The 101,829-nt window shown below is 37.2% G+C and overlaps 3 protein-coding genes and 1 long non-coding RNA gene across 7 annotated transcripts; 2 read left to right on the plus strand and 2 right to left on the minus strand.

Annotated features, from left to right (window-relative positions):
- Window positions 1-1,153: 1,153 nt before the first annotated feature.
- MISO1 (mitochondrial inner membrane subdomain organizer 1) lies at window positions 1,154-18,684 on the minus strand. Of its 2 annotated transcripts, none has more exons than XM_026665409.2 (5): window positions 18,481-18,684; window positions 16,486-16,545; window positions 13,669-13,822; window positions 3,674-3,834; window positions 1,154-2,738 (listed from the first exon to the last, which is right to left on the minus strand). In XM_026665409.2, exons 1-5 carry the CDS (start codon window positions 18,604-18,606, stop codon window positions 2,472-2,474), a joined length of 768 nt encoding a protein of 255 aa, XP_026521194.2. In that variant the 5' UTR covers window positions 18,607-18,684; the 3' UTR covers window positions 1,154-2,471. The 2 variants fall into 2 exon arrangements, with proteins under 2 accessions (XP_026521194.2, XP_026521203.2); XM_026665418.2 differs by having other exon boundaries at window positions 18,523-18,683.
- Window positions 18,685-21,908: 3,224 nt separating this feature from the next.
- On the minus strand, window positions 21,909-40,181 carry SLC33A1 (solute carrier family 33 member 1). 2 transcript variants are annotated; one of them, XM_087965224.1, is made up of 6 exons: window positions 40,040-40,181; window positions 30,973-31,163; window positions 29,400-29,584; window positions 28,477-28,594; window positions 27,622-27,837; window positions 21,909-25,695 (listed from the first exon to the last, which is right to left on the minus strand). In XM_087965224.1, the coding sequence occupies exons 2-6, from the start codon at window positions 31,051-31,053 to the stop codon at window positions 25,528-25,530; spliced, it is 768 nt and encodes a 255-aa protein (XP_087821350.1). In that variant the 5' UTR covers window positions 31,054-31,163; window positions 40,040-40,181; the 3' UTR covers window positions 21,909-25,527. The 2 variants fall into 2 exon arrangements, with proteins under 2 accessions (XP_087821350.1, XP_026521181.2); XM_026665396.2 differs by lacking the exon at window positions 40,040-40,181 and adding an exon at window positions 36,736-37,980.
- Window positions 38,061-43,271, plus strand: LOC113412513 (uncharacterized). Of its 2 annotated transcripts, XR_015749506.1 has the most exons (3): window positions 38,061-38,659; window positions 40,134-40,288; window positions 42,355-43,271. It is a non-coding gene; the product is annotated as an uncharacterized LOC113412513 (long non-coding RNA). The 2 variants fall into 2 exon arrangements; XR_015749507.1 differs by lacking the exon at window positions 40,134-40,288.
- A 4,402-nt stretch (window positions 43,272-47,673) lies between these two features.
- Window positions 47,674-87,014, plus strand: GMPS (guanosine monophosphate synthase). The gene is made up of 16 exons (XM_026665439.2): window positions 47,674-48,015; window positions 61,490-61,671; window positions 69,935-70,049; window positions 73,723-73,820; window positions 74,038-74,141; window positions 74,556-74,749; window positions 75,216-75,381; window positions 76,729-76,880; window positions 79,377-79,550; window positions 80,114-80,219; window positions 80,788-80,903; window positions 81,819-81,944; window positions 83,132-83,247; window positions 84,595-84,725; window positions 85,212-85,384; window positions 86,439-87,014. The coding sequence occupies exons 1-16, from the start codon at window positions 47,989-47,991 to the stop codon at window positions 86,538-86,540; spliced, it is 2,082 nt and encodes a 693-aa protein (XP_026521224.1). The 5' UTR covers window positions 47,674-47,988; the 3' UTR covers window positions 86,541-87,014.
- The last annotated feature ends 14,815 nt before the right edge of the window (window positions 87,015-101,829 follow it).

Consider the following 101,829-nt stretch of genomic DNA (forward strand, 5'->3'; position numbering starts at 1 on the left):
GGTGACCTCTAGGAGCAGCCAGCTTAAGTTTCACCTTTTCATCACTGTCCAGTTTTGGCCTGGCTGAAACCATAGAAACACCCTATTGATGTTATTCAATTCGGCTGAAGAGACTGCCGTTTCAAAGCAAAGCATCATGGGCTCCAGCTGAAGAAACTTTATCCAAAGATAATTAGAAGTGACATGGTTGGGGAGCTGGACCTTCATAAATGGAGAGAAAAAGAAAAGCAATTCCCCACTGAAGTTTTATAGCATTATTGTTCTAAAGATTTGTAATATAACAGCAACATGCCCAAATGAATCTCCTTTATCCCCCAGAAATAATTTTGCTACTATTTCTCAGCCTATAGTACCAGCCAATGGGATCATACTGAATGAAGGTGACCAAGATAAAACCTTGAAGACAGAAATCAGTATTCAGTGTCATTCTTCAATATAAAATGCACTTTTTAAAAGTTATAGGTAGAACAGGTAGAACAACAGGACTGTATTTAAAATGATTAAGAAGATTTAATTTTTGGTGGAAGTTATGCTAGCAATTAACAGAGCTATGGGTCTGGAAAATAAATCTGCAGATCACATTGCCCAGTTCTATTTTTAAGACAGGATTTTAATACTCATAAGATCTCTTTAAGTCATCATTCAGATCTGAAGAGTGTTTTTTAACCGAGTGACACACTTTAAACACATACTATGAGAAGAATGAGATAACATTATCCCTAAAGACAATGAAAAATTCATTGGGCATATTATACCCAAGAGAGCCATTCAGGTATAGTGGTTAACTGGAGTGGTTAACTTAATCCTGTCCCAGGCACAAAGCTAGCTGGGTGACCTTGAGGTAGTTAGTCTCTCTGTCTCAGTGATTGGAGAATGACTGGCCCAAAATGTCAGCTAACTGACTCTCATGCCTAAGACAGTACTAGAACTCACAATTTCTCATTTTCTAGCCCAGTTTCTTAAATAAGCTACAAACTAACTTTACATACTGCACTAAACTATCAAACAGTTCATAACCCACAATGTCTAGTTTTACCCAAAATTAGCTAACCCTACTTTATTTAACTTGGAGTGTCAATGCAGGCAAAGTTGTCTTTCTACCAATATCTAAATTACTATAGAAATAAAGTTACAAGGAAAAATAACTATAATAGGGAGACTGAAGAACTGTATTTTATATATTGATATTTAAGGAATACATATTGCTTTGTATTGAACTAATTTTAAGACAATACAGATCAGCAAAAAAGAAAACCATTTCTATAAGATTTAATTCTCAATGTAGATATATTCTCTCTATATATTACTTACATTAGCAAGAACATTCGAAATGTTGTCAAGTGCTAGTTAAGCATATAAATAAGTGGTTCAGAACACAAAGTAATACATAATGTTCTACCAAAGTATATCTATTCATGTGATCACATCCTATGATCAGGTCAATTAATCTTTACATTTAAATCCAATACAAACTTGCCTTGAGCACAAATCCATAATTTCAATGTCACTTCCTTCTTTGTCCCTTAAAATGTTAGGAAGTCTATAAAACATAAACAGTAATACTAACTCTTGAACACATTGGTCTCTCCGAAATTAGCTATTCTCCTTGATAAACAAATTATTATACAGGCAGCTGCATTTATTTCTTTCATGTGGCATCACGAAGTAAAGAGAAATGTACACAACAAAGGAATGAAGCCACATGGACAGAGACCACAGAGAGCATACACCTTGTAAAGATAAGATAGTTTTGGTATAATTTCTACCTTTTCTGAAAGAAACCTGGCAAAGTTATAAGAGTAACCAACCAAGAATTGCAACTGCTACACTTTGATACTTATAGAATGTGGGCAGTATCCATTAAGAACGATCTCTAGAAAGAAAGCACAAAATCCAAAATGTTTATGGGGGTAATTTACATAATTAGCTAATCATCTTTTACCAGTGCCAGTATGAACCTAAATCAGACTATTGTCGCAAAAGCGTTAAATAATGCTGTCATCATAAACTGAAGCCTGATAGCAGTCTGCCAAATGAAGTCAAATTCAGCATTTAGAAACAACATGTATAATGTTGCCAAAGGTCAAACATCAGCATTATAGCTGCCCTATTATGAAAAAGCTGACCAATTTTTTGCACAAAATATAAGAATGGAGAACATTCCTTGCTTTTTTCTTTTTTCTTTTTCCAGGATGTTTCATGCAATCTTTGTAAAACACATCACCAGTAATTTCCATATTTCCTTTATATTCACATTATATTTTGTGCTTTCTTCCTCTGGGAGAGTTAGCCTAAAGAGTGTTCTTCATTGTGAAAAAAAATAGATTAAAACTTTTAACAATAATTATGTGTATCGTATATGCACATTTTTTTAATGTAAGTATCAGATGTTTTCATCTTCTTTAAGAACTTAGTTACATCGTTTTCACAGAAACTAACAAGATGCTCCTCCCTGCTCCAAGCTATTGTTTTCATAGCCGGATTCTCAACCATATTGCAAACTGCTTTAATTTTTGGATAAATTTGTAATTGCTTATGTGTTCTTTGAGCTTTTCAACGAATGTCTCTTCTTTCCAGATTCCTTTCCTCTTTTTCACAGCTTTCATTTCTGCTTGAAGTAGCCTCTTGTGAAGCTTCCAGTATATCCGGGATTCATGAGCCAACCCTTCAATACGAACTGTCTTGCCAAGCCCCTGTCGCAAGATCTCTTCATTTAGACAAATACTGGAGAATCTCCCCTGTTCAAAAAAGACATTAAAGTTTTGCATAAGACATATACTTAACATATTACATACTATGTCCATTCCAGTAAGGAACAAACATTGAAGCAGAATTCTTCAAGTGACTTGGGCAGTCGTATAGATTTTCTTGAGTAACACCATCCTTGTTCAACCTGAATACAGGTAGACCTTGACTTACAACCATTTGTTTACTGGCCATTCAAAGTTACAGTGGCAGCGAAGAGTGACTTATAATAGTCCTTGCACTTGCAACCTTCAATATATCCCATTGGTTACATGATCAACATTTGGGCACTTAGCAACCGGCATATGACAATTAAAGAATCCTGGGATTATGTGATCCCCCATTTGTGAACTTCCCAGCTGGCTTCTGACAAGCAAAATCAATGAGGAAAACTGGATTTGCTTAATGAATGCATGATTTGTTTAATAACTGAAGTGATTCACTTAACAACTGTAGCAAAAAAAGATTGTAAATTGAGTGTGACTCACTTAACAAACACTTTGATTAATAACAGATATTCTGATCCCAACTGTACTTGTAAGTTGAAAACTACCTTTACTTCTGGATGCACTGGGGCTACTATGTCTAGATTCACAACTTTTGGCTATGTTGGTTGGAAATTCTAGAGAACTGCACTCCTAACATGTTGGAGGGCAGCTGCCATAGTCTAAGACCAGCAATAATGTCTCCCTGAGCACCAACCTCTTCTCCCTCCACTTCCAATACAATAAATAGTTTGCCAAATGTTTGTCTAGGACGTTGAATAACATTAACCAGCATCTCTGAATCCAGAATTGATGTAGGACCTTGCTGTAAGTTTTTACTTGTGAGTAAGAGTCACTGAACTCAGCATAAATTATTTCACACTAATCACTCTTATTGTTTGTGTTCACGGAAGCTCTTCTATTCCCTCTGAACATTTACTTACCTTATTTACTATTACAAAGCAATCAAGTGCTGATTCTTTTCTGCCCAAAAGCTGGAACCAAATCATTTGTGATGGTTTCATTTCTTCTTTTAACCAGATTACACCATCAGATGTTAACTCCACACCAGCAAGCCTGACAAGCAACAAACCATTTGAGTTCCCTAAAATGATATACATGCATTATTGTTTTATTAGAACATTAGTAAAAATACCTCATTTAGATCATTGATCTAAACAATTAAAGGGGAGGAGATAAACTAGACTTTTTCTCTCCAGGATTTAAATGAAAGATTCTAGGAGCTGTTAATATTTTCTATAACTGAAGAAAGCTAAAAACTATGTCAGAAATCAGCCATCCAAAAGTGACTGTTCCGTTCATGGAGAAACCAGTGCACTGAATAATGCACGTCTATCTTCCTTTTTCTAAGTCATGGAATGACAGAAATGACAAAGAACTGCTTCACTACTGGCTTTGAATTCACAGCATGGTGTTGATGGTGATGTAAAGTAATTATAAATACCTACTTCAAGTGAGTATAGAAAGTGTTAAGTAATGTGCATTTATGTAAACTGAAATCAATTCAGGTAATGTATAAAGCAGATCTGAAAGATGTAGGCTCTGTATTTTTAGTATTAGTTTTTATTCATTTTTAAAATATATTTTGTATATATTGCTTCAATTACTGTTAATATAAAAATGTGGGATAAAAATAACTTTTTGGTTTTTGGCAGCAAGAAAACACTTATTTGATTCAAAACTTGACATTTAGCTCTGGTGAGCACTCAACACAGTTAACAAAACATAAAACAGAACTTAAAATTCACAATAAAATAAACATTAACACTGTCTAACGAGTCTAGCAACCTTCTCCCCCACCATTTCATATCTTTATTTCCTACACATAGGAAAAGCAAGAAGCAAAAGCAACTTTCCCTTCCCACACACCCGAAATCTGAGCCTCTGACAGTGAAGGCTTCTTCAAAAGAACCTCTCCTGCTACTCTTAACAACTTGACAACCGTAACAAAAGGAACAGTCCTTAAACTCATACTTTAAATCGTTTAAGCCTTCAAAAGTCAATACTAGCATTTTAAACTGTCTCCAGAAAACATCTGGCAAGTAGTATTTTTTTTTAGTGCAGATATAATATGCCTCATTAAACAATCTAGCTGATATATTTTACATAACTACAACCTCTGCACATTTCCATGTCATGGAAAATGCGTTGGTTGTCCCATCTCATGGGACGTTTTCAGAGGTAGTCCCATCTTGAAGTCAGGTAGACCAGATCATGAATCAACTCCACAGGAAGATTAAATACCTAAATGATTGTACAACTGAAATCATACACACAACCTTCTACAATGCTATTACAAATCTGGGACTGGAACAACTAGTAACCAACAACACTAGACTAAACAACTGCCTCGATCTCATCTTCTGCAACAGTTTGAACCTAATCTACGGAATACAATCTAAAGAACCCTTTTCCAGTAGTGACCACAATATGATCGACTTTTGTCTCAACATACATCCACACAAAAATCACCACAATGATGTAATCCCTATTGTAACTTCAAAAAGGCAACTATGATCTTATAGACAACGATCTCTCATCCCTTGATTGGCAATCTCTATTCACTGGATGCAATACCGTTGAAGACCATTATAACATATTTTTACTTGAAGTCAAAAGAGTCATCAAACTATATGTACCAACAACAACTCCCAAAACAAAACAAAAAAGCAGATTACCCATATCAATAAGGAAACTTCAATCCAAAAAGAGATCACTCTGGCGGAAAAACAAATCTGGTCACGTTGCCAATTTCAAAAACCGATACAAAAATCTATGCCACCAGATAAAGACCGAATGCACCAATTATCACATTAAACAAGAGGAAAACCTTCTAAGCACCAATTCCACCCGCGCTTTTTACAATTTTGTAAACAACAAACTAAAGACTCAAGGTCCATCCCTCCTTGATAGGACCTGATGGTAAAGACTGCAACGACGACACCATTAAAGCCAACATCTTTAACACATTCTTCGGCTCAGTATTTGTAAACAGCAATGGATCATGCCCAATATTTCCTAGCGATACCACAGATAACAACAATGATCTAATACATATCGATTTCACAGAAGACAATGTTGAAAAAGCAATACGCAACCTAAAACCATCTCTATCTATTGGACCGGATGGAATATGTGCCTACTTCTTAAGAAAGCTATCCACTGCCATAGCCAAACCTCTAAGCATAATCTTTGAAAAATCTTTCAGAACCAGCTCCTTGCCTAACCTATGGTCACAAGCCACAGTCATCCCCATCTTCAAAAAGGGAGACCCAAGCCTAGTTGAAAACTACAGGCCAATCTCCTTATGCTGCGTCACCTGTAAAGTCATGGAATCAATTATTAACCAATCCATCATCCTTCACTTAGAGACAAATAACCTACTCTCCAATAAACAATTTGGTTTCAGGAAAAACTATCCTGTAATCTGCAACTCTTACACTGCAAAAACATATGGACGACACAACTCGACCAGGGCAAAACAATAGACGCTAATCTACATAGACTTCTGTAAAGCCTTTGATTCAGTGGTACACGACAAACTACTCCTAAAAATAAAATCCTATGGTATCTCTGGACAACTGAATAACTGGATAGAAGCATTCCTGTCAAACAGACAACAAATGGTCAAAATCGGGAGCGCCCTATCAAATCCAGTACCTGTCAATAGTGGTGTTCCCCAAGGCAGTGTTCTAGGACCAACTCTCTTCATACTCTACATAAACGACCTCTGTGATCATATTAAGAGCAATTGCGTTCTCTTCGCTGATGATGTAAAGCTGTTCAATACCACAGACAATACTGCTACCCTACAAAAGATCTTGACTATGTATCCGAATGGTCAAACAAATGGCAACTTCAAATCTCAACAAATAAATGCTCTGTCTTACATATTGGCAAAAAAATCAGAAAATAAAATACAAGCTGAATAGTCAAGATCTTGTTGATGACCCAAGCTCTGTAAAGGACCTTGGAATACTCACCTCTAATGATCTAAGTGCTAGAGCACACTGCAACTACATAGCCAAAAGGCATTAAGAGTTGTTAACCTAATCCTACGTAGCTTTTTCTCTGGTAATATCACACTACTAACCAGAGCATACAAAACATTTGCTAGACCAATACTCGAATACAGTTCATCAGTCTGGAACCCACACCACGTATCTGATATTAGCACAATTGAGAAAGTCCAGAAATATTTCACAAGAAGAGTTCTCCACTCCTCTACTCGCTGTAGAATACCTTATGCCACCAGACTTGAAATTCTAGAACTAGAAAACCTTGAATTACGCCGTCTTCGGTCTGACTTAAGCATGGTATACAAAATCATACATTGCAATGTCCTACCTGTCAATGAATACTTCAGCTTCAACCATAACAACACAAGAGCACACAATAGATACAAACTCAAAGTAAACCGCACCAAACTTGATTGCAGGAAATACGACTTCAGCAATAGAGTGGTCAATGTCTGGAATACTCTACCCGACTCTGTAGTTTCTTCCCCAAACCCCAAAAACTTTAACCTTAGACTGTCTACTATTGACCTCACCCCTTCCTAAGAGGTCTGTAGGGGGCGTGCATAAGCGCACCAACGTGCCTACCGTCCCTGTCCTATTGTTTCTCTTGTTCTTTATTTTTCTTATATGTGGCCATTTCATGTATTCACAACTATGTATACATTTATACTTATTATCTTGTAAACAATTGGCAAATCAAATAAATAAATAAATAAATAAATATACTTTATGGAGGGGCTATCGTAACAGAATCTTGCAAGTTTATTCGTGCAGTGCTTCTTTCTCCTTACAATCCAATGAATCAGGGAAGTTCTGTCTGAGCCACTTATTTTGGACTTTCTTCTTGGTTTTTTTGTTTTTTTTAAAATAAAAGTTTTATTTAAGTTTTCACAAAACATACAAATACAAATAAAATATCTTTTTTTGAGAACAGCGTGCCCCCGGGTTATCACTTCTCCATACAGACATAAACTCAATACATATTTATCTTATACATTCTAATCCATATCTTATAACTATTTTTGCAATTTTTTCAATAGCTTTTCCTTTTCTTTACTTCCTATAGCCTTATTTTAAATTATCTCATTCCTTTCTTAATTCAATTACATATCTTTTTCTAATTTTTAAAATCTTTCTAATCAATGTTTTTATACTTTTGTCTGTCCTGTTTACAATTTCATATCTTTTCTTATAAAACAAATTTTTCCTGTTAATTACTAGACTGGAGTGTAACACCTTTGTATCTTTTTTCAAATCTTGTTTAAAAATTTAAGTTACACTTTTACAGTTGTAACATTCATTTTCTAACCTCTATTTTATAACACATACCTATTTTCAATCGAATTCTGCTTGGTACATTTCCTTAAAAATACACACTAAATTCTTAAAAGAAAAAAGTATATATGTATGTATCTGAGTATATATGCATAACAATAGTAAATGGAATAATTGTTCTATTCAAGTACAGCTCTGCCATTAATATTAATAACAATCTTTTGCATTTCTATTTCTTTTAACAAACATTACCTAGTAATATCAGTTGTCTTTCACTTTAATCATCTACATTTCATATTTTACTTATTACTGTCTTTAAATAAAAAACCAAACAATAGTTATTAACAGTAGTCAATAAAGTTATTATTCTTATTCAAGTTCATCTTGTCAACTGATAAAAATCTTCCATGTTTCTTTTCAGTTTTTTTTAAACTTTCTTTTTAAATCATTGAGAGCTTTATTCTCTTTACAAAAAAATATTCCACTACACAGCAATAGAAATTTTTTCTATCACTTTAATCATCTAACATATTTTCTAACCCTTTTCTATTTTTAACAATGCTATCCCATGCACCCTTGCAGAATCCTCTCCTTAAGTTAAATTTTAACCATTGTCTCTGTGTCTTTTAAATAGGTTTATACCTTTAATTCTTGTACGCTTTTCCTGTACATCTATATCTTGTTTCTGTCCTTTGTAGCTTCTTTTCCTTTCCCTCTCTTCTTCTCCCTTCCCTTTTTATTCCCTTTTCTATCTGATTCTTCCTTCTGCTTCTTCCTGATATTATTACTTTTCAAATTACTCTTTTTTTTGGTTGTTGCTTCAGTACTTAAGTTTTTAACTCCCTTTCCCCCCCCTTTCCCTTTTTTACCCTGCTTAAAATTGCTTGGTCATTAAAGATGGCTTCTTCGTTGTCCCGCCCTTCTTGTTCTGCCAGCGTTGTTGCTTTTCATAGTTTAAGATCTCCATTTCTAACAATTGAAATACGAAGCCAAAAGATCCTCTTCCCTCTTGTGCTTCTTCTTTTTGTTCTTTAAGTCTCATTTTTAACTCTTCAAGGAGTGATGCCATTTTAAAAAAAAATTAAACAACTCCCAATTGATTTTATTTTGTTTCATTAGGATCCTCCATCCAAAGTTCCAGGAATCATCCAATAATCCAAAACTGTTTCTTGCTTCTTTTCTCACTTTCTCTTTCCAGGGGCTTTGTTATCTTGTAACAAAGTTTCAACTACAATGTATCTTTTGCAAGCCTTGTTAAAATTCCACTATCGATTTTTTTTAAGTTCCAGGTGGTCTCCTCCATTTTCCAGATTCCACCCTCTTTTTCCTTTTTCACTTGGCTGCTTTCTTTCTTTTTTTAAAGAAAAATTTTAAATTATCCAAGAATCTTTATCCCCTTGACACTTTATTTTCAGCTAGAAATAGCCTATTAATGTCAAAGTGGATTAGTATCAATTTCTTATTCAAATCTCTTCTTCTTAACATTCCAAGTCAATTAAAACTGTCAATGTGAGAGGAAAAAAAGCCAATTCCATTTCCTTTCCCTTTCTCCACTTAAAATCTTTTTTAGGAATAGTATTAGTATTTAAAATTCAGGTTCCAGGTACCTTAAATCGATGTTCTCCATTCAACCCGGTTAGTCAAACTTTCTCCTTTAAACTTCCTCCTGCACAATCTTGTCCAGTCGGGTTCTTCTTTGAGGTGGCCATTTCTTTCTTTTTTTGGGGGGTACATTTTATTTGAGTTTTCACAAAAAAAATACAAATAAAACATCTTTTTTGAAAGTAGCGTAATCCCGAGTTACATTTCTTTGTACAGACACAAATTCAATTTCATGCTCATTTTTGTTTTATTCCATATCTTATTACTGTTTTACATTTTCTACATAGCTTCTCCCCTCTTTTAATTTTCTCAATTTTATTTTAATTATCTCTTCTCAATTCAAATCATTATATTTGTATTTTTTGTCTGTCCTGTTTCAATTTCATTATTATCTTTTCTCATTAAACAAAGTTTCTCCTGTAGTTGCTGATTGGAGTATGACGCCTTTATATCTTTTAAGTTTATCCATTTAACTCTCTATTTAGGCTTCAAAATATACCCTAAAGTTATAACATTCAATATAATACATAACTTCCATTCGGATTCTGCTTGGTACATTCTTAAAATACATACTATATTCTTAAAAAAAAAGATTATAAATATGTGTAATTAAAACAACACATTCCATTCCAATTCAATTCTATCATTAATCTTAATATTCATTAAAATCTTAACTTCTTTAACATTACTTTTCAATTGAATATCATACTTCTATGGGAACAGTTATAAGCTTACCATGATTAATCCCCACCTCTTCACTTATATTTTATAAAGCATTAACTAATTAAAATGTTCCCGTCCCCTCCTAATTCAATTTTCTCATTTATTTTATTTCATTTATTTTATTAACAAACATTTCACAAAATTACACTAACTATTTTATCCCTCATTTTAATCATACATTGTTTCCAATTTTCTAAAGTTATTTCTATTAGTAATATAACAATACAATCTTATGTACCTTTACAGAATCCCTTTTTCAGTTAGATTTTCACCCATTATCTCTAAATAGGCCCTGTTTCTTTATATCTTGTTTCTGTCCTTTGTAACTTCTTTTCCTTTCCTTCTTCCCTCTCTTCTTCTCTCTCCCCTTTTTACCCCCATGTCTCTCTACCTCTATTTCTCTCTTCTGTATTCCCCTCTTCTGTTGCTTTCCAGTATTATACTTATTTTTCAAATTATTTTTCTTTTCTTTGGTTGTTTTTTTAAGTCTTAAATTCTCCATTCTCTTTCCCCTTTCCTTTTTCTTCCCCACATAGAATTACTTGTTCATTAAAGATGGCTTCTTCTTTGTCCAAGTCTTCGTTTTGCAGACGTTTCTTGTTGTTTCTCATAGTTCCAAATCTCCAAAAGAACCCCTCCCTTCTTGTGCATCTTCTTTGTACTTTTTAAGTTCCATTTTCAGTTCATCCAGAAGTAGTGCCATTGTATAAAGTTTTAAACAACCACCCGATTAATTTTAGTCATTCAAATGTAATAACCAAGAATCCAAAAATCACCAAGTAATCCAAATACACCCAGGCTGTTTCTTTTTGCTTTTTTTTTCACTTTCTCTTCCTGGGGTTCTACTGTTTGGTTACAAAGTTTCAGTTAAAATGTATCTTTTAGAAGTCTTGTTGAAGTTTTACTGTAGATTCCTTTCAATTCGAGGCAGTCTCCTCCCTCTTTCCAGATCCTGCCCTTTTATTCTTTTTCTCTCCTTTCCTGCTTATGCAAAACATTTTAGTGTCCAGAAATCTTTGTTATCCCTTTGACATTTTGTTTTATTTTCAGCTTAATTGCCTGTTAATGTCAAAATGGATTTTTCCGATTTCTTATTTAAGTCTCTTAGTTGTCAGTATAGGGAAGGAGAGAGAAGGGGGGAAAAGCCAAACCTTTCCCTTTTCACTTTCCTTCGCTGCTTCAGACTCTTTTTTGGGAACGATGTTATTTTTTTGTAAGTTTAAATTCCAGGGTACCTTAGTTGTTGCTTTGCAATTTGACCTGGTCAGCCAGAACTTTCACTTCTTATCTTCCTCCTGCACATTCTTTTCCGGTCGAGTTCTTTGAGGTGGCCATTTCTGACCACTGCTGCAACCGCCTTTGGGAAAGGGAGTAATGGCCAGCTGAGGAAGAGAGACCCGGCTCTCCTCAACCCTGCTGGCAGTCTCCCCCCTCTTCACCACCTCTACGGGGTGGCTTAGCCCTGAAACCGGCTGGTTTGGGGTGCTCCAGTGGCGAGCCCAGACCGAAACCGTGAACGATCGCGGATTTCTATCTGTCGCCCGAAGAAGCTTAAAACCGGAAGCCCTGAGGTGGCCATTTCTGACCACCGCTGCAACCGCCTTTGAGAAAGGGAGTAATGGCCAGCTGAGGAGGAGAGATGTGGCTCTCCTCAGCCCCACTGATGGCTCCCCCTTCTTCACCACCTCTACGGGGTGGCTTCAGCCCCGAATCCGGGCGGCTCGGGGCGTTCCAGAAGCAAGCACGGATCAAAACCATGCACGATTGTGATTTCGGTCCGTCGCCAAAAGCCCTGGAAGTCGACTTTCTGCTTGTTTTGGATTTAAATCGTATTTTTTTCCTTGTTGCTTTGGTGGCAGATCTTGCCTAACTCTGTCAAGATCATTTTCCTTATTTTGTACAGGAATATACTGCAGTAGTCAACATGGATGTAGTCAAGGCATAAATAATCACTGTCAAACTGATGAGGCTGGGAAAGGGATATAGTTGGTATACCACATATAACTGTACAAAGGCACTTCTCACAACAGCTACTGTCAATGGTTCCAGTGACAGCTAAAGAATAGAGTATTCCAAGATTATGAATATACTCTTTAATTTACTCAATTCAAGGCAGTCTGAACCTTAATCTCTCTGCCTCCAAGTTTTTTTTTAACCTCATCCATAGTCTGTATTTAACCTTTTTCTTACTCAGCCTAATATGGTTAGTAGCAGTCAAGGATAGCCAGTGTGGTATAGCACAGCAGCATAATGTTGTGTGTTTGGATTAGGGCTGAGTGAAGTTGAACTCTGCCTGTAGCCATGAGAATTCTGTATGTGATTTTGAATCCGTTGCTCTCTCCCAGCCCAACTAATTTCACATGGCTACTGTTTTGAGGACAAAATGAAAGAAGATTCCACGTAAATCATCTTGAGTTTTAGAGTCAAGGCAGATTAGAAAGGCCTAAATAATAATATACTCTGGAGGGGTAAAACCTACTAAAATAAACACATTATTTTTCCTGCTGTTTTGCCTTATTTTTTTCCCCTCCAAAAGCTCAAATCAAGCATGCCTTCATTTTATCTTCTTACAGCTAGTCCTCATCTACTGACCACAATTGGGACAGGCAACTTGGTCATTAAGTAAAGTGGTCACTAAGTGAAATTGTGACTGTGCTTATGATCTTTATTTTTCCTTTGCTTTTCAGACCTGCCAATGTAAATACAAGCACTTCTCATAAAGTTACATATTCATCCCTATTATAAGTGCAAACTGTTGTTAAGTGAGGTAGTCACTAAACAAGAACTACTTGTAAAGTCATTGTGGGATTTCAGGCTGAAAGACATTGTCTCATTTGACTCAAGTCATCCAATGGCTGAAAAGTACATGAATATGCCTATCTTCATTCCCATCCAACTCTCTATCAATGAGTTTAGTGTTTTAGTGAATAGTTAAGAGTTTCCACTGTCCCATTATAGTCAGAGTTTCCACTGTCCCCTTAACTTAAACACCAAAGGGCTAGGAAAAAGTGTCAGCTTGGGGAAAAGATGGAGTTCCTTTAAGATGCAACCTCCAGAGGCAGTGAGGATTCTCATATCACATCCAAAGCATTCTTGACTACTTTGAATCTGAATATTGCAGAACTTTAACATACAAGTACATGGTAAAATATAGATTGCATTTGCTTTTCATATGAATTTTCTAAAGGTAGCCACTCAATCATGTTTAGAATTCCTTAAATTCAAATCTCTAAAAAAATGTTTCAAACCTGTAAAAAAATTAATAACTTTCCCACTATTAAAGTACCCATCTTACTTACATCTTTTCTGCAGAGAGGAAATGATTGGAAGGGTAATAGGTACATGTTCAATTTCTAATCCTTGCTCAGTTATTTGACGTAATTGTCCACGTAGTTTAACATTCTTCTCTATAAATTCCGGAGGTATTTCAAAAGCATTTGTGAATTTGGCTGTCTATTCATAAGAAAAAAGAATATAAGCAGTGCCTATTACAAATATTATAAGAATATAAATGTGGCTATACAGTATTTGGTCTAGTGGTTCATGCAGAAGACCAGAAACCAGGCGACTGGGAGTTCTAGTTCTGCTTAGGCAAGAAAACTGGCTGGGTGACTTTGGACCACTCCTTCTCTTTCAGCCCTACTCACTTCACAGGGTTGTTGTTTTGAGGATAATAAGAGAAGGAAGATGTATTAAGTATGTTTTCACTCTGAGTTATTTATGAAAATAGTCAAGGCAGGAAAAAACAAACAATGTATTTTATATTTATTCCTTGGTAAAATTAAATATGTAATTATACAACATATATATTTTATATATTTGAATACATATAATAAATGTAAAATCATTAGTTTAACTTGGTCAAAATTGTCAAGGTATATCCACTGTATTATAAAATGCTCCTTTTATTACTAATTCTCACTCTATAAAGTGCTGTGAAGATTGAACATCAATGGTTTCATGGAAGATACTTTAAGCATGCAATTTTTATCTAAAGGAACACTTCAAAAAAAAATAGTTTATATCCAAATAAAACAAGCTTTATCGAAAACTTATAAAACACCACCCCAAATTTTACTTAATATAGAATGTTTTCATAGTTTATAGGGAAATAAACTTTAGATGTCCTCTTTAGTTGAGATGGTCTCTTCTACTTTAAAAGAAGTAAGAACAAGAAGAAAGGAGTAGCTATGCAATTAGGATTTCCTACCAGATTGGTCCTTGGGAGATGCTATTCATGTAACATCCCACCCGTATTATATGAAGGTTAGAACACCAGGATTTAAATTATTTTTACACTATCTCTCTTGTCCTCTTACAAGGCCTCTTCACCAACATACTGTAGAAGCCCTTGAAAGTAATGTGTGAAGGTCTGTAAACAAACTGAGTAACATAATTCCAAGAAATGTATTCAGTATAGCATTTCAAGGTCTAAAACAACTTTTTTTAAAAAAAAAAAAAGCAACAAGCATATTTTAAAATAAAAATATTAAAACGTGGGAATATTTATTGCACCAAATTTTTCATTGTACATTAAGACCCCTTGTACACAGAAGCTTAAGTTCAATGTATAATATGTATAGCAGCAATACATTAAGGTTGTGATTACCAGTATAAACTTCTACAAATATTTTCTTTATTTTTTTACATTCATTAGTGAAAGACTTTGGCAAGTTCCTTACTTAGAAGAACCCATCAAATAGAATCATTAATGAAAAATCTCTGTGCCATTATTTCAGTCAGCAACATTCTGGCAAAGTCTTTCAGAATATGGCCTCCGACACCAAATGAATAAAGTGAGATCCCTAAAACTTATAAACTATAATGGTTGATAGTTTTTAAAACTCTACCAAAAAGGCAAACAAGACTCAAAGCAATATAAATCTGCTTTCTATTTTGCTTTGAAAAGACAGAATAGGTAGTCCTCTCTCAATGATATGTAATAAAAATTTCTGGTATTTATTTTATTTTTATTTATTTGATTTGCCAATTGTTTACAAGATAATAAGTATAAGTGTATACATAGTTGTGAATACATGAAATGGGTACATATAAGAAAAATAAAAGAATAAGAGAAACAATAGGACAGGGACGGTAGGCACGTTGGTGCGCTTATGCACGCCCCCTACAGACCTCTTAGGAAAGGGGTGAGGTCAATAGTAGACAGTCTAAGGTTAAAGTTTTTGGGGTTTGGGGAAGAAACTACAGAGTCGGGTAGAGTATTCCAGACATTGACCACTCTATTGCTGAAGTCGTATTTCCTGCAATCAAGTTTGGTGCGGTTAACATTGAGTTTGTATCTATTGTGTGCTCTTGTGTTGTTATGGTTGAAGCTGAAGTATTCATTGACAGGTAGGACATTGCAATGTATGATTCTATATACCATGCTTAAATCAGACCGAAGATGGCATAATTCAAGGTTTTCTAGTTCTAGAATTTCAAGTCTGGTGGCATAAGGTATTCTACAACGAGTAGAGGAGTGGAGAACTCTTCTTGTGAAATATTTCTGGACTTTCTCAATTGTGCTAATATCAGATATGTAATGTGGGTTCCAGACTGATGAACTGTATTCGAGTATTGGTCTAGCAAATGTTTTGTATGCTCTGGTTAGTAGTGTGATATTACCAGAGAAAAAGCTACGTAGGATTAGGTTAACAACTCTTAATGCCTTTTTGGCTATGTAGTTGCAGTGGGCTCTAGCACTTAGATCATTAGAGGTGAGTATTCCAAGGTCCTTTACAGAGCTTGGGTCATCAACAAGATCTTGACTATTCAGCTTGTATTTTATTTTCTGATTTTTTTTGCCAATATGTAAGACAGAGCATTTATTTGTTGAGATTTGAAGTTGCCATTTGTTTGACCATTCTGATACATAGTCAAGATCTTTTTGTAGGGTAGCAGTATTGTCTGTGGTATTGAACAGCTTTACATCATCAGCGAAAAGAACGCAATTGCTCTTAATATGATCACAGAGGTCATTTGAAACAAAACAGGCTGTATTAAAACAAGACTTGGCTGCAAGTTGTACATGAGCAAGCAGCATGCTCATTGTTAACTTATTGTTCCAATTTACATACACACACTCAATATGTATTTATACTCAAAATGTAACTTACCAATTTGATACTCTTTGCAAGTACAATCACTCCAGCTATTGCCAATCCAGTGCTTATGTTCTAGGAAAAAAACCCATAAATTATTTCAAAAATATGTATTTCCATCTCACGGTATGAGTTCTAAGCATATGAATATTATCTACAAAATACCACATGTTCATTTTAAATACCAATTGTTGCCTAAAAATGGAATATAGTCACAAATGTATCTAAGTTTTAGAAAACTAAGTCACAAAATCTCCAAACTTCATAGGTTTATCATTTTAATCCTTTATTAAATTAAAATGATTCTGAAAATTTGGAACTAGACCATTTTGAGTAGAAGCTCAGCTGAGTACAGGTAGTCCCTGACTTATAACAGTTCATTTAGTGACAGTTTGAAGTTACAAAGGTACTAAAAAAAGTGACTTTTGACTGTTTTTCACACTTATGACTGTGGCAGCCACCCCATGATCAAAAGTTGGATGCTTAGCAATTGATTATATTTATGATGGCTGCAGTGTCCCAGGGTCATGTGATCACATTTGCGACCTTCTGACAAGCAAAGTCAATGGGGAAGCCAGATTCACTTAACGACCGTTATTACTAACATAACAACTGCAGTGATTCACCCAACAAGTATGGCAAAAAAGGTTGTAAAATGGAGCAAAATTTACATAACAAGTATCTCGTTTAGCAACAGAAATTTTGGGCTCAATTGTGGTTGTAAGTTGAGGACTTCCTGTAATTAGGATCTGATGTATAAAGGGTGCTTTGAATTTGGAAATGTCTCTTTAAGTGCCGTGTAAACTAAACCAGACCAAACCACACAACTACATTATGTACTGTGAGCTACCCCAAAGCTTCAATCTGTGCAAAATGCAACTAGGGTTGGATTAGTTTAGTACTTGGTAAATTAATGAGGAAATTGAAAAAAAATCCCCAAAATTGTAATGACAAATTGCTATACAAGTAATCTTGATTTATGACCACAATACAGACCAGAATTTTTTGCTAATGCCATTATTATTACCTCCTGTTTATACACCAGCTTGCTAACTTCTACAACTTAATTTTAAATACTGTAAATAACACTGTAATTTCATTATTTGATTATAAAGAAAGACCGTTTCCAGCAATGAATTTGGAGACCTTTTCATAAACCTAATTTATATTGCTATAAATGTATATAAAGTTTCTTACACTAAGATTTTAGATAATCTGAAAAATATATTGCAATCATAGTTTTTTTTTCTGTCGAAATGCCTTGAATTCAGCAGGTGCATAGAATTTCTTTCCTTGAATTCAGTTTCCGAATCTGATGGCTCCCAGAACTTTTCAACTACAACCTCCATAATCTTTTACCATTGGCCATGATAAGTGGGCCTTCTGCAAATTACAGTATGCAATAAAACAATTCTGATCCATGAACAAGATCCCTCATGATAGGAACGCTTTTGCTTTTTTCCCCCCAAAGATCATGAACGATCTGAATGTCTTTGAAAGGATACATAATGCAACAAAGGGACCGTTATTCGGTTTAAGCCATCTCAAGACACATTTTCCAGACAGAAATTATATTTGTTATTCACAATAACTTTGGAACCCATGAGGTTTCTTCTATGCAATTAAACCGTTCATTCAAAACAATACACACACCCACACCTGTCTTCTTCTATCTCTAGAACATATGGTGTGTGAAGAAGACCCAGAGCGATAAACCAGGTGCTAAAAGACCACAATGGTTGTCATTTAAATCCAGAACTGATGGCCATTCCGACCTGTCTCACTTTATAGGATTTTAAGGCCGAGGTTGAAAGCTACAGGATAGGAAGGAAAAGCGCAAGCAAACTCTGCATCTATAGAAGCTCTACTATCCATTACTATACTAAGACTCTACTATAAATTCAGTGTCATTTTTGCTGTAGTTGGAACCGGAGCAAAAAACCGGCTCCGGCAGCCCCGCTTCCGCCCTCAGGCAGCGGCGCAGTGCAGCCCAGCCCAAAAACTACGCACGACGAACCCTTCGCTTCGGCCGGACCGATTCCAGGCGCGTACCCGAACGAGGGTGAGATGCGCGTCCGCCCACTCGGAAAGACGCGCAACATAATTCGGCGGTTCTCCGCCTTTCTGCCCGGCCATAGTCGCCTACCAGCCGTCGCGGCCTGTCGCTTCCTCTTGCCGCGGCTGTCTCGGGCCTTGCAGCAGCAGCGCCGCTTTCTGGGCGCTGGGAAGAGCTGCGTCTCTTCGAAAGCACCCGAAGGGCCTTATGGAGACGCTCTGCGTTGAAGTCGCAGCTGCAGATCCAGCGTCTCTTCCGCCGTTGGGTGGGAGGCTTCGCGAAGTAAGAGCTGCTTGTGATCCCGAATCCAGCTGTCCCAAAGGTGCTTTTTCGGAAAGCAACTGGACTTTTTTTTCTTGCTTTTTTCTTGAAGACGTTTTCGCTTCCCATCCAAGAAGCTTCTTCAGTTCTGCAACATTTCAGTCCTTCAGAACTGAAGAAGCTTCTTGGATGAGAAGCGAAAGGTCTTCAAGGAAAAAAAACAAAACAAAGAAAGTCCAGCTGACTTTGCACAAAGCATCTTTAGGACAACCTGAAGGACTGAGAATCACCATAGACATGAATCCAGGTGTGGCGGGTTTTTAATATAGCCTGCCCTGTTGTGTTTTGCATAGCACTGATTATAAACAAGCCCGCTGCTAAGTTTAAGATAATTAAATATTTCCCAATGCAGGGCAAGCTGCAGTATGAGCCTGAAGCAGCAGGACCTGTGGGAACTTATGGGAGTTGCAGTCTAAAACATCTGGAGGATACTGGGTTGCCTTTTCTAGCCATAAATAAAGGAAAATCCCTCAAACTCCCATATATTAATTACTCAACAGTACCAGAGGTACTTTGCTGGTGAAGGGTGAAGAGATTAAAATAAGTTTTTAAAACTTTGTGAATGATACAGTAAAGAAGCCTGTAAATTAAAATATATCCTGGAAAAAAGAGCAGAGGTAATTCGCTGGGGACAAATGAGGAAAGCTTTGTCTCATTAGAACATCTGCCCTTTGTACGTACATATAGTGATGTTATACCACTATATAAAGGCAAAATAACGATTGCTGCATTGATTCTGTGGACACTTCTGGAAAATGAGAGCTTTTCTTCATGTTCCTTGACAAAATGATCATAGGACTCAAGATAGGGAAGCCTAAGAATATAGTTGTGGATAATTATAATAATCCCTACAATCTGAATTTGTATAAATAGAAACAAAGCTGCACCAAACTGCTGCACCATTTTATCCATGGACCGGACAGAGAGAGAGAGACGATGTGAATCAGTTTCAAAAGATTCTGTCCCTGTCATGGTTGTATGCAATGTCTTATTATTTAAGGCCTAGTATTTAATATGCAAATCTTTTGGGTTTTTTTCCCCTTCTCTCTTATATTCTTTCTGTATCATGATGTTTAGAGTGAAAGCTTATGAGCAGGATTTTTTTTTACCGTTCTAGAAATCCTTTTGATTGAAAATGGGGTGGTAAGTGAAAAATATAATATGTAGACTCATCTTTGACCATGGAGTACATACTAGATAGTATACAGTACAGGTATGACCACAATTGAGTTCAAAATTTCTGTTGCTTAATGAGGCATTTATTAAGTGAATTTTGCCCCATTTAATGACATTTCTTGCTTCACTTGCTCAATGAATCACTGCAGTTGTTAAGTTAGTAACACACCATTGTTACGTGAATCTGTTTGCCCCATTGACTTTGCTTCTCAGAAGCTGCAAAAGGTGATCACATGATCCAGGACACTGCAAGTCATAAATATGAATAAGGTGCCAAGCATGTAAACTTTGATCATGTGATTATGGGGATGTTGCAACGATTGTATGAAGAACAGTCATAAGTCACTTTTTTCAATGCTGTTTTAACTTAGAATGGTCACTAAATGAATTGTTGTAAGTCAAGGATCACCTGTATACTCTTGGCACCATCTATCCAGCAGATACTTGCCGTTCTCTTATTGAAAGAGACAGGATTCTTGGAAAATATGTATCAGTGTTGATACTGATTGACTGTTTACATCTCTGCAATCTGAATATATTTTTTTCTGAAATAAAGAACTCTGCATATGCTCCATGATAGGTATTGTGGGACTGAGTACTTAGGAACTTGACATTGCATTTAATTCATGGAGCACATTAAGATGTAGTCACAATTCCAACTTTGCTAGAGTTTAACCCCAATATTACCGTCAAAGAAATATTCATAAAATAATCAGTAGCATTTCTGATATACATTCAACATCAGAACCTGAAAACTGCTTCAGAGACAATCATGGAGACGTTTGTAAATTTCAATTATATGATCAATAAACGTAAAACTAATGCTCAGGGCTGGATCACAAGGAATACAGAATAGGTATATATAGAATATACCCTAACCCTAACCCAGTCCAATCTCTGCCATCTCCAATTAACAGGGCAGGAAACAGGTGATATGAAAAATTCCTGAGGCCCTGGACAATGACTCCTTGTTGGATAAATAGGATTATGTAGACCAAAGAGCTAGTGTAACACAGATTTCTGTTGTTAAAATAACACATGGTTGTCATCTTTCAGATGCAACGTTTCTTCTTAAAGACTATTTCTTCTAATTAACCTGTGACCTTCTCCAGAGTTTTTGCACTGCATTCTATTTTTTTGAAAGTGAGGGAAAACAAATAACAAGATGCAAGAATTTGCAATCATTATTTTGAACATTTCAAAGGCTGCTCCAAATCTTGAAGGAAAATTGACCATGCATCCCTCTTGCAATCTTCTAAAAGTTGGTAGACAATTCTTTTTCAGAAGATCGACAGAATAAAATATTGTTTCCAATTTAATTAGCATTTTAAGTATTCAGTTGCTTTCCTCTTTCTTCTGTTACAGTATTTCATAATGGAGCTCTCGGAATCTCTGAAATTATAACATACATATATTTAAAAAATAGTCTAAGGGGAGGAGAACCTTTCCGCTCTCCAATTTTTTTCAAGTTTCTCTCTTTAAGTTTTGGAAAAAAATAGGTATTGCTTTACATTTTTATGTAACCATGTTCAGAAGCAGAACCATCTTCAGAAGCTTTGGAAATTACTTTGGAAATTGAATATTTAGAAAGAAACTGCATGATCAAGAAACCAGGCAAACTATTCACTGCTTTTCTGTTCAAAATCACTATTTGTACTGAAGCACAACTTTCCCGTTTAGCTTACCAATACACAAACAAAAATTAAAAGTTGATCTTGCTTTATTGAAATAAGCAAAAAGAGCTTTCAAGGCTTTGTAACGTGGCATTTTGATAAAAGCACTTGTACCAAGAAAATTGTACTTTGTTCTGTTCTCATGCTTACGAATGCTTAATAAGATTTAAAGCAATGAAAAGCTTTAAATATTTTAAAGAATCCAGTAAACCTTTCTGTTAAATTATCATGAATTTATTTTTGAAGTAAACCATTTTTGAACTTAAAAGACCAGCAGTTTCTTCAAGGTGCTTAACAGTTCAAAAGTGTTTTTTTAAAATGTGCTTATAAGTGCATTTTCTGATTTTATGCTCTACTACCGAATCCCCTCAAAGCTCAATTATCAATTTTTCCAAAATATACATTATACGTTTTCATTCATCAAAATATTTTCAGAGTTACTACCCATCATTAAACTGTTCATAACTAAAAATAAATTTTTAATATTTGAGAATGCTTTTCTTCAATAACCATTCACAACTCATAAAATTACATGGAAATAGATTTGATTGTATTCCATTTTCCCTCAAGTTATTTTATAGGGTATCCAAACCAAGGGAAATAATATACTGCCCACTATTTTTAAAGTCATGTTTGATTAAACTTTGAAGAAAATGAAGTCTTCATAATATCAAGGCAGAATAAAAGCATGGCATGGGTAACTAATACAAACAAAACAAACCCTAACTTTATAAATCTTAATAATGCAAACCAGAATAAATAGTGGCAGACTGCTGATTTAAGTTGCAAATGATAAAAAATTAAGCCTTGATTACCAAATAACATTCTCATCGAAATTCAAATAATTCTTTACAAGTTTCGCCTTTGATACAAGATATTTTAAAAATCACTGATTTTGAAATTTATGATCATATGTTCTCTTTTTAATGAGGTAATTATATTTGATTGTTCCTTTCTAAAAGTTGTTACCAGGGTTTTCTCATTTAATAATTTAGCTGAAATTATTAGATGTATGAGATGTTGAATGTTATTTATTCTAATTCAGTAATTTATTTAATCAAACTTTGGTAAAAAACCACCAGAATATTTCTCAACCAACTTACTTCATTTGGAGTCTGCACAGAAATTATATGAACTAGCACAAAACCTCCCCCCCCACCCAAAAAAAATCTCAGCTTTTACTACCTATAGATACTTAATTCTCATTTAATATTGGTTCAGGTTAAAAACACAAAAACATGTCTTTAACTTATGATAGCCTATAGTATATTTACCATATATATACTGCAAAAATAGAAATATTACCCAGGTTATATGAGTAAAGATTTGGGGACACTGTTGTACATCAGTAATTAGTGCCTAAAAGTAAAATTTAAAAAAGCTTTAACCCATGACTCTTAGAAGCGAGGCTTATAGTAAGCCTCCCTTGAAATGTGAATATATTTGTGTTTTTGTGTTTGTATAAAGCCTTGAAAACTGTATTTAGAAATAATTGCTTAATTTGTATCTGTGCGGGACATACCTGGGACATATTCTGATTGTGTACTAAGATCTAAACCAACCATATACAAAATATATAAAAGCCCTAGGACAGGTTGGGGGAACCAATGCCGTATCTCACAAGCTGGGTTTTTTTTTTTAGATTGAGGGGCACAAGAAATGGATTTAGATTTGGCTATCAAGACTAAAATAATTATTTTAAACTTATTTTTGCATTTCAAAAGTGAGTTTAATGCTTATGGAAAGGAGAATGCTGTTTGAGAAACATCACCCCCAGTCTCCTTGAGCACATTTTTTTTAATGTCAACTTTTATAATTCAGGTGATATTTCAAATCTCATATTCTTAAAAACTTAACTTTATTGATTCTGAATTTTATCAACTTACATAATTTATTTTACATTGCCAGAGTTTTGTTTAAATGGATAACCTTTATTTATTTTGGCACATTGTATTAACAGTAATACAGAATAGGAAAACATAAAAAGGCTATTTCATCATTTATGGTGAATACTCCTGGTTATACAGTTTTTCTTAGAAGAAAGCCCTGCCCCTGCTGAAAAGGCCTAGAAACAACTAATGTTTTAACAGAACTCTTATCTGGAAGAAGGAAATCCTGAGAAGAATTCTTTTAAATATTTCTCCTTTCCTATTGTCTCATCTCTAGCCACCTATCCCTGGCCTTCATATTTTAGCATATTCACTATATTTATTAAAACCATTAATTATGACTATTGTATTTGTGCTAATCTATGCAATAAAAATAAACCAAATTTAAGGAAATCCAAATCAAATTGTTGTAAAGTATTAATGAAAATGAAGTCTCTTTATTGTGAGCACTATGGAGTTTTCATTCAAGTTACCAAATTTGATTGTTCATCTGATTATTACTATATTTTATAATATAACATATTATACTATTTAATTATATGTTATCAGTATCTTAGAGGAGCATGTCAGAATTTCTATCGCAAATTCTAAGAGAAGTGTCAACCAAACACTTTAACACGTTATCTTGATAAAGTTAAAATGTATTTGAAAACTAACCTTATTTTTATTTTCTTTGAAGTATTTCCTCTTCATTTCATTGCAACACACATCTGTGTGTATTTTAAAAAATATATTTTCTAACATAAATATTAGAAGTTTAAAATTTATTCACTCTGAAAAGAGCTTCAAACAGAACAGTGTAAATCATAAAAAGATTCACATGGAATCAAAAATGTCAATTTCAGAAAGAACTGACTTATTGAAATAATGAGTAAAACTGAGACAGTATATATCCCTGGTATGAGGGCTTCAATATTTCTCCCTAGTGTCAAAAGTATGACACCATTTTAGTTTTGAATAAATGTTCATATGAAAGATGTATACAATACATCAAATGCTATACAGAGCCCATTTCCATATGATATACCTTATATATCATTAGTCTAAAAAATGTCCTCTAATGTTAATTGAAACAATTACTTAGATTCCTGACATCAGCAGAAATGGGTATATCTTATGAGAATGACACTTATATTCTAAAATTTAACAGTACAGATATTTGATCACCATCTTACATAACTTGTTTCCAGAAGGCACTAAATATTCCGCTTAGTCCTATTTGGGTCCCATACGCAAAAAAAAAAAAAAAAAAAAGTATTCTCCATTCTTCATAAACCATAAGTTTGGTTTTTAATCAATTTTATATCTGATTCTAATATTTTGAAAAACTTCAGAACCAATTAATATGCCTCTGTGGCTTGGGGCTATTTATGCTGTAAACTATTAGTACTGTACCAAATCTGAACTTTAAAAGAAAAAAAAAAGCATATCTCTATTAAAAATATATTAATTTTTTTTATAAATCTTCATAGGAGCAAGGCAAAAAAAAGATAGAATCTGTTATCCTCATTGTTTTGACCTATTTAGAATTACGGTAAGCAATATAAAACATATACATATATATAAACCTTTTTTTCTTTCTAAAGTATTTTAACCAGGTAGATTCAATATTTATTATAAATTAAAATTATTGTAAGTTCCTTTAAAGATATTTTTTTTTCTTCAAAGGTAACTTTAAGGACATAAGAGACAACAACTGTAATTTAGAATAGTAACAGATTTTAAATGTTTTTTATAAAGTAATTTAAAAAACAACTTTAAGGGTAAGAAGGGCAAACTTTATAATTGATCCGTACAGTACTTAACTTGACTTTAGCTTTTGTAAAGTCATTTGGCATGTATAAATTGACCATTTTTAGTGTGGATACTTGTTCTCTTGTATATTTGTTATATGACAAAACTATAGCAATTTTAGCCAGTCTTTTGTGATATTTCATTTTCATTAACTGATTCTTCTGCATTTCCATGACGCCGGTTGCTCATCCTGCAGCCTTTTCAGTCTGGGCCCAAGAAACAGCCACCAAGCAAATCCCAATACTATGCATGTTATGGATTCCACATAATAACCATCCAGAGTAATAGCACAAGTTCCACCTTCTTTTGAGCAAAGCTGTAATACAAAAAAACAGAGGAAGGGAGGAAGGGGTGGGTGGGATAGTGAACAAGTGATAAGTTTATCAGGCATAGATAAACAAATTGTTTTTGACCTATGTAGCACATTAAAACATTTTTCTGAATGCGTAACTTCCATTGTTTTAATGTGCATCATTTAAAAAGTGTGTAAAATATTTAAAAATGGACTAAGCTGCTGAGAATATTTGTTGACAACCTACAATCTTTGGCCTAATTTCAAAAGACTTTGTAAGAATATATATATATTACCTATTACATGAGGAAGAAAGAGGAGCACTACAAAACTGGAGATTCATCTTTGAATCTGAAGGTGGAGTAAGTAAGAAGAGCTAGGGATGTTTTAATTTGGATTTTTTTTTTTTTTTTTTTACGAACAGGAGTTTTGTCTTGATGGCCTAAAATGGTCACCCTCATCATAAGCTTTCCCCATGGTATGGTACAAAACGGAAAAACAAAACAGAACTATAATTACAAATCAGTTCAATAAAATGAGCTAATTACAGATAGTGCTCAATTTACAATTATTATTGAGACTTGAATTTTGGTCCTAATTCATTTTGGTTGTAAGTCCAGGTACCCATGTGAGTAGACTTTTTTTACTGTTTTTATAGCAGTCACTAAGCGAATCATGCAGTTCTAAGTCAGAATCATGCCGTTATTAAGCAGTCATGCAGTTAAATGAATCCATTCTCCCAAATTGTGTGTGTGGGGGGGGGTGTCAGCAAAAACCAGCAGAAAATAGTCACATGGCCATAGGATGCTGCAACTGCTCAAAAGTGCTCGTTTCTAAGTGCCTAAAATGCAATCATGTGATTGAGGGGAGTGTGAGATTTTATAACAGCCAGAAGTGCTTTTACAGGCTGTGAAAAGCACACTTTCTGAGGCCCCAGGACACTGCAAGCAACTGAATTTTGATCACATGACCACAGGAATGCTGCAAATAGTCGTAAGTCTGAAAAATGGTCATAAATCATTTTTCTCAGTGCCACTGTAACTATGGTCACTAAATGAACTGTTGTAAGTCAAGGATTACCTGTATTTGGTTCCATTACTTTGCTCTCTCCATGTAAATTATTGTTTTTATTGTTTTAAAATGTTCTTAGTTTTAACCGCATTATGTTTATTGATTTATAAGCCACCTAGTGTTACTGACTGAGATGGGCAACTATAACAATTGATGGATTGATTGAATGTTTTAGCCAGGCACACCGAAGTCATCTATAAATGGTATTTTTATATTGTTTTTGATAATGTGCCATCAACTTAAATGTTCCCTTTTAGCAACTATACAAACAGACCTTTTTCCAGGATATCTTTTTCTAACCTGTAAAAATATTATTCATGGCTTTCCGAAGAAGTTTAGATATCAGCCCAATTTGGCTTAATGTTACTTCTTTTGGAATCTTTAATCACAACTAGTTTGGAGTAAACAGGAAATTATGATCAATGCAAGGTGTCCAATTTGTTTGCCAGTACCATTCTGATGCAATGCATGGTGTAAATTACATAGTGTTCACAAGGGTTGCATGTAATCCAAAGTAATCAGGTCAATTTGTGATTATCTAAATGCAGCTATTACGCTCACAGTTAAGGAAAACAATTAAAAAAATGTGGATTGCAGCCAAAGTAGAAGAGATTGATCAAGAAAATAGTTTTAATCATTGTGCTGCAATTGAATTATTAGCAGAGCAAAAACACTCTAGGTGGACCAATGAAACATGGGATCCAGTAAGACAAAGGAGAAGTACCTCACTAGCAAGCAGGATGCAAATTCAAACTAACAATTTATTTAAAAACTTTCTAAAGGGGCTCATAATCCATTTTATATTTATAAAATCAGCCTGAAAATCTAGTATCACCATGCTACCATTAAGATGGGGAATCTGTTTTGCACCAAACTTACCTCTGCAGCAGCTGAAGTCCCACAGCTGTGACCTTGAATTCCAACACATTGCTTCACTGTAAGTGGGTCCACAAGCCACAGAGCTACTGTGGCTGGCCAGTTTCCTCCCAGATTGGATACCGTGTTAAGCAGTGTCATGTACGTTCCTCCAATGAGTGGGTCACTAACTTTGGCGTTGAAAGCCATTATAGCAACATACATGCTGTATACAGTAACCTGGAAGACAGTAAGCACCAAGGTATGACATGATTTTTTATTCAAAACATTAATATCCTGCTCTTCTAGAATTGGGATAAGAACCTTTTTTTGCTCCTGAGAGCACAAATAACAGATTCCAATACATCTCATTTCTATCCCATTGTATTAAAAGAACCTTGTAAGATTCTGGTTGTTAATGAACTCCACCAGGATTGTTCCTTGCATAATGAAACGATTAATTATATGACAAAAAATTGCTATGAATCACATAACTTTTTAGCAATTAATGCACACCTCTCCACCCAATTAGTCAATCAAAATGAAATTGCACTGTGTGTACAAATATGCATACACACATATATATATATATATATACTGTACATAAGTACATACATACACATCTGCATGCACATATATGTGTGTATGTATAAGCTATACACATTTCAAAAGTGATTCTGAAAAATGTTTTGAATCTCCACAATGGCAGCATTAAAGAAGACTACAACTGTTATTTATTAAAGCAACTCAGCATTTTTCAGGCTTACATGTGAGCCTAAACAGAGATGCTACTGCTTTCAATAATCCATTCATTAAAGATCCAGGACTTCTTGAATAACTAATAATAACTAATAACTCCACCCATGTATGCAACCTTACCTGATGTAAGGCATAACTCAGCAATAATATAATGTAGTAATAGATTGGAAATCCTCCTTCATATTTTACTCTGGGAGTCCACCAAAACAGGAGTGCAAATTCTAATCCAAACAGTAGCCTACAACAAAAATATGAGAATATTTTTAATTAATAATGAAACTGTTTCTGTGATATACAGAACCACATGACTATCTGATTTTCAAAGTTTTAAATCAAAGTTATGAGTGGGAGGTAACTTTAATTCACGAACAAAAGGGTCATCTTCTGGTGTGAATATGTGAATTGAGAAACATGAAGACACAGATGCACTTGGCTGATATCAAGTAAAACATTTCTTCTACACTTCTACAAATAACATAAAACTGATAAATGTTTTTACAGGAAACTGTCGTCCTTACATATCTTGCTTTATTTATACTTTGTGTAGTGTTATGCATGCACTAAGGCTTGTTAAAGAAACAGCAAGATAAAAGTTAAAAGATATGGCTGGTCTAAGTCTGATTTGGTTTAGAGAGGAAATGGAGGGATTCTCGTTCTGTACAAAATAAAAAAACAAGGTGAGACCCACTGTTATTTGGTTAGATCAGGGTTTCTCACTGTGTGGGTTTCAACTCCTAGTATTCTCCAGCCAGTATAGAACCAACAGAGTTGTGCACGATCCTTATTCCTAGGTAAGACAGATTATGTACAGTTGAGATTTGCTACTATGTGTGAACACAATGTCATTTCTTGGTCAATAAAAGGCTGGAGGGAAATGATATGTCCTTAAAGAATTAACATAAGCCTCAGACAGAAAGAAACGTGCTGCTCCAGAGATTTGCCTGTTCTTGAGGTGTGTATCTAACTTTTAATAAATATAAAAATACCATTCCATGTAAAGAGTGCGATATTTATCAGTAAATGTAACAATCTAAACATTTTACCTGAATGGCATGGCTTTATAAAACGTATTCAAGGGCTTTGGTCCTGCGGTGTATTTGCTGATGATCAGGGGCAGTATGATTTGCAATGGAACCATTGGAACAGCAAGCAGAGCTAAATGTTCCTTAGGCACACCTTCTTCTATCAGTTTGAGACCTGTTACAGCATCTGCTGCTGAGAAACCAACCTGGAACATAAAATCTAATTTTATGAAAATTGTTAATTTTAAGACTATTCATTTTAAATTTGTCGATAGCTAATTTTGTAACTTGGTCTTGTTTTTTTACTAGCCTGATAGGGAGGTAAACCACTTTGATTTAAATGAAACTTGTACCCTAGGTCAAGTCAATAATGTGAAATTTATAAAACTATTGATTTGGTCCCAAAAATCTTATACATCCTGTGTACCGTTATGCAACAAGAAATGTACTCAGATATTATTCTTTTTAAATCACTTTGTTTTCCCATCAGAATCTATGGCTTTTCATAAAACATGCTTTAAAAGCTATCCAGCAGCATAGAAAAATCAAGCAGGCAGGCCTTGCTATGCAAACTAGTAATTAAAAATTGTATTTCTTTTAAAATAAAAAATAAATACCACTTGGGATTATAAAAAATGTTTCCCCACAGCAATCATGACCCCTGCACTAGAACATTCCTGTTACAGCTTACACCTTTGTAAGGTGTAAGATGTAACCTGTCACAACATTAGGGTTACCGTACTTGACTTATGAGTCACCTATCAGCGACTGAAGTAACAATGGCGCTGAATGATTGGTAGTCCTAGCATCACCATTGTCGTGTCATCGTGATCTGGGCATTTAGCAATTGGTTTGCACTTGATCCTGTGATCACTATTTGCAACCTTCCCTGCTGGCTTCTGCAGAACGTTAATGGGAAAGTTGTCAGGGAAGGTTGTAAGTTGCTGGGGTAAATCTCCCTCACCCGTGCTTTGTGTACCATCTCTGACCTTTGTGCACTCTCCCCAGCCTTCACCATACCTCTCACATATCCCTTTACTTTTCCTCACCCTCACTGCACTTTATGAACTCCCTCAATGCACCCTTCATACGTCCTTTCCAAACTTTGTGCATGTTCCCCATTCTTTGTTGCATCTCTCATGCAATCCCTCACACTCTTGCACACCCTCCCTAAACTTCACGGTGCCTTCCTTGCACTCCTTCCGCCACTCGGCAGAAGACACTTACCTGCCTGCCAACCTAGGACTTACAGCATCCTGACAGCTTCCCCGCCGGTTTTGCTTGTGGGAAGCCAGCAGGAAGTTGCCTCACCTAATGACCACAAGTTTCAGTTAATGACAGGAGCCAGAACTGCAGGAACTGCCATTGCCAAGTGATGTCATGGCACTCTATAAATACATCACTTTGTGACAGAAATTCCAGTTCCAAATGCCATCATAAGTCAAAGACTCCCTGAATAGTGTTCATGTTTTCTAGTGATCATCTGACTCATAATGATTTAATAAGACTGACACATAAGTCTATAGATAAATAATCTTTTGCAAAAATGGCTCAAATTCCCAACTGGAAACTATTGTACAAATTATTTACTCACTTTTGCTGTTAAGATCAGGGCACAAAATGTAAGGACAGATGGCATTTTGATTATTGAAAAAAGCAGTCTGTATGTATCCATGATTCCTTTTGTCTCTTCTTTTGATGGTGTTACTGTCTTGTTTTCCTTTTTCAAAAGCGCAACCAATGTAGTAGTTATTAAAAAAACAGCACTCCAGAAAAAGAGGAAATCTGAAACAATATTCATTCATAATCCAAATTTTTCATTAATGACCTTTTATGATAGCCTTCTTTGCAGATTCTTTGAGTCTTATGAAACTATAGTGGAACATATCTAAAGAAACCAGACAGCGGCAAGTCACTATATTCTAAGCACATAATAAACACCAAATTTTACAGATACTATGACTAGACTTGAACCATATAAAATAATGTATCACCCAAATATGGACATGTGCATTACAGATGTTGCCTGCACTTAACATACTTTTTTATTCAAGGGTATAACTCACTTAGATGAGGGTCAATTTAATGTGCTAGTTAAGGATCCAGTTTAGAAACCAGGTTGCATCTTGTTATACAATACTATCTCTTTGACTAAGATCAGTTGTTGCACTTTCAAGACAATGCTGGATCCCACTTAGCATTCTCCATCAGTCAATAACTTTTGAAGGAGACAGCATCATGAACAGCACTGAGATTAGGACACCTTTTGCCATCATGATATCCCACAGATGGAACCTAATGTAAAAATGCTTGAGCGGTCACCTCTTCATCTACTGAGTCACTTCCATCAATAGATGATGAAATTGAGTGGATCACCAATCTTGTACACTATGAGCTCTGTGAAGCACTATTGTCTCCTTCTTCGCAAATACAGCTATAGCTACTATGTAATTACATATCTGCAAGAGGGAGCTAAAGGCCTTGGGAATGTACATCAACAGCTGGGAAACCTTGACCTCTGATCGTTCAGCTTGGAGGCTAAAGACACAGCATGGCCTTCTTCAATCTGAAGAGACACTCGCTTGGCAGGCTGAGGCAAAGAGGCAGTCCCGGAACCAGTGAAATGGGGGGCTGGACAGGAGACAGATTGTATCTGTCCTCAGTGTGGAAGGGATTGCAACTCTTCAATTAGCCTTTTTAGCCACACAAGATGCTGTTTTAGGACCTCTTTTCAGAGCACAATACCATAGTCTCTTGAGACTGATGGTTGCCAATGATTAATAATCTTCACAATATAACACTTCCCATAGTTTTGAGGAGGAAAAAGAAGAAGAATGTGCCATGCTTCCTTATTTGATCCTTATTTGGAGATGGCGCTGCTCATTTCACCAATAGAATGAAGGAACACTATTCTTTTATTCTTCATTCTTTTGTTCTAGTCATTTTTTTAAAAATAGAGTATATGCAGAAATGCTAGTTATTCATTCCTTTTTGTTCATCTCTGCCTTATTCTATAGCCAAAATAAAATAATATATGAGAGCAAAAAATCTGAAGTAGTCAAAATACATTATCCTTATTTCTGCTTTTTACTTGCATATATGGTGAATTTTTGTTGATTTTTCAATCATTTTCTGGGGCTCTTATGCCTAACATTCCAATTTCAACAGTTCCATTATCTGCAGTTGAATGTTGAAATGTAACCCCCCATGAGTAACTGGATCTACCTGTATAACTTCACTTTGTTTGGATTTTCTTTGATACTTGATATTATTTTCTTTCCTTACAAAGTAAGAGATTTAAGTTTCACTCTGTCGAGGTTACAATGGGATTGTTTGTTACCTTTAACACATACACCAGCTGTACAGTATAGTTACTATCATGAGGAAGTATATAAATTGATGCAGATACATCAAAAGTAGACAGATTTGATAGAGTTAAGAACATATACAAATAGTATGGTGGCTTGGCAGAATACCCATACAGGTTTATGTAATTCTGTATTTATATAATTATTTCTATAACAATAAATTCCAAAGGTGCTTTTTTAAGGAAGCAACTGCACTTTCTTGTTTTTTCTTAGGATGTTTTGCTTCTCATCCAAGAAGCTTCTTCAGTTCTGACAGGATAGTGGGGAATGTTAGAGTTGAAGAAGCTTCTTGGATGAAAAAAACAAGAAAGTCCAGTTGCCTCCTAAAAAAAGCACCTTTGGGACAATTATGGCCTGGATGACTGAGACTACAGAGATATAACAATAAATGTTTTATATAGCACTACATTTTGTCCAGCTATCAAACATGTTGTGTACCACTAAACACTGTATTATGACAGATCATTTAATTAAAATGGCTAATGGGAAAAATTCTAACCTAATCCTAACTTACTGCATTTCCATGGTCAAATCACTGATCCCTCTATCGAAAGGACGGGTTAGCTTGGCAATGATTTATTTATGACTGACCCATGCTGACTCCTGTAAAGCAATGCATTATGTTCTAAATGCTCACAGACTGCTTAGCAATCTGTTTCAATTTTGCCCACTATCAGCATCATTCCAGAGTTGTAAAAAACAGCTGGAAAAAACTAAAGAAGCAAGAACATGGATTTCAGGACGGTATTATTAATGCTAGTCTGAGATAAATACAGAATCTTTAAAACTGTTAAAAATTCCCACCATAGTCTGTAGTAGGCTAATTAAAGGAAATGTATTTGAAATGCTTCATTCCCAAATCTTTTCCATTCAGACTGTGTTGCCTCTTCTTGGATAAATGAAATGTTTCACCCTGGTTTCTCATAAACTCTCACACCAGTCAGCTGGATCCTTTCTTCTAAAGGATCCTTACCCTTCTTCATTATACCCACTAACCATGAAAGGACTCTGGGACGACATCTATAAATATTTGAGGACTTGGGTATAATCAGTAGTAGCCAGCTTTTAACCATTTTTTTTTCTTATTTTGAGTTACCACTTTTTAAAAATTAATTGTAAGAAAGGGGCGGGTCCATTATTACTTCTCACTTCCTATTACTCATTCTAACAGTGGACCCGCCCCTTTCTTCTTTACTTATGACAGACTCAAATAAGCCCATTTTGTACATTATACTTTCTAGCTTCCTTTGCATACATCTAGTTCCTTGGTGATACACTCCTTGGTGATTCACCCATCGTCCCCTTCCTATACCTCTTAAATCAAAAGCTACCTATGCTATCCACAAGTTTCCTAAGCTGCCCCCTATTTTTTCCCCCTTGTTGAAACTGAGTGCTGTATTATACTTCCAGTATCTTATAGTTGTACACAACCCATGACTACTTCTTTGAACCTGACAATTTCTGTCCATGGGAACCACTACTTCTCTAAACTTGCTGAAATTGGCTATCTTGAACTCTAATGTGTATGAGAAGTGGTCCAATTTTTCTTACCACAATATTATAGGAAAGTGGCATGGTAACATACTCCCAAAAATTCTATTGCTTTTACTTTTCCAATCAATTTTTCCCTATTGATCAGCATCAGATTTCATTCATTCAATTATTCATACAATGAAGAAAAGCCGGTTCATTTAAAAAAAAAAATTCCATGCTCAATTATCTGGATCTCAATATACATGTTCACTTCCTTCACATGATGTCATACACACATACACATACATTAGTCTAGCTTTTTCCTTTGACACAGTTTATACCACTAAATCTTTAAATACCATGAGTTCAATTTCATTAACACTACGTTATTTTCACATTCCAGCAATAACAAGCTCTTCTTGTTTCCCATATTCTGGATAGAAATGTAACTTGACCTTCCTGATTTATGTGCTTATTAATGATGATTAATGTGATGGTTACACATTCTACATATTGCTCCTCATTATCAGGCTTTCAAGACACCTTCCAAACATCTTCACTTTCAATTTTCTGTTGCCAGGAGTCCCTCAACTTGGAAAAGTATCCCATTATTTAAGAATCTAAACCATTTCCATTGGCATCATCTGGATAGTCTGTTGTTTACTTCCACTAGTCTTCTCTCTCTCTTCTTAGACCATGTTCACCAATGGAAAGGAGAAAGAAAACTTCACCTGTGCCTCAATTTCTTCATCCTCCTGACAAACATTCCATACTACCTTATATGTTTTCAGTGCTGCATCTAGCTGTTTCATGTTTCCACATGAATGACAGAAAGAAATGTTTCTTACTGGACATATCAGTCTTCAACATTTTTCCTTCACATTCAAATTGTATCCCTAGATTCACTTGTCTTCAAAGACTATCCAGTTGACAGATTGCTACTTCAATCTCTCTCAGCAGGAAGTTTCCAATATCTACCTCCCATTGCTTCATTTCCTTTCATTTTTAATATCTGAAGTGTCTTCCTCCTCTGTCTTTGAGGTTTGTAACAGCTGCCATTTCTCCAAGAGTCCAGATACCCACAAGGAAACCCTGAAAAATGTTCTAACAACCATACAAGCATAAAAGCTGTACCCAAGAGACATGAACTTTTGTGTCACATTCATCTACCGCCTTCCCTGCCACTTGGCCTTCCTCTATTTTTCTGGAAAGTTTCTTTTGTCCCTTGTCCTGCCACAGTTTGTTCCTAAGTACAATTCAAAAAATCCCTATCATGCCTGGAAAGTGAGCAAGTTTTGCCTTTGCATTTTTTACTTTCATTTCCCAGAGGCCAATCAACCCACACTTGTAAGATGTAGTCTATCATCTTTAGAAAGGAAAATAAATATGGCATATCAGCTGCAAGGGATGAGAGCAATTCTCTCCAATTTCATATTGCTCTCAACAAACCATAAAAGTGCCTCCCCCAATTCCTTCAGTCAAACTCTTTTTTTTCTCTCTCTCTGGATGCTCATTTATCAATAAGAATTATTCATAAATATTTAATAAATTAGTAGTAAACTTTTGTACTAACTACATGCTTGGATTTCTAATATCCCATTCAAAAAATCTAAAGCACAGGCTCAAGTATTCTAGCTTATCTTGTGTACTGAACTGTATTTGGGGGGGTGTTAGATCAGTTAAACAGAACTGTGACTAAAACTTTATGAATAACAATTCTATGCACACTAGATCTCATATGGATGAAGGAACAAAACTTGCTTCTCAATCCAGCTATTAACTTCAAAAAGATGAAAAGGTATCCTTCCATTTTCTAGAATGTCAATTTGGAGAAATAATATATTCTGATTGCATAAAAATCTCCTAGTCATCCATAATACCAATTACATTGATCAGGAAAAACTGGAACCAACTAGATTTAAGAAAATGATGTTTCTCCCCTGAAGAATAGTTCTAAGAAAGCTCTAAAATTTGGGGACTTTTATCTGTAGGATAAATGTAACATATGCTATTTGGCTTCTTGTCTAGGCCATAAGTATGGGAAGTTTTGCCTTTTTCACTGATATAGTTGGTAACTTTGGACAAGGATAAACTAGCCTGATGTAGCTTCATAAATGAGTGAAAACATTTCAGCTATGATATAACCAATCAGAATACTCTAGATATTCAAATAAAGAAATGCCATCTGGCATGAAGTGCCACATGCCAGATCTTTTATAAAATAACATTCTTAGTAAATATGCTAATACAGAAGCATGTGTTTTCTGTCACACTGATTTTGTATTTTCAAAGCTGGATAGATATGGAAACACTGAAAATTATTGTTCTTCATGTTGTTTTATAAAAAGATCTCGTACAAAACAGACAACTCTCATATTGTCATGAGATGAGCAGCAATATGAATTGTACAATAAATAGGCTCAGAAATAAACCTATCACCATATTTAGATGTGAAATTTTCTAATTTGAAATGGACACAAAAGCCTTAAAACCATAAGACTCTATCCAACATTTACCTGAAAGTGTAACGATTCCTTTGGCTTGTGGCTGAAAACGTAAATACTTGTTACAGAAGGAAGGTGATTCAAGAGCCAGGAACAAGACATTTCCCAAGAAGTAGCCAGCCGTCTGACCCACGGAATTACAAGTGGATGCGTAGCCCACATTTTCTCGTGATAACATAGTCAATGCCCAGCCATCTACAGCTATGTCCTGAGTGGCTGCTAGGAATTCAAAGAGGAAGAAGGTCACAGTAAGGGCCACCACATCTGGGCTTTGGCCATCGACTTCCCCAAGCAGAGAATCCACTCTCATAGACAAGTACATCATAAAAAAACCTATAACGTACTGAGTTGGCACAAGCCAAGACTTTCGGCGACCAAAGTTCTTGAAGTACACAGCGTCCACCAAGGGAGCCCAAAGCAACTTCAGACTGAAAGGCCAGAAGACAAAACTAAAGAAAGCCTGGTCCTTGTAGCTGACATTCTTGCTTTGCAAGATGAGGGGGATGCTGCCAGCAAGCCCCAAAGGAATCCCTTGCAGCACATACAGGAAGAGAAGGAGCAGGATATTGCCAAACTCTGCTCTATAGTTTTGGGGAAGCTCCACTGGCTGGAAATGTGGCTCCTGAAGCAGTGCTTCCCTGTCATCTTTTCCGATAGCGTCCACGGGGCCATCTTCATAGAAATCTAGAGGAGCAGACTTACGCTGCATCCCATCCAAGGCGTTCTGGTAGTTGCCTGGCCGGCGATGCCGGCTATTATCCTTAGAGGAGATGGCTGGGGACATGTCACACACGTAATCCAGCGCTGCTTTGCTTCAGAAGCAGAAGAGGCTGGCCGGCGGTCCTCCCCACCGAAGACCCTTTTCCCTAGCGCTGGTCGCAGGTGGCCAGAGGCTCCCAGGTTAAAGTTCCCCCCTCCCGGCAGATTCCCTGCGGCGGCCTCTCTTTACTTCCGCCGGCCGAGCGGGCAGGTTCCCTCACCACGACAAGGAGAGGAGGACAAACAAGATGCGTCTCTCCCTCTTCGGCATCGGGAAGCGATGGGCCTCCTTTCGGTGACTTGAGAGTATCTCAGCCGGCCTGTGGGATCCACACGATGCCCGCTACAAAACTTCCTTCCCCTCCACCGATTGGCCAACCCTTTTCACAGCCTGGCTGAGTCCGACCCATAAAAGGGTCCTACCTGGAAACATAAGCCTAAGCCGAAGAGGCCGCCAAATCAATAAAACCTCCGCACCGCCGTGGTCTTACTCCATTGGCCGAGGGGGGGATTTCGTCACGAAAGAATTGCCCTATCAGAGAAAGGTCCGGGAGAGGAAAGCGAGAAATAATAAATGGTAGCGGCGATTGCCGGTTAGAGAGGGCGACGCTTCCGGCTCCCTTTAAAGTTACGAGCCATGAATGTTAAGAGGGAGGAGAGACGTCACAGGGAAGAGGTATTAGAGCAGCCTTTACGTATCTTCTACCTACCCCATTGCTCCTCAACCTCCGCAGCTTTTAAGAGGTATGGGCTTCATCTTGGCTTAGGGAATTCTGGGAGTTGAAGCCGGCCTGCTGAAAAGCTGCTGAGGTTGAAAAACACTGGTCCGTCCTGTTACATGTTGCAATGGGAACAGGAAGGGCGGGGTGGTCTAAAGCTACGCTATATACCTAACGTACCTTTATGGCTACCTGCTGCAAAGAAGGGGGCCAGCCTATTCTGGGAAACATTTGAAAGCAGAGCAAGAAGCAAGGGGTGGAAACTAATCTAGAAGACAACCAACGTAGAACTAAGGAGTAATTTCCTAACAGAACAATTAATCAGTGGAACAACTTTACTCCAAAAATTGTGGGTGTTCCAGCACTGGAGATATTTAAGAAGAGATTGGACAAACATTTGTCTGAAATGGTATAGGGCTTCCAGCTTAAACAGAGTGTTGGACTAGAAGATCTCCAAGGTAAGTTCCAACTCTGTTATTCTGTAGATTTTTGTCCATGAGGTGCCAGCTTGGCAATTTAGTTGTCCTCATGCATGCCGCACAAAGGGCTTGACTGGCTAACTCGTGTTAGCTAGGATAGAACAGTATTTCTTAGTGTGGTCTAGGACCCTTGGGATTTCAGATTAACAGAGTTGGAAGGGACCTTGTAGGTCATCTAGTCCAACCCACCACCCAAGCCTACACCCTACACCAGGGATCCCCAACCTTTTCGACGCCGCGCCCGGTTCCGCGCCAGCTGGGCGCCGCGCCCGGTTCGGCGTCAGCTGGCGCCGCCATCTTTTGACGAAAATCACTTCCGGTGACGTCCGAAGTGATTTCAAAAATCGGCGCCAGCGCTTCTGGTGAGCTTTTCGGGTAGAAATGGCTTTCTACCCGGAAAAGCTCACCAGCGCTGGCGCCGCCATCTTTTTGACGAAAATTGCTTTTTTACCAAAAAGATGGCGGCGCCAGCAACCAGCGCCCGGTAAGGCTTGTTCCAGTCGCACGGTCCGCGGACCGGCGGTTGGGGACCCTGCCCTACACCATTTCTGACAAATGGCAGTCCAATCTCTTCTCGAAAGTCTCAAATGATGGCGCTCCCACAGCTTCCAAAGGCAAGCTGTTCCATTGGTTGATTGTTCTCACTGAAAGTTTCTCATTTCCAGGTTGAATCTCAGGGGTCCTCCAAATCAGAATTATGTGCCAGCCTATGTTGAAAAATAATACAATATTAAAATCCTGTCAAACTACTGTGGCAGCAAATGAATCAGTTTAAATTTCTAATACAGTAAATATCATTAATTATAGCCAATACAACAAAAGCTCTTTTGGAATCCTCAATTTTTAAAAGCAGGAAGGCATCCTGAGAAAAAATGTTGGTCCAAAATATGTTGCAAACCCAGACTGGTAGTTGATTTTTTGGGGCCCCAGTTTGCAGCATGAATTCAGAAAACTGTTGAATTAATATGCCAAAATAGTTATGGATAAACAGGTCATTTGAACATAGCCACTTCACTCAAAGGCAAAGCTCTGAAATCCTCCGTAACATAATCCTCTGAACTCTTGTATGTCTGTTTTGATATTTTTCCACAATGCCTGGAACTGTTCGAACCCAACAAACATTAAAGTCTTACAGGGCTTTAAAGACAACACATTTATTACAGCACTGAGTACTTTCTGAAGCAAACCACACTTTTGAAAGTGAGTTATAAGCATATTTTAAATAATCCTTAATCACAAGCAGAGAGTTTTCTAAATATAATACATAGTTAGATATACAAAAACATGGGTACACAAGGAGAAGGGAGATACAGAATAGATTATTACAAACATATAACAATGAAAATTTAAAAGATATACCGTATGTTTTGCACTATAAGACACTCCAGACTATAAGACGCACATTAGTTTGACAAGGAAAACAAGGAAAAAAATCTCTGCTTCTGCCACCCAGCATCCATCTGGTATTCATCTGATTAGCGTCTTTGCACAAACAACCTGCTTCCTCCTGTCTGCTGCCTCTGCTGGGGAATGCTGGAGTCTTCACTTCCAAGCAGCTGATTGGCAGTTAGATCAACCTCCTAGAATACCGCCAATCAGCTGTTCTAGGTAATGTGGATCGCCCCCACCTATCACCGTTCACTGCTGCTGCTGCTGCTCAGCACCATCTATTCGCTGCCGCTCAGCACCGCCTGCTTGCCACCGCCATTCGCCGCTAATTGCCACCGCCCGTTTGCCACTGCCCATTCGCCGCCAATTGGCAGTGGTGAACGGGCAGCAATAGGCGATGGCAATCCCTGCCGCCTAGAACAACTGAATGGCGGTATTCTGGAAGGCTGATCCAACTGACAATCAGCTGCTCAGCAGCAAAGGCTTCAGTGTTTTCTGGTGGCAGCAGCAAACGCCACCACACCAACCCCCTGCTCCCCCCACCACAATATTAGCTGTATAAGACGCACAGACATTTCTATCTACTTTTTCTGGGGGGGGGGAGTGCATCTTATAGTGCAAAAAATACGGTACTCAAAAAACCCTGTTTTGTCAAACATGTAATTGACATTCTAAGGCATATATAAAAGGAATCCCATATATCAGAGTGCTTATATTTTAAAGATAGAATATTTACATGTATAAAATGAAACAATATATGAGTATAAGAAATTGGGAGGCAGTGCTATAATTAGGCAAAGTGAGGTTCCTGTATGAAGTAGCTGGTTTTCTGTATCATAACTAGGCAATCAAATACTAGTTATTTAATATATAGTTGTTTTATGCTAGAGAAGGGAAGAGTTATGTGCTGGAATTTCTGCCTCAGATGTCATATAATACAGTGTCTCTTGGATCTATGCATTTGAGGACAACATAAATATCTTAAAATGGGTAATGGGAAACCACAGAAAATTCCCCAGACCAGGTCAAGCAGTTACCAGAAATCAAAGGCACATACACATACGGCATGTAAAATGAGCTTAACTATATCATGACAACCTGGGAAGGCTGTCACTGAATCAACATCGCAAGTTCTGTTGAGCTGTCCACTATCTATTCTGAATTATGATACTTCTTGATAAATTTATTTGTGAAATTTGCCGCCTATCTCGACATGGGGCTTCTCTAGGGAGCTTATAATATTAAAAAGGAAGAAAATGAAAGGAATATAAACAGAAGAGAAGTAAAATAAAAGAACAATAAAATAAACAATGAAAAATAACATCATGAGAATACATCAATATCAGAGGTGGTATTCAGCAGATTCTGACCAATTCTGGAGAACCAGTAGCGGAAATTTTGAGTTGTTCAGAGAACCAGCAAATACCACTTCTGACTGGAGATTTTACAGTATTCTTCCCCTGCCACGCCCACCAAACCACACCCACAGAAGCGGTAGTAAAAAAATTTGAATCCCACCACTGATCAATATGATAAAAGATGGACCACCCGAGAGCAAGGGGAGGGGAGGTGGGAGTCTACCATCAATCCAACACCCTCCTCCAGCTTGGCACTGTAGCAAATATATGGAAGAAAATACATTTTTGTCAATCAACTTCAAAGGAAGTGGCAAAATATTATCCAGTCATGATCTCTCTAGTCTAGTGAAATTGCAAATATAATTAGATCCTGATAGATTTTCTCCATGTTAGAAGGCAATTACATACACACTTTTCCTTTTGATATTTTAGTTTCAATTATGTTTTATTGGATGTTCTATATAAATTCTACATAACCTTAAAAAAAATCTATGATCTCAAGGAGGCATCGATTTTTTTTAAATGAGACATTCTTATGTGATTGTTTATTTTACACAATATTCTGAAGTCATCCTTTTTAAAGCGTGCAATAGCAATTTATGTAACATAAAATCAATATTTGTCACCAGAGGTATCTGGATATAACAGAGACATAATGTTTATAAATTTCTCATGAGCAAAACCTCCATAGCAATGTCAAAAAAGACTGTATTCACATAAGACGTAGGTTGGTTTATAGAAACAGTCAGGTAAGAATATTTGTGAAATGATGCAGGGAGTGTTTCTATGACAGCTCCAAGACATGTGGACATCCATATGGAGTGTGAGGCATAAGGCGACCAGCAAAAAAACTCTACAACTTACAAGGCTATTACTGAAGATTAGAATTTCAGTTGTGATGTCACATTGCTCTGTTCACCCTTTTAGCATTGTTGTGGTTTGGAAAAGATGCCTATGGAGTTTCCACCTCCTTCAAGCTACCAAAGCAAAACCTCTGAAGTTTCCAGACTACTGATGTTTTCTCCAAAGACAAAAGCCAATGGTAATGAACTTTCCTGCAAAGAAAATTGCCACAGAATTAAAGTGCCTACTCAAGAAGTCATTATTCATAAATTAGTTTCCATCTGGCTGAGTGTTAAGGGTTATCAGTTAAATCTGGGTGTAATTTTAAAATGGTAGTGCTCAATTTTGGGCATTTCTGTATTAAAACAACACCAATGTATTCATTTATTTTAGTCACTATTGACAGGTGTTATACAATGAAACTTCTGCCAGTTTGATTCTTGGGATTGATGAACTGATTCTCACCTGGATTGTATTCCATGGAGTAAAAACAATATTAACCAAGTCTGGAAAGAAACCAGCATATTTTCTAGCAGTGTTCAAGAAACTATAAAACTTAAAGAGAAATGGAAGGAACTGAATGCCAATTCTAACAAAGAGAGCAAAATGGGGCACAAGAGTACCAGAGAAGTATCATGATAATGTGGAATACAGAAAAAGTATCTGAAGAGACTATTGCAAAAAATATATATAGTAATAATGAAGGAAAACAGTTGCTTCCTTCAATATAGTTAATGAAGAAAAACAGACAAGGTAGAAATTGGGACATCAAGAGTGGAAAGAATACTCAACAAAGATCTGGAGATTGCAGATAAACTTAATGAAATATTGGCATCTGTATTTACCATAAAATGTAAAGGATTGATATCTGAGTCTGTCTTGACCTTGTCAGAAGATATTCTTGGAATCTTTGACTGATTTCAGAGTATCTCCAGCAGAGGAAGTCCTGATGGCACTCCTCCAAGAATTCTTAACTCAAATATAAAGTTGATGACTTCTAACTATCAAGTAATTGTCCTTTGATCCTTTGCAATAAATCTATTTTTTTGAACAAGACACTCTCATAGGAAAGCTTGACTCAAGATACCCTGGAAGCAAGTAACCAGAAAAAAAGAACAAAAAACCTTGTCTTTTCTAGCAAGCTGGGAATTCAGTTACTATATTAACGTGGTCAAATGTGGTCAAAGTTCAAATTTTAGAAAATTAGAAAGGCATTAAGTGTTCAGATAAATTTGAAATAATATTTTGAAATTAGAAATTATAATTAAACTATAAAGCAGTTGTCATTTTATTGTTCTCATCTCATTTTTCTTTTGCTAATTTCCAAGTTCTCTCTTTTCTTCTGCCCCCGCCTTTATTTCCTGTCTGGTAGCACATTAAAGATTGCTGTGCTGCACAGATGGCCTTCACCTCCAGCTCTATGTTTTTCCATGCCGGAAAGATTTGACAAGACTCTCCAATTCAAAGAAAAGAAGTAAGACCTGTCCATTTTTGAAAAATGTGAATGCTACCTTGTTAAAATTCATCTCCTTTGAAAACTTTCCTTTTTAACCTCATGTTGTAATTAATCATGAAAGTTGTCAAACCTCTTCTTTCCTCTTGTAAGATGTCTTAAAATGGCTCAGATAATTCAGAACTTGTTAATTTAGCTACGGTTACTGAAGAAACTCCAAGCAGCTGAATTCCCACAATACATTAGCCTAGTGTAGGCGAATTTTTTTGGCACGTTGCATGAAGACTGAGTTACAACTTTTTTGAATGATACTCTAGATTTAAAAACAAGTTGGAATAAGGCATGTGCTACCCTGAGAATATTCTGGGGCAGGAAGGGCTTTTTCCAGAACATGGAATTCAACCCTTATAGAAAATTGTAACTTGAGTGACTGCAGCTGGAAACATGTTTTTCTTTTACTAAGCTCAGTGAATTTTGAAAAAGAATTACTGATAGAAACACACAACCTTGAACTTCACCCTTGTTAACTTGCCAAGTTAATCAAAACCAAATCAAATTTGTTAAACATCAAACCTGCTGATATCAAAGCTATTGAATTATTTTTCATACTTTTGAATGGTTTTGCATCAGCTGAAAATACAACTACAGATATATTCCTATCTTACAAGTGAATATTGCAAAAGACACACAATTACCTATAACTGATCTCCAGTCATGGTCTATTGTGACAAGGAAGAGCAGATATAGTTATCAATGTCTTCTGGGACTACCAATTCTTAAATTTCAATGTTGCTTCCAATCTGATTCCCAAATAGGAAAAACAGCTTTTTCTAAGGACAGCTGCTAGGGAAAAAAAGAAAAAGAAAGTGTGCTTCCAACCTGATGCTCTCCCTGATTGTATTTGCATGGCACATAGAACCAGTGAATTGTGTTTTATTTAAATGAACCACCTCATGGTTCTGCCACATCATAATAAGTTTATCATCACTTTAACAAACATGCATTCAGAAAGTGGGAGCAATATTCCATTAATTGTCTGATTTTAACTTCTAAACTTATTCTAGCTTTATCTGTCATATCAAGTAATTTTTTTGTCATATATATATATATATATATATATATATATATATATATATATATATATATATATTTATTTATTTATTTATTTATATTTTATTTATATATATTTATTTGCATTCAGCTAAAGGAAGGAATAGGCTTTAGGCACATACTACTTTACCTATACAGACATATTGATGATTGGAAATCTTGTTAGATCTTGATTTCAGGTTCCGATATCCCAGTATTGATGAACATATAAAATCTATTGTTCCTTCAGCAAAACGTGGAAGTTGAAAATGGGGATCAATAGCCACAAAAATCAACTCTCAGACTGAACATGCAGAGAATTGTGAAAGAAGTGATAATGATGCAAATACCGTTTGGATGTATTTGCACACTATGTTGAACTTTGCCATACACCTGTTGCATGTGCAGATTGTTCCCTACTGAAGAACATATTCTCCTGTTTACCTACCAAAATGATCATATCTATAGTAGTTTGAAAACCACTTTCCATATTTGGCTGGCAGACTGGGGCCATATTGTAGCAGTAGGAAATTGTCCCTTAAATCTGCAGTACAAATACCCATATTACTTTTGATGAACATGGCTATTAGATGTGAATCACAGGGTAATCAGGAGAGCTATTAGTGGCACTCCATGATGTATAAAGGAAACTTTGCTAGCACCCCTGTAAGAATACCTGAGGATCCACCAACTTAAAAAAACAAAAACAGCAATGCCATGGAATTATACTATCTTCTATATACTGTACCGATACCATAAACTAGCCAAACTCATTTCAGTCTGGTAAACTGTCTGAAACGAATCCTGAATTATTAGTTTGGTGCCACGTCCATGTTTACTAATAAAAAATTAGCATTTCTGTGAAGTTCATCATCCCTTCCTATGCAATACTGCTTTTAGATGTATGAATAATTATTTTTGTTGTTGTTCTTCCTCAGAACAGAACTTTTCAACCAGCATCTTTCCTAGCCCCCCCCCCCCATTCTGAAGTGGTACAATCCATTATGCCACGTTAGATCTTTGCCACTTTACCTTTGAAAGGCAGTTGAGCTGTTGATCCTAAGGCACATCATCAGAGAGTGGATCAGATTGCCCTTCTGCTAGTACCAAAAATATGGTTTCTTTTTTCTTATTTAAATGGATAGCATCTAAGGTAATGTATTTTTATAAGATAAGAGAATGTTGTTTAACCAAGGAGGTGAGATGCAGTCTTGAACACTGAATATTGAATTCATTGGGTGAGGTCCAAATTTTCATATGTTCCCCCCATTTATGATCTTAACAATACTGACTTCAAATAACTTGACTAGGGATTAGTTCTTGAAACTCATGTAGTCAACTACAGGATCCAAAACTTTTGTCCAAACAGTAAGAGCAGAGTAATGCCACTGTACCACAAGTTCTGCTCTTTTTGTAGGTATATGTGATGTCACAACACTTCTGTAAAAGGAGTGGAGCTTGAAGTGCACTATTGCTGTTGTCATTTGCCTCTGGTTGATCACTGCCTCTTGGAGGGCACAGGTATGGGAAAGGCTACCTTAGGATATGCCACCACTTACATTTATTTCAAGATAAATATGTCCATATTCTATCAGCATCTTCTGCCACGTCATCTCATCCCCAGCTCCAGTGATCAAAGGTTTTTTTTGGTATCAGACTATTCTCTTTAGCTTCACAGCATCTATCTACAGTTAATAAAATCCACAACATCCTCTGCTCTTCCACTGAAGGAAAGTCTAAAGACTGGAAAAACTGGAAAGATAATGGGGGACAAATAAATTATGCTGGCAACCGAAGAATAGGTAAAGCCCCTTTGGGTTCAGCATGGGGGAGGGTCTATTTTGTTTTTATGCAGGCAACCCATTTTATTTATGTTATGGTATTTGGGAGCTGGTCACAGTGAAGTGAACCTTGCAGCGAGATGGGTCACAAATTTATTTTATTAAATGTATGTGTTGGCATTTCGAGTGGGTTGGAAATTTTGAGGTGAAAATTTTTAAATGCTGTTTTATGATTAAATACTGTTTTCTATATATTTAATAATTTACATGATGGCATTACATGGATGGATTGGAAATTTTCTGCTTCCTGCTTTTAAAATAGCAAGCAATAGAAATCAGATCTGGCCTGCAAAGTTCCATGGCTTAGTCATAAATATCAGAAAATGTTTGATCAGTTTCCTGATCAATTAGCTGATTGGTGGGATTGATGAATACTGTAGCTAAATCCCTCTTTGGTCTATCCTACTGCTTAGCTGAAGGGAAAAACCATAGTAAGAATTTTTGAGATGATCTCCGTAAATCAGAAGAAAATTAGGAGCTTAAAACTGTTTTTTTGCATTAGTTTCTATACTCCACTGTATTTAGGGAAACTTCTACCTTAAGAGAGCAAAATAATTGAACTGTCTGACCCTGACAAAAACAGAGCAGAGGAAAAGTTGGGGAATTAAATTTTCAGGCATTCCTCTTTTCCACTTCTCATGATTACTCAGAAAAAAAAGTACCCCGTTATTCATCTGAGTGCAGAATATTGCAGGCACTGGAAAGATGCAAGACTTCTTGTTGCCTGTCCCAGTCTCTTGACAGTTCCAATCACGGGTACTCGTTATTTTTCAGGCCCGTTTTAGGCGCCTTTTGGAAACGGGATAGGGAGTTAAAGAGAGCGCTGGATATCACTTCTTCACCCCGCGGCTGCTCCTTCCAGGATCCCCCTTGAAAGAACAAAACACAATGTTTAAGCTCCTCCTGCTCCTCCTTTCGCCTTTCCCGCTGAAAAAGACTTCCAGGAAGCAGCGTTTTATGTATTCAATTCCCTCCTCCTCCTCCTCCTCCTCTGTGGCGCCTCGGTCGGTCGTCAGTAGGCGGGCTCCGCGCGCGGCCGCCAGCCGTACACTCTCACTCTCTCTCGCACGCCCGGTCGGCCCCGAAGAAGGCGGGTCGCGGGGACCCAGCTCCTCCTCGCGGGAGGCGCGTCTTCTCGGGGCGGGCGGCGGGATTAGCTCATCTCGGCGGCGGAGACAGAACAGCAGCAGCGGCGTTAGCGGCTCGTCCGCGGCAGCTTCGACTCTCGCCCTGCTGGGTTCGGCTCAGGCGGAGGGGCGCGGAGAGGCTCGCTCGTCCTTCTCGTCCCCGTCCCCCCCGCCACCCCAGTCTGGGTGTTTGTCTCCGGCCGGCTCTATGGCTGTGTGCAATGGAGAAGCCAAGGTCAGTGCCGCGCCGGCGGAAGGGACGGCAAGATGATAGGGGAGAAGGCAAGCAGGCAGGCGGGCGGGCGCGGGGAGGAGGGGGAAAAGCCAGCCTCGCAGCCGAAGCGCGCGGTGCCTTCCCTGGCCTGCCACCTTCCTCCGGGAGCTTTGTGCGTGGGAGAAGAGGCGGGAGCCGGTGGCAAGGGCAGACCTGCTTCCCCCACCGCCTCCCCTCGTCCCCGGGCTTCGTCTTCAAGAGCAGCAGGCTTTCTTTACGCGCATACCCCCCCCCCAATCTCCATTCCCAGCAACGGCATTTCCTTTTGGCCCTTCTCTCTCTCTCTCTCTCTTTCCCCCCGCTTCTCGGCGGGAGGAGGGCTTCATGCCGGGCACATGGGAAAGAGGGCGGAGGGATGAGGAAGGAGAGGCACGAAGAAGGGTGACTGGCACTTGGCTCTCCCTCCCCCAAACCCCGGCACCGGGGAGAAAAAGGAAAGCGCCCGGCCTCGAAGTCTGCCGCTCGGTGGTGGTCTCTTTCCCCTTCCCCTTCGGGCACATTCCCGCTGCCACCCGCGGTCCCGCGTGGCTCGAGGCTGCTTCAGACACACCTGGCAGCCTCGTGGCCCTTCTCCCCCTTTGCGCGTGGCTGGAGAGAAAGAGAAAAAGCGGGGAGAGTAAGAGACATGGGGCGATAAGTCTCACTTTCGAGTCGTTGCTACTACTTCAGACGCCGACTGTTTGTTACGGGTTTCCCCGCCCCCGCCTTTTAGAGCCTTATTTCCCCCACAGCTGAAGTTATAAGTTAGTTCGTCCTCGTATCCACAAACTAAACTAGTAAGTTGTTCTTTTCCAAATAATGCTGGCATGAAGTTCTCGGATTTTTGGACACATCCAGGAAAGCATGGCGCCTGTCAGTTTTCCTCACACCTCTTAAACTTTCGTTAATTGAGGTAATCAAGGGATCGGCCTGAACTCTTCCCCGCACACACATTATGTTTAAATGCATACTTGGTCTCTGAAGCGTAGTTTTCTTAGTTCAAGGTTTTCACGTTAAAAAAGAAAATGTTTTGGCATTGGGTATCTTTGCTACAGCAGTTGCATCGTTGCTTGTTTTGATGTAACTTAATGCTGATTCCTAAAATAAGGTAAACTTAAAACGTATTTCAATGAAAAGAAAAACTTTTTAACAGTTGGATTTTTAACAGTTTTAGTATATCACAGATCTCTCTATCTTCCCAAACACTGCTATTTCCAGAGTTTCCAAAATCTGTTATGTCTGAGCACCATTAGATCAAAGTAAAAAAAAGTAAACTCTGCCTGCCAAATGTAGGTGTGATTTGCACAGATTCAGAACCTCCTCCTAAGAACTTTTTATGACAAAGTAGGGGGGGAGGCTAGTTTCATTTTTAATGTGGGGGCCAATGTGCTTATCTATAAAAGTTAACTCTTGTGTTAATGATATTTGATATTTAGTCACAAAAGCATTAGAGTACCAGAATGAATAATGGTGGATAAAATAGTAAGCTACATCTTTTTTTTAATGCATCTTATTTAGAATGAATTCTGAGGCTCCAGTGTTCTTTGGAGTGTATTTTTGAAGTTAAATATATTTTTCTGGCTCTTGATACAAATAATATTTGCAACTAGAATTAGATGTTTCCCTCTAAACCCTACAGTTATAAAAATGTGTGTGTTTTTTTGCTACATACAGACTAGTGAATTTAAAATTGTAACTGGGAATATGGCTGTGTCAAAAAGAAGAGTCATTCTAGTGTTAAGATCAGTGTCTCTTTAAAAAAATCTCTTACGGAGCTGACAACATAAATGTTTTATATGTATTTTCTTGGCTCTTTATGGAAAACAAACTTGATGTAAGAATTTCAGATGATGGCAAGAATAATTCTCAAGCCACAACATTGGTATTGAGAGCGACTGTAATGGGAAGACACTTGTCTTACTTAGTGTCACTTATTCCTTTTAAGAGCCTTATTTATTTAAGCACCTTGCCAGTATTATAGAGTTCTGTATTCACCACAGAATTTCATTTTAGTCTTGGATGGTCATTTTGCAAAAAGAAAAGAGAAGCTTTATAGTAGTTTAGCTTCTCTGATCTTCTTAAAAGCAATAAGTGTGTTTATGTAACACATCTTTTTGAGAAGTGTTATGTCAGGCAATTGTTTTGTTTTATTACCAGTTTCCAAGAGACACATTCTTCAAAGACACTTTCCTAAATACTGTATTTGTCAATATCATTCCAGTATATAAGTTTGTGGAGGATGGTAAACAAATGAAAATCAGCTACATTTTCTTTGCTTCCTTTGATTCCACACAGCTAACACATACAGTAAAAATATGAAGCTAATTCTGAGTAGTTCAGTTCTTAGTTGTTTTTATTGAGCTGTTTTATTGGTAAATTCCTACATTCTTCTCCTCCTAGGTATATTCCCTACATCTACTATAAGGGAGCTTTAAATCACTTTTGGTATGCATTTTGAGATTAGGTTTAGCTTTATGTTTTACTCGTCTTTTTTGGAGGGCGTAGTGTCTTTCCTGTTTTTGCAGAAATATTTTTTTTCCAGACCACAAAGTTATTTTTTTAATCTAAGTACACGTTCACTTACTTGTAGCCTGATCTTTAGGAAAGTTAAATGGTCCTGAGTAAATGCATTATTTATTTATTCCATTTATTCCATAAATTTCAGATTAACTCTGGCTTAAACTAATAATAATAATGTAAAATATAACCAAAAATATCAGAACAGCAGTTTAATATATTAGAGGATAAAAACCATATTCCTGGACCACAATTTTAGTTAATATTGTTAGGCTTCAAATGCCCTTCAGAACAGATCCATCTCCAAGCCCTTCCTGAAGGAAAGAATCATTATATGGATTTAATAAAGGTTTGAGAATAGATACTTCCTAAACTCTGAAAAGGAAGCTCTACTATAAGGTGGGGACCACCATGGGAAAATGCTGCCTCTAAGCCAGGGGTCTCCAACCTTTTGGACCTTAGGGACCACCAAATTCATAATGTTAAATCCTGTGGACCATTAATATGAATCCAGCATGCCGCTCACTGAAGCGCCTGGACTCCCACTGACAGGATGGGGTCCTTCAGGCACTTAGCTTGGCTGCCTGTTTCTGCAACCTTAAATAATGAAAGAGTCATTTGGACCTGTTTCTCATAGAAAACAAAACACCGGGATCTCTCCCCCCGTCTCTAGCTCTGTCTCTTCCCCCCCCGCCCCGGGGTGGGGGGAAAGGAACCTCTAAACTGGTGCTGGGTAGTGGGAATCTGATATCTGAAGGCCAACGAGCTATGTGCTAAAGACCAGATGGCTGGCGGGAAGGTGGGACAATCCTGCAGTGTCCCTAGCAAACCCATGTTGTGGCTGCTGCCTCCGGCCTCCTGCCTCCACGCATCAAGGAGGCCGAGCAGCAGCAGGAAGAACACAGATCTCCTAAGCTGCAGGAAGCGGCTGCCAGTGATGCCCTCAGGTGAAGATGTTGCGAGGGGAAGGCCGAACCCCTCCCCTCAGCTGCAAAGTGCTCACCACCCCTCTGGCAGCTGCAAAGCCTCCTTCCCGCTGGGTGTGTGAGCGCTTCTGGCAAGGAGGAAAAGAAGCACGGTGGGAGGAGGCATGGTGGCTGCCAGAGGGATGGTGAGTGATTTGTGGCTCCTGAGGGGAAGGGCATGGGAGATCACGCCATCACCTCACAGGCCAAGGAACACCCAGGAAGGGCTCCGATGCTGTGATCTCCCGTGTGCTACCCTCCCTCCCTGTGTGCACCATCCATCAGCCCTGTTGCAGACACTGGTGCACTACGGACCATCAAAATTTTCTCACAGACCACCGGTTTGCAACCTCTGCTCTAAGCCCTCAACTGTTTAATCTCACCCTGTACATTGAGGCAACCCTGATCATCTCCATCTGATTGAGTGTATTGGTTCTATCTGGAAGAGGCAGTCTGAAGATATTTTCAAGTGAGGCCATGTAAGGCTTTAAAAGTTAAAATCATCCCCCTTCTAGTTTATCAGATGTAAATCAACAGCTCCCATAACATTGCTATTATATGCTTGTAGTGGCTATTGCTTGTCAGCATGTGAACAGTTACATTCTGCATAAATTGCTGTTTCTCAGCAGTTTTCAAAGGCAGCCCCATATCAAATTTATTGCAGTAGTCCATTCTGACAGTACTGGCAAGAGCATTAAAATCAGGTGGGTTAAGTACTTAACTCTATATAGGAATGCAGGCTTCCTTTCTCCAACTTTCTGAAAATATGAATACATTCTAAGATATTTTAAATGCATTTGCAAGATGCGGGTATCTGGTGTGATAGTGGTAACAGAACAGAATAACAAAGTTGAAAGGAACCTTGGGGGTCTTCTAGTCCAACCTTCTGCTCAAGCAGGAGACTCTAGGCAGTGGTTCCCAAAGTGGACGGTACCGCCCCCTGGGGGCCAGTGGGATGTCTTAGGGGGCGCTAAGAGGCAAGGGGACTGGCAGGGGGTGCTAAGAGGTGGCGGGGGGCGTTCGAGGGGCTGGCCCTGCAGGTTCACCCATTGACTAGCACTGCTCCAGAGCTGGCGCCTCCAATGCGGAAGCGGTGGTACGTTACGTGCCGCCACGGCCGTGTTCGATGCGCCGCCCCCCTGCTGGATCCTTTGGGGATGCTAAGAGGTGGCAGGGAGGCGTTCGAGGCACCGGCCCTGCAGGTTCACTCATTGACTGTAGCACCGCTCCGGAGCCGACGCCTCCAATGTGGAAGCGGTGGCACGCTATGTGCCGCTGCGGCAGCGGTCAATGCACCGCCCCCCTGCCACCTCTTAGTGTCCCCAAGGGGGCTGGCAGAGGGGCACTAAGAGGCAGCGGGGCATTTGAGGTGCCAGCCGGCCCTGCAGATTCACCCATTGAGGCGGCAGCTCCAGAGCGGTGCTACAGTCAATGGGTGAACCTGCAGGGCCGGTGCCTCGAACGCCCCCCTGCTACCTTTTAGCATCCCCAAGGGGGCCAGCAGAAGGGCGCTAAGAGGCGGCAGGGGGGGGGCGCGTCAAACGCGGCCGTGGCAGCATGTAACGTGCCACCGCTTCTGCATTGGAGGTGCCGGCTCTGGAGCGGTGCTAGTTAATGGGTGAACCTGCAGGGCCGGCCGGCACCTCGAACGGTCCCCTGCCACCTCTTAGCCCCCCCTGCTGGCCCCCTTGGGGACGTTAAGAGGCGGCAGGGGGGTGTTCGAGGCACCGGCCCTGCAGGTTCACCCATTGACTGTAGTAACGCTCCAGAACCGGTGCCTCGAATGCGGCAGCACGTTGGGAAAAGCCACTGCCACCGCTTTCCCAAAGTGCCACTGTCGCATTCTGTCTGTCTGTCCATCCATCCATCCAAAAGGTCTGTCTGTTTGCCTTCCTGTCTGTCTGTCTCTCTCTCTCTCTGTCCATCCATCCATGCTCGAAGCGCCAGCCCTGCAGGCACATCGGGAAAGTAGAGCAAACCCAGTTTGGGAGGGAGGGAGGGAAAGAGAGAGAGAGAGAGAGACCTGAAGCATCAGATTGAATGAGGCCTGGTTTAGACGGAGGCCCTTTTCCACATTGAAACATATTTGCCAGCCAGCACATTGAAACATCTTTGGCTTCTATTAAAGGTTTTGTGGACGAAACATGGTCAAGACTATCAGGAAGCTCTCACATTTTGTTGAGGCTTTAAACAGGATCCATTGCACCAGATCTCCACCCTAAAAATTACTTTTCCCCAATGTATTACAGTGCCAATTCTGAAGAAGGCAAAACCAAAATGTACTGGTAAATTACAAGAACACACACAAACACACACACTCCCTTCTAACCCTGCTGGAGCAGGCGATTGGACTAGAATAGATATCTCATTATCTTTCTCCTCCCTCCCTCCTTTATTTCTTTTTCTTTCTTTCCCTTTTCTCTTTATTTTCTTTCTCTCTTTCTTTTCTCTCTCTCTTTCCCTCTCTGATGCTCATCCCTTTGGATCAGGGGTTGCCAAACTTTTGGACCTCAGGGACCACCAAACTCATAATTTTAAATCCCAGAGACCACTAATATTAATTTAGAGAGAGAGAGAGAGAGAGAGATTTATTCAAAAAGTAAGTTCTAATAATCTAAAGCCATAATCGGTGTTCTGATTATCTAAGACTTTTTGACTTGCTGTGGTAATGATTTAGTTTTTTCCAAAATACCAACTTTTTTCTTATAGGCAAGGACTAGAATCACACATTACAGTAAGTCAGGAGCAAAAAGACCCCCATAATGTGATTAAATGCAATGTGAACCCAGCCATTTGTAACTTACTCTCCAAACAAGTGGAGGAGTTGAATGCTTAGTTGATGTATGCATGTAGATGAGAACAATTTACTTACTCCTAGTTTCCCCACCCCCTTTTTTGTTAAAGAAGTTCAATTATCCTTGACCAGTTGTTGCCTATGGGGATTTGTTATCAGATTCTTTGAGGGAAGTGTTTCAGCTTCCTTGTGTTGATTAAGGCCTTATTCACACATTTTCCTTTAATGATAAAAGTACTTCCCTGTGACTTTCTCTTGTCAGTACTATGTTCTAAGTATTTGTTACAAACCAGCCCTAATCATGTAGAAGGCTTGACAACTGACAGCTTTCCTGGTATGATAATGCACTGCTGTCATTGTATAGCAGGATATATAAGAAACACTCAATACTGATGAGATGAAATAGTCTTGTGGACTTATCCTGTGAAGTGGGAATGTAGGAGATAGTCTTTGGGGAAAACAAATTCAACAAACTCTATTAGTATTTTTCAGTCTATGTTCTGATGTGCACCATAGGTGTCTGTTATAGGCCAGATGATATCATGTTATCAGTTGCCCTTTATAGATGCCTCTGGTATATATTCTTAAACGTTTTCAAGGGAGAGAGCATAGGGGAAAACAGAACGCTGGACTAATCTGAGTGACCGTATAGTTTCTTAAGGCGTAAGGATTCTGTTAATGCCAGGGATCTGCTTGCCTAGCTCATCCATTCGGAGTTCCACAATTTCTGAGCATATTGCAGTAGGAGGAGGATGGTTCTCTGGCTGACATTTAAAAGAAAAGTTCCATATCTAATGGGGCATTCTACTTCTTCATGACTTTTACACTCAGAGACATTGTCCCCACTGCTACTGAAATGACATTTAAATTCACTTGAAATATCTACTTTTCAGTAAATAGAGTAGGAAGATAAATCGGCAATGGGAACATTGCAAAGTCAAGGCAGTTTCAGCTCCAGTATGTGTTGGTTGGTTTGTTTGCTATCTTTCCCACTACTTGCTTTGAATGCCTGGCTCACATCTGTTCTTTTTAGTGCAGCTGTGTCAATAGCATCTGCTAAACCAATCCTATGTTTTGAGAATTTCAGCACCAAAGCAAAGAATTTAGACTTGCATAAGACAATGCCACATAACCCCCATTCATTCATTCATTCATTCATTTATTTATTTATTGTCAATAAAAACCCTATTTATTTATTTGTTTATTTATTTATTTATAGTGATAAAAATTTCCTACACAGTTCTTTAAACAGTTAACAAAATATATATGACTTAAACATTCTTTCATGTTATTAGTTTATTTGGTTGATCATCCATGGAAAACATCAGATTTATCATGAATGAAACGATTTCTTTCAGTTCAGACTCTTGTGACTTAAATTAAGCCACACAACCTGATCGCTTGAAAGTGGATAAAAAGAACTTCTTGTAATTTTATTTCTTCTTTGACTACCATAATGTTCTTTAATTAATTAAGTTTTCTGATTCAAAATGCCAGCATGTTCCTAGCTTCTTTATAATTTCCTCTTTTATCTAATTTTGTATGCATCTGAGATTGTTCATTACATAATTCTATTATGGTTTTCTATGGATGCCTTTAGGATGAAGGCATATGACTACTGAAACTGTGAAGAATTGTTAAGTTTTGGTATTAAGCCAGAATTTAAAAATCATTGTTGCTTGATTGAAAAACCTAACGAGTTAGTTCTTGCATAAGGCTAAGCAGCAGTAGATACATTTTTCTGTCACAATCTATTATATAATCAGAATTACCTTCTGACATAATGCAGCCTATGAATAAAATGTTGAATAATCAGACTAATACATCCTTCTGCCACTGTTATGGTATATCCATTGTAACAACAGATACTTTCCGAAACAAAATCATCAGTCCAGACACGATATTAATTATTACCACAAATTCTCAGTAATGACAGTTGTAGTTTCTCCTAGCTTAACATGTCTTTTTTAAACTTCACTCCATGTCTTAACGTTTTTTAAAAAATAACATAGCATTCTTATTTGTCATAGTGGTACTCAGATATTATACATTATCAATCTTAAGACACATTTTATTCATCAATTCTGTTTGATCTTCTAGTTTCATATTTTTAAAATCTTCATCTTCTGTTTATTAATCCTGAAACCTGCTAATACAGCAAGTTCTTTTAATTTGTCCATTAATATTTCAATTCCTTTTAAAGGATCTTTCATAACCAACACCAAATTATCTGCAAAAGCCTTTAACTTGTAAATTATATCTTTATTTCTTCAATCCTCTCATCTATCTCTATTCAGTATTTCAAGAACCAAAATAAAGAAGAAAGGAAATAATGGGCATCCATGTCTTGTTCTTTTTTGTAACTCACAGGGTTTTGATAGATTTCCATGACCAATTATTTGTACTTTCTGTGAAGTGTAAATTGATCTTATCTATTTTATAAACTTCTCGTTAAAATTCATCTTTCAAAACCTTGAAGAAGAAATCCCAGATCAAATTGTCAAATACTTTTCCAACATCTAAGAAAATCAATCAAACTTGTTTTTCATTATGTTCCTTCAATTATTCCAAAATGTCCAACACGTTTCTGATGTCCTTTAACTGTCTTTTAAGTAAAAAGCCGCATTGATCCTCATGAATAAACTCTTACAAAATTATTTTCAGTCTATTAGCTAGAATCACTGTAAACATCTTGTCATTATTAAATAATGATATGGACCCACAGTTTCTTGTTAAAAGTAAAATCTTGTTCTTCTTTAGGTATTAATGGTATATTGGCTGCTTTCCAGCTCTCTGGCATCTTTCCTTCCTGTCAGGTAGAATTCATTGTGTTTTATAAAGGTTGTAAAAGTTCATCCTCAAAACATTTCTAATAAGAATTTAATATCCATCTTGTCCAGAAACCAAAAGCATAGTCACTTTCAATACAAAAAAATATATTGTAGTGTTGAACTTTATTCTTCATATTCTCCGATAGTAGACAACTTAATTAGTCAACATTATTCACATAGAATGAAAACTATTATTCTCCAGCATGCTTGTGGGATAATTCACACATATGGGTTGAATCTGCCTTTCTGTCCAGAGACTGAGTCATCAATCTTTGCCACGCCTCTTCCTGTTGGGGCAGAAACCCCCTAGCCCCAGTCATGACTCAGTCTTGGCCCTATAGAGATGTGGAAAAGGTTGGCTCCAACAATGTCAACAGAAAGCAGCAGTTTAAAGTGTGGATTCTCCCAAAGGTTTGCAAAACTCCCTCAAGTATCCAAAACATCGTAAACAAGCAGTAATTGGAACTTCTGCCTGCTCCGTTTTTTCGTGGCACCCTGAACTACCAATTGAAGGCCTAACAGCCCAGGCAGTCAAGGAGGAGCCCCAAAACGATCCCCCATCCCCGGGGTGTGTGTGTGCTGAATTTGTGATCGCCCCCAGCGTTGTCGCACTCCCAAGGCTTAACCAGGTGGCTCTGGAGCAGCTGCTTTCATTTTTGTGATCTCCAGGTGATTTTGGGGGCCAGCGGTGGCCATTTTGGCTGCGTGGCGAGTTGTGCAAGCTATCCAGGAGACTGGTAGGGCCGTCACTGTCACAGCCCAGGGAAGACTTCCAGGCCTAGAATTCCCTTTGGAGCAGCAGGATTGGAGGATTGAGAGACCTCTCTTCCCAGTAATCTGGGCAATAACAGCATGGTTGACCAAGGCAGCATGGAGCCCACGAGTGCTAAACGATCCAAGCAGAGTCCCAGGAAGGCCAGATCTGCAAGTAAAGAGGCTGTTAACAAGATAAAGGCAAAGGCTCTTTATTCCAGAAAGCCCACAAGAGCAGAAGAAAGAAGGCAAAGAGCATTGGAAAAGCAGTTCTCCAGAGCTCAGAAGCAAGCAGACCAGGAGAGGTATTCCCCCTCCCCCCAGCCGAGGCCTGTTAGCCCCCTCCCTCAGCAGCTATTAGCACAGGACTTGCCTGCAGCTTCCGGGGCTTGGTCACCAGAGGGAGATAGGGAGCAGGAATTTATCCCCCCTGCTGAGGAAATTCAAACTCAGAGATTTCCTTTTGATTGCATGCTTCCTCGTCCCACAGATTTGCAGATCAGAGACAGGACTGGAACACCTGAGACCACTTTTACTCCAACTGCAGTGGGGATGCGCTCAGCAGATAGAGTGGCCCCAGAATTATCAGAGGATCTTAGGGCCCTTATTGCCCAGGTAATTTCTCAAGGGGTAGCTTCCACCCTGAAGGGGAGGACCCTTTCTTCTTCCCCAAGATCTGATCCTCAGCCAGTGCAATACCAGGCCTCCATGGGTTTCTCTAGGCACCAGAGGGATGCTTCTCCAGCCCACTCTATCAGAAGCAGGGCATCTGGGATTGAGGAAGAAGTTCAGGGAGAACGGGTACTCAGAAGATGAGGACCTATTACCTGATCCACCCCCGTTCACAAGTCTGCTTAGTCTGGGACTGTTTAAATCCCTCCTCCACAAGGTTAGGACCACTGCCCAAATTGATCCCCCACCCACTATCCCAACTGCTTCACCAGACACTCAGGGGCCTAACAGCAGGTTTTTTTCCGATCCTACAATTCTCAAACAGGAGATCCCTTGTCCCAAGTTACTTTTGGACATAGTTCAGAGGCAATGGGCACATCCTTCCCCACACTTGAGGACATCTGCAGGATGGCTACATGGTCCTCCCTGTCTCCATTCGTAAAGCACTACAGACTGGACACATACGCCTCAGCAGAGGCGGCCTTTGGCAGAAGAGTGCTACAGTGAGTGCATACAGATGGGAGTGCACAGGACCAGACTTCTTCCCGCCCATAGGGACTGCCAGCTTTGGTATGTCCCATATGTGTGGATTATCCCAAAGGCATGCTGGAGAATAGGCGTCGGCTTACCTGAACGCAGTTTCTCAGCAAGCCTTGGGATAATCCACTCCCACCCTGGCAACCATCTGGTCCAGTGCCTAGGTGGGAGACAGAGCCAACGCCACAGGAAGATCATCAAATGGCTGCACCTTCCTCGTGACTGGGGCTAGGGGGCTTCCTGCTCCAACAGGAAGAGACATGGCAAAGATTGATGACTCAGTCTCTGGGCAGAAAGGCAGATTCAACCCATATGTGTGGATTATCCCAAGGCATGCTGAGAAACTGCATTCAGGTAAGCCAATGCCTATTTCCAATGGCAACTATGGCATGTTTACTATTGGTTAATGTAGACAAATTTCTAATATGCCGGCTGTTATATATGCATGCGCCTTTGTTAAGCATGTATGGAGAAATAAGTGTTTCTGATTTGGAAAAGTTTGGAATAAAGACAGCTTTGTGATTTGATCTTTATCTGTTCTCTGCATATGATCAAGCTACCTAAAGGTATTTGTTTCATCCTGTTCAATTCACTTTTTATTCTGTTCACATTCATTCAGTGCCCATTCATTCTTGATCTTATCATTCCTTAAGTGCCCATTCCCAAAGTGACATACTTAACGGTCACTCTCATATAACAAAGTGGGTAGAAGCATGCTTTTTCAAGCAGCTGTTTCCCTTCTTTTGACAGAAGTTCATTCTTTGCATCAAATGATACACTATCCATCCTCTACCGGTATTGGTAAATTTTGATTTTTAAAAAATATCTATTTTTCCATGTTTAATAAACATTCTGCCAACATAAATTTCACCTATTTACATTCATTTTACTATTTATATATAATCTACAGATCTTGTCAAGCATTAACTGTCTTGGTCTTCAATATATTTATTTTCAGATCCATATTTCTTATTTTAGCAGTAATTGAAATAATTCAGATTATCAGCCAATAATATAGTTTTATGTGCATTTTCATATCCACAAACAAAATTCCTCTAAATCTCGAATGTACTTATCCATAAATTCATAATATCCCTGATGTGCATCACATATCCTTGTCTTATTATTTGCTCAATACTAAACTGTTCAAAAAATATTCTATTTTTCTTACCCATGCTTTCCTTCCATCATGCTGCACACATACCATATTCAGTAACCAACTGTCAATTCTATTATTTAAAGTTGTATGCTACTATTATTTAGCTTGTATGCTACTTAAATTCTAATAACCTTTCAGTCAGAATTCTACAAATTTGTTTCCAGGCACACTTCATTAACTGTAGTTTTTTTTTTTTTTTTGTCATCCTTTTTTTAAAGGAGAACAATAAAATCATTTTCTAATCATCATATACAGATGTAGTCTTCACATTCATATTAAGCAAATCACAGAGCATACTATAAGGAAACCATCCATATTTCATGAGTTCTCCACTTCCATTGTGTATAGCTCCTTACACCCCTGGTCAAAGACCAGAGCATTTTGTATCCTGTATTTCAGCCTGTAATTATTTCTCTCATTGCCACACAGTTGATTACAGCTATCTGATTCTGACATTCAGTTGATGTCTGTTGTGGGGTGAGAGGGGATAGTGGGGTTAACGTGATATGTTTGTGTTCAAGAATGCCATTGCATTTCCCCAGGTTGGGGAAAGTTTGCATAGTCCATAGGGCATGGTCTGCATGCATTATTTCTCCCTCTGCCTCTCATCAACACTAACGATGACTTACTTACAGAAAGCCTAATAGCAAACATTTAGTTGAAGTTTACCTATTGTCTCGGGAAAAAATAATGCTGCATGTTGTAGAAATTGTGGAAGTGCCTTTTTTAAAAAATTGCAATTATTATTGAAGAATAAATAAAATACTGTTTTATTAAATCACATCCAAAAATAATACATTGAGGAGATACAACAGCATTTATATTCTATCTTAGATTTCAGAGGAAGGCAGAGAAGGATTTTTAAAACAAAGTTCTTCAAACATAATGGCATTTTATCCTTTATGTAGGAATTATGGAAATATACATTGGTTACTTAACTACTTATTTATTGTATAGGGATGTGAACACAATACAAACCAACCTCTGGGCATTTCTTTTTCTTCCGTTAGCTTTCCATGACACAGTATATGCACAGTTATAACCAGCTCAAGTCTGCTGCTTTCTGTTATGCACAAAATCAAAAACATTTGTTCTCATACCAATAGGCTACAAGCAAACTTGTAATAAACATCTAATAGTTTAACTTAGCAGCTATTGCTATTTTGAAAACACATACTTTATGCCTATCTGCTTGTCCTGATAAGACTCTTATAAATCCTGTTTATAGTTGGAGAATACTGGAGAAGATCTCAAGGATGGGGTGTGCCGCTATGAAGGAGCTGTTGTAATACTTGATGCTGGAGCTCAGTATGGAAAAGTCATAGATCGCCGGATCAGAGAACTGTTTGTCCAGTCAGAAATTTTTCCTTTGGAAACACCTGCTTTTGCAATTAAAGAACAAGGATTCCGGTAAGATTGAGCCTTATATTAGTTATATGTATGCTCCATTAACAGTTTTGTTTCAATATGTGAGACCAGAAAGTTACAGCTTGTATCCTTCAACTGTAAACCAGACCAAATAATCTGTAGAAGACTATGTTTCAGCTTTTAAGTTGTATGCAGGAACCTTAAACTCTACCAAAGCAAGTAAGACTAGAAAATATAAATACTCAGATTCCTATCAAAGAGGAGATTATCTAATTGTGGGGTGAATTATTAATTTTCCCTAAGAGCCCATGAGAAACTGGAACTGTTGTGGAAGACCGAACCAATAGACTAAATTTAATTTTGCCACCGGCACCCACATGTTAAGGAAGGAGGGAACACAGAGCCTCATCTCGCTTCAGACCAGCCTCCATTCTGCCCCAGTCGCAGAAAAGTTCTTTCTCTCGCCTGCTGAATAAAGGAGTGTACTTGGATTCTGCTTCTGCCTCCATTCTATAACTTCCAGTTGAACTCAGGTGGGCAGGACAGGGACAACCAAAGGGCTGAATATGACCTGGGTGCCATAAAATGCCCAGCTCTGGCCTAATTCCATTCAAATGAAAACTGTAGATTACATTAATTAGTCCCATACATTTATCTATTTCCTATTGCATCACACTGAGACTAGTGGCAAATTTTAGAAAGGATTTTGGGTGTGTACCCAAGATTTCATGGAATCACATGTTGCTCTATCACTTCAGGCAATGAACTTCTGATGTCTAAATGTTGGCAAATTTAAGAGGTAATGGAGGGCCAACTAGTGATAGGATTCGTAATTTTTGGTTCTTTTCAGCTCCAAGGCTTTGTGTACATTCTATTAAGTAGTACCTGAAAACATTTGCATGAGAAGTAGAAATGGTGTGGAACATGCTAAAATCAGTTGAATTATATTAAATGAAATATTTTATAGCATTTTGTTTTATGAATACATAGATGCTTACCCATCTTACCATTCCCTGCTGGATAAGCAACATTATGTGCAGTATGGAAAAGAAGCAAGAAATAATAAACCAATGGAGAAATAAAAGATGAAAATGAAGAGAGCTAAAACTAAATATCTTCACTATAGTTCATACTTTCTATTCTTACAAACTGTCCTTGTTTCTACCATATGGAAAAAGTCACAAGTTTTTGAGTTTCTCTTTTTAACATCTCTTGAACACCATCCAAATATAGCTTTCTCGGTCTTTTCTTTTTCTTCTCCCTTGCAATTAAATGCTTATTCATTCTCTGTATTGCCAACCATCTCAAAATACTTACATCCTGACCACTTACCGTTGTATTAAATCAGCATTCATGGAGCATCTATTAGTTCCTGAATTCTCAGTTATATGAAAGGGAGATATGGGGAAGATTTTTCCCCCATGACCTGAGAAGCTAAGAACAGAAGTAATAAGTGGCAGCTATCTAGATTTCATCTGAGTATAAGGAGAATTTTCTGATGGTAAGAGTTATACAGCAGTAGATAATCTGCTTATGGAGACTGTGGGTTCTTCATCTGTAGAAGTTTTAAGGAAGAGGCTGGATTGCCACCTATTATGGTTGGTATAATTATTCTGCACAATACACAGCATTGATTTAGATTAAGACAGCGCAGCTCTTAGATGGGAAAGGACATTTGCTGCATTCAAAATAATTGTGGATCACAAAACAATAACTGGTGAGCCAATCTAACTGCTTGGTGGCTGGAGGCATGGCAGCAGTGATGCAGCTATCAATCTCTCCAGTTGAGACCTGCTATTATTGCAGGTGCCCTGTAGCATGTCTTTCAGGGCAGAGATGGCAACAAAAAACTATACAGCATATTCTTCCTGGTGGCAGTGACATTTTGAGGCAGTAATTTGTCAGAATTTTCAACAAATGCCTGCAGGATGAGGCTGCATGTTGTATAGCTCTGTTCTACATAATCCATGTAACCTCTTTGAGCTCTGCAAGTCTATGATTTTATGAACCTGTCTCTTATTATTACCAAATACACCTCTTAAACATCCATTTCTGTTGCATTCAAATTACTTTTCCTCTCAGTTTCCTTAACAAAATGAACAAAACACTCTGTTATTACAGATGATTCCGGTTTGCAGGGCTTCGGCGGCAGGCAGGAATCCGCAATCATGCACGGTTTCTGCCTGGGCTCGCCGCTGGAGCACCCCGAGCCAGCTGGCTTCGGGGCTAAGCCAGCCCGTAGAGGTGGTGAAGACGGGGAGACCCAGCAGGGTCGAGGGGAGCCGCACCTCTCCTCAGCTGGCTAAACTCCTTTTCCCGAAGGCGGTAAGAGCAGCGGTCATAATGGCCGCCTCAAAGAAGCACTCAGCCAGAAAAGAAAGTGCAGGAGGAAGTTAAGAAGTGAAAGGTTTTGGCTGACCGGGACAAAAAGTAACAACTAAGGTACCCTGGAATTTAAATTTTGCAAAAGATACATCGCTCCCAAAGAAGAGTCGGAAGCAGCGAACGAAAGTGAAAAGGGAAAGTTTTTTTTTTCTTCACTCTCCTTCCTCACGCTGACAACGAGAAGATCTGAATAAATAAATCGGAAAAATCCGCTTTGGCACCAACAGGTAATTAAACTGGAAATATAATTAAATGCCAAAGGGACAATAAAGATTTCTGAACATTAAAAAATCCTTTTTTTGCTATAAGTGGGAAGGGAGAGGAAAAGAATAAGAGCAGGACTTGAAAGGAGGAGACTGCTTGGAATTCAAAAGAATTTAAAGTTGAATCTTAACAAGACTTCTAAAGGATACATTTTAACTGGAACTTTGCAACTAAATAGTAACCCCAAGAAGAGAAAGTGAAAAAAGAAGAAAGTGTTAAAAGAAACAGCTGTGTGTATTCGGATTGTTTGGTGACTTTGGGACTTTTGGAAATTATATTTGAATGACTAAAAACAATTGGGTGGTTGTTTAAAAAAAAACTCTCTACAATGGCATCACCTCTGGATGAACTGAATGAACTGAAAATTGAATTTAAAAAATATAAAGAAGAGGAACAAGAAGGGAAGGGCTCCTTTGGTTCCATTTTTCAATTCTTAGAAATGGCGATTGGTGTCTACAAGAAACAACAAGAAGATTGGGACAAAGAAGAAGCCATTTTAAATGAACAAGTAATTCTATCTGGGGAAGAAAAGGGAAAGGGGGGAAAGAGAATGGAGAATCTAAGACCTAAAAAAACAGCCAAAAAGGGGAAAAATAATGTGAAAAGGGGATATAATGTTGGAAAGCAACAGAAAAGGGGAATACAGAAGAGGGAAATGGAGGTGGAGAGACAGGGGAGTAAAAAGGGGAGAGAGAAGAAAGGAAAGAAGGAAGGGAAGAGAAGTTACAAAGGTCTGGAGCAAGATGTAAAGAAACAGGATTTATTCAGAGATAATGGGTGAAAATTTAACTGAAAAAGGGATTCTGTAAAGGTACATAAGATAGTATTGTTATATTTGTAATAGAAATAATGTTAGAAAATTGGAAACGACATATGATTAAAAAGTGGAATAAAATAGTTAGTGTAAATTAGTGAAACTTTTGTGAATGAAATAAATGAAATGAAATAAATGAGAGAATTGAACTAGGAAGGAATGGGAACATTTTAACTATGCAACGTTTTATAAAATATAAGTGAAGTGGGAGGGAAGTAACTATGGAAAGTTTATAAGTGTTTCCATAGAAGTATGATACTTATTTGAAAAGTAATGTGTAAAATGTTCAAGATTTAAATGAATATTAATAATAATGATAGAATTGAATTGGTATGGATTGTTGTTTTAATTATGTTATATACTTATAATTTTTTCTTTTTTTAAATACATTGTATAGTTTTAGAATGTACCAAGCAGAATCCGAATGGAAGTTATGTATTATATTAAGTGTTACAATTTTAGGGGAAAGATATAAAGGCATCATACTCCAATCAGTGATTACAGGAGAAATTTTGCTTAATGAGAAAAGATAATAGACAGCTGAAACAGGACAGACAAAGAATATAAGTATGATTATTTGAATTGAGATGAAATAAATAAAATAAAATTAAGAAAGTTGAAAGAGGAGAGAAGTTATATAGAAAATGTAGAATGGTAATAAGATATGGAATGGAATATAAAAATGAGCATGAATTTGAATTTGTGTCTGCACGAAGAGATGTAACCGGGATCAGGCTGCTTTCAAAAAAGATGTTTTATGTTTTTATGTTCTATGTTTTGTTTGTTTATGTTTGTTTTTAAAAATCAATAAAATTTTCAAAAAAAAACCCACCACTCTGTTATTACTGTTATTACTTCTTTCAACATTCATTCCTTATCACAGACCACATACTACCCACTAAACGTATACAAGCATTTGTATATCTTAAATATTTCTCCATCCTTTTCCTTGTCATTAATTAACATTTTACCAAGGCAACCAATGCATCTAATTTCTTTAGTACCTGAACATCAAAGACCACATGAATGAATACATTTACTGATAAGGTTTGCATACCTATATAATACTAAAAATCTTGTGATCTTTTAAACTCTTTTCATTCTTTAACTGGATGAAACTATACATCATAATGCAGGGGTGTCAAATTCAAGGGCTGGATGCATCACACGCTGGCCACCCCACCCCCGTTTTAGAATAGGGGAAAAAAGTAATGATACGTCATGTGATGCCGTGAGTTTGATATCCCTGTCATAAGACAATTTTTGAACCAAGATTATCTCATATGGCCTAACTTACACAACGTATCCAAACTCCAGGTCCAATGACTCCTGAGGGTATGAAATTTTGGCAAGTTGCGGCTGCTTCAGCATACTGGCTGTTGCTATGGTGACATGACCTTCATTTTCACTTGACAGTTTCGCAGCCAATCTCAGGGAAGGGAAGGGAAAGGAGAGGAGAGTGAGAAAGGAAGATAGGTTGATTTGGCTGGCTAGTTGATTGGTTTTTGGTGCTCCCTGCGCGATTCCCACAAAAATATTGAATGGGCATGAAGTCATTCCTACTCCCACTACTTTTTTGGCATTCTTGGTCATTTTGTTTCTCTGTTTAGGTAAGGAAATGGCCCAATGGGGCACAGGTTATTATAAAATAAAAGCTGGACTTTAAGCCTGTTCACTGTCGTGTAGCAGAGAGCTATAAATAGGAGCAAAATATAACATTTGTTTTTTCCTAAGTGGTGTTCATGGCACTGTCTCCTATAAGTTGGTCTTTGTAGTCAAAGTAAAATTTCTATTGAACAGGAAGACTTGTTCTATTGAACAAAAAAGTCCCTTTGAATGGTAGGGCACATATACAATATTTTGTCCTTTAGTAAAGTGTAAAATGATTTATTAAGTTTCCAATTGGGGTGACAGGAACAATTCTGCTTCTCTGCATGGTTACTTTGGATATGTAGCTTCCTGTAGTCTTAGCAGGAGCAAACATTGATAAGTGTTGCTTTAGCATGGCCAGAAATAGGCTTGCCATGACAACATAAACCCTCAGGGTTACATAAAATGGAACAAATTTCCCAGATTCAAAGAAAACAAGGACGAGTAGGCCAGCCCTGATTTCTTATATCACCCTTTACATAGACAGACTGACTAGCTATAATGGAGGGCTGTCTACAGAGGCTCTCAGGGTAATTGATTTTTGATGGTCCTCAACTATCCAAAGAGCCTCCAAGGATACAAAAGTTGTTCTAGCCCAGTTTTATTGAATTCAGGGTGCTCAATAGGAGGAACAATTATTTCCCTGCCCTCAAATTGAGGTAGTTTGTCTCAATTTTATAAAATATCTGAGGAGGGCTGTTGATTTCCCTACATTGCTTCCAATTTGTTTTTAACTGATAAAAGAGTTCAGTGTTGGCAAATATATGTGGGCATGTTTTGTTTCTTTGATTTGGAAGCAGTTTATATAAAAGGAAAACTATAACTTTCTGTGAAGATGTATGCTTGCTCTCCTAAGGGAGTATTTACGTTGTTTTTCAGTTCCATTAGTCACTGGGTATAATCATGATTTGTTCATGTTTGATGGAAAAGTCAAACATTAGTATACAGATAGTCCTCATGAATCTGATAGAGCCTGGAGTTTCCATCATAAGTCATGATAGTCATAAGTCAAGGCACCCATGTGACCAATCTGATTTTATGACTTTTTTTCCAGCAATCATAAAGCAAATACTGTAGTTGTAAAGTGAATATTACAGTCATAAAGCAAACACTGCAATCAGAAAGCAAAAACTCCACTCCTAATATGAGTCAGTTCATTCCTATAGATGGTTTTTGGCCAGAAAATGCCAGAAACTGGCAAAAAATGTTATAAATCATGATCATGCAACCAACCATAAAATTGAGACAGTTGCCAAGCATCTGAAATGCAATCTTCTGATCAATCTGTGTGTTTTTATGTTTGTATGGTGTGTGCATGCTGCCATTGTAACTCAGAAACTGGGTTCTAAGTATCTTTTGGGGGAATCCATCATAACTTTGAAAGTCACTAAGCAAGGATTACCTGTAACCACTGACTGTAATTAAATATAAACTATGGTCAGTGAATATATTAAAGTATACATCATAATGCAGGGCACTGACCACAGCTTGTGCCTAAGAGCATGAATATATAAAGTCATCCCAATAGCATTGAGGTTGCAAAGATTGGAGAACACAATTGCAGGGTGCTTGCCAATTCATGGGATGCTGTCAGCAATGACAAATCATAGATTTATCAGAATAATAAATGGACAAAAAGTAAACACCAGTTAAAAGAAAGTGAGATTTTCCAAATCATTATTTATTTAATTGTATTACTATTATCCCACCTATCCTACTAAACTTTACCTGGATCCAAAAGAAAATAATGCCAGGAAATGCTATTATATCCATTGTTTTATAAATGAAAATGCCCTACTGAAAATTCATTCACAATAGCAAAATTTGTTCCAACATTGGAATGTGCCGTACTATTAGAATTATTTTTCTCCTTGTTTCTGATAGGACATAAAGTCTAAATAGGAATCTCTGGAAGTAATTTAAATTTTAAAAGGTTTATTAAACCAATGGAAAATGTTTTATGATTTGGTTTTCACTATAAAACCCATGGTTGCTTTATTTTTTTATATTATCAAATATTTTTTTTGAAATCCATCATATCTTCATTTAATTTTCAGTAGTTGTGAATGTAATTTAGGATTGAGTTTCAGAAATTATCTAGAAGGGGGTCACTGGTCCCAAGGCAGCCACAGAGAAGGCCTTTACACAGTTCAAGTGTACTACCCATGTTTCCCTGAAAACAAATTAAATCTTATTGTCTTATTTTCTTTTGGGTCCCAAAATAAGCACTAGGGCTTATTTTAACGGGGGGAATCTTATCCCCCCCGCCCATGTATGGGGGTCCCACTTCTGCTTGTTTGCGGTGGGGCAGGAGGCCGCATAGTGTGACAGTGCTGCTGCCGCAAGACTGGGAGGTGGAGCTGCCCCAGGCACCCTGCACCAGCTTGCCTCAGGACTCCCTCAACTAGGCCACCCATGGCCGGATACCTACCTCACATCGTGGTCATGGCAGCCCCATCCAGCAAGACTCTGTGTGGCCGCTGGCCCACTTCTGCCTGCTCATGACCGCAATGGAGTAGTAAGCCGAGCAATGCACCAGTGCCGCAGCCACGAGGCAGGTGGAGCTGCCCCATGCGCCCTGCACTGGCTTATGCAGCCAGGCATCCATGCCCTGACACCTGCCTCGCCTCATGGCTGCAGCACCATAAGCAACAAGACGGAATGGGTGGGTGGCTGCGCAGGCTCTTGGGTAGGGCTTATATTAGGTGCACACGTAAAAAAAACTTGTTAAGGCTTATTTTCGGGATAGGTTTTATTTTCAGGGAAACTGTATAATATACTGCTGATTCTCTCAAAATACTTTTTGTTAGCCAATTGTCTTATAGTGTTTTCTTAGAAGTTCTCTATTATATTATGAGTATCATTGAGAATGAATTTTTATTGTATGACTAAAAAAAAAACAACTCAGCTCTAGAAACTTAATTTTTGCTGAATGCTGAAACAAGCTTAAAGGAAAAATTCAATTTAAATATGCCACATTTTAGGTTTTGTGTGATGCTTCTTGTTTACGTCTTGATTTTTTAAAAAGAATTTTATTCTTATTTATAATAGTTTGCTGTTTTAATAGATGTAAAATATACACGTGCAGTATTGCTTTTATCAAAGTTTTGTGCAGATTTAGAATGATATATGTTTATTAAAATGTTTAATTTCAACACCTTTGTTTTTATAAATTATCTCCTACCTTTCTAGAGCCATCATCATCTCTGGAGGACCAAATTCTGTTTATGCAGAAGATGCTCCCTGGTTTGACCCCGCAATTTTTACAATAGGCAAACCGGTCCTTGGAATCTGCTATGGCATGCAGGTGCTACTTAACATTTCTACAAATACTTATGACTCTGTGGGGTTTTTTTTTTTTTTTTGCTTTTGGTGTTTGTTTGCCTAACGTCAAATAACTATTCTAATTTGTACTCATGCAATATATAAGAACATTATTTAGAAGTAGACTAAAATGAGCTTTTTAAAAAAGAATGTATCTTGTTCTCTGCTTGTCACTAATAGCACAGTCCCTAATGCAATCTGTGCATGGAAGTTTTGCAGGCCAATCTGTTGTTCTTCATGTGCAGAAGCCTGCTGGGAACTGATTCATGAGCTTTTTGAGGCCATCACTATGGAGAATAATAAAACAGGCATCATTTTTTAAAATGGGATTGCTATGGTTTGGCCTTTCTAATAAATGAGTGGTGTGTCATTGTAGCCTTGATATTATTTGCAGCATTTCACACATTAATTAGCAATTATGATGATGGTACAGTTTGCATATCCAAATGTTCTTGCAACTCCCTCCAACACAGAGAGATGTTTTCTCAGAGTAATCCTTCTTCTCCAGTAGAAGAATAGAATTTAATACTGACAAGGTTCTGCAAATGAAACAAGTGATCTAATGACATAGGTTCAAAAACAGGGGTGGTCTGGAAAGAACATTTGTAATAGCTGGGATCAGTTAAACATTTGAAGTAGTTGGGGTTGACTAAAATAAAAATAAATAAAGGAGATAGTATTATTTTATGAGAAATTAATCTGCCCAATCTAAGACATTACCAGCCATGAAGAAGAGAGGGTAAAAGAAGTGGTTTTTGATAATTTATTAGTTGTACTCAAAGTGGTCATTTGCTAAGAGAGTTCTGTGTATGGGAAGATGAATAGAGAAGATGTAGCACAAGGAAACAATGGAAGCTGAGTTTTAAAAATACTATTTGATCAGTAGCAAAAACAAGAAGAATATACAGTTAGTCCTTGATGTACGAACACAGTTGGGACTGGAACATCTGTCGCTAAGCAATGCAATTGTGAGTCATGCCTAATTTTAAGATTATTTTTGCCACGGTCATTAAACGATTCATGCAGTCATTAGGCAAATCCAACTCCCACCCTCCAAATTTACTTTTCTTGTCAGGTGCTGTCTGGCAAGATTGCAAATGGTGATCATGGTAATCACCCCAGGATGCTGCAATAGTTGTAAATATATGCTGGCTGCCAAGAGCCCAAATGGCAATCAGGTGACCTCAGGGATACTAATGCTTATAAGTGCAAGGACACTTTTCAGCACTCTTGTGTAACTTCAAACTTTAAATGAGTGGTTGTAAATAAAGAATTTCCTCTAGAAAGAAAACAATGAAGACACAGATCAAGACTCTAAAAGAATGTGCAGATCAGAAGCAATTAGTTTTAATATGAGACAACAGAGGAATTGAGCAAAGAGAAAAGCAGAAAAGTGTATAATCAGTCTGTTAAAAAGCATAAATTTTGAAAATAGAGATAATGTATAAGCAGAGAGAGGCAAAATGATAATCAGAAATATTGTAATAGGTATAGAATGAGGGCGTAAATACGGATTTAAAAAAATGAAAATCTATAGATTTTAGAAACAGAAAAAACTGGCAGTCTAAGTAGCAGTAGGGCTACAACGTATTAAACACTAAGACACAAACTATTTGTTAAGAAAGCTTAAGTTGAATATTTGCCAATGAAAAGAGAAAAAAATGAAGTTTGTGTATAAGTTAGAACACATGGGAACAGTGCAAGAGTATTGAAATTCTTAACAGTGGAGGATTGAATTGTAAAACTGTCAGAATTAATGGAAATATTAAAACTGACCTATTTGGTCAGACAGAAAACAACTTGCTGTTTTAAACACAAAATCTTTTGTGAATTTTTTGCTAAAAGAAGAAAAATAAAATGAATGATATGGATTTAATGATTGGAAAGGTTGAGAATTTAATATGGGGTTGAAGGGGTTTCTGGAAGAGATAAGAGAGCGGGGAGATTTGTTTGTCAATATGTTAAAAGTTACAAGTCATTTTTCATAACTGTAGTTTTTCTTTTCCTGTACCTTTTTTCTTTTGATTTGTCTTTTACTTTATGTAAAATTCTTAATCTAAAGTAAAAAGAAACAACGAATGTGTAAAAATCAATATTCTGATCTGCAAAGTAGCCATAGAGAAAAAAAGTTAACCGAAAAGAAAAATCTTGTTTCAGTGAGATCAAAAAGAGGCCAAAAGAACCTGATGTGGAAACATTAATTTATGCATTATTAGTCCTGAACAATCTTGACTAGATTTGAGGAAAGCAGAAGGTGGTTTTTATAAATACCTAAGCATGTTTGTTCTGGGAAATGAAAACTACTCTGCAGTGGTGCAAAACTCCCCCAAATCCTACCAACCCCAGGACTGAGTCTGAGCAAGCTTCTGATAAGGTTGCCTGCTGATTCTATTCATCTCAGCAAAATGAAATACCACTGCTTAAAATGTATTGTAACAATACAGAAACAGTCAAGCATAATAAATGCCATGTCAAAATAGAACTCCCTCAAATAGCAAGGTTTCATGCAAGATCAAACACAGTGTAGTGCGAAATAATAATAAAGCAAGCTTTTAAATTGCTGACTGCCATTGTTATGTCTAAATGCACAAGAAGAAATCTGTTTGTGGAGTCTATAAGCCAAGATAAAAATACTAGCCTATAGGTAGCCCAAATAGGACAGATAATCTACTATGGAAGGAATAATAATAGAGTTTTTTTACATCTCTTTGAACACAGTAATAAAAAAATGCAGTGGTAATATCTTTTATTGCTGGTGCTTTATAATAGACACAACTACAAAGGTTGGCTCTTGACATGTGGCATCACAATGCAATGAGCCCAGTGTGGACATGTATCTACATCATTTTTATTATGGGTCTGAAACCCATTTTCAGCTGTATAGATTCATAAGCAATCTTAAAAGTTTCACAAAGGAAATAGTAAACCTCAGGTGAATTACAGAAAACATATGCTTTTGTAGAAACTAAATATCTATTTGAGAAACTATGTTTCCTATAGGCAAAATATTCTTACTGAAGATGAATAATTGTGAATTTCTACCTGCAATCTGAATTGAAAGAGATGTAATATAGTAGTTAAGGTTGTAAGCTTAAAAATGACTGAATATATTCCTGGTTCTTACAAAATTAGCATCAAGATGATTTATGAAGTCAATTCTGGAAGAAGTGGGAGCAAATATTTATAATTTAAATAGCTCTTGTACTGTTTAGAATTTACTTGCAAGTTACATGTCTGTAGGAAAATGACAGCAGAGCATAACAATGGTAGATGATGCCTGAATTGGATTTTCTTTCTCATGCATTGGGTTGGTTTTTCATTCTACAGCATTTAAAGAATTAGGAATGTTTAAGTTTAGAGGAGGACCAAGTAGCTTCTCCATTGTGTAAAGCAGGGGTCCCCAACCCCAAGTCTGCACCAGTTCCAGTCTATGGCCTGATGAGAACTTGTGGAATTACTAACTTCATTGTCACTTACAGTTTTAAATATACAAATTACTTGCACTGATAAGCAATAAGCAGTTCTGATATCCTGAATACATTTTCTGATTTTTGTTTTTTTTAAAAAGCTAAACAAAGGGAAAGGGTAGCCAACAGTAGCTGAATGTTGTAATTACCAGATTAGTAACTTGGGTTTTTTTGGTTTTTTTTTGACAGATGATGAATAAGGTATTTGGTGGTACAGTACACAAAAAGAATGTCAGAGAAGATGGTGTCTTCAGTGTTACATTAGATAACACTTGTTCATTATTCAGGTATGAAAAACTTTTGATAATGAATTATGAAGCTGAAATTAAATTGGATATCTTATGAATTGCACAGAGCTGTGTTTAATTGTCAGTTTCAAACCTGGAAAATATTTGTTAATGTTCTGGAAAATTTGTTGATGTTTAATGTTTCCTCTTGATTGTTTTAAATTGATGTCTTTTAAAGATATTACATTCTTTATTTTGTGATCCTGTTTCACTTTAGGGGACTTCAGAAGGAAGAAGTTGTGCTCCTTACCCATGGAGACAGCGTAGATAAAGTAGCAGACGGATTCAAAGTTGTTGCTCAATCTGGAAATGTTGTAGCAGGTACTATATTTTCCACGTTATCAATATTCAGTATATTTTGGTTATATTTCACTGTTGCCTTGAATAGGATTTTGGTTTGTAAAATATATTTTCAGTTATTTGCATATAGTGCAATAAATTGTGATTTTAAAACATTAAAAATCCTAAAAGAGTAACTTTAATTTGTAGTTCATTTCCAAGAAAATGGTTCAACGTCTTGACAGATAACATTAATATTTTTTACAAAAAATGTCTCACTATATCAGGAGGATATCAGGTTGGGAAAAGGAGATATAGTAGATTCTTTAATGATATTTTGACATCTTTCTCATGTAGACCTGGTTTTATCTTACTAAGTTTTGTTTTGTTTTTTAAAATGCTTTCTTTTTCTTAGAGCTAAAACTATTACATCTTTTGTTTTTAATAACACCCAAGCTATAGCAAATGAATCAAAAAAACTGTATGGAGCGCAGTTCCATCCTGAAGTTAGTCTTACAGTGAATGGAAAACTGATGCTGAAAAACTTTCTTTTCGACATTGCTGGATGCAGCGGTACCTTCACAGTTCAAAACAGAGAAATGGAGTGCATTCATGAAATTAAAGAGAAAGTAGGATCATCAAAAGTCCTGGTAAGGTGTGAAGTTGAATCCATAGCTGTTATGGATAGTATCGTTATCAGTTTTAGTTTTCATATTTTTTTAATTTATTTTTTAAGGCTTTTTTGTTTGCTGAACAATTACTTCATTGTATGGAATGAAATGGGAAAGAGGAATTTTTTTCAGCCACAACCCAAAAAAAATGTGGCAATGATACTGTGCCAAACAGAAATGAAGCTAGATGCGACAAATGTCCGACCCTGTAATAGAAACAGTGAAAACTAAAAAAAGCAAATACAATTCTATGCTTGATCATACTGTTCTGTCCATTAAATGTATTTATTGCAGCATTTTCACTCTGTTTTTTTTTCTCCTATATGTTAGACTTCAGCTTGCAAGACAGTGGTTAGGAATTCTGGACCCATAGTTTTACACTTGTGAAAGTTACTAGATGAGAAAAGTGGATTTAATTATCTCTGCTTCCATTTAATCCATTTAGGTTTTACTCAGCGGAGGTGTAGATTCTACAGTGTGCACAGCTTTACTGAACCGTGCTTTAAATCAAGACCAGGTGATAGCAGTGCACATAGATAATGGATTCATGCGCAAGAGAGAAAGTCAATCAGTGGAAGAGGCACTAAAAAAATTGGGAATTCAAGTCAAAGGTATTCCTCTCATGCTAAGGTTTTTTTTAAAAAAAATCTTTCCAATATCTGTTGAGTTTTAGAATATGTAGTTTCTTCCTTTTTAAAATTTAAATGATAGATTGATAACCTCATTTTATTTTTTTGGTTTTGGAAAATAAGAATCCTTCACAATTTAGGACTTTTCTTGGAAAAATATATTTGCAAACATTTTTTATATTGGGTGGATAATCTTATCATCATGCTTGTTATCACGGGATCTTTTGTAGATATCTCAGCATTTTTATATTGCCTTTATAATTATATTCATAAGAATGTTGTCTTCTATCCAGTCAGCAGTCAAGGCAGCCAGTAAGAAAGAATAAAACATAAATTTTATTAAATTTTAGTGATTAAAATCACACTCAATAATTGAAGATTAAAAACTCCTGGCTAAAGAGGAAGATCTTTACTGCTTTCCTGAGGGAACTTATACCTTGGAAACTATGGAGAAACTACAGCTTATTTTTCCTTTCTATGACACTTTTCGAATGCTCCAAAAGTTAGATTCAAAAGTTGGACCTCCTATTTTTTAATCCCACCCTGTTCTCATCACTCAACTGCCAGCTTTTTCGATGGAATCATTAGCTTAATACTTTCTTCAGTGGTTCCAGAGTAGGACCTCTTGTTTGACAAGAAAAGGCCAAGAACCTCTCAGCTGCCAACACCTAATATCCTTGGTTGTCTCCCTGTCTACCATGGCTGTATTCAAAGCAGGTGTTTGACTTAATTTAGTAAAAATCTGCTGTTGCCTTTGTTCTTTTGTACAACACATACTGAAACTTTGGAATTCACTGCCATAAGATGTGGTGCAAGTTTGGCTGGCTTCAAAAAAGGCTAATTCATGGAGTTTATGAGAATCAGTGGTTCTCAGCCTTGGTGGCAGAGTGGCTTCCTTTGAAGGTTTCTGTTGAGAGGCTAATAGGCTCCCTTGAGCAATTGGTTGGCCACTGTGAGAACAGACGTTGGTGTAGATGGGCTACAAATCCAAACAAGTAGGATACTTATGTTATGCATTAAGAAATTGAAATATCTTGGTACTGTCTAAAGAAACTGGGTGATTTATTTCATTGTGATGGAAGAAACTGTTTGGTTTAGTTTTCTGTTACATTAGGTGAAATATCTGGCTGAGTAAATAAAAAGGGTTTTATCCTGGCAATAAGGTTGTAATGTAACACAGCTTGTTATTTGTGTGTGTAAGAAACTGGGTGTGTGTGTGCTCGAATTAATGTTCCAGTGCTAAATCCTTGGAACGAGAAAAATGTTAGACTATTGGTTTTCAAATATTTTAGCAATGTTACTAACAACAACATCCTGTATGTTATATAGTGGTAAATGCAGCTCATTGGTTCTACAATGGTACAACAACTTTACCTATTTCTGAAGAAGACAGAACTCCTCGAAAAAGGATCAGTAAAACACTGAATATGACTACAAGTCCTGAGGAGAAACGAAAGATTATTGGTGACACTTTTGTGAAGGTACTTAGTGTATATACCCATTGGTATAATCTGTCTCTGGTTTTCAGAAATTTCAAGTGAATCATTTCTTCGGTTTTTGTGGTAACTGTGTAATGGTTTATACAAATGTGCTCTTATGAATGTATACAGTACTTGTATCAGCTAACATATCTGTCACAAATATTTTTGAAAACTGACCTTATCCTTGCTGTGATGGAATACTTGAAAGGATCAAATTACTAATTCATAGTACCTCATTTGCATGTCCTATGTTGTTTATACATCATAAATCATAGGGTAAAGCAAATGCACCAAAAAAGCACTGAGTGCTGAAACAGGTGTGTGCATGCACCAGAAACAAGAGCAGCTCCAGGTGCGTGCATGCATGCCGTCCACCTGGTCTTCTGGCTTCTAATGTACATGCGCGTGTGAAGACCAGCTGGCCGGCCGATTTCTAACATGCATGCGCACACTGGTCACTGGTCTTCGTGCATGCATGCGCATTAGAAACTGGAAGACCGGATGGCCAGCCGGTTTCTAATGCACATGCGCCCACCGGCCAGTTGGTCTTTGCACATGCATGTGTGCTGGCCAGCTGGTCTTCACACACATGCGCATTAGAAACCGGAAGACCAGGTGGCTGGCACTCATGCGCATGCTGGGAGCTGCTTTTCCAGTTTTCTGTGCTCCCGTGCACATGAAGACCAGCTGGCCAGCACGCATATGCACGTCAGAACCTGGAAAAGCAACGGGCGACAGCTGATGTGCCCAGAGAGATGGCTCTGCGTGCCACTTCCAGCACATGTGGCATAAGTTGTCATGGCTATAGGCTATCTGGCCTTTCCTACCATTTTGGTGATTACTGTCTGCCCTAACACTAATAGGACTTATCCTGCCATAATTCAGGCATATTCGAATAATCCAAACCTTATTTTTCCCTGCAGGCTTGTGCACTCTTTTAGCAATAAGCTTTTAATAGTGAAAGAAAACTGACTTTTAAGGAAAGTCACAGTTTTGTCCAGTAGGGGTCACCTGTCATTCATTTTATTTCATGTACACTGAAAATAACCATATTATAATTCAGTTGTGCCATGTTAATCATTTTTGCTTTGGGCTTCTTTGAAATTGCGTACAATTCACGTTTCATAACTTGCTCTGAAAGTATTAAGGTTTCTTTTGAAGCCAGAACAAATTGTTATGATGCAGCTATTTCCACCCAGTTTAAAATATTAAACAGTTTTGTATAATAAAAATGTGATAAAAATGTGATAAAAAGTGTAATAGGAGCATAATGAACAAGGTACTAATCTAAATTCTATTGTATGTGTATATACAAAAGAGTATTCACAAAGAAATGATGTAATAAAACATTATGGATAAAAAAAAATGAACATAACTATATTCCCAGCCTGTTGCATTGTTTTCTAAAAAATGCTGTGGAGTTCCTAACTTTGGTAACATTTCTTATGCAGACCATGGACTATGAAAGAGCAAATTGTTGTAGTAAGTAGAATTTGGTTGTGCTGAATGTCAGTTTGCTCAGAGAAGGGAAAGGGGAATGCCACGCTATTAGTTAGAAAAACATTTTGAGTCCTAGGAAAGTGGGAAATGTGGGAAAGAAACTCAAAGCAACTCCACCTTGATTGTGTTAGATATAAATTTAAATAGAAAAGGGCTTTGAGAAGCTTTTACGTTTCTGTTGCATTACATTAATTGAGCTCAGGAATATTCCCAAATCTCTAGTGACTCCTGTTTCCTGAGCTTGCTTACCCAAAGGACTGACATTGAGTGACAAAACTGCATATGAATTAAACTCTGCAATGCTTTAGACTTTAGGTTATGTGAGTTGTTTGCATATCTCAAGGCATCAACTTAGTAGGCTGAAAAAAGCACATTTCATATTAGAGTTACTGGCAGGTCCTACGTGTGTACCCCCAAGAGTTACAACACTACTTTTTGCCTATGTATCCAAAACACTGCCTGGCACTAATATGGCTGTCAGTTACTATATAGGTAATTTTCCCTTAATGTCCACTCATTCAGCAACCGCTTAAATTTACAACGGTGCTCAACAAGGAGTATTTACAGTGGTTTGTCATAAGTGTGGCTGTTGTAGCATCCCTACTGCGCCATGATTATGATTATAATACCAGCTTGCAGTCACAATGTTGCAGCATCCTGCAGCCACATGATCATCATTTGTAACCTTCACAGTAGGCTTCCAACAGATAAAGTCAACGGAGAAGCTGGCAGGAGATCGCAAATAGCAATCATGTGATTCTGGACACTGTGACTGTGTGGGATTTGCCTAACGACAGCAGTTGGGACAGGACCATTCTATGTGTGGTCATGTGATGTCACACCTTATGACTGCGTTGCTTAGCAGTGGAATTCCTGGTCTCAAGTATCCTCAGTAAGGGAAAACTATATTGACATAGTTGCCATTCCTGAGAAGTTGCAGTTTATAACTTGTAGAGTATCATCTAAGATCTTTCTCTTTCCCAACCCCACGTCTAGATTGCTAATGAAGTTATTGGAGAACTGAATCTGAAACCAGAAGAAGTCTTCCTTGCCCAAGGAACATTAAGGCCTGATCTCATTGAAAGTGCTTCAGTTATTGCTAGTGGCAAAGCAGAAGTCATCAAGACCCACCACAATGACACAGAACTCATCAGAAAGTTACGGGAAGAGGTAAATAAAACACTATATCTGACTTCACTTTTTTGGAGAAATAGTTTAGCATTGGTAGACTCTGGTCAATTTTTTTTCTAATTGCTCATCTAGTAGTATTGAGGGTTAAGGTTTTCTGCTAGTTAAACAATTGTTTTTGCCATTTAATAGTACTTTCACATAGGAAGAACTAAATTGCAATCCAAAATATTTGTATACTATATAGCCCACAGAAAATGAGACATCCTACTGTTATAATAAATACACGAGCAATTTTAGATTCAATTTTACAGATAGATTAAAAATTATTTTCTGCTTAAAATAAACATATTGTGCTAATTCTGTGGAGTGTGATTCTAAATACATTAAATGCATATAGGTACTGTATATGCATATTGGTGTTACAACAATAGAGTTTTTTGAATCACTTCACTAATATTTTTGCTTTTGATATTTCATTGGGATTGTAGATGCAAGATTGAAATTATAATCTTAATAGCAATAATACATTAGAACTTTTTTAGTAAGTGTGTGCTATTTAAAAATGAGTTCTCTAATGTAAATCATGCTGTTTTCCCTTATAGGGAAAAGTAATAGAACCCCTGAAAGACTTCCATAAGGATGAAGTAAGAGTGCTTGGGAGAGAGCTTGGTTTGCCTGAAGAACTAGTTTCAAGACATCCATTCCCAGGTATAAAATCGATTAAATTTATAAACACATAAAATACTAGAACCTCTTAATTCTAAGAAGTTCCAAAGGGCCATGTAGGTTCAAGTGGGAACTGAAACCCATCTCTCTCTCTGTGTTAAAAAAAAAATCTATTTTTTCCCCAAGCATCCACGGCATAAGCCACATCTTACAATTTATGTAGTGTTTTTTAATAGGTTTGTTTCTCTTTCCCCTCTCCTAATCCCAAAGTTAATTTACAAGTGTAGAAAGAAAGGTAAGCAGAATTACATGGAGAAAAGGTGGGGGGGACATAACAAAACAACAGGACCAGAATACTGCAAGATAGGAGAGTAAGGGAGAAGTAGTATTTGAAACACGAAAGAAAGCTGGGTAATTTTAGTGGGTGTTCTTAACAGTATTTGTGATGCATTTCAGACATGATAGGCGTGTTCATAAATTTGCAAACCCTTTGCTGAATTTCTTTCTGAGAGTGATGGTTATCATACTCTTATTTGCTGTCACATTATATTTCTGAAACATCTTCACATTGGTACAGATGATGTTAGAGTATTCCATTTTTGCCTTTTAGGTCCTGGCCTTGCCATTAGAGTAATATGCGCTGAAGAACCCTACGTTTGCAAAGATTTCCCTGAAACTAACAACATTTTGAAAATCATAGCAGACTTTTCTGCAAGTGTTAAAAAGGTAATACTAGTTACTAATACAAAATAACAAAATAATACTAGATATAAATGCTTTTTCATTTTGCTTATGTTTGTGCTAGAATTTGATTAAATCTTAGAAAAAACATCTCAAATAATTTAAGGCCTGATTGAAACATTTTCAGGCCGTTTTCTTCTATCCCTTCTGGTATTTCCTTACTTTTTACCCCATGTTTTTATTTTTCTTTCTTCTAGTTTTTGATCTAGTCGTGTTACATTGCCTATCACTTTTTCTACTTAGTCATCGCTACTTACGTAAAAAATATACAAAAAGAAGACCTATAATTGCATATGATTCCTAGAATCCTTAAGTAGTTTGTCACATCATTTTAATGTTGATGTTGAATTACATTTTTAATGTGTCTATATCAATGATATGCTAAACTAGCATAGCAAGTCGAATTTCAACTTTCCCCAACTGGCAGAAAGGCATACTGCTATATTTATTTATTTATTACATTTATTTGCTGCCCATCTTGTAATGAAACAGCGTGGCTTATAATACATGCATACAATACATCAATCCTTTGAAGGACTTTAAAAAGTCTTAAGAATTTCATAGAACAGGGTCCAAAGACTCAATTAGAAATCAATTACCTGACAAATATGCTATATACATAGGAATTCATGGTAACTATATCTAATTGTTTCAAATTAAATAATAGCTATTTATATGCACATCAAAGGGCGGAAGCAACTTTTACCTGTTACCTGTTAGTATTTGTTCCTATTTTCAAAGTAGCTTCCAGAGTGATTCTTTATTTAAGAATATTAAAATTAATCCCTTCATCCTCCTTTATACTATGATCCTTCATAACTTTTAAGTTTACCTGTTGTGTTTGCTAGAGATGCATACTAACATTTTATAATACTTAGAATTAACTGCTTTGTTGTCTAGCCTCACACTCTGCTACAGAGGGTCAAAGCATGTACACCTGAAGAAGACCAGGAAAAATTGATGGAGATCACAAGTCTCCATTCATTAAACGCCTTTTTACTGCCAATCAAAACAGTGGGAGTCCAGGTTGGTGAAGCTGCGTCTGTGGCAAAAATATAGAATGAATGAATTCTTTATTCTTTATTGGCCAAGTGTGATTAGACACACAAGGAATTTGTCTTGGTGCATATGCTCTCAGTGTACAAAAAAAAGGAAAAGATACATTTGTCAAGAATCAAAAGGTTCAACAGTTAATATAGTCATAGGGTACAAATAAGCAATCAAATCATACTAGGAAACAGTCAATATAAGAAAAGCAATGTATTACACTAGATGGGAGAATTTCTGCAATTTAGTCATGTTGGCTAGAAAGTCTGAAGTTAGAAGTTCTCACACATATGGAAGGCAGTAGGCTGGAAAAGTCTGGCTCCTTGCTTTTCTTACTGCAGCTGAAAGTAATGTATCTATCTCTACAAGCAAGTAATATTTTTGCAGCTTAGGACAACATCTTACAGTTATTACTTTAATTGTCAAGAACCATGCCCAATAGGGCTGTGGCACTAAGATGTTGCCTAAGAAGAGGTAATTAGAATTTTTGACCTGCTTTTTCCTCTTTTTTCCAGGTTTGAGGGCTTTTAAAATGTGTTTTGTAGGTGCATTAATTCTATTAGAGGCTTCACACTTGAAATCAATTAAATTTTCTACTGAAAATCAAGAAATGATGTACCATTGTTCAAGTGTTTGCCTTCACATTTCAAGAGTGTGAACTTGGCTGTAAAAAGTGGCTGAGCTGCATATCCAACAGGTAACTACCATATCTACTCGCAGATAAGCTGAGATTTTAAGATACCCAAATACACCCCCAAAATTGGGCTTGACTTATCTGGGGATAGGCTTATCCACGAGTATGTAAGGTAATACTTTTTTTAAAGGACCTGTGTATCCTATATACTGTATATAGTCATGTATAAACCCATCTCCAGATAAGCCGACTCTTGAAGTTTTAATAAAACTACATAAGAAATGCACACAACCCATGGATAAGTTAATTGTGTATATAAAAAAATATGAAAATTTTGAGGGCTAGCTTGATTGTGGGCGGTGCATTTTTCATGGTGTTTTGGATAAAAATTCAAGAGTCAGCTTATCTAGGGATAGGTTTATGTGAGAGTATCTATATCATTATCCAAGCGCTTCTTTGGCTTGAGTTATTGACTCTAGTACATATTGTTTTAAATACTTAAATGTTGTGTTTTTGTGTTGTTACTTCATAGGGTGATGGTCGTTCTTATAGCTATGTATGTGGAATCTCCAGTAAAGGTGTTCCGCCTTGGGAGTCCCTTATGTTCCTAGCCAGACTCATACCACGGATGTGTCACAATATAAATAGGTAATATGCCCATTGATACATAGATCTTTACTACTTCATAATTTAGCTGCTGGTTAGTAATTCACTATGTGTCTTATATGTAATTATATGTAAGAAGCAGAAGAAAACACCAGAAAACTTCTTTACTTTTTCTATATGCCTTTTAAAATACTGATAACAGGAAGTGTTGAAAGCCCAGCTCCTGATGTATAACATAATTCCACGACTCGATCCACACTTTTTTGTATGTGCTAATTTGACAAGTCTTGTTGATGCTTTATGCATTATTGCAATCTTATGTTTTATAGGTATAGGTCATGTAATTGTTAGTAATGGAGGGGTGTTATTTTTATATTTTACAATATAAAAGCCTCATTTCTGGTATGCAAAAGACTAAGCAAGACTAATCCTGTGAATTGGAGTCATGATTGTTTTTTTAGCAGAAGCTTTAAAGTGAGACAAGAAAGAAGCATAAATTACTTCCTTTCTGAAAGCAAGTCTGTAATTTCAAAGTAAGATACAAAAATACATGGGCTTTTATTGAAAACATGTCTCTTTGATTTACTGGTGCTGCAGACAAGCTTTGCATGATTAGTAGTTTGGAACTACATGTAATCTTAATCAAAGATACGATAACTTTAGATGCATTGTTTGAGCAAAGATACATTTAGGCAATATAATGTCATCAGGTATCACTATTTCCCTAGACACTTTATTTAGCATGTTATGCTCAATAGGTTCCCTGTTCCCTGTGACTTTTAAAAATTAAAATGTGTTCAAGCACTCACATGCTGTCTATCTGTCTATCAGTCTGGCATACTTTAAAGCAAATCACCAACTTCGGGCCATTATATTTATTTGTAGGTGTCTTTGGCCCAGAAGGCACGGTGGCCTAGGCTTGTTGACCTGAAGGTCAGCAGTTTGAGATCCAAGCACCACATGACTGTGTGAGCTCTAGTTCTTGCCCCAGTTCCTTCCAGTCTAGCAGCTCCAAAGCATTCAAATGCAAGTAGATAAATAGACACCATTTTGGTGGGAAGATAATAGCATTTCTCTGTGCATTGGTGTATAGTCATGCTGGCCACATGACCACAGAAGCATCTTCAGATAATGCTGGCTCCCTTGGCTAGGAAATGAAGATGAGCACCACCCCGGACACAACTGGACAATGGAAACTTTTGCCTTTTTAAAAATAATTTTGGAACACAAAGATTCACAAATCTATGAACAGGCAGATTTCCCAAATCATTTTGAGATTATATCTCGCACATACTGAGAAAAATCCCAAGGTACCTCCCACCCCAAAAGGTTGCCTACCTCCAGCAAACAGAGCACTTCGTCTAATAGATTTTCTCTCCCTCTCCTTAGGGTTGTCTATGTGTTTGGGCCACCAGTCAAAGAACCTCCCACTGATGTTACTCCCACTTTCTTGACGACGGGAGTTCTCAGCACATTGCGGCAGGCTGATTTTGAGGCTCATAACATTCTCAGGGAATCTGGTTAGTGTGGTAGCTTTCTTCTGTGTGGTGCTTTGCATTTACAACATACGTCCCAACAAATATTTTCTGAAAGTTTAGTAGAATAGAGAATCTAACTCCTTCTTTATTGAAACAGACGATAATAAAGAAGTTGATATTTGTTTTTCAGGATCCCTGTGCAAAACAATTAGTCCTCCCTTAAGTTTGCTTTCTATGTTGACCCCATTATCTCCACATAATAATATGTTTTTTCTATAAGCCTATATAAATAAAATATTTGTTGAATCAAGCCCAACTCTTGGTGACTTCTTAGACAGATGCAATGCGGTGTTCACAGCCAGAATTTTTGCCATTATCTTCTAGGCATTTAATTGCACGTCATTTCTCAATTCTAGCCTACAAACCTGGGATTTTCTGGTGGGTTCATGTCCAAGTACCAATTAGTTCCAGATCTAATTGTCCTTCTAGCCAATACATACTTTCTTGATTTTTCTTCCTTTATTCAAGGTTATTCTGGAAAAATCAGCCAGATGCCAATCATCTTAACACCATTGCATTTTGACCGAGATCCCCTGCAAAAACAGCCATCCTGTCAAAGATCAGTGGTTATTCGAACTTTCATTACAAGTGATTTCATGACTGGCATTGCAGCGACTCCTGGCAATGAGATACCAGAAGAGGTAAATGACATTTAGAAAATTAAAGTTGCCTTTGATTTCTTTGCCAAAATAGAAAGTAACATTCCTTTGTTTTTAAATGTATACCAATACTTACTTTTTTATTCATTCAATTAATACAGGCATACATCTCAAGCTAGTGGCTATGGGTGGCAAACAATCATAAAACAGATAAGTTAAAACATAATACAGAAAGAATAAATACACATAACCAGAAAATGGGACCCTTCACACATTAGAGTCCCCTAATGCCTAGGCACATACTTCAAGGCCTTCCAAAAGGCCATCAGGATCTGAGCCATCCTAATCTCTGGAGGGTGAATGTTCCTGAGGTCAGGCCCTATGGCAGAGAAGGCATGTCCCTTAGTCTCCTCTAGCTGACATTCCTTGGCTGATGTGACCTAGAGTGTGCCTGCTGGACAAATTGGAAGGGTAGAAACAAGTGATAGAAGACTGTCCCTCAGGTAGCTTGGTCCCAAGCCATGAAGGGCTTTAAAGGTGTCAACCAGCACCTTGAATTGCTGCTAGAAAAAGACTGGTAACCAGTGCAGCCCTGAAGCAATGTTGCTATCTGTGCTGACACCTTTTACCACCCATGCAGCTGCATTCTATACCAAATGCTCCTCAAAGGCAGCTCCATTGCAGAACTCCAAATGAAAGGTTATGAGAGCATGAATTACAGTCAGCAGAGCTCCTTGTCCTGGAATGGATGCTACTGATGTACAAGTCAAAGGTGCGCAAAGGCCCTTTTAGCCGCAGCTACCATCTGCAAAGAATGAAACACAAATCTCACAGGAAAGAAAGACCAAAGTTAGATGCCCGTTTTTCCTCTGCAAGTCATTTGCCCTTTTGCAGATTAATACATTATAAAAGGAAAAACTTGGACATCTTCCATCCTGTTCTGGAAGATGAAGCAGAACATTTGAATTAATTGATTCCATACTAATCGGCCATCCTATTGGTCTTCCTCTTCTCTCTCACATCCCTTTTTCCAACTGGGGACATGCTGTCATTAATGTCCTTTGACATCTCTTTCTTGCTGGCTGTTTAAACATAGGTTGTGTTGAAGATGGTGACCGAGATTAAGAAGATTCCTGGCATCTCCCGGGTGATGTATGACTTGACTTCGAAACCCCCAGGAACAACTGAATGGGAGTAATTACTTCCCTCCCCTTTGAAAGTACTGTATGCAGTTTTAAATTATATCAGAAACCATTCCCAGTGTTGACATGCAGTACTGTGAAAAGAGTGACTGGAGCGGCTGCTACATCTTATGTGATTACTGTATTCTCTCCTGGAACATAATCTGCAAATTAAGAGTGCTGATGAGGGTGGGGGAAGTCAGCTCAATGGGGCTGAGGACATGTACGGGTAAATAATTTACGGCAGCATTGCCTACGTGCAGATAGAATCATATTGCTTTGCCTTTTTTGTCTTACAGCCTCTTCCTGTTTTTGTGTATTTACTGTTAAATGTCATTTCAATGTCTCTTTTTTTTGTATACTGTGTAAAAAGAGACGATTTATTTACATTCACCAACCCTATTGTTAGAGCTATTAATAATGTAAAATGAAAAAAGTGACCAACTGCTTTTGAAACAGATTTATTATAAATAAATATTTTGCCAAATGGAGTAGTGAGTATTGTTGAATTGTAGATTAATGTATATTTATTTTCTGTAAATTGTAGTACCTGTTCCATATCATTTGGCATTTTAAGGTCATGGCAATAAGTGTTGATGTATTCAAGAAATATATCCAAATAAGAACTATATTCTACCCCACCCCACCCTCCCCATTCCCCACTTTCTTCAAAACAAATAACTTTTTAAGGATGTTAAATCATATGTCTTCCCACACTATGTAGTTACTGTCAATATTTAATATACATTAAATCAGCTAATCAACTACAAGAGAAACAAACATGAATTATCTATCAAAATTGAAAACTTACTGCTTGGGGGAAAGCAGAGTGACACTTGTCACAGCAGCTATCAAAATTGCTGGGTTATGCTCTTGTTTTCTTTTTTACACTTTTAAGTCAAATTTTTTGGCTTTCTGTTTTATGTGAGACTTCCTATTAAAAGCAGGGAAATGTTGCATTTCAAATACTTTTACCAAGCTATGTTTAAATATTAGTTTGATTTCTATATGATTCATATTTAGAAGCATCTTGGTAAACTTGAGAATGAATGAGTTGTTTTATTAACACCATTTGAGGATGGTTACCACTAAGTTAAAAAGGTGAATATAGTTTACATCCAGTATATTGAACCTGAATCAAAATAAAACTGTTTCTTTAGTGTTTTGATTGGGAAACTAGAACAGAAGAAATATTAGGGGAGTTGACTCTTCTACACGTCGTGCCATAGCTTTTGTGACTCATTCTGGATACCTCCCAGTGCATTGCAGATCGATACAAACTATGAGATGTTGCCTAAAACAATGCAGAAGAAAGTAATATTAAAAGAATGATGCTGGCCACACACTTGCAATGACCTATTGATTTATTCTATTGGATTTAAAGGACTTGGATAAATTGCAGACTTCCCTTGCTGTACCAGCTACTTTATTGTGCCACATAATTATTTACAATTTCTTCAAGGTTATTCTCATGGAGATCTTGTAGTGACAGTACAAAGAGTAGCAGTAGTGTTCATAATGTCCAATCTTAACTACAATCCATGATTTGCATCCAAATTATTCTCTAGGAAAAGTTCGGAGTAAATGTCATGTGTAGAATCTTTGGAGTAGTAACAACTTCATTCCCTATCTTGGGTGGGGAATAGAAATTCAGAAATGATTGAAGGAATACTTCCTAGTCATTCAAGTTCAAGGGATGTTTACAGATCTTTGTGTGTCTTTATATTTGGGGCTTGGACAGCAAAATTTTGGCTGATTTCAATGTTTGTTTTAAGCTGGCTTAAAATTCAGACTTATCATAATTAAAGTATAGCCTGGGGAAAAAGAAGCTTAGTCATAGTCAGGTGAGTCAGAATTTTAACGTAAATAATGAAGTTTGCAGTTGGAGTTAAAATGTTTTTGTTTTCATATTCATTTACTACAGACATGTACACATTGTCAAATTCTGTGGGTTTTAGATTAGTAAATTTATTAAGTTTTGTTTTGTTAAGATAACAATGGATTTATTTTTAATCTGGATACATGAATAAAATGGAGTTTGGAAACATTTGTAAGGAATATTATACTAGAGAAAAAATAAACACGTATAAAGGTGCATAAGTAAATTTTTAAAATGAAGACATCAGTGTTGCATAGAAAAGAGATCCTGTGCATAACTAGTATAATACTGAAAATTATTCCTTTCTCTTAAACCCATACTGGGATTCAGTTTATGCTGGCAATGGAATGTGGAGTACACTTAAATGGCCAGGCTTCCAATTCTTGAATGTATTTCATAGTATTGATTCCTGTAATCAAAACCAGCTGCAGAAAACAGGCTGGTGGTCCAGGAGGGAATGGGTAACCTGTAGCTTATGAATGCAGATGCCCTTGGTAGATTTGTTTGCCCTCTGATCTTCAGTAAGACACGTCAACTGTTTTCAAAGACAATTGTGTAGGGAATTATTCCTAAAACTCTCAGTTAAAAAAAATCTGTAAATGAGAAAAGTACTGTCAGCCTTAATTTTTATCCTCAAATAAAAGTGAACCCATTTGGATACTTCTGTGGTTTATTTTCTGTCATCATTTTTTATGATGCATTCTTTATTCCTTGTGTTCTTTCATATTTTGGACACACTGGTAGAAGTTTTGAAAGTCATGGTTTGAACTTATTTGAAAAGAAGGACTCATCTGAATAAGGTACTAATTAGTCTAGACATTAGTCTAGCTTGTAAGGCTTTCCTGTTCAATCCGTGGGTGTCTGAATGGGTTCAGTCTTCTCAAAACGTATCTGTTTGTTTCATGCCTCATTCTCATTTGAGAAGGTGACACAAAATGGGGAGATGTTGGTCCTGCTGGTAAGATCAGTATAGTCAAAGGGGATGAAGTTTTTTAATATTGAAATACTGGAATATCTTAAGTGAAGCCCAAGTATATCAATGTGCAATGTGATTTAGTAAGGACTGGTGCACTGTTACAGTTGGGCTGGAAATCCAAGTAGTCATCCATATTGCTTGAGCAGATTTGCCATGGAATTACTATGACGTGGTAGTTTATCTCATTTTATTTATTGAATCTATCAAAACAAAAAACCTACCACTGCATGGATATAGTAGAAAAACAAACTGAGGAATTAACAAATTACAAATATATTGGGAAATAATTGTGTTTCTAGGCATAATGGGCTGTGAGAATAACTGAGGGACAGGAGGAAGAGTTGAGATCTACAAAACAGTCTGATTAGAAAAATCCGAGTCCAAACAAGAAAAAGCTCTCAGAAGGAACCCTCCCTAGTTCTCTGGAAAGTAAAGGCAGGGGATAGGAAGTGCTTTCAGTTTTCAAAGATTATTGTCAACCCTTTGAGGTAGTCCAGATGCAGGAAACCAAAATCATAAATATTAGTACCATTTTTATTACAAGGTTGAAGCAACAGAATCTAGCATTGGGTTTATTCAGAAACCACTGTTAAATAAATGCAGCATGAACTCAGATAGTAAGCTCTAAGTATAAACTTCCAGTACAGGTAATCCTCAATTTATAAACACAATTCAGCCCAAAATTTCTATTGCTGAGTAATATATTTGTAAAGTGAATTTTTGCCCCATTTTGTGAGTTAACTTGTCACAGTTGTTAAGTGAATCACTGCAATTGTTAAATTAGTAACACAGTTGTTAAGTGAATCTGGTTTCCCCATTGACTTTGTTTGTCAGAAGGTTATGAAAGGTGATTACATGACCCCAGAACATTACAGCCCTCATAAATATGAGTCAGTTGCCAAGCATCTGGATTTTGGTCACATGACCAGGGGGATGCAATAGTCATAAGTGAAAAACTCATAAGTCACTTTTTTCAATGCTGTTGTAACTTTGAACAGTCACTAAATGAACTGTAAATCAAGGACTAGTTTAGTGGTTAAGGTACCAGGCTAGAAACAGGAATTGTGAGTCTAGTTTCACCTTATGCATGAAAACTGGCTGTGTGACCTTAAGTCAGTCTCTGTCAAGCCAACTCACCTCAGAGGGATGTTGTGAGGGAAATGGAAGAAGAAAGGAGCATTAGATATGTTTATCGCCTTGAGTTATTTATAAAACTAAGGCGAGATAAATAAATTGCTTGAGTATGTCACATGGATTATGCTAATAATGCCAAAGAATTCAGTGACCACCATATCAGTTCTGGATGACATATTTAATTCTCCACCGAAAAATACTATTAAAAACACAAGCTTCTTGCACATAAAGTCACAGGATAATGTCTGGTAAGATAGTCCTGTTGCCATGAGGGAAAGCCTATCATAAATTGCACAATACTTAAATGTATGCCGTGAAGAAACAGGGTTAACCTTTCTTTTGGTTCATTTCAAAAAATAAACCAGGACATTGAATTGAGATGTTAGGTGTTAGAAGTGAATTGCTGATCTAGAGCATTAAATATCTTAGAGTAGTTTTTAAAGTCATTCTGAATTTCACATAAATTGTTTTGCTTTTTGGTTTGATTAATGAACCTCATCTTTGAAACAGTCACTCTTCTGCTCTTAAATCACTTCCAAATTCATTCTATATAACTTTTTATAGATTGGTTTCATTAATTCAGTCCACAGTGTGTTGAAGAATCCAAGTCTTCGCTAGGCTAATGCAGATAAAAGGCTGCAATTTTGTGCCTCTATTATCTCTGCCTGAAGCAAACATAGGAAATAAAAGTTTGATCAACTACGTTGTTTCTTTTTCTTTGTTTTTCTGTATAACTTGGGCTGCTATTTGGGACCAGCTACTGGAAGAAGAAACTATGTGCTGAATTTAAAGTCGTACGACCCTAATTCTAGTTCTGTTAATGCTTTATACGAATTCAGAATCAGCAACATTATCTTTTGTAGAAATGGAACAAATAAAATTAATAATGCATTTTGAAGAATTAAAGCTAAGTAGCATGCATGGTTCTTTTCAACAAACAATCATTATCACGTTGAACTCAAGTCCTTCCCCAACAGATTACAATCTTTAAAAATAAGGGGGAAGAAACCACAACTGTTCAGATGCTGGAGAGAATTCCAGGACATCCATCACAATGGCAAGGGAAGAATGTAGGTGGTATACCAGTTGAGGCTTGGAAAATGCTAAAAAGAACTATTGTACTCTTCCCAGAGTTGCTTTTTATGATATAGGTGGCTATATAAATTCAATTAATACATACAAAGATACCTGGATCCCTTTCTCCACCTGAATATAAAAAAAACTGTGTTTTGAGACATCTGGGGGAATGTCAAAAAAATCAAGATGGCAGCCCATTTGAGTGCTTAATGCCTTGCCCTGTTGACATGCATTATATCTAAAAACAAAAAAGGACCAGATTTTTAATTAGTCACTTTCTTGCCTGTGATACTCATGTAGATGCCCTTGGCTATGTTCAGAATATATGCATAACTGTGTCCTTAAATGTGCAATGGTGCTTTTTGTTTTTAATAGGATCATCCCCTACTTCACCACTTCCTGCCTCAGCAAATTCCAAAGTACACTAGATTAGTTATTGAGTAACCTCACTCTTATAAAGCCACAAGATGGCTAACTTCTGCTTACTCCTTCCTTCTTGCTTCCAGTTAGAGATAAGTTGAGATGACTGGTTAAAGTAGCCCAGCAGATGGACAGAAGGCTAAATTACTCAACTATAATAAACTCATCTGTTTCTCCTCACGTGTAGAGCTTATATATTGTCAAAATAACTAAAGATAGGATTATAGCTAACTCTGAGGGACACTTAAACCTGATTCACATATAAAGCCATAGGTTGTTTAATCATGTCTAATAGGATAAACTTGGATTCATGCAATGTACTAAGTTAAAATTAATCATATTATGACTCATTACTTTGGATCACCATGTTCTCAAACTAGAATCATATAATGTGTTTGTTCATATTTAGCTTAACAAAGTTTATTAAACAGGTCAAAATTAGCTGAATTCGCACATTATTTTAAGGCAAATGCAGCCACATTATTTTTTTAACACTGGATTGAAGCTTTGAAAAATGAAATCAAATAAACTGGGCAGATGATCAATCACACTGATCCCAAGCCATAATTCTGAATCCTTACTGAAGCAAATCTTACTAACTGGTATTATTTAGGGGTTGTGTGCAAGATTACTCTATCAAAGCTCAGATTTTAAAAATGAGAAGCAAAGGAGTAAGATACAGTTTCATAATCTATAAAAGTCTAGGTGTTGATTCTTTAAAGATACTGTATATAGGGGTCCCCTGAGCAATTTGTCTTCCCTGCAGCTTTAGACGCTTTACTAAAGCTTAATCTATTATCCCCCTTTGTTGAAATCAATAATTATGTTACTGGCAGATTAAAACTGTTTAGTGATGAAAGTTTCTAATGAAACTAAAGCATGCTGTAGTCCTTAATAACTCCTTTGTATGCCACCCAGACTCACTGAAAGTGAATTGGACGGCCATATAAATAAATGGCCAACCCATGAAAACCTTTAAAATGAACAAGAGGGCAGTCTTCACTCTTCTGCGATTTGCTCTAGTTGTCATCTTGAGGTGTGTTATGAAATTTTTACCCTTTGTATTTATATTGATATTGTTTTTCTGTTTACCCAACAATTAGTAACTATAAGCCTCCTATCCTAAAGGTGCTTTTTCAGGAGGCAACTGGACTTGTTTTTTCTTTGAAGACATTTCACTTCTCATCCAAGAAGCTGCTTCAGCTCTGACAGGATAGTGGGGAATTGAAGGATCCTGTCAGAGCTGAAGAAGCTTCTTGGATGAGAAGTGAAACATCTTTTAAAAAAACCCAATTATTTTTGAAAATGTATAGAAAATGTAAAATGTAATGATATGATAAGAAAGTGAATATGCGAAATAGATATGTAATTATGGTCATATTTGTATGGAAATGTAAAAACCTGGAAACGCTGTTCACTAAAAGTGATGTAAAAGATTACAAATAAAAAAACTTTTGGGGGAAAAAAAACAAAGTCCAGTTGCCTCCTGAAAAAGCACCTTTGAGACAACCATGACCTGGATGACTGAGAATCTCTACAGACTAGAAGCCTCCTATCTTCGCACCAATCAGTACAATCTAATATTATCCATGATTGTGCCCATATCAATGCCTCAGCATTACTGACTGCTATTTGAAGAGCTGGCCAAATAAAGATTTTAAAGGAAGAAATTAAAAATAGATAATTAATGATTTTGAAGTAGTTACAATTTTCACAGTGGACAGACTAGATCTGCAGGGCTGTCAAACTCGTAGCCCGGATGCATCATCATGTGCTGGGCACACCCACGCCCTGTTGAGCAAAACTGCGATATGTCATGTGACGATGCCATGATGACACGAGTTTGACATCCCTGATCTACAATGACTTTGCTACTGTTCAGCAAATATAGTGAACAATAGCAACCGCAAATGGTAAACATATTTCTTTCTTCTTTGGCAATGGCTAAGTAGTTGATATATTAGATATCACTTCATTATTCATTCCATTTTTAAAACACTTCTGAGTAAATTATTCTTGAGGGTAAATCTTTGTTCTTTGACACTCTGTCATTGTGAAAATTCATTCTAATTTGTAATCTCTTATGAATTCACAAGAGAATCTATTCATCAATTCCATAGACAAAGAATTATATCTGCAGGTGGAAAGACATTTTATCATATAATAGATGTCAATTATAACGTGGAGAAAGAAAACCTATGATACAGTTCTTCCTAGACTGCAGCATTTCCAACGTAAGTCATGAGAGAAAAGGAATGGCTTGTTCTTTGAATATAACCCCCTATATAGAAATTCTTACATCATTCATAAAATTTAGCATGCTCCAGGGATGGGTGGGAGTAGCTAAAAACTGAGCCTTTTGAATCAGAGTGAAATATGGGCACTGATTAAGTCATTTCAAAATATTAATCCCTAGATTTTTTCCCCATGACTTTGTATAAAAGTTTGTCAATGTATTTTTTGAAAAAAATGGAAATAAGAACAGTTCCTGGCTATATTTTACATATATTAAAATATTCAGAACATGAACATTGTAAAATGTAAAAAAACATATTTGCCTGGATTATTTTATCTCTTTTATCTCTGTTTTAATTACTAAAGAATGTAATAAAATTTATTCAAAACATGGATGTCAGATATAGACTAAACTGCCAGACATATATCATTTATATCATTCTAAGTTGCTCTATTCAAATATGATTGGGGGACAACAAAAATCTCACATGTACAGTATATCACAGAAGTGAGTACACCCCTCACATTTTGTAAATATTTAAGTATATCTTTTCATGTAACACTGAAGAAATGACACTTGGCTAACAATGTAAAGTAGTGAGTGTTCAGCTTGTATAACAGTGTAAATGTGCTGTCCCCTCAATATAAAGCAAAGCACAGTCATTAATGTATAAACTGCTGGCAACAAAAGTGAGTACACTCCTAAGTGATAATGTCCAAATGGGGCCCACAGTGTCAATATTTTGTGTGACCACCATTATTTTAAGCACTGTCTTAAACCTCTTGGGCATAGAGTTCACCAGAGCTTCACAGGCTGCCACTGGAGTCCTCTTCCATGATGACGTCATGGAGATGGTGAATGCTAGAGACCTTGTGCACCTCCACCTTCCGTTTCAGGATGCCCCACAGATGCTCAATAGGGTTTAGGTCTGGAGACATGCTTGGCCAGTCCATCACCTTTACCCTCAGCTTCTTTAACAAGGCAGTGGTCATTTTGGAGGTGTGTTTGGGGTCGTTATCATTGGAATACTGCCTTGCGGCCTGGTCTTCGAAAGGAGGGGATCATACTGTGCTTCAATATGTCACATGTTGGCATTCATGGTTTTCTCAATGAACTGTAGCTCTGCAATGCCGGCAGCACTCATGCAGTCCCAGACCATGACATTCCCGTCACCATACTTGACTGTAGGCAAGATACACTTGTCTTTGTACTCCTCACCTGGTTGCCACCACACATGTTGGACACCATCTGAACCAAATAGGTTTATCTTGCTCTCATCGGACCACAGGACATGGTTCCAGAAATCCATGTCCTAAGTCTGCTTGTCTACAGCAAACAATTTGCAGGCTTTCTTGTGCATCATCCTTAGAAGAGGCTTCCTTCTGGGACAACAGCCCTGCAGACCAATTTGATGCAGCATACATCATATGGTCTGAGCACTGACAGGCTGACTCCCCATCCTTTCAACCTCTGCAACAATGCTGACAGCACTCATAAGTCTATTTCCAAAAAGCCAATCTTTGGATATGACACTGAGCACAGGCACTCAATTTCTTTGGTCAACCATGGTGAGGCCTGTTCTGAGTGGAACCTGTCCTGTTAAACTGCTGTATGGTCTTGACCACCATGCTGCAGCTCAGTTTCAGGGTCTTGGCAATCTTCTTATAGCCTAGGCCATCTTTATGTAGGGCAACAATTAGTTTTTCATATCCTCAGAGAGTTCATTGCCATGAAGTGTCATATTGAACTTCCAGTGACCAGTGTGAGAGCGAGAGAGCGATAACACCAAATTTAACACACCTGCTCCCCCTTCACACCTGAGACTTTGTAACACTAATGACAGTACACTAATGCCCCATTTGGACAGTATCACTTAGGGGTGTACTCACTTTTGTTGCCAGCAGTTTAGACATTAATGGCTGTGTGTTGCATTATTTTGAGGGGACAGCACATTTACACTGTTATATAAGCTGTATATTCACTACTTTACATTGTAGCCAAGTGTCATTTCTTCAGTGTTGTCACATGAAATATTTACAAAATATGAAGGGGTGTACTCATTTCTGTGATATACTGTATGTTTTACTTTCTTTGGTGATCTTTACAATGATCTTAAGCAGTGCATCGTTTTAAGCCACTTTGTGGCTATGTTACATCAGTTGCTGCACATAATTAGTTGTGATATTGTAAATCCTGAACGATAAATTTATGTCTTACCACTGTGCCTTACTGCCCCCCAGTGTTCCAAATGTAGAATAAAAAATTAATTTTAAACTTATTAGATGTTTTGTGCTAGTTTGTGGCAACCATAATAATCAGAATTATGAGAAATCTGTTCTGATAGCTTTTTCTCAGAAAGCCCCATTTTGTGCAACTGATTCTAACTCACATATAGGCATACCAAGTCATTGATCTGTTTTGCAAACCTTGTGTTTTATAATTTGGTAGTAAAATAAATTAAAACCAGTAAGCCACAATATAAATGAATATAGTTTTGTGAACCAGGTAAATGATAAATGTTCAAGAAAGAGTTTCAACAAACTGCAGTATACCTGAACTGCTTCGGAAGAAATAACACCCCAGAAAACCTGGCAATCTTGAAAGCACTATATTTATCCTTTATCCCATCTCTCCTTGATCCCATTTTCATTTTGTCCTGATATTGGGCATTCTGTACTAAATATCCTCAGTTATCTTTCTTGCTTTCTTAGATCTTTATAAACACGCTTGTTCTTTTATAAAAGTGGGGATTCATATAAATACATCACTGCTGAAAACTTCATTTTACCTGCTATATCTTAACTGCAAGCTTTTTGGCATTCCTCACATGAGATCTGTTTAAAAGGAATGATATATATAATATTTGGACATATATATATGATAGATATGTCCAAATATTACAGTAATTGAACACTAAAATCTCAGGTAAGATGGTAATTTAAAAAGTCTCAGTTTGACTCCATGAAAGTCAAATTAAATGACATAAAACAAAAGCCAGGTTTCCAGATTACCTGGAATCTACAGTTGCTTCCTCCCCACCTGCATGTAAAAATGTCTGTCAAACTCCCGGCCCATGAGCCGGATGCATCACGTGCTCACCACACCCACATCTGGTTTAGCGAAGGGGGAAAAAGTCCCAATACATCACATGACATCGCTGTGATGACTTGAATTTGACACCCCTGATCTAAGGTTTTAAAAAAACTATTGAGATTTAAATGTAGGCTTTGCCATTAAGCTTGCACAAAAGCAATCTGAAGCTCTGGTGGTATACTGTTATCAAGCCTGCAGCTTCATTAAGTCTCAAAGCGCCTTAATCACAGGGTTCACTTCTTATAAAGTGGCTTGTGGTGTATAAACCATGATTTTGGCTTAGCAGTGGTTTGGGCAAATTAAATTGGCTGGATTCAGCTTACTGACATGCAAAAATGGCACAAAAAGTCTTCAATAAAGGACAGAAAATGTTTGCTCTCCTTTTTTGTTTTATTTGGGGATGTTAGTGACATATTTCATGGGTGTTTCCCCCCTCCCCTTTTTGCAACTTCCTGCTCTATTCCCATCCTTTACTATTTTTTACCAGAAAATTTAATTTTCACTGCCACACATTCAAATTGAAAAATGGGATTGCATTAGCAAAGCTGGTGGCAGAAGAGCCATCAATTCCCGCCCTCCATTCCTAATATGTGAAAATAAATATTAGTACATATTCCAGGAACATTGGATTGGGTGACCCAGCCAATTCTTTATGCAATAACTTAAACAATAACCAAGATCAGACCTGGAACAATGTATATACCTAATCTAGCTTTTTTCTGTCATCCTTCATTTCAAGAATGAAGGTTCATAATTATCTTGCAGCAGGTGCCACTGAATTCAATAAAACAGCATAGCCCAAAATCATGAAACTCTTCAAATGTTGCACAATGCAGTGCTGTTTAGTAATTCAACTTAGTGACTAAAGAGAGTGTGGTGGTCAGAAGGCTGAACACAATGTGAGCAAATCCTATTTCAGAAGCAGGCATTATCTTAGTCCCACCAATCTTATTTAACTGACCTGCTTTGGGTTTCTGAGAGAATTCTGACAGAATGCAATATTACATTATGAAGCAATCTGTTGCTTATATTGATTTCTTGGTGAATTGGTTCAGGTTGCCTACAAGTCCATACCATCCACATGGGCTAGATTTCTGCCACTTCCTCCCTCTCAAGTCCTCCAGATGTGCAAGCACTACAATTCCCAGAATTCATAGCATGGTAACTGGGAATTCTAGGAGCTGGAGTTTTAAAACAAATCTGAAGAGTACCTATCTTGGGGAAAGGGTTGTATCCTCTTATCTCATTCCTTTGAAATAGTATTTTTCAGTTTTGGCAACTTTAAGATGTGTGGATTTCAAATTCCAGAATTCCCCAGATGGCATGTTGTTTTGGGAATTCTGGGAGTTGAAGTCTATACATCTTAAAGTTGCCAAGGTTGAAAAACATTGCTTTAAGTTTAAAACAAGCAAAGCAGATAGTAATTCTAAAGAACATTTCAGATAGAATCAAAACTATGCTAAGAAATGAGCCCAGGTTTCTGTCTTTGCCAGCGGAATCCCCTGATGCTTTGCTCTGGCTTTTGTAATTCTCTGGGTTCAGGTGTTTCATGTTGCTAAAAGGTAAAGACAAGTAGTGGCAAGTCATACGATGTTTGCATCATTTTTTAAACAAACATTTACCCGAAGGATGCTGGAGTATCACGGAAGTGCAATCCCATTTCTACCTCACAACAACCCAGCCAGGTAGGTTAACCTAAGGTTTTTTTTTTCTCACAAGCATATAACCATTGATTAAAATAGACCACTATCCATTGGAATATAAGAGGAAAAAGTTTCACCTAATTGACCAGACAGCTAATAAATAAGCTGCCATCAGTTGTACATCTGGTAGCAACAATGATGACCAAATGGCTCTACAATGGTCAAGTTGAAAATTAGAGAGAAGATACTCCATGGCAGTCATGCCCTCCAATTCTGTTCATATCCCCTTCAGTCAGGGATGGGCTTCTACCGGTTCTGTCCACCTCTGTAGAACTGGTAGCTCTATGTCTGCTGATGTTTTTGCCCACCCACCCACCTGGGCTCTTACCTGATCTTTATTTCCTAATTTTTCAACTTCAGCTGCCGAACGAGGCACAGCTGCAGTTAGAAAAGCAAGAAAAAAAAGCTGTTTCAAAGGCTGCTTCTCTGCAGGCAGCTGATGATGACGATTTACAGGAGCGGGGCTCACAGCCTGCAGGGAAGCTCGTAAATCCCGAACTGGTAGTTAACTATGACAGCCCTTGTCATATCCCACCCCTGCCTTCAGTGACTCTTTTGCTGCCATTATTTACCTATTTAAGGATATATGTTCCACTTTTTTGAGTGGCTCTTATGACTTGAAAAATCATAAAAATGTCATGGGAAAGAAATTTAAAAAATGAAAAATGGATTAGTTAACTACTAACATGTTAAGGGACTCGAGGGAATAGATTTCCTACTAAGGAACCTACTTGCCTTATCAGCCCAACTGATAAAAGAATATCCCAATTGTTATATGGCTGTGAACATCAATGCCAGTTACAGAAGAATCCCAGGCTAATAAGATCCTTATGGGCCATCCTCATGCATACTAACCAGAACAAGCACATCTGTTGAATAATTTCCTGTTGTGTCTTTCTCAAACCTAAATGCCAAAACAATATGTTTGGAAATAATGATCTATCACTGAAATAAAGTCATCTTGATTTATAGCAACATAGTTCTACCCCCTATTAATATATGAAGTACTCTTAAATTTAAAATAATTTAAAACCATTTCAACTGTGGCTTTTTTTAAGGAAATATCCCAGGTACTTGACATGTTGCTTTCATCAGTGTTTTTGTGCAGACTTTTCTTTGCTAATTTTTTGTACGATTCTTTTATTTGGAGAAAGGCTTTGCAAAAAATTAAAGAACTATACATTTCATAGAAACCAAATTTCTTGCCACAGCAAATTTCACATGTTGACTGCATTTCTTCCCTCAATGGGCAGTCATCATGTGAAATATGTTGCATTTGGTGTGCGATGGCTTAGCAGTTAAAGATGCTGGGCTTGTCAGTTGGCAAGCTGACAGCCACGATTCAAGACCTTAACGCTGCACAACAGGATGAGCACACACTATTTGTCCCTGCCAACCTAACAGTTCAAAAGCATGCAAATGCAAGTAAATAAATAGGTACCATTTTGGTGGGAAGGTAACAGTGTTCTGTGTGCTTTTGATGCATAGCTATGCTGGTCATATGACAACGGAAATGTCTTCAGACAATGCTGGTTGCCTTGGCCAAGAAATGGAGAAGAGCACGATGCCCTAGAGTTGGACACAACTGGACAGGGGAAACCTTTGCCTTAAATTTCATAAAAACCAAATTTTAGTTTGTGGATGGATTCAAAAATGTGAACATTCCTGCATCCTTTCACACAGTAAATTCACATATTGTGTACACATTGTGGAAAGAAGCATTTTCTCCAATCAGTCAACATCACTTCTACGATCATGAGAAAAACACACATATAGACACACACACATATTTCTACATGTAATTTTCCATATCATTGTATTTTTTACAAATCTCACTCTCAGTCATGTCACATCTATTATGATGGGATCATAGAGTTGAAAGGATTCTTCCACTGAGCAAAATCTTGGGTTGCTGGCCTAGGCCTAAGATTTTGCTCAGTGGAAGAATCCATATTAAAGTATCCTAGACAATAAGTAGGTAGCCTCAAGTTTGTTAAAATTTAATTGTTACTTTTGGATAATAAATCATTCCTGTAGTGAAGGGGTGGAGGTCTAAATAATTGGTTCCATTATTGAACTGTTCTTTTTTTCAATTGAATTAATGAAATCTGTCTTCCTGTAACTTAAATTTATTACTGTATTCCATCTCTTGCATCTAGAACAATAAGGGACCTCTTGATCGTCTGCATATTTTTAGATTTTGGAAGAAGGCTGCTGAAACCTCTGCTGTCATCTTTTCTCAAGGCTAAACATATACCTAATTCCTTCAATTTCTCTATTCTGTTGGTGTTCATTCCAGAAAGTGAAGCAAAATTAAATCTAATAACCTCTACTATAAAACCATGCTGGCTCGGAATTCTGGAAATTAGTCAGCTTTTGATCTACCCCATTAACTGGGTTAATTGGATCTGGTACTATGTTTCGGTCCATCCCCTAATTCCAGAAGTGAGAGACAAACAAAAAGAGGGAAGCACAGTGTATATAGCTTTGAATTTCTGAATGAAAAATGAGTTATAGCTTAATAATAAATAATGCAATACATTGACATAGACAAACTTATCAATGGCCTTATCCATACTTAAAGCAATATATGGCACTAAATGATAGCTAGCAAAATATGGAGTGCAGAAGCCCAGGCATGTAACTTTGGTTGAAGCTTAAAGCATTATGAATAAAGGGAAGAGAATTGTCTTCATGACAGATGAAACTAAGATCTGGATTAGTCTATATCTGATTCTCCTATAAATGAATATAGGAGTAAATCCTATAAGGATTCTTGACCTTACCA

Source organism: Notechis scutatus, chromosome 4, assembly GCF_049901735.1.
Source record: "Notechis scutatus isolate UNSWTSFEM ecotype Mainland chromosome 4, rNotScu1.2, whole genome shotgun sequence".
NCBI classification, from domain to species: Eukaryota; Metazoa; Chordata; class Lepidosauria; order Squamata; family Elapidae; genus Notechis; species Notechis scutatus.

Bases quoted from the DNA above. Each gene is read 5' to 3' on its own strand.
- MISO1 (XM_026665409.2), bottom strand. From the start codon at position 18,606: ATGGCCGGGCAGAAAGGCGGAGAACCGCCGAATTATGTTGCGCGTCTT. The intron at 3,835-13,668 runs GTAAGTAAGATG...ATATCATTTTAG, and splicing joins TTCCTCTCTGCAGAAAAGAT to GGAACTCAAATGGTTTGTTG. The intron at 2,739-3,673 runs GTAAGTAAATGT...TTTTTTGAACAG, and splicing joins GCTTTGTAATAGTAAATAAG to GGGAGATTCTCCAGTATTTG.
- SLC33A1 (XM_026665396.2), bottom strand. From the start codon at position 37,507: ATGTCCCCAGCCATCTCCTCTAAGGATAATAGCCGGCATCGCCGGCCA. The intron at 31,164-36,735 runs GTAAATGTTGGA...ATATTGTTTCAG, and splicing joins AGGAATCGTTACACTTTCAG to ATTTCCTCTTTTTCTGGAGT. The intron at 27,838-28,476 runs GTAAGGTTGCAT...ACTGTCTTCCAG, and splicing joins TGAGTTATGCCTTACATCAG to GTTACTGTATACAGCATGTA.
- GMPS (XM_026665439.2), top strand. From the start codon at position 47,989: ATGGCTGTGTGCAATGGAGAAGCCAAG. The intron at 74,142-74,555 runs GTACTATATTTT...ATAACACCCAAG, and splicing joins ATCTGGAAATGTTGTAGCAG to CTATAGCAAATGAATCAAAA. The intron at 79,551-80,113 runs GTAAATAAAACA...TTTCCCTTATAG, and splicing joins TCAGAAAGTTACGGGAAGAG to GGAAAAGTAATAGAACCCCT.